The sequence below is a fragment of the Dicentrarchus labrax genome, unplaced genomic scaffold, assembly GCF_905237075.1.
Source record: "Dicentrarchus labrax unplaced genomic scaffold, dlabrax2021, whole genome shotgun sequence".
Classification (NCBI taxonomy): Eukaryota; Metazoa; Chordata; class Actinopteri; family Moronidae; genus Dicentrarchus; species Dicentrarchus labrax.
The window spans coordinates 7,988,542-8,130,221 of NW_026136709.1; the positions used below are offsets into that span (position 1 = coordinate 7,988,542).

General features: G+C 40.3%; 10 protein-coding genes across 15 annotated transcripts; 5 read left to right on the forward strand and 5 right to left on the reverse strand.

Moving 5' to 3' along the window:
* Positions 1-705: 705 nt before the first annotated feature.
* Positions 706-7,562, forward strand: LOC127369616 (crystallin J1A-like). The gene is made up of 10 exons (XM_051411160.1): positions 706-839; positions 1,280-1,346; positions 2,095-2,274; positions 3,081-3,179; positions 3,774-3,866; positions 4,061-4,217; positions 4,314-4,429; positions 5,700-5,777; positions 6,164-6,303; positions 7,142-7,562. Exons 2-10 carry the CDS (start codon positions 1,280-1,282, stop codon positions 7,244-7,246), a joined length of 1,035 nt encoding a protein of 344 aa, XP_051267120.1. The 5' UTR covers positions 706-839; the 3' UTR covers positions 7,247-7,562.
* A 1,963-nt stretch (positions 7,563-9,525) lies between these two features.
* On the forward strand, positions 9,526-19,704 carry sh3glb1a (SH3-domain GRB2-like endophilin B1a). Its single transcript, XM_051411158.1, has 9 exons — positions 9,526-9,743; positions 10,193-10,334; positions 11,206-11,334; positions 12,611-12,744; positions 13,617-13,709; positions 16,502-16,591; positions 16,973-17,073; positions 17,427-17,661; positions 18,357-19,704. The coding sequence occupies exons 1-9, from the start codon at positions 9,681-9,683 to the stop codon at positions 18,462-18,464; spliced, it is 1,095 nt and encodes a 364-aa protein (XP_051267118.1). The 5' UTR covers positions 9,526-9,680; the 3' UTR covers positions 18,465-19,704.
* A 4,014-nt stretch (positions 19,705-23,718) lies between these two features.
* Positions 23,719-29,357, reverse strand: nrros (negative regulator of reactive oxygen species). Its single transcript, XM_051411140.1, has 3 exons — positions 29,083-29,357; positions 27,174-27,288; positions 23,719-25,774 (listed from the first exon to the last, which is right to left on the reverse strand). Exons 2-3 carry the CDS (start codon positions 27,273-27,275, stop codon positions 23,819-23,821), a joined length of 2,058 nt encoding a protein of 685 aa, XP_051267100.1. The 5' UTR covers positions 27,276-27,288; positions 29,083-29,357; the 3' UTR covers positions 23,719-23,818.
* Positions 29,358-35,072: 5,715 nt separating this feature from the next.
* fbxo45 (F-box protein 45) lies at positions 35,073-38,092 on the reverse strand. The gene is made up of 3 exons (XM_051411162.1): positions 37,588-38,092; positions 36,229-36,585; positions 35,073-36,102 (listed from the first exon to the last, which is right to left on the reverse strand). Exons 1-3 carry the CDS (start codon positions 37,912-37,914, stop codon positions 35,917-35,919), a joined length of 870 nt encoding a protein of 289 aa, XP_051267122.1. The 5' UTR covers positions 37,915-38,092; the 3' UTR covers positions 35,073-35,916.
* A 547-nt stretch (positions 38,093-38,639) lies between these two features.
* fam168b (family with sequence similarity 168 member B) lies at positions 38,640-43,878 on the forward strand. The gene is made up of 7 exons (XM_051411163.1): positions 38,640-38,793; positions 40,567-40,658; positions 40,776-40,859; positions 41,261-41,403; positions 41,682-41,880; positions 42,088-42,212; positions 42,341-43,878. Exons 2-6 carry the CDS (start codon positions 40,589-40,591, stop codon positions 42,198-42,200), a joined length of 609 nt encoding a protein of 202 aa, XP_051267123.1. The 5' UTR covers positions 38,640-38,793; positions 40,567-40,588; the 3' UTR covers positions 42,201-42,212; positions 42,341-43,878.
* A 414-nt stretch (positions 43,879-44,292) lies between these two features.
* Positions 44,293-51,123, forward strand: rbbp8 (retinoblastoma binding protein 8). 5 transcript variants are annotated; one of them, XM_051411144.1, is made up of 19 exons: positions 44,293-44,341; positions 44,965-45,107; positions 45,203-45,245; positions 45,335-45,430; positions 45,510-45,601; positions 46,059-46,131; positions 46,448-46,629; positions 46,717-46,812; positions 47,430-47,503; positions 47,707-47,780; positions 48,425-48,704; positions 48,895-49,066; positions 49,195-49,301; positions 49,605-49,722; positions 49,858-50,013; positions 50,118-50,163; positions 50,280-50,367; positions 50,440-50,581; positions 50,769-51,123. In XM_051411144.1, exons 2-19 carry the CDS (start codon positions 45,008-45,010, stop codon positions 50,864-50,866), a joined length of 2,037 nt encoding a protein of 678 aa, XP_051267104.1. In that variant the 5' UTR covers positions 44,293-44,341; positions 44,965-45,007; the 3' UTR covers positions 50,867-51,123. The 5 variants fall into 5 exon arrangements, with proteins under 5 accessions (XP_051267104.1, XP_051267102.1, XP_051267101.1 ...); XM_051411142.1 differs by having other exon boundaries at positions 44,298-44,409; positions 44,955-45,107; XM_051411141.1 differs by having other exon boundaries at positions 44,298-44,409.
* A 93-nt stretch (positions 51,124-51,216) lies between these two features.
* Positions 51,217-56,229, reverse strand: LOC127369617 (transmembrane protein 241). The gene is made up of 15 exons (XM_051411161.1): positions 55,818-56,229; positions 55,189-55,235; positions 54,854-54,931; positions 54,665-54,746; positions 54,441-54,518; positions 54,175-54,200; positions 53,865-53,916; positions 53,681-53,729; positions 53,348-53,393; positions 53,121-53,156; positions 52,429-52,463; positions 52,244-52,313; positions 51,738-51,831; positions 51,565-51,629; positions 51,217-51,420 (listed from the first exon to the last, which is right to left on the reverse strand). Exons 1-15 carry the CDS (start codon positions 55,887-55,889, stop codon positions 51,357-51,359), a joined length of 894 nt encoding a protein of 297 aa, XP_051267121.1. The 5' UTR covers positions 55,890-56,229; the 3' UTR covers positions 51,217-51,356.
* A 714-nt stretch (positions 56,230-56,943) lies between these two features.
* nsmaf (neutral sphingomyelinase (N-SMase) activation associated factor) lies at positions 56,944-72,069 on the forward strand. The gene is made up of 31 exons (XM_051411132.1): positions 56,944-57,085; positions 59,395-59,481; positions 60,309-60,387; positions 60,602-60,663; positions 61,008-61,044; positions 61,238-61,288; positions 61,677-61,748; positions 61,965-62,012; positions 62,196-62,248; positions 62,347-62,476; positions 62,575-62,646; positions 62,786-62,894; positions 63,394-63,570; positions 63,721-63,800; positions 63,981-64,071; positions 64,898-64,961; positions 65,597-65,648; positions 65,933-66,053; positions 66,251-66,382; positions 66,463-66,505; positions 66,589-66,755; positions 67,111-67,222; positions 67,668-67,726; positions 68,318-68,385; positions 68,474-68,541; positions 68,629-68,752; positions 68,902-68,985; positions 69,610-69,760; positions 70,796-70,898; positions 71,235-71,344; positions 71,536-72,069. Exons 1-31 carry the CDS (start codon positions 57,048-57,050, stop codon positions 71,628-71,630), a joined length of 2,739 nt encoding a protein of 912 aa, XP_051267092.1. The 5' UTR covers positions 56,944-57,047; the 3' UTR covers positions 71,631-72,069.
* Positions 72,070-72,924: 855 nt separating this feature from the next.
* Positions 72,925-81,548, reverse strand: cngb3.1 (cyclic nucleotide gated channel subunit beta 3, tandem duplicate 1). Its single transcript, XM_051411139.1, has 18 exons — positions 81,364-81,548; positions 80,637-80,799; positions 79,992-80,106; positions 78,553-78,704; positions 78,165-78,461; positions 77,869-78,077; positions 77,707-77,757; positions 76,670-76,756; positions 76,465-76,529; positions 75,937-76,059; positions 75,172-75,313; positions 74,924-75,083; positions 74,572-74,669; positions 74,363-74,446; positions 74,124-74,242; positions 73,588-73,740; positions 73,259-73,391; positions 72,925-73,015 (listed from the first exon to the last, which is right to left on the reverse strand). The coding sequence occupies exons 1-18, from the start codon at positions 81,454-81,456 to the stop codon at positions 72,995-72,997; spliced, it is 2,265 nt and encodes a 754-aa protein (XP_051267099.1). The 5' UTR covers positions 81,457-81,548; the 3' UTR covers positions 72,925-72,994.
* A 624-nt stretch (positions 81,549-82,172) lies between these two features.
* Positions 82,173-93,867, reverse strand: LOC127369608 (cyclic nucleotide-gated cation channel beta-3-like). 2 transcript variants are annotated; one of them, XM_051411137.1, is made up of 17 exons: positions 93,611-93,866; positions 92,968-93,022; positions 91,867-92,047; positions 89,772-89,926; positions 87,735-88,258; positions 87,597-87,647; positions 87,072-87,158; positions 86,919-86,983; positions 86,427-86,549; positions 85,125-85,266; positions 84,627-84,786; positions 84,376-84,473; positions 84,167-84,250; positions 83,928-84,046; positions 83,609-83,761; positions 82,859-83,005; positions 82,173-82,759 (listed from the first exon to the last, which is right to left on the reverse strand). In XM_051411137.1, exons 1-16 carry the CDS (start codon positions 93,755-93,757, stop codon positions 82,861-82,863), a joined length of 2,289 nt encoding a protein of 762 aa, XP_051267097.1. In that variant the 5' UTR covers positions 93,758-93,866; the 3' UTR covers positions 82,173-82,759; positions 82,859-82,860. The 2 variants fall into 2 exon arrangements, with proteins under 2 accessions (XP_051267097.1, XP_051267098.1); XM_051411138.1 differs by having other exon boundaries at positions 82,173-83,005; positions 93,611-93,867.
* Between the last annotated feature and the right edge of the window lie 47,813 nt (positions 93,868-141,680).

A 141,680-nucleotide genomic window follows, 5' to 3' on the forward strand; every position in this document is an offset into this window, starting at 1 on the left:
TTTTGCTACAAGTGTAAACATAAAGTAGTATGAATACCTTCAGTTTTGTTCCAGAATGACATCCACAGCCATAACATAGAGGTAACACTAAGGGCAACCATAGCAGCTTATTCATTGTTTTCTAACTGCTATTGATTATCTTTGCGCTCTATTTTGCTGGTTTAGGAGGCCAGAAGAGAAATCAATGGTCTGGGATACCCATGAGAGGCCGGGGATAAGTGGAGCCTGGCCAGGCCTTGCAGGGTTTCATCAGAGTTGGAATAGTGGAGGGGATCAGCTGGGGAACGGTCAGGATGGAGGCAATGGAGTGGAAGATACACACAGAGAGAGCGTGATGAATTAAAATGACAAAGAGAGTCTTTAAAAGCTATTTCAACATCTAGTAATTTTCCCCTCTGGCGTTGCAGTAGAGTGTAAATTAACTTACAAATGAAGTGTTTAACCTTGGAAGAATTTAAAGTAAACGTTAATGGTTGTCTTGAGTTTAGACACAGGGGGTCAGACACATAAACAGTCCATAAGGCTGGAGAGCCAAGCTCAGTGGGTGAGGGGGGTGACCCCCAGGGTTATGTCTGAGGGCATCAAACAACCAGCAAAGCAGAACTTTCAGCATCTCCAAAAGCATTTTTAATGTACAGTCAGTAGAATAGCAAGTTGAGTTAGACCAATAGACGTTCTTGGCCTCCCTCCAGTACAATACATAACTGTAACTTGGGTCACCATTGGTGTATGCTTATCACTGGGCTGATGGTACCCTCCCCTTGTCAGAAAACTGACACTGAGACAGCGTTTTATAACACTTCAAGTGGTATGCTGAAAAGTGAAGACAAGGCTTTAAGGTAAGGACAGACCCGTCTGTATGTGTCATCAAATAGAATTTAGCACTTCATTATGATGCACCATATTGTTTCTTGTTTTATGAGGACTTCTAGGGTATTAAATAAAAAGATAAACACATAATTCTCAGCACATTATTAAAAATTACTGAGCAGTGAAGTGTGTTCTCTCTAAGGTTATAAAGTCTTTAATGCATAATAATCATTTTGAATGTTGCATACATCACTTATAACACTGAATTATAACTCCATGTGTAAAATGAGTTGCTTGCTACATTAGACCATTTCCAACAACAATAGCGAGAGGTATTTTAATTCCAGTAAGTAAAATTGCAAGCATTCGTTTCAGACAACAGTCCTTTTCAAGGTTGTGTTTTCAATATACAATGAAACCCTCACATTATTTCCTGTTTATACTGTACTTGTGTCTGAAACTCGAACAGATGGCCCTGACTTTGGCAGATAGAGCCATTGGGGCCATAATTGGGGCAGCGGTGGCAGATGCAGCAGGTAAGATAAACTGTGTGATACTGATGCTGGGAGTTAATTACAGGAAAAGGGCTTTCCATATTACACCAAATCTGATTCCTTCTCTTCCCATATCACAACAATTCATAGGCCTACAGCATGTTTGGATGCTTTCATAGAGCTTCTACTGTTTCATGTCATACTGCATGTGATACATGCAATTTTTTTGTGATCGAGGTCATAGGAAGTTCCACTATTTCCCCACTATCTGAGATTGAATATCGTTAAAAGCTTACTAGCGCTTGTTACACAATATGAAGTTTCAGACTGTGTTTCAATGTTGTCTTAAGTGTTGCACAGAAGCATTATCAGTAGCATTATCCATAAGCAACATCTGTACATGCTGATAAAGTACAAGGGCGGTTCCTTCACTTTTGTAAGTCATGTTGACTTGACACATAATGTTCTGAAAGTTTCTGCAACAGCCCCACTGACAAAACTAAACCATCCAAAGTTATCATTTATTTTCACTACCATGTGTCATTCTTTGATGAGATATAATTATGACGTATAATGATGCATAATAGTGTTATTTACTGTTTGGTGTCTGCTTAACATGTAATTATTCTTATATTCATGATCATTTTGCTCCAATATAACACACATCTATTTCCTTTTCCATGCTATCTATTTATGACAGACTGTATACACAGTCAAGCACAAAAACAAAATTATTGAAGTTTCCATTATTTTTCTCCCTCCTGTGTGTGCCTGTGTGTTCCCCACACAGCCCAGCCCATGCACTGGATCTACAGTCCAGAGAGGCTCAAAGAAATTCTCTCTGATCTGGAGCCTTCTCCTGAGTTTCGGCCTCAGTCAGCGAATCCTTTCTACCGCAGGACAACTGGCGAGCAGACTTGCTATGGAGACCAGGCGTACGTCCTCCTGGAGTCGCTCAGCCAGTGCGGAGGTACTGAAATTCACCCAAACAGGCAGCAACTATGTGTGTCATATGTTAACATTGCATTCTCTGTGCCTGCCGACGTGTTCCAGGAGCATTGTTTGATTGCCAGTATATCATTATAAATGTTACTGTGTTACTGTTTGTAAAATTAAGACTACATTTCCCATAAATCCTGTCGTTTCCTATGTTGCAAGGAGGATGATTCCTCAAAAGATTCTTGTCTTTACTGACACAAAGAAACATTTTGGGAGACTGTACAGTGTCTGTATGTTAAATATGAAGTCAGAGCCAGGAGATAATTCGCTTAGTTTAGCTTAAAAAATGGAAGCAGGGGGGAAAGGGCTAACCAAACCAAAGTGAAATATGTGGTTTTACACTTGGTTATGTACCAGACTATTTCTCTCCATGTTGATACACTGAAGTTTCTGTATAGATTAAACATACAAGTGTTAATTAGTAATCTTTACAGGTCCTGGTAGACAGATATTGTTACTTTTCAATAGAGCCAGGTCAGCTGTTTACTCTGTTTCCAGTTTTATGCTAAGCTAAGCAAAGCGTCCCCTGGCTGTAGCTTCTCATCTAACTATGGAAAAGAAAGTAAAAAAGCTCTTTATGTGGTATTGATCTTCTCATGTAACTTTTGAAAATAATGTCAGTAACTGTATTTTCCAAAATGTTTTTTAAGAGATCGTTTGATTTTTTTACTATGTACTGTACATTGTGTTTAATAGTAAATAAACAGTAAAACACCTCTTGCCTAGCTCTTCAAATCGTCGAGGTAACTGTTTTTATGGTATGTCATGTGTTGGCAGATGTTAACGTGGAAGACTTGACCAAACGCATCTACCAGTTCTTTGGCCCAGGAACAGTGTACGACCTGCCCCTCAATGATCCCTACAGGAAGAAAGGAGGTACTGTACCTGTTCAGCTTTTATGTAACTGTCCATTTCACCAAACAACATGTCATTTCTGTGGTCCATATGTATTAATCATCAACTTAACAGTCCTAAAAGGATGTAAGAGTCTCTGTTACTGTCTGATAACACTGTACATAATATTTTTCCTCCCTGCTGATGGGGAATTCCCTCTCTGTGAAAATATTCCACACAGTCAGACTTCCCTATTCGTGAGCTTTGGATATTTGCTGCTTTTTTTTTTACAGTCAGGATATCATATGAATGCAGTGCTGCTGTAAATCACCCTAACAGCACAGGGCACCGTTGGGTACAGTAAACTGCCGGCGGTTGTATGTCTTAGAAAAAAACAAGAAGAGCTGTGTCATCATCGGCAATAGCCATCATGACTGAACAGACAAAGAAAATAGCTCCACCTACAGAAACTTAAACTGCATTAACAGAAAGTTCAAGGAAATGTCTCTTCTCCTCTCTCTTACTTCTCAGATTCTATCTTCCCTAAAGGGAGTCTATATATTAATGAGGATGAAGCTGTCAAATAAAAGGCTATTCATTCTCCTATATAACATAGCTTTTTGTGTCATTTGTTAGGTCCCAAAGCCATCCTTCCTATCGATGGCCCATGGAGAAACGGGAGCCTGAAAGCTTTCTTCAGAAATGTGGATGCTGGCAAAGAAGAAACTGGTAAAGACCACAGATCATACATGAATGAAAAGATGCCCAGGTTTCTTTTTCAGTTGTTGTAGTCTGTGTGTGTGTGTGTGTGTGTGTGTGTGTGTGTGTGTGTGTGTGTGTGTGTGTGTGTGTGTGTGTGTGTGTGTGTGTGTGTGTGTGTGTGTGTGTGTGTGTGTGTGTGTGTGTGTGTGTGTGTGTTTCAGGCTGTGATGTGGACTGTCAGATGGACGGTGTCACTAAGCTGGCCCCGGTGGTGGCCATGTATGCTGGCCGACCTGAGATGCTGGAGAAAGTAGAGAAAGCCATACGGGTGACCCAAAACAATGACATGTGTGTGGCTGTGACACTGGCTGCAGCAAGGTAAGCAGAGGTTCTGTAGAAGATGGTCAAGCACAGCAGCCATGCAGTTATTTAGAACTAAGTATTAACCCTTTTTTTTCTGTTCAACTTTGTAAGGTTTCTGGAGCATTTCATTCTGAATGGTCCCGATCCCAAAGCTCTGGATGCAGTTCTGGCTCAGCTGAATGACCCGCAGAGACAGAACCCGCAGGAGCTAGACCGGGCTGTCATTGGTAATGCTACATGTCTGTTTACTTTGAGATCCAAAGGAATAATTTACGGTGGCCGACAAGGGCAAATGCGCCGCAAACGGCAAATGCGCCGCAAACACAGGAATGATGTAAAACCAAAAACACACAAACAAATGCAACAGAAAAACGCAGCAACAGAAAAATGCTACAATCACAGAAACGAAGCAGAAGCAAAAACTTACAAACCCACAAAACAAATGCCAAAGAAAAATGCTGCAAATACCAAAAACACACAAAACCCAAAAACAACTGAGAGAAATGCTGCAAATACATCCACAAAACGGAAGTGCACCAGGCTACTAGGGGGACCCGACCTGAGGGATGGACCAGTCCTGTGGGACAGACCCGAAAGAAGAAGTTATAGTTGAGGAGCTAATGTTAGCGTGCTCGAAACTTTTTATTTTATATTTATAAGAGCTTGTGTTTATGTAAGGGATAATGCCCGGCCAGGTGTCCATTATCTCTAATTAACTAATGTTAGACGATAGAGGAGGAGTGCGGTGGAGAGAGGTTCAAATGAGACCAGAACACAGAAAACACAAATCAAACACCCATATAATTTACTGAAAGTGGAATATTAAAAAAGGTCTTTTTATTTCATTTCATTTCAATGTTCAGGAAAATAAAATATCCACTCTCTCTGACGTAACCTCGCCGATTTAATAATCTCTTTCCGCTCACAGGGAGTGGAATGAATTTGCAACGTTTCTCTCTTGGAGTTGTTTTTGGGTTTTGTGTGTTTTTGGTTTTGCATCATTCCTGTGTTTGCAGCGTTTTGCCGTTTGCGGGCGCATTTGCCCTTGTCGGCCACCGTAATAATTTGATATTATTGCATTATATATACAAAGCTATAGCCAAGAGTGGGTTAGCATAAAGACTGGAAGCAGGGTGAAACAGTTAGTCTGGCTAATCCAAAACTTCAAAATATGTAATAACACCATGTCCTTTGTTATTATTTATAATATTTTTCATGTGGAAAACCAATGTTGTTGTTAGCATAGTGGTTCTAACCACCTGATGCTTTGGGTTGAATCATTCAGATGCTGTTGGGTAAGAAACACAAAATGCTACATGCTGCATGATTGTCTTAAAATACACTATGACATTTGTCTTTCAAAATCCAAACATACAATAAAGGTGTACAATGTACATTATGTGTGGTATGACAGTAGACAGCCATAGCCAAAAACAGGCTCCAGTGTTTAAACACGAAACAATGCATTTTATCTCTCTTCCTCTATCTGTGTTGAAGCGCAAATCCACCAGGTGAAGGACAACCTAACCAAGACATCCCAACAGCTCATACCTGCTGTGTTCACAAACACATGAGGTAAGTTAGTCAGCAGCAGCAGGATCAAGATCTGTTGACTTGGCATGGCTTGCGTACCCTCCCTGTCAGTATATCCGTTAGTTGGTCCTCCAGCCTTTGATCTCCTGACTCATGGTCTCCCTCCTCCTTCCTTTTCATTTCCCCCCTTCCCGCTGAGTTGGGTGTCTCGGGTTTTACAGGGCTAAAAGGTTGAGATGCTTAATTTATATGTGAACAGCTCTGTTCGCCAGGTCTGTTCAACGGCCTACTTTAATTGCAAAATGAATGATAAACTGTAGTCTTTTTCAAGGCACAGTGCATAATGTATATGTAATGCATAAAGTTGAACAATAAAGTATAAGTTTGCTGATCTCTTACATTTACCATGACTAAATCTGTGCCCATAGCTTTGCCTGGTGCGTTCCAAGGAGCGCTTCATGGAGTCCTGAAGCTGAACCAGCTGGATGAAGCAGTCAGGGACACCATGCGCTGCGGGGGATGCACTGCCAGTCGAGCCTCCTTCATTGGAGCCTGTTTTGGGGCACAGGTACTGTAGGAATGTGTCCCTCGGGCAAATAAACTAGTCCGTACTCACTGATACTGTAAAAACATAATTTTGTAGAAATAAAAAAATGCAATCAGAAAGGTGGTTTTAAAGAACATTATTCAGTTAAAAAGTTTTTCTTTTTCACGCTATAGTTTCTAATCCTTAGCACTAAATTGAGGAAAAGGCTAAGAAATAAGAGGTAAACAATTCTAGTGATTAAAAAAATACATAGTGTAATTTATCCCTGAGTAATAATTACAGGGTATAATAGTAATATTACTGGGTAACGAGGCAGGAACAATGGAGTAACTGTCTTAATATTGAACTGAAACGATTAACACTAGTTTATTTTAAACATGAAAATTGGGTATTTTTAGAAATATAGTTTTGAAATATAGTTTGATGTTATATCATTATTATTATTATTTTACATCATTGATTTTCCCAACAGAAAAAAGTTAAAGCAGCTAAAGAGCAAGATATTAAGATAAGATATTTTTCTCAAGATTTAGTGGAAACAAAACCAGGGCCAAAAGGAGATTTGGATATTGGACTTAAAATTGCCAAGAGTAATGAATGGCAGACTAATGGAGTGATTGGCTAGGAAAATGATTTGGTATGTAACTGAGTAAAGGTCCAAGTAATGCTAAGTAATTTTAAAGCCAGAAATTCAATTTAGCAACAGCCTTTCAGCAGTCAGCATTATTTTTGTTTGTCATATTGTCGCTGTCTGTAATTGTCTGTAACACTTTTGATGGTGTTTAACGGTGAGCTCAGATATTCTGAAAGCTTCGTGCTTCCTGAGATACTTTAACCTGTCATCTTGATGTGTTTTCAGACTGGTCTCCAGGAAATCCCGGAGTCTTGGAAGAAGAGGACATTCAGATATCCTCTGCTGTTGGAGCTAGCTGAAAATGTGGTCCAAAAAAGTCAGCAATTGTAGTTCAGCTTTGAGTTTGCCATAAATACAATTGTTTTATTACCTATCAAGTATTTATGGAGCGTGGATAATTGCCTTTCAGAGCTATTTTGAAAGACTTTCTAAAGTTGCAGATGTACTTTGACACGACAATCCATGACAGTTGCTTTCTAAAGTCTTGTGCTGAATGAAACTCGATCCCATTTGCCCTGTCAAAGCTGCATCATGTAAGAAAGTGAAAGTCTGTGTTAAGTATTTCTGTTGTGTTGAGGACATAAAATGTACCCTCAGCAGCTGTACTGCAAGCAACAGTCTCTCAAATAAATAACTTTTTATCTCACCAACATGTCTGTGTTGTTTCATTTTCTTTTTTTTTGGACAGTTGGGATTTCCTAATCTCAGGAAACATGCTTTGGCTTGATGAGAAAGTACTTTTGCAGTTTGTCTTACCCATGAGTGCTTTCTGTTATTGTGAAGAGAAAGAGCAGATAGACACAGATTTACAACTGGAACAACCTGAGACTGCAACCTATTCCTCCCTCAAAGGAGCTGTTCTGCCTTCCTAAAAAGTGCTGACTTCCATATTCACGTATGTTTAAAGCACCCGCCCCAACAACTCTGAAAGTCAGCCAAGCATGAAGCAAAGCCAAAGCCTTAATATCTTTGACATAGTGTGGTTATTAAGAAAAATGCAGTGTGTAGGCTACTGTTGCAGTCCATTCACTGTTTTATAGCTTTCCTGTTGAAAAATGATAAATAGTTTGGGCTTGTTCAAATAAAAAAAAAAATCCAGGTTAACAGTGTAAATCAATACTTTTATGTAAAACGGTATTACATGTCATCTTGGCAGTGCAATAAGAAACTACAGTGTGTGTGTGACGGGAACAACCGACAGCATTTTGACTTGTGACTACACACTAACAAATGTGTGGAGGAAGAAGCGTTGGAGCCACTGTTTAGTAAAAAGGTTGTAGCTGACGGTGCTTTGGTAGCCTACAGAGAGGAAGTCATTTGATTTCTCTCTCTTCCTGACTTCCTCCCACACAGCAGGTAGCAGGCTCTGTCTGGCATAATTACATCCAGACCTGAAGAGTGTTTTTGTTTTTCCGAAATCTGCCAAAGTCCGCTTCCTCAAGACATTTTCTATGAAAGAGCAGAGGGTTGCAGAAGATATTATGCTGTAGAAATGTTATCCTCATTGTGTCAGTATTACTCATTAGCAAACATAGCAAGCCAAATAATAGTACAGGTAGAATCTATTGCAGTTTCATGAGGATGAGGTAGAAAGTCATTAGGGAAAAAATGCAAATCTCACACCAGCAGCACCATACTGTTATATGATTTATATGGAGACAAATGACCTGCATGGCCGTAAACAGACAATATTCTGAAGGGGAGGATCTGCACATTCTCTCCCTCTTCCCCATAATGCAAAAAAAAAAAAAAAAGGGGGGGCAGAACATATAGCGACAGATGAGCCTCCTCTCTCCCACTCCTTCTTACCACCCTCCTCAAATATGATGAATTTAAATTTTGTGATGGTGCTGTGATGTAATGGTCAGAAGGAGCAACATCCCAGGTTCATATTCAGGAACAAATATTCCTTCTACTACTGTATCTGAAAGCAGTTTTACATTCAGATCGTGTATGTTACTTGACACACAAAAAATGTTCATGATCAAAATTAGGATAACCTGACAGCTGCCAGTAATACATTAAGATTTGAATGGGTCATTGAGGGAGCGTAAACTCCAAGGTTGAGTATGTAGCTATATGGTATGTATCTATTCTTAGCAAATCCATGACTTTTTCAATATATATATATATATATATATACATATAAAAAGATAGGCCTGCAATAGGGCTGTTTAAATGTCAGCAGAATGTAGAGCACACAGGGACACATGGTGCCTTCACCGTGTCCTTTTGATTTTCACTTAGATGATTTTGGTTGGACTTGATAACTAAAAGTGTCCTTTTATAAATACCACACGTCCCTTAAATAAAATAATAAATAATACATTTGGAATTGATGTGTTTGTTGTTTTACTATCATAATTTGTTAAACGTTTACCACATATCTATTCTTAATATGATCCCAATATTTGTAAGATCAGAGATCCCCCCCCACCAGTATACAACGTCCAGGGTAGTGTTTCTATATGAGGATAAAATAGTAGTTCCAGTGTATTGCTATCCGTTGTTAAAAAGACAAAATATTGTAAACTTTGCCATCCTTTTCGTATGCAGATATGCGCATGCGCGACATTTTCTCACCACCGTCAGAATAGGGTGGAGACGTGAACTATCTTGTGCGTTTACTACCTTTGTCAGGATCAACAGCTGGGTGGAACTCCAACACAAAAAGTTGCCCCAATGACATTTTCTGTAGGGATGGCAGTCTGACTGTGAGACAAGCTAGCTGTTGTATTAAGTGTTTATTTTCCCCCGCTGTGCCATGGATTTTAACGTTAAGCGGTTAGCGGCAGACGCCGGTACTTTCCTGAGCCGCGCGGTGCAAGTAAGTTTGTCCGTCCAGTCCGTGGAAGTTGATGCTAACCAACCTTAGCTGCTAGCTTATAAGTCAGATAGCTTTCGCTCGCTTGCTAAACAGCTAACGCTATTGTGTAGCTAAGTAGCCCGTTATTATCTGAGAGAAATTTCTATATATTACGACACTATATGTTTTTATGTAGTACCCGTGACACAAGAGTCTCTGTTATAGCCAACCTTTTATGGTTGCTCAACATATCTATCAAAGCAGGCCTCAGAAACCATTATAAAGAGCTATCAACGTTAGCTAGGCAGATAACGATATTTTATAGGCTAGTCCGTTCAGTTTGCTGATGTTAGTTGGAGCCTTTAACCGTGCATGGCACTTAAGCCTCGTTATCTTCATGTTGTAACGTAGCTATCACTTTCACGGCTATACATTATGTGCACACTATAACCTGATATTTTCATTTTCAGTTCACAGAAGAGAAATTTGGCCAGGCTGAAAAGACAGAGTTGGATGCCCATTTGGAGAACCTTTTGGTCAGAGCTGAGAACACCAAGCAATGGACAGAGAGGATAATGAAGCAGACAGAAGTCTTACTACAGCCCAACCCAAGTAAGACCACTCTTTTGTCTCTGTAATGAACTCAACTGACAAACTGGCACCCTTTTTCTGGGCAGGTACCCACCCTAGGTTGCCCCCCCCCATGGAGCGAAAGTCAACAAACTCAAAGTAACTTTTTAGATTTTGAAACTAATGATGCATAAACACTCAAATGACCACTTTTTCTGTTAGAATCATGATCAATGTGAAAACTACCCACAGATTTTCCACCTTACAACACAATATTCGGAAATCAACAATTTCTGTAATATTCCAAATCTCCCCTGAAAAATATGTGTTGTTTTTACAAAAAAGTACATGCTGCACCGAAGAGTAGCACAGTGATGGAGAAAACTGAATTTAGGTGATGGACATTTGCCAGTAAGAGGGTGTCACATAAGAAGTGCTAACCATCTCTGAGATGTTGTTTGACATACATCAGTTTGTAGGGTGTCTGTGAAGTCTGTCAGCTCAGCTGTGCATCCTCCTCAGCTCACACCAGGATGCCATATTGCTGTTGCACAACCACGTTATAGGCACAACAAACACAGACAGACCAGCTGCTGGTTACAGTCTTGTGTAACAGTCTTGGTTATGGTAAACTGGATTTGTTCAACTTTTTTATGTTCCCATACAACATACCACAGACACGCTGACTGTGATTGTCAGCGTTGATTCATGTGATGTGATAACATGAAACTAATAAGAGCAGGTTCGAGAGAGTCGTTGGGTTTTCTTGTCATGGTCGTCATAATGAAAGCTTCTATTTTACAAATGTAAGGCATGCTGTTTGGACTCACTGTCCTAAAGGCACCGCCTATGTCTGGCCCGCTCACTGTAGTCTCATGACTTTGTAATTGAGTTTTCTTGCTGCCATTTACAGATGTCCGGCTAGAAGAATTTGTGTATGAGAAACTGGAGAAAAAAGCCCCTACACGAATGAACAACCATGAGCTGCTGGGCCAGTCCATGATCGAATCCGGAAGTGAATTTGGTCCTGGAACTGCCTATGGTGAGTGATACAGTGAGCTGTCTAACTAACATACTGGGATGTAAATGAACATTTAACCCCTTGATGAAGTCTGGTCAGCCTTTGCTGCTCATACCAGTTTTATTTGTGGATATGTTGCTGATTCCTGTAGCTTGAGAAACACAGCCCTCCCCTACATTATTCTTCAATTTATGGGACATATAAAATGGTTGAAAGCTTCTTAGCTACTAATGAATAAGCTGTAGTTGTTGGGAAAGCTTGCATTAAATGGTTTAGTATGCCCGTATTCTGTCTTGTGTGGACTTGTAAAATTGAGTAAAGGCTTTTTGACAGTTTATAGAGAACATTTGAGCACCACTCTTCTTTTATGGTTATCAGTATCATCCCCTGCCACAGTCTTGGTCAATATATTGGCCTCAGCTTCCTCCTACCTTTGAACAACAACACTTTGTATTAGGGACACACTGATAGAGAAATTCCGGGCTGATATTGATGTTTAAAATATCAATTTGACTGGTGCCTATACCGAAACTAAGGATGAACATCTCTGTCTTGTTGCAGCTCAGTCTGTTAGAGGGGGTGATCATTTCTCCCATATCCAAGTTAGAAAGCCTCTGGCATTAGGGAACGCCATCTTATTTGCAGATAGGCCGATGTCAGTCAACAAGGCGTAAATCAGCCAATACTGATGTCCATCCCTACTCAGTATGTATCCACAGGCCTCTGCGTCTTCTTGAGACTTTTTCAGAATGACAATCAGAATCGGCATTATTGCAGAGTAGGGTTTAACATACAAGGAATTTTCCTTGGTAAATTGGTGCATTTCAGTAAACACAGAGAATATAAATGAAGATAAAAATATAAATGGATTAAAAAAGACAATATATCTAAATTTAAAAAGAGATACAATATGTACAATATAATCATTATTTAAATAAATAAAGAGCTGTACAGTATATTGTTCAGGGGATGTGCATTTTAGCAGTGTATACACAGTGACATACTGTATAATGATATTGCAGTGTGCAGGATAAAAACCAAGGGAAGTGAATTAATGTAACGCATATAATCAGGGTGGGTGCTGGGTTTGTGGCGGGAGGTTGTGGTCCTGATGGACCGCAGCCTCCTCAGCCAAAATCTTACCTGCACGCCCCAGGGTCCTGGAGGGATGGCAGATTGCAGCCGATGACTTTCTCAGAGGAGCGGATTTAGGCCTTAGTTAACTGTAGGGCCACATTGTCCAGTCTCCAGTGTTGTATCCGGACTGAAGTTGTGTTTGTGCTGCTGTCCATTACAGGAAATGCTCTGATAAAATGTGGTGAGACGGAGAAGCAGATTGGTGGGGCGGAGCGGGAGTTAATCCAAAGTGCTGCCATCAACTTCCTGACACCTTTCAGAAACTTTCTAGAGGGTGACTTCAAAACCATCCTGGTGAGTTGAACTTCTGAGTGCAGGTATTGAGTCACTTTCACTTTTCACTGAACTTTGACCTTTTATCTGGAACTAACTCTCAAATGGCTGCAAAGAGTAGAAGACTGCCATTTTGCAACCTTGATAATCAGAAGTCTACTTTACTAGATTCAGATTGTACATATAGAAGCTGGCCTGAACAGTGCTGTGATAGGATTTCTTTCAACAGGTGCTCACAAGGCTTGTACTGCACAGGGCTTGAAAGTAGCCACATAATCTCAGCAATATAAAGCCTACTGTGTGATTGAGGTCATAACCATCATCATCTGTTTGTTTCCTTGGGTCTGGCAGCAAAATCAGTCCCATTTTAAGCTGCAGTTAAGTTTTAGTTAATGCAGACATAATGCTTCCTGTCACTTCTTCAGAATTAAAGCTTTTCTCCGGCTGACCATTGTAAGGCTTTTATAGTAAAGCAGCTACAGCACCCATTATTCAACATGAAGTTAGCAACCGCTAACTCGGTCAGTAAGTGAAAATGGCCGACTTGAAGGTATAGATACTCACTTTTTTTTAAAATTTCCAGATGAGTTTTGAATATTGCAGGGAGGAATGGTAAAAAACAGCTGTTCTTGCTAAGGTTTAATTGACCATCAAACATTGTTGTCATGTGGAACCGCTAGTGATATGCACGCATCACAGACCTTGATCACTGTTCCTCGTGATCTGTTATGGCACAGGTATCCCAACTGAAAACCTCTGATAGTTAGGAGTATCTTGTGTGTTTGACGCTGATGTAACTCATTTATTAAATGTCTCCAAACACCTTGCACAATATACAGTATATGGTGCACAGAATTCTATTTTTAGAGGGTTTTATTGTATTTTGTCCACAGAAAGAACGGAAGCTACTGCAGGTCAAACGTTTGGATCTGGATGCAGCCAAAACAAGGTTAAAGAAAGCCAGGATGGCTGATGCTAGAGCTGCAGTAAGTATACACACACACACACATACATGTACACACATCAGTTGTTTTTTTTTACATCTGGATGTGTTTTGGCTATTTTTATGCTGATTTATGAACAGCGTTCTTAAAGAGGAAGAAAAGCTGTCTGGGCGTGTCCTACTGTCCCTCCTTGTCAAGTCACACAAGTCATGGCTGTCACACCAAATTACACAACATGAAGCTGACCATTTTATCTCTTGTGACTTGCATACAGTCACATGAGCAGCTATGCAAAGTTATACTTCCCTTTTTTCTGGACAGTTGTTTTCTTGCTATGATACTCCCCTTTTCCTTTGACATCTGGAATGATTTTATCTTTTTCTTTCGCACCAAGGCTCCATGCTTACATTAATTTTTTAGGGGCATTAGTGCCCTTTAATGAAGACAAATTAGGGGCACAGATGAAAACTCAAACTCACTTAACCACTAAATTACTAAAGAACTTTGAAACACAAGATGTATTTGGGACCCAACAAAGGACAGGCATGCATTGTGCAGCATACATATGATGAAACATAGCACCAAGTGGGGGTTTGAGCCCTTAAAACATCTTGAATACAGCTGAGGCATTTTATGTATTCACTGAATGAGGTCTTTTGTAGTTTTGGAATATCTTGCTGCACAATCTTGTAGTGAAAAATCAAGTGTGCTGACATACAGTTACCATTTACATGTCTAGTTGCAAAATGAATCCTACATCTCATTCTAACTGTAAAAGTGCAGATATTCTGTCATGACTCTCCCAGGCAAGTTAACAATGTCTGAAGATGATATCTCTAATGACCTCAGTACCGAGCCAAGACTTAGCTGGTCTAGGACAAAATCCTTTCGGAAACACACACACACACACACACACACACACACACACACACACACACACACTGTCTGCATCAAGACAGGAACACAGTGGGTGTGCCAGTAAGAAACTAGATTATACAAGTATTCAACTAAACGGCTGATATTCTCCAACTACTAGAAGCAATATCACTAAACAGTGCAATGTAATGTCAGTCATGGATGGACATTAAAACACTGGGCACTCTCCCAGCAATGCTATTTGGCTGCGGTCTTCAGAGCATATAAAGTAAATGAGTGGCTTTTGAGCACAACTTTCCACAAATGCAGAAAAAAGCAATCTAGTTAAGACCCAGTGAGCTTAATTTCCATCCCTCTTTAAAGAACTGTTATATTATTTCCCTCTACGTACCCAGAGGGAAGTTATCCCTGTGGCTTGTCAACATGCTCATTTTATTTCGCTTTTCCAAATGGCGGGCTTATCTCGTGGTTAACAGTAAAATAGTTTGTTTAATCTATACAAACAAACGTGTGTGTGCTGTCAACAAACGTGTTCACTCATGAAAGAGAAGAGTGTCTCCGAAATACAGGAAGTGTACGTGGTAGTTTAAGCTGGTTAACACTCCTTTCAGTACAAAGACTTGTCATGTGAAAGCTGAGAAATGAGAAATACGTATGCGGTACGTTGTCACAGTCCTGCAACCGTCTATAGAGTGTGGTTTGCATGCTGCCGCCTTGCGGGCTCTCTCTAACACACTGACACACACAAACATACACACACACATTGAGTGTAAGGTTGTGTTGGCTGTGGCCATGCAGCAGCTGTAGCTCTAACTACTTTGTCACTGTTTTCAAAACGCAAAGCAGCAGATGTGAGCAGAGGAAGTGACAGAGGTAAGTGGAATGTTGGAGCCATCTTTGATTTGAACACACACACACACACACACACGACCCTCTGGGAGCAGTGTCAACAGCTGCTGTCTATCCTTTTTGTCAATCTCCATGACACATACTGTGGAACCTCATGAAAAAGTTTGAATCCTTGTAGACGAGTCCTACAAGAACCAAACCTTCCTCTACACCTCTCTCTGTGGCTCGAATGTTAGCTGTAGAGAGTTCATGACAGTAAGGGCTATTGTCCCTGTCAGTCTCAGCTCCAGACCATATGTTTATTGGACTTTTTAGCGAGACTCAACAAGCCATTGTTCCACTGGTCTCATATTGAATCCTTTGGCTCAATATAAGGAAAAGGAAACTCAGGACAGAAAAAAACATCAGATTCAGTTGTTTAGTTGTCCCTTTCCTTGTCTTCCATTGATTTCCCATCCTACAAGTCCTTACAGTTTGTCTTGTTGCATCTTTTCTGTTTGTTTTGCTGCCTCTGACTTCCTTGGTCTTGGCCCACTGGCATCATTTTCTCTTGTGGTTGACTTTTTATCTGTTCATTTTTATTTTTAATGTTTGTTTTTGTTTGGTTTTTGGCCAAACTGGTGAAATATGTTGATACTCAATTTAAATTAATTAGATTATTTTATAAAATTTAATATTTCTAAAGGTCCAGTGTATTCCATTTAGGAGGATCAAATGGCAAAAATGGAATATAATGTGCATTTTTCGTGTGTTTTGCAGCCATTGTAGTTTCTTCCTGTCCTGTGTAAATCCTACACACTGGACTTTTAAAATGTTTCTTCCAGTTGGCTAGAAGCTTTAGAGTATGGTACACAAATCCTTATTCAGATACCGATAATATTGCATATCAGAGGTGGCAACACCTACTGACCTCATTTTCTAATAGGGGATAATATTGTTCGTCTGAGAAATGTTCATTCACTCATATTTTTAAACATTTGCATGTCCTTTGTTTGGTAAAGCACTCTGATCACAGGCAAGTATCAAAAAACCAAATGTATCCAACCGAGACACGTGTGTGTATGATGCTGTAATTTTATAAAAATCCAGTTCTGTTTCTTCATCCTCAGGCAGAGCAGGAGTTGAGGATGACCCAGAGTGAGTTTGACCGGCAGGCAGAGATCACCCGACTGCTGCTAGAAGGCGTCAGCAGCACCCACGTATGTAGCCCAGCTCAGCTTCCCTTACTGCTTCACAAATGGCGTTGAATATCTTCCTCTCTCAAAAGCCAGAGAGAGGAATATATTTAATCATCATTCAATCATGATAAAAAACCCAAACATTAGGGGATATTTGTAGTGGTGCTGGATTTTGGCAGCAAAAAAGTGACCCGCACTCAAATAGCCTTAAAGGACTTCTGAGGGATGCATTTAAAAGAGAATGGTTAATGCAACAGAAGCAGAGATACCCTGACTTTCAGTCCCTAGTATGGTTCAACCTCCCGAAACGTTGGATCCTACACTTCCCATAATGCAGCTCACTAGCATTGCTTAAACTCTCTGCCTGATTTACATGCATTAAATCTATCCTTGTCCATTCAGGCACACCACCTACGCTGCTTGAATGACTTTGTGGAAGCCCAGACTACGTACTACGCACAGTGTTACCAGTACATGGTGGATCTCCAAAAGCAGCTGGGCAGGTGAAATACCACCTTTATGTCACCTTTCACTCCTTCTGTCATATCAAGAACTGGAATGACTTACTCCTCACCAAAGTGTTATTTTTCCTTTGGAAACGGCAAAAAAAAAAAAAGAAAACTTCCACTAGTAGATGTCAATTGTCAACCTTTCATGTGATAAAATCAAAGCAGTGCAAGTTCATGTGGGGTTGACTTGAGTTTTCACCTTTCAGTAGAAAGAGGAAAATGAGTAATGCTGAAGAAACTCGAGAGTGATGAGGTCATGGAGAAGTCCACTTTAGCTGATATTTAGAGCGATAACAAAACCTGCATTGGTAAATGATTGTACTGAAGAGAACTTCCCTCCCCACCAGTTTCCCCTCAACGTTCTCCAACAACAACCAATCGTCGGTGTCAGGTGGGGCCAGCATCTCGGTGCCCACCATCCCCGTGTCTGCCTCCCTGCCCAGTGTGTCTGCGGGCCACGGCAGCTCGACGGCATCGGGCGGTTTCAACGAATTGCGTAGCTCCAACGGCAGCCGCAAAGCCCGAGTGCTTTACGACTACGATGCTGCCAGCAGCAGCGAGCTGTCCCTGCTGGCTGATGAGGTGAGCCTGAACTAATCATCGTCAGATCTTATTACTGTGGAGCAAAATCTACTATCCACAGGGTGAAAACATCATGCAAAAGTTAAGGATGATTTCAGTATTCATTTTATTTTTTACACATTTTGCCATATTGCTCAACAGTAGACTATCTCTATTTGTTGTTTCCATTTTGTTTTCCGTGTCATTTTTTTCCCAGTTAATAAGAAATGACTCTAAACCCAAATTGAAATGTTGTGTTAACCACATCATGGCCTAGTGCTGCAGTGGAGCAGTAGCCTGAGTTCAGTGGAACATAAGCCACTCCCTTTCCTGGAAAAGCACTGAACTGTCCATTACAAGCCTGTGGTTGACTAACAATGAACCCAGAATTACCTCATTCGCTCTAATACTCACATTCAGAAAAAACTTTCCAGTCTACTCATGCATTTGGTGAGCCAACTGTATGACCTGAACTGCCTTTGATAATAACAGGATTTATAACCAAGTATTTCATACATCTGGTGTCTCTGACAGGCGGAAAGCACTGTTTGATGAATGCTACATAATGGACTGACATGTTCATTTTTCCTATGTCAGTAATTTACCTTGGCAGTGAATTTTCTGTTGACATTGATAATGGATGATACAGTGTACCTTTTTAAATAGAAAATGAGAGTTCATCATTTGATACAATAAACGCTGCATCTGTCATCCAGGTGATCACAGTCAGCAGCGTCCCAGGCATGGATTCAGACTGGCTGATGGGCGAGCGAGGCAGCCAGAAGGGCAAAGTGCCAATCACTTACCTGGAGCTGCTCAACTGAGACCCACAGACCCCCAGTCGAGCCCCCTGTAACCAGCTGTGATCTCATATTTATATTGTGTTGCAGGGACGGGCCTCACTTTCTCTTCCATTCAGTCATTTTAGAATGAGTTTTATTTCGATGAAAAGGAGTCTCAGTTTTAGCAGACTCGAGCTGGAATGAATACATTTGAGTGAAGGGGAAGGAAATAGACCTCATTTGCCAAGATGTGTTTGTATGCAACTGCAGTACATTTCTAAAACCTGCTTCCATGCCTTTTTGTGTTTGATGCCATGCAATCTGCAATTTGTGCCAGAACATCTCCCAAACTGTAACTTTTTTTTAAAAAATTGTTTGTTTACAACATATATCTCAGACGGTGACCTAAATGCTTTTGATGCAAGTTTTTTTTTTTTTCCCTCTTCCCTTTTTGCTAATTTCATTTTTTTCAAGTAATGATACAGTAGACACATTTTTAAAAATCTGAAAATACACTTCAGTTTGAAGTGGCGAGTGTTGCTGAGAATTCTTAGAGAAGTCTTATTTTATAATCGATAATCTCATGGTGCAGTAGCTGTTATGGTTACTCTCAGTTTTTTATGAACAGTATCATATGTATTGTGTGTCAGCTTTATTCACATGGACCCCTTACTGGACAGTGAGTTAAACGCACTGCTCCAGTACCGTTGATCAGTCAGCGTGGCCGAATAAGAGAAGTTGTAACCTGCTGATATCCAAGCAGTTATTAAACTCACATGCCAGACTTCATTAAGTGCCTTATACAGTGGCCTTTCTAAAAACATTAGTCTTCTTTTTTGCAGCTACACCAGCAGTATTGAGACCTCAATTCAGTCTCTCCTCTTAGTATTGAACCCTTATATTTTTAATTTATTGGCAATTAAAAAACAGCGTAAGTTTATCAACCAGAAAACTGTTGTCTCTGATTAAATTATTAATCTGTGTATTTATGAATACACAATTTGTGATATGTTTATCGTCTCTGGTGTTGCTTGACTTGGTGTTTACTTTGGAAAAAAAAAAAAAGTAAAAACATTTACCTTTTGTTGACATCACCAACAGGTCTCATCAGTTTCCCCTAAACCTGCATTTCAACTCCACATTGGAAGAAAAGTCTTGTTACGTTCTGGGAGATCAAAGTATATTATTACATGGCTGCTTTTTGTTTTGTGTGTAACTGATAAGATGGCATACAACTGTAAAATAAATATACAATATGATGCATTAAAATAAGAAAATATCACCAGTCTGTTTTTGTTGATTTTATTTATGTCAATGCAGATTTTCAGTAGTAAGTGAGCAAAATGTGGCATTCAGTGTGCTTTGTTGTTGTTTGTTGGAGCCACTAGAGGGCAGAATAGGCAACGTGATTTGTCGGTGTACTGTGAAATGTAACTGCTCACTCTGCGGTACATGAGCAACCAACTGAAGAAATGTTTTGGCCATCTAGTCTCTGTAATTTGGTAGAATCATGTGAGATTGAGACACCGCAGAGCGAGAGGAACTGTCTCCGAATATTTAATAACTACACGTGTTAACATCTGTAACGCATGAACACCTTTGAAAGCTGCCTTGTTAGACCCAGTGGAGCTTTGGTTTTTGTTTTTTGTTGTTTTTAGAGCGAAATGAAAATGTAAAAAATACAATTTAAAAAATAAATAAATAAATAATGAAAAAATACACTGAATAAAAATGGAAAAATAGAAAATAGACATAGGACAAAACACAAATATTTAAATATTTAAAATTAATTCTGTACAAAATAATGCTGTTTTATTTCCACTTTAATATAAAATGTACTACCATAGAAGTGACAAGACTAGGAAGGGCTAAGAAACAAGCACTGTAATCACCCAGCATGCTACAAAGGCTAGTTATTCTAACACCTCTAAATGAAAGCTTATTTTTCAGGGCTGTTTTGGTCAGGTGAAATCTTGTTTACACTGGAATGTGTTCCTTGGCCCTTCGACTGGTCTCCGCTGTTGATTTATCCTGCTTAAGGAAGAATATTTTCCCCCCATTTTCACCTAAAAATAACTTACAACATGTCTTTAATGGCGATACAATCAGAGAGAAGTTTGTGAGTACGGGCAAAGTCACTCCTTCCACCCTGGTGTTATTTTGAGCTCTCTGCTGACCCATGCCCCAGTGGCTTCCAGAACTCCCAGTGCTGCAGTGGTAGCAGCTGTGCTCCAGAAACGAACAAATCCCCAGAAAATAACACTGACCCAGTTTGAAAAAAATGTCTTAAGGGTTTCGGATAGGGGTGGAGCCTAAAGAGTCATTTTGGCCGTACTTGACCTCACTAAAGTGTGTGAGTTCCTCTCTGAGCCTCTAAAACCTACAGTGACATTAATTTAGTTTTTTGCGTTCACATTCTGTCATTACTCAATTTAAGCCACAGGATAAACAACTGAAATGAAGTCCGGTGCAGAGGGCCTGGTCCATGCCTGTCATAAGAACAGGAAGGGTTAAGAGGAAGTGGACTTGTGCAAACTGCCTGTTGACTTCCTAAATGGCTGCCTGTACGTCAGCTTACATGGTACAATATATCTATTTTCCAGCACGCGCCCATCAACGAAACCAACAAGACATTAACTACTAACCTTTGACCTTTTACCAGAAGAGTTTTTCTGAGTGTAATATCAAAATACAAAGCTTAAAAGCCCAATGGAAAAGAGGGGTTTGTGCTGGAGGACAACAAACCACCAACCCAAACTAATGCATTATTACAGAAGTGACCGAAAAAATCTAATATTTGAGGCTAACAATGGTCCTCATAAAACCACAGCTTAGTATAGCTTTTCAGTTGTACAGTAACCTGCGTTCTGAAACCTGACACTTTTTCTTAATCTCACATCATCTTTATCTCTCTAAAAATAACCCCATGTAGATAAAGTAAGCCTTAACCAAGTCACACATCAGATGAGCAATAGCATGGCTGAGAAACAAAACTTCTTCTTCCTCTTTCATCGGGCCTTATTTCTCTCATATGTTGCAGAAAACAGAAAATACTTGATGACATCTGCCATTTCAGACCACCGTAAAGTTCGCTTGATGTACGGGGAATTGCAAAAAAAAAGCTAAATCTCACTTTTTGCGACGTAACCTCGGCTCTCTTGGACGAGGCGTAAGTGTCACTGATACAGAGGATGCTGATAAAAAAAAAAAAAGAATAGATAACACATGGGGCAGTTCCACATTATTTCTGAAAGTAACAAGTCTGTTTAAGGACAAAATTATGCCTGGGAGCAAGAACAAGGTGACAAATTTGGGGTTTTTCAGTTGTCATTAGCAGAGTCAGAGCAGGAAAAAACAGGTTGAAAAAAAGCGAAGTGAGAAGAGAACTTGAAATTAAATACTGCTGCTTATCTGATTATGTTTTCTGAAGAGGCTGCTTCACACTGTTATTAGGTTGCATAGCCACTACATTAACACTGTTTGTCAAAGACATTTTTTCACTACTAAGAATGCTGTGCATTTGTTTTAGCCATGCTAGCAGCTTAGCTTAATAAATGGCAATGATGGTTGGTCTTGGGTCATTTACATTCACAGATATAATACGTGTGATTCTGACCACTTCTGGTATAAGGTATCCAGATATGCTATATCTAGGTTACTGCAGATCTAGCTCATATGTACCACAGTAGACACCTGCTGACGGAATGCAACTCAAATGAATCTCATTTGACCACTTATAGTCAAATTTCACTTCTCTATTCTCATTTGCATTTATCTGTGAGAAACTGTGACCACTACTTGAAAGAAAGAAAAACAAACACTGTTTCACTTAACCATATTGTGGTGTGTATTTGGTAACTCACCTCAAATATGGACCCCATAGCCATAGCTGGGCTGTTTTCTAAACACAAATCAGCTGCATTGATGTGTGCTATACACACAAAAAACCTGACTGGGTAGTCCTATCATTCATATAGTATGTGGTCACTTGTGTCTCTAAAGACAACTGAATGTGGCTTGTGCAGTCCCATCCAGTGCATGTATAGACCATGTTAAGTCAGCTGCAAAGTTATCAGAGTTCGGCTGCCATGTTGTGTGAATGCCCTCTAACCTATTTCATATAGCTGAGTAACCAAATGAAATTCCACTTGGTCAACAATCTGTGACGAGTGGAAAAGTGTGTTCCGCAAATGATTTCTTGGCAACAAGTCTTTCCCAATACTGTCCCAATGTGATTAGACTCTTAAGTCATTTTTGTCAGAACAGCAGTGGCACACCAGGTCTATGTCTAAACTTTTTTCTTAAACCACATGTTGTTTTAGCTTCAAAGTAAATTTACACTCAGTCAGAATTAATCATGTAGTGCAGGAGGATTTCTTGTCCACACTACGTATTAATAACTCAATGGTGGTTTTTGCATTCTTGGAACTAATCCTCCCTACCCTGCAGATGAACAGCAAAAAACTTTGGCCTCCAGCTGACTGACTGAAGACTTTTTGTTGTATAAAATATGTAAAAATGATGGTGTTTATAGGCTTTGACAAGGCATTGCTCTGGTTTCTCTTTTTTGTTCCAACCACCATGACCCTGAGCATCACCACAGCGGTATTTTGGTTACTTTCTGGTTAGGCCTCCGGCACTCTGCACAGCTACACAGATCTACTAGCGTTCCCACTCCTGAGCAACTGTGCACATACACTCAAAGGTACAGAAATATCACTCCCTTCCATCATATACGGTGCAGATGCTGTCCCTTACTTGATAATGTAATGTTTATGATCATATATGACACATTTATTTAAACTCAATGGCGTGCCACTACATTGCTGCCAAGTGCACATTAGAATAGATTATCAAGTATCAATATATGGGTCCAGCTCCCCATGAGTTGTGGCAAACTGGAATTTCATATCAATGTTACATCTGTGTCTCACTGATGGGAAGGAAACCTCAAGCCCCTCCTCTTTGAGATACAGAACTGGGCAGTTGCTGCACATCTTAGCAAAACAGGAAATTTCATGTTTCCTCTGCTGCTTATAGCAACAGCTTGCATCACACAACTTCTGCATATGTTCACACACACACACACACACACACACACACACACACACACACACACACACACACGTACACCGACACCCGCTCATACACACACGCACACACCAAGTCCTGCATCAGGGATTAGGGTCTAAGGTTAGGTCTTAGGTTTTGAACCGCACTTCACTAACACAGTGATGTGAAAAAGTGAATACCTTGTTGTTTAAATACTAAAGAATTCTTCCTTCATTACTGTAGACAGGTTTACAATGAATTGAATTTATTTCCAACATACATTCAGTTACATTTCTCAATAATGTGCTGTACAAAATACAGCTTTGTTTAGGGTTTATAAAGTATCAGTAAGATGTAGGCTTCAAACACTTCTTTTTGATGGATTTTTGTAGCGTTTTGGGCCTGTAGGTGAGGAGAACAATAATCGAAATGCCCACAAAAAAAAGGCAGATGGGTACAAAAAGCAGAATGTACCAGAATATAGATTCCCCACCTTCCTCCATACACACAAATGATCGGAAGTGCTCCACTCTGTGTGTCGTTTGGAAGAGATCCTGACATTCAATGTCTGATTGTCCGACCACATTGATTGTCTTTGTTGTTTCAAATGTCCTGAACCATTCTGTTTGGCAGCAGTTGAACGGATTTCCTGTGAGGAAGACAGTGTGCAGTTTTGAGGCCAATGCGTTTGCCTGACCAGAAGGAATAGTGGACAGTCTGTTGTCCCTCAAGTCGAGCACTTTCAGGTCAAGATTTACAAGTGAAGGGGGAATATGGGCAAGAGAGTTCCTTGAAATGTTTAAGGACTTCAGACTTTGGAAATGGGTGAAGTCGTAGTCTTGTATGTGAGTCTTTCCTAAACCTAGATGTTGCAATGTTCTGCTAAGACTTTGTACTGATTCTTGGAGAATGAGTCCAGGGTTGTCAGACAGTTCCAAGTGTGTTAGAAACAACCCAGCAAACGCCAAAGATGGAATTATTTTAATGTTGCATCCCTTAAGGTGAAGTTGCTTTAGGGATGCAATGTTTTTCCAATCCACACAAGCTGACATAGCATCTGTACCGGTCACAGCCTCCTCAGTAAGGCAAATGTCAATGTTGTTATAACTGAGATCCACTGACCTGAGGCTTGGCAACGAGGGAAATAAACCCGAGGGTAACCTCTTGAAGTCATTCAGGCTCAGGTTAAGGTACGTCAGATTGCTGAGTGCAGTCAGCGTACCTTCATCTGCTACAATCTGGTTCAGCCTGTTGTTGCTAACGTCCAACTCATACAAGCTGCCAGAGAACTGTTCTGACGTCAGATTTAATGTTTCCAGACAGTTTCCGCACATTTGAAGTCTTGACAGGGCGGGCATTTTCTGGATAAATCCTTGAGGGAAATACTCCACTTGGTTTTCTCTTAGATCTAAAATCTCTAGAGAGGAGATGTCACCATGAAGGCCCTCGTCCCACAGCTGAGCCGTCACATTGCTCTTGTAGGTCTTCATATTGTAGAACTCAACAGTTGTTGTTGAGTTTATAAATGTGGCATTGCCTGCTAAATGTTCATAAAAACTCACACTGTTGTGGGATAGATAAAGGTTCCGCAAGTGGCTCTGGTTGGGCAAGAAAGGAAAGAAAAGCAGTTTGTTGTCTGATAAATCAAGTGTCTCCAACTGGAAAGTATCATCAAGGTCTTGTCTGGAGATGAACCACTCAATGAAGTTGTGGCTGGCATTGAGGACCACCAGCTGGGTCATGTGGAAGTCCATCAGGCAAGGCAGGGAGTTGAAGGCTAAATTGAGCCGCTGGAGCTTGGGATTGCTGTCGAAGGCGCCATCTATCTCGAACATGAGGTTTCTCTGCAGGTCGAGTTCTTTGAGTTGGTGAAGATCCCTGAAGGAGGTCTCATCCAGTCTCTGCAAGATGTTTCCAGAAAGATTGAGATACTCCAGGGATGTCAGATTTTGGAGAAGAGTGGCAGCCATTTCATCATCAAGCTTATTCTCAGAGAGATCCAGAGCTCTAAGCCTGGGTAGAGTCTTTAATGCGTGGCTGGTTTCTGAGTAGCCCTTATAAAGATCATTATTTGCTAAATTGAGGCTTTCTAACAATTTTGAGTCTTGAAAAATGTTTGGTTCTAATTTCTCCAAATAATTACAAGCTAAGCTCAGGCTGTTTAATGAGAGGTAACTGAGAGAGTTGTCCTGTAGTGTTTGAATGTTATTGTAGTTGAGCTGAAGCTCCTCAATGTTGTCTGGCAGTCCTGTAGGCACAGAGGTAAGCCTTCCATTGTTGCAGAGAGCCGTTCTTTGTATCTGCAGAGAAAAGGAGAGCACATAAGTTTAAGTTTGTGTGTTGGCATATTGTATGTCCCTTGGTGGGCTTTTTATAAATCCTACAGAAACTGGATTTCTTTCAGGCACAACAATTGCCAGAATTTTCCACCAATTTGAGCCAGAGTGGTATTTCTTAACACTGGTCAATGGGTTGCCACGCAATTTACTACACAGTATCTCCCCTAAAGGGTGATTTCAAATGACTACGGTGATCCCTTTTGGTGATATTGATTATATAATTGTATAGCGTTAACATTAGTCAACTTGCCAAATACTTAGTAAACTTACAGAGCAGTCAGCATGGCTGTAAGTTCTTAGTCTTGCTGCCCTTATGATGATTGACTTTGTATATATTTTCATCACTTACTTGACTTTACAGCTCTTTAATTCACAGGGTCACTTCCACAAAAATGATTCTAAACACATCCTTTAGGCACATTGACACTCACATATTATTACATATTATTATCATTATTACTACAGTCACAGCTTACAATTTAACAAAAAATTTGAATGTCAGTAAACTAGTTGATATATTATTTCAGGTGGCTGCCCTGCAATTGCATTTCCAATCAGAAAAAAAGTAGTAGAAGTAGCTTTTATTGCCTCATTAGTTTTTGACATATTTTATTTCTTTAATCATTTACATCTTAAAATAAAATCAATTATAAACAATCTACAGCAGAGGTGTCTAGCCTTTTTCATAAGTATAACTTTACACGACATAAAGGGTTTCTAAATTGTAGCAACTGTCTTTATTAGTGTTTATTAAATTATAAAACTTTGTTGGTTGTCAGGTTGCAAAAAAATATTTTGTTTTGTCTTTTTAGCTAGCTACATCAGGAAGACTGTTGATTACTTACAACCCATTATTAAGCACTTTTCAATACAGTTTTCACAAATGCAAACTTCATTGTTTTTTTAAGTGAGTAATTCCTCTACAATAACCCACTGTTAAATGAACTTGGTTTGGGATTGGGTCTTCCTGATCAATTAAAGACGTAATTCAAAAGATAAAACCTACAGTATAGTTCTAACAAGTAACACGGTGGATTATGAACTGTGATGGATTACTTAATAAATGAATCATTTCCCGCTTTTCCTCCCTGATATGGCAAAGTAGTAAATTATCGGAGCACACAAAATGTGCCCACAAAATATGTAATTTCCTGCAGGATATTTTTAATATCAGTTACAATCTCAGAACATCTGATACTATATTTATGTGAGTATATTAATGCTACCAGCATTCACACCAAGCATTCATAAAACACACATAAATTATACAGATTCTGCATACGTCCACCTATCTTCCTGAGACCTTACTCGGTTCATTTCAAGACGTGCTTTTATATTTAGTAAAAAAGAGACATCTCACCAGCTGGCATCGGCTATGTTGTGGATGACTTGAGACTGGCGTCAGGATTCTCCACATGGGTAACAAGCAAAGCAGGATGGGAGTGAGACTGTGGACTGGCATTTTAACATCCTTACTGTTGAAAAAGTGATAGAAGGAGAAAGGAAGAATGGTGAATGATCAACACAGGCATGTGCTGACGACAAGATGACAAACTTATTCCCTTGGAGGGCCAAAACTGAAAGTTAACGGTGGGCCACAGGCCAAAAGAAAACAGTTATTGTATTCTATTGTATTTTATTTTATTGACTTCCTGTGCAGTATCACTCTCCCTGCATGTTTAGAGTATGAGAACTTATTAATAATAAGTGATATAAATATTTAAAGAGCAAAGAGTAGTTTTTTAAATAATAATTCTTATTTCTTTTTATGTTTTTTCTGCTAGAAACATTTGGCAGGCCAAATTAAACCTTATGGTGGTCCATCATTGGCCCACAGGCCCCACTTTCATCCACCCTGATCTATGAATCCCTGCATTAGCATTGCTCTTCCATACTTAACAGTAAATAAAACCACAGCTATCAGTATTGCATGTGATGACCAGGCTGTTATCATGGAGTTTTGGCAAATAAGTGCCTTGTTTTAAAAATGTGCAGTGTGCATGAAACAATGGAGAAATCAATTTTTCCATATGGGAGAAATAGAGACAGCTTGATATTAAATTTTTAAAACAGTGTGGAGGTCAGAGAATATGAGAACATTCATACTGCGAGTGAAGATTTGGACTCTTTTCTTTTCACCTTATTGTTCATTATTTTACCCGCTTTAGTTCTAAATACGACTTGACAAACATGAGAATGTGTCCAGTTCATATGTGTTTCATGACGGAGAAGTGTAATCCTCACATTATTCATGTGCACCGTCAACGGATGTGTATCCGCTGACCCTACACATTAAAGATGTTACAGTTGCTGGAGATAAATAATATGATAAATGTTTTATATTTTGGCTCCTGTCTGACGTCAAAGAGTAACTGTCATCTCTATTATATTATACTTTATTCTGAGAACATTTTGGTGATATTTCCCTAATTATAATGCAAACCTTTGCGTGACACATACTGAATCTGAAACTTATTTGTTATCACATATTTTTAATCTTTGTATTTTAGTTGCCTTGGGAAACATGTTGTTTTGGGGGTGTTATTAATACCCCAAACAGTTTTTTAACTACATTGTAATATAATAAATTATATTATGTGTTATGATCCAGAGAGGTCTAGGTGGCTAACGGCAAAGGCCGTAACATAATGTGTTGTGGGAAAGAGTTGGCCTCAGAAGAAAAGACACTTTACAGAATGCTACATTCTCTTTTCTGAGCGTTATTGGACATGATATAGTGTTTGAGAAAATAACCCAGTGTACATATAATAATAAGATAATATAAAGCACACTTTGCATAAGAATTGCTCAATTGTACAGCATGTGGGTCCACTCGTCAGAAGAATGATGAAATATATGATGTTTATTTAACATTGAGAAATATAAACGTGAGCATTATTGAAATGACATTGTATGTGGTCATCCGTAATTCAAGGGTTCATTATTCAAATGCAATTCCAAGCACTTTGGTAACAGTAGTCATTTGTTTCAATAGTCTGTAATGCTGATTCAAGATTATCTAAATGTACATACAAGACAATGCTGTGCAAAATCTAACTGCTATAAACATATTCTGGTGACTGTTTGATGCTGACATTTGTTTAAACAAGAATCTTTATGACATCCTGTCCAGCACTGTGATCAATAAGATATCTTAAGTCTAAATTCAACATTCTTATTTTAGACAAAGCATGCAGTTTGCTTCTTTTAGCAGTCAGAGTTTTAGTGCATACTGCAGTACTAGATTAGTGCACAGTGCATTTACTTACACTGGTGGTTAGGTGTGGATTTCCCAAGCCACTGACGGTTGATCCCCTGACCATATCGCTGCTTGACTCGCTGTTGCAGAGAGTGTGTTCTCGTGTGTTAGGCTGCCTTCCTCTGCTCTGACTGAAACACTGATGCCTCTTCTTACGATTCACGGAAGCAGGCAGGCAACGGAAGCCAAGTCACATGGACAAGCTGCAATCAGAAAGAAGTTCTCAAGCCCGGGCCACAGGAAGGCGAGTGCAAGCTCAACAGCAAGTCAACCAGCAGAGCAAAAGTGTTTTTTCTCCCTCCCCCCCAACACCATCACAGCACTGTTGTTATACAGTAACTAAGCTTGGTAGCACAACTGATACCACAAAAACCCAATGAGAGAACACACCCTTCACACTCTAGGTTCGTTCTGATCAGTCAACCTTCAAGAGAGGAAACCGCTCAACACACACGCCCTTCCTGCCTGTCACTGCCCTGTCACTTCAACAGCCATTACAACACACACATACAGAGATCAAGTCTGTGAATATAAAGGGTCACAATGTTTCTGGGCCAGATACCTTGTAACATAACTCAAGGAGTCAAGAAGGTGATTGATGGATAGCACATAAACCATAACACTGTAACATACTCAAAGTGAGTAATGGAGGAGTCCTTTAAAGTTTTATTTTTAGTACTAATACATTTACAGCATGGCTACTTTAAGTAACCAAGTACCTCCCATAAACACTGCATGTGTTTCGTTCTCTCTTTCTTTATGTGTGGCCAGTTACAGGTCTCTTTTGTCTTTTGTTAGCAACTCCAGTTGTTAACTTGTTTCTTGTTAGTAGTCACCCATGGGTACAAGAATAAGGAATTAGGAAACAGGAAGTAATGGTGCTGTCCTTTAAGAGTTGATTTGTTAGTGATTCCTTCCTGTTTTCACACGGGACATCTCTAGCTCTCACTTCTGATTCTGTTGTAAGTTTGGGTGGCAACAAGACACTCTTAACAAGATAAAAGTAAAACACACTAATAATCAACTTGACCTGTTTCACCAATACACCAAAATTTTAGTCAGAGTGCAAACATAAGGTTTACTGTGGGTCCTCTGGAAAATCTGCATACTTACATTAAGTTTTATATGACATACACTCCAGCACCCCTTGCAGTTTTTCTACTGAGTGGCAGCACCACTGCAGAATAGTGGCGACTTTAAAAAAGTGCACTCGGAGAGTACAGACCTCCGCCAAGGCTACTTGTCCAGTCTTCATGCAAATCTACTACTTACTTACTTTCATTACAAAGGGTTTGCATGTTTGCAATGAATTCATTCAAAAGTGAAAGTCAAAAGTCTAGTAGCCACCCAATGATTCGGGAGCTGCTCTAATATTGAATGGGTTTTTCCTTGGCCCACGCTAAACCTTTCCACCAAGTTTTAATGAAAATTGGGCCATCGTTTTTTTTTTTGTAATCCTGACAGACAAACCAACAAAAAGCACCAAAAACATTAGCGGGGAATGTTTGAGGCACCCTGTTGGCCTAGGGTTTAATGTGCCAGACACCGCAATGTCGGTGGTTTGCGTCCAGGCAGGAACCTTTGTTGCATGTCCTTCCCCATCTCTCTCTCCTCTTATTTAATTCTGTCTGTCACTATCAAATAAAACCAAAAATTCTCCCCAAAAACAAGAATTTTTTTAAATGTTCCCTGTGGATTTTGTGATCACCAGTAGTGCTATAAGGCATTGCTTTTATGGGTGGGCCTCCATTTTGTTTGGTCTTTTGCACATGCAGAAGGATGTGCAATGTGAGAGAACATTTCTGATACTTTTTTTTACAACTTCTGTGACACATTGGTCTTATCTTCACCCTGTCACTACAACATCCTCCCTGCTCTCAGCAGAGGCGGCAGAGACACAGACCCTCGTGTTCAGGTCTCCGAGACCTTGTCTTAATAAACCTCGTCCTTTGATGAGTGAACAAAGGTTAATCCATCCAAAGGGTGAATGCCAGAATTAGCCCTTGCTAAAGAAGTCAAGGAAGTCAAAAAGGGTTTCACTGAGCATCTGTGTCAATAGACATGGTGTTGTTGTCTGACTAAACCCAGTATAATTCCAGAGTAATTCCACTAGTATATGTGGACTTTAAATAGGGTTCCAACAGTAATTATCTGGATGTATCAATCAGTCAGTTCTCTCGAGGTCTGCTCATTTCAAACTGAGGTTACTGTTATAAAACTGTTGAAGTTTTATTTTATTTTTTTATTTCTTCTTGTTCCTGCAGTTGGATGTTTGAGCTTCACTGTGCAGAATGATGTATGTGCAGAGTTTGACACTAGATTGTTTCTCTGTCCTCATTAAATATCAATTCTTTTAGTTTGGAAGTCCATCCTGGTCCAGTATGCAACTTATACAATTGTGATGTAGAAACTTGAAGCTGCTAGTGCACGTACCCTGAGAATGGACTTTACAGTGAATCAGGAGACATCTTGTGTCCAGCAGTAGTTGCATTGTAAAAGAAAGGATATTTTAATGTTGCACTATTAATAATGTTTTCAGCACACATGCACATCAGGTGACGTAATGGTTTCACACTGTTCCACTGTTTGACAGGTGGTGGTAACATGCCAACATGGGCACCTTTAATTCTCACCCACGCTGCATAAATGATGCAGTTTGAATTTATTTAGCAGTGGAATTATTGTTAATCCCCCACTTCCACTCCTCTGGTTGGTTTCTGACTTGTTAATAACAAAAATACCTTCACAGTGGAGATGTAATGCTTTATATTTCAGCCGAATGAGTGACCCTTTCTCCAGTGTCATCCCAGCGAGGTCAGCTTTATTGGTAGCTATATAAATCAGCATGTTCCCATCCAGCTGTAGCTCAGCATGCAGTGTTGGACAGCTGTTCTTGTATTCTGAGCAGATTTATGGAGAGCAGCTCTTACACTCGACTGTTGTGGTGTGAACGTGTGAAGCACAAGTGTGAATTCTGGGCACTATTTTTTGTTTCATGATGGTAGGGCAAATTAAGACATGGTACAGTATGATATTTGGCATTCTATTTTTAAATGGTGAGGGGGTGGTGTGGCAGTTGAGGTGTATTTTAAGTAATGGGGATGTGGGCAGAAGTATAAAACCACCACAGAAATGAGGACATAAAACTCAAACATAAAGATATATAGTGGTTTTCTTCTTCACCTGTTTTCTCAATTCACTTCACCCCTGGAGGTTCATGAAAACAGATACAATGTCTCATAAAAAGTAAGGTGGAGAACCTCTATCCTTTGAGATTTCATCTGCACATGATGAGGACTTTCTGTTGTGTAGGGGTAACATCCACAAGAGGGTTACTGCCCTCTTGTGAAAAGAAGTTCTATTGCATGTTTGTAGGAGATGAATCTCGAGCTGCTGGAGTCAGGAATCAATCCAGTGCTTCAGGTTCTGAGAGGAAATTTCTGAGGGATGTTCTGAGTTCCTTGGAGATCTGGAGGTTACAATGGTCAGTGCCCTGTTGTTTAAGTGTTCAGATATACACTATCTAAAACAATAGCACACAGCTGTTATTCATCATGGCAGAAATTGGGAGAAACATGGATGCATTGTGTGCATGTTGATCATCTTCAGTCTGATCTTGTACATTTGAAATAGTAATTTAGGAAAAAGGACTAACCCTGATAACGTCTGATTTAACTTGAAAAAAACAAACAGCACGGTAAAGTGAAGATCAGTTCTGTTTGTGTGAAAGTTTGCATGGGGGTGTTGTTACATAACTCATTTGAGTATGATGCATTCAAGTGTTTTAACCCCAGGACATAATGAGAGTAGGACTGCTGTTCTAGCCAATGGGATCATAGTTATTTCAGGGGATAGCATTCTTGTTACATAAAGTTATAGATGAAAATATACAACAACCACTAGTGAACTATTATCGAGAGCTGCTGCAATTTTTTTTAACTTTGTCCATTTAAAAGAATTTGGGTAATAATAATTTTGGATGTCTGTAATTAGCTGGTGTGCTAACCTCCACATTGACGTGATACACAAATGAGCAACAATCATAACTAACATCCATCTGTAAAGCAGTGTCACATGATACACAAGGCATTTAAAAAGCAGTATTGGAATCCAGGTTTTCTTTAGGAAATTTTTTGATGAACTGGACACATTCTCACATTTGTCAAGTCGTATTTAGAACTAAAGCGGGTACAATAATGAACAATTTATTTCATTAATGTGATACTTATAATTACTATAAATTCAGCCGGTCTTGCAGGTTTGATGCTACTCTAAATGGTAGGCAGACAGACAGATACTGCAGTTGGGGTGACTGACTGACTTACTGACTGACTGGCAGTTAAAACAATCAAGGATGGAGAGACTGACATTGATAGACAGACGAACAGACAGTCAGGGTCACAACAGGACAGAATGGCAGGAAACTGTACTGCTCTGTATTAAGACTCAAAGAGAAAGTAGACAGGGAAGCTCTTAGCACTGGCAGCACATATTTCATTAATCTTTTATTGTGGTGGTAATCCTCCCACACTGCTGAGATGACACCGCAGCAGAACAGTGTGTCCAGTACTGCGATGTCTTTTCCTTTTATTTCTCGTTCCTTCAGGTTGAGCTTCTGTAGGTGGTTTGTTTATGTCTGTTTATCCACCTTTATGAGTCATGAGTCTGATTTTGTATATTTCAAAACAAACTGCTGTTGCTGTGGCCTGAAATGTAAAATGCCCTTCCTTTGCACTGGAACAGAATGGAGTTAATGTGTTCAGAATTAAAAAAAAAAAAAAACATTTATCTGTAATCGAGTCACTGGCACTGCCTTTATAAATCACTGATAGAGCACAACAGATATTTATTCATACAAACATATTGTAAATTAGTGCTTTAATGTTTAGTTTAAAACCGTTGCTGCTATGTGAGATAGCAAGCTAAAATTATGACCTGATAATGGTGCTATAGGCACGTGAATATCTGTAAATGTGAAATCTGTCAGCTGTCAGAATGCACTGAAAACTAATAATGTCAAAGTCAGGGAAACACCAAGGTTATGAGGATTATTTGGGAATTGTCAATGTCTGTAAAAATGTCCATGGCAAAGCCTGTATCTTCCGATGTAAATAAACACGCCTTAGAATATGCTCACACTATCTGGTATGAATGGAGCCCAAAATGGAACCTAAAAGATTCAAACACTTACTATAAAGTGGTAGGTCTTGATTAATATGTAACCAACTTCCTGCTCTCTAAAATAGCAAAGCCATCTGCCTACAATGGCTTTATTGAGTCCCCCTTCAAGCCATGACTAAAATATATTGACATTTCTATCTCCTATTGATTCTGGCAAAAGATGACTGCTGAGCACAAATTCTTTTTCACTTCAGCGCTGATCCACACGAATTGCAGTTTAACGCTTTAGAGCTGAAGAAAAACCCTTTTTCTGATATGCTTGTCATACATAGTCAGTCTAGGTGGTGTATACTAACTGCTGATGTTATTGTGCAATTCATTCTTACCCCATTATCAATAACAGTCTGCATAAGGCATGTTTAATCTTGTATATTGGGTAATACGGCTGCGTTCTCATACACAGACCGATAATCTTCAATAGTTACCGTAGTTATACAGTAAGTGCGTATTATATCGCTGTCCTGTGAAAACCCTGTACTGTATCTGTAAAGCTAAGAAAAATCCTGCTATTTTCAGCTTCAGGAACAGTTAATGCTTCAGTTAATGTGATAAATTAAAAAAACACACATTTTGGAGATTCCACTGGACACCAGCAATATGCAGCATCTTGACTTGGTTTCAATCTATCTGATCCAGAGCTTTATTTAGACGTACAAGTAATGCTGCAGCCTCGTGTTCATATCCTCAAAACATGTGGCTGGTTCGTGTAACACGGGCTGGAAACATGTAGTGTAATTGGACAGCTGTTCATGAGCAGACAGCCTCTGTAAAAGCCATCTATACAAGCTGTGAACACATAAACGCAAGCATGAAACCATCTTAATTCTAAGAGTGGCACCATGTAGACTTTATTTTCAGGCCTTATAACCATACAGTATCTATAGTACCATAGATAAAAACCAAGAAATAAATAGTGTGTAATACTACGGTAGCACATTAAAAAGGACACACATTAACATGATACAAGTATATTTTCCACCATTACTGGATAGGTATTTTTAAATGGCAGATGTTATAGTCCATACGCCAGTATCCATGCACGTGCATGACAGCTGGTCCGCATGTCCTCTGTTTGCCTATAGCAAAATATAACATCAGGTCACATTGATTTGGCATATAACCATTGTAATCCAGTCATTGTTAATAGTTAAACTGTGTTAATCCACAATGAGCCGTTTCCATTAATTCATACAACAGATAGCTATTGAGGACTACTGTTTATCACATGTTAAAATGATGTCTTAAAGTATTTGCCACCGTTTAGAATAGTTTTGGCCTCATTCAAACACGCATAAAACCTCAAGTAAATATTCAGCATTGTTAGCCTGAATTGCATGGAATTAAATAATGTTCCCCTATCCTGTAAATAAAACAGTCCAGCAGCTAAACTGTAAAAGTGGACACTTCCACGTTGATACAGAAATGTGTTTATGACAGTTCCCACACACTCCTTTTCCCTGTAGTTCGTCTGACTCCTCATGTCGAGCTGGGAGAGAAATGCCAACAGTTCTCTTTGTGTATGTGAACAGAGTCATTTTGCTTGGGAGAAAACACTTGGCCTCCAAAACCTTTGGAAACGGTGCAACAAACAGGGTCGTCTGTCGTCTGTTGACAGAAAACGTCCAGCAGTGGCCTGTGAGTTCTAATAGTGGTTACTCTGCTTCTAGCCGTCCAGAGGTTTCCCCAGGTACACCATGGTGACTTCAGTGTTGCCGTATACTGCAGAGACAGCAGGGAACAGGCAGGTTTTGGGCAGTCCACGAAACGCTACCCCAAGAAACTCAAAACCCCTCTCGAAGGATAACGTCTTATCATCCATGTCTAGAATCACTCGTATTCTCTCCCCGATCTGTGGACAAACACAATCACACCTTGCTGCATTACAGTGGTATCAAATAATAAATACGTTTATAGAATATTTCTGGAGATTTCTAATCAGATGTGGGTACAGCTAACATAGAGATCTGGCTCCTACCTGATATTTTGGCGCATTGTTACATTGTGGGAAATTTCCATTGACCTCCCCATTATGAAGCAGGTTGTTGTCGACCAGGTTCCAGCCCCAGCTCTGGTCATCACTGCCCAGCAGGGCCACATAGCCTTGGCACTGCATGGACGCCCGCTTCGTGGCGATGCCTATCACTGCCACTGTGCCGAGAGGGCCTTCCCACCAGATCTCCCAGGCGTGCCTCCCTTCCAAAAAGCCAATCTTGCCACGTGCACCATCGGTGCTCTGGGCGATAGGGTTGCGGTGGAGGGTGAAGCCATTCTTTTTCACGTAAACATTGCGGGAGCAGTCGTGGGAGCTCAGACCATGTTGAAAGGCCATGAGCTGTGGAGGACAATAGGACAGGGACAACACATTTGTAATCAGACTTCATAACCTTTAGTGATCTCCCCAAAACTCTTCAAATAATGGGGTATGAATATCAAAATAGCCTATTTTATAACAGCCTGTTATAAGTGTTGGGTGCTGCAGTTAAAAGGAACACTCTTTTATGTATAGATGCTTACATAAACAAGGTGAGACATGGTCTTGGACTTTGGCTTTTCCACCATGCAGGACAAGAATGTGTTGCACCAATAAAGGCTTTGGAGCTCAAAGAAAACTTCAGTGGGGTCTTTCACAATTAGTTTGTTAAATCAATGATTATGGCTGCTATATAATTTGAGATAAATGAATCAATATCGTCCAATATTTCATATTTTCAAGTTAAATTTGGATTTTGGATTTTCAAGCTCTTAAAATGAGGCCTGTGGAGCTCCTAGATTCCTTGAGGAAGTTCCATATTCTCCCATGGAAAGTTCATAACATGAATGTTTCTGCAGACAGTCCCATTCAGAAGCTACTCTAAACAGAAGTTTCACTTTCGTTGTACCTATTATTTCCTTGCACATGGTGCACAATTGTGCAATAACAGCAACCTCACTGTTGGGCCCTGTAAGAAAACGGGTGTCAGTGGTCTATTGTGGGCCAATGACAACAAAACAACAGCTAGTGTGTCAAATGGTATCCCAAGCCCTTTCCTGACTCAAAACAACCTTACACCAAACCCCATTCAAGAATCTGCCAATTTAAGTCGGGTTTTCAGCATTTATTTTGTACAATAGTTTGTATTTGTTTATCAAAGACTGGGGATGAATCACTAGGGTCTTCTGGCATACAGCAATGTAGCTTATAGATTCATCCTATAGACAGTGTGCGCTTTACCACATAAGCAGTCACCTTCCGTGATGGTGTTTGCAGAGCAACAGTGGCACTAAGACAGGCAGATTGTTGAATGGAGTCTGTTACTCCCAACCAGATATAACTGCGGTGGGTTGGTAAACCTACTTTCCCCTTGTAGGTGGGCAGGTTGCACAGGATGTCAGACCGCAGAGCTTCGTCGCTCAGAGTCCGGCTGCAGAGGCTGCGCCACACCTCGCTGTTTTCATCCGCCAGAATATTGTTCCAGTGCCAGCAGACCAACGCACAACACATCAAGTCGGAGAGCTCCAGATAGGAGAAAATATGCTCCAAAACCCGAGCTGGCAACCTCCCGGCCACCCCTGCACCTCCTCCGGCTGCAGGAGCGTAGGGAGAGCCGGCGGAGCTGCAACTGGCTGCCGCTGCTGCGCCCAGACAGGAGGATCCTCCTCCTCCACCGGCCGCTCCAGACATTGTACTCCTGCTCTTTACCGACGACACCAGCCGACCGAAGAGTTTCACCTTACACCGTAGAATGATTCCTAATATAAGATAAATATCAACATTTTACCTATAAAATCACATATAGCACGCACTAAAATCACAACAGTATGTACCCTACTCTTCCCAGTTCAATGGCTGAATGGAAGCGATGCGTCAAGGTCCTTAAAGAGCAAATCCATTTTAATGTATATTGTCAAAGAAACATGAAAAATAACATATAGACGTGTTGGTTACATTGTGGTTTAAGCAAAATGGTCTAAATCCTGTGTTGCTACGTTGTCAGACAAAGGGAAGCACTTCAAATAAATCAAATATATTTTATTTCCTGCCAGGACCCTAGAGCACAGATAATAACGAGCTCAGAGAGGATTGCTACAATGTTGCAGTGATGGGATACCGGACGTTATAGTGTTGCGATGTCAAAATGTAACAACTGTATAGGAACAAAATAAAAAATAAAATAAACAGTATGGAGAACTATACTAAATAAGAGCGCCATTTTTTACTAATATATATATATATTTTTTTTATTTAAAAAAATCTTACCCGTCACGTCCTTTTAGTGTGATTCGTAATCGTTTTAGAAGGTGTGCTTGTATTGAGAAATATACAAATAAAATACATTTGACCTAATAAGACAAAAGAAAAACATAACAAGAAGAAATTCGGTTACCTCATAAAGTGTCAAATTATATATTTGCAGACCACATGACGCTGCACGGAAGTGACGCAGAGTGCTCAAAAGAGTTCAGCAAAGCATCTAGGAACAAAACACCAGCTAGCTTAAAAATCAGTTTCCACCAGAAGACCAACGGAGGGGGACTAAACCGACGGTCAGCACCGTTAACAGTAAGTTTGTGTCGGTCATTGTCTCGATAAGACGGTGTGTGTGTTGTGTGGTGAGAGTGAGTGTGTGTTGGGACAGGCGTCACTGCAGAGCACAGCTGTCTGGCTGCCTGCCTCCTGAGCTATGCGGCCTGTTGACAAGCTGTCCCCATCTGGCTGCTGTCCGGGGACAGTCCAGTGGTTTTTTTTTCCCGCGGTCAGACAGGTGATTAGGAGGTCAGTCTGTACATCGCAACCAGCCTACAATGACAGACAACGCTTAGCAGGTTGTGTAGCTACTGAGCCGTGTGAGCTAAGCTAGCTGACGATAACAAAGCCCCGCTGCGTTCACGTTCACCTTTCAACAAATTCTTCCACTTAAAAGGTTGCCATCTTTATTTTTTTTGCAGGCAGCATATAACGTCACCTTAAAGAAATTGCGCGAACACCTCGTAACTGTCAGTACCTACCGGACACAAGCGTACAAGCAAACCACCAAGCAGCACTTTGTTATAATGGTTTTATTTTATTTTTTTTAAATCTAGCCTACTTATTGTCGTCCACTGTGGGTTGATAGGAAAAGAGAATGAGAAGCATCAGTATTAACATCTTTTAATATCCCTGACTTATTTATTGCTTCTCTCTGTTTAATGTAATTAAAGTATTACACTGAGATGTTAAAGATGTAAGGTTATATCCCGTCCAGTGGTTTTATAACATTTTATAAAACAGGTTTGGGTTTGTAATTCTCTCTCTGTGATAATATTCTACTCTCTAGAAAAACATGAAAACAGGTTTCATTGCTTTATAAATATATAAATATAAAAGGAAATAATTGCGTTTCATTCTCTGTTTAAATTTCCCTTGAATAAGCAGACTTGTAAAGTGATGTAATGTTGTTTGTGCCGCCGCTAGAGGGCAGCACAGAGACATACCTATACTCCAATGTTTCATCCACCAATGAGCATTATTTTGGGCCAGAGGTCGAGGCTTCCTCTGCTAATAGAATTTATATAATGCAAATCTGAAATCTGAATGAATGAATGTATGTGATTGTGTTGTATGAAATGTTTCCAAATGCATGTGTGTTTATAAGGGGCAGATTGAAGCATTTCTAGGCCACATTAAACAGTACAGAATTATATTTATATTCTAGTGAAAGTTAAGTTGAGGAGCACAAAAACGACATGTTTATGGGATGGCAGTGCTCATACTTAGTTTAGATTCGGAAGAGAGAAAGTCCACAGTGATACTAACAGTACTGCACCATGTTAAATTATGCATATTTTGTAATACATGAGATCAGCTCCCACAAAATGTATGAATTCCAGTTTTGAGTAATTGAGTACGGCACTTGGAAGCTAAAGAAACAAAAGTGAATATCCGTTGTGACTATGACCTAGCAAGGTCATCTCATATCCTCTCTGTTGTCCACTAGATAATTATATCATGTTCCCAATAATTGTTTTTGCCTTTAACCATTCTAATTTGAAACATCAAGACTTGTATGTAAGTGCTGCCATGGTACATTATTTGCTCCCTACTGCTATCGGCTGGGTTTTGGCGATAAATGATGTAATACATACTGGTCCACTAGAGAGAGCTACTTTAATGAATGAGGGCTTACGTGTGTGGAAAAAGGCACACAAATCAAATTAAACTGTTAAGTTTTAAAGATATTAGGGAATCTTTTTTTCTATAAAGCCTTACATGGACCAGTCATGAAGCACCAGATGACCTTTGCATTCATTTCAAAATTCTCTGAAATTCACACTGTCTGTGCTTCTTTCACTGCAGCATCTGTGAGTAGACGACGATAATGAATCCAGTGTACAGCCCTGGGTCAACAGGGGTCCCCTTTACCAACACTAAGGGTATAGGATACCCAGGTAAGTTTGTTTGGTGATGTGTAATGGTTTTAAGCAAATCTCTTAATTACAAGACATAATCCTGAAATCAAGAAAAATAAGATGTTTTTTTTTTTGTTCTCGTTCTGGTCATGGTAGCTGGATTTCCTGTCGGCTATGCAACAGCTGCTCCAGCATATACTCCCAATGTCTACGCAGGAGGAAACCCAGCCTTCCCCAGTGGTAAGAATGAAGTCCTGCTGAACACTTTTAAGACCCCTCTGTAGTCAGAGGTTATCAGAAAGATATTTACAACAATGGATTTATATTAAGATTCATATATCACAGTTGCTATTATATGTGCGACCATTTGTGCTGGAAAATGTGGCGAGCAAATAGAAAAGTAGCTCAAAACAGCATGTAAGTAAAAATCACTACTTGTGAGGTGCCTGAAAAGAATATTTTATTATACTATATAACTTATGTAGATTTTACAAGTCAGTGCTGTAGCAGCAGGATTTGAACATCTCTGTATCAATCAGTATGTGATACTTTGCATTTTTCTTCGTCCACGCCCACTGGCTGAAAGTGACGGTACATTTAATAATCCACAGCACTAACTTACAGTGTCTTCCTCCCACCAGGCTATGCTCCAGGCACTCCTTTCAAAATGTCCTGCTCTCCCAACACGGGAAATGTCTCACCGTACTCCTCCTCACCCAACCCCTACCCTGCTGCCGTTTACCCGGTCAGGAGCACCTACCCTCAACAGAACCCCTACGCACAGGTCAGCACATTTGTGTTGTTGAAGGAGGACAGGCTTTGGTTCTTGGTTCTGGTATTAAATTGTTATCCAGACTGGTCTGAGGATGGCGCTATAAACCACATTCTTAAATTTGATGCCGTAATGTTTTTTTTTATTGATATAGCTGTTTTTTTTTTCCCTTGTCTTTATCCTGTCACTGCAGCAGTGATCCAGCATCCACAAGCACACCTATGTAGCTTCATTTTAATCTTTACTTTCATATTTTCAACTGTAACAAGTTTTGTTCTTCTGTGATCCAGGCATTAATACCCTCACAACAACAAGGCACGTATTACACACAGCCTCTGTATGCTGCTCCGCCTCATGTTATCCATCACACAACAGTGGTCCAGCCAAATGGGATGCCTGCAGCCATGTATGCCCCGCCCATGCATCCTCCTCGCCACAATGGTGTCACCATGGGGATGGTAGCTGGCACCACCATGGCCATGTCAGCTGGTGAGCATTGGTGTCTACTTTATTATTAAAGTCATACCTCCTGTGTGTTGTGCTCTCTGAGGGATTACAGCTCATTATGCAAGAAATGCCCAGTTTTCTGCCACAATGCAGTCACAGTAAATCTGGGCCCCTTCTATGTTGTCAAAGTGTATATTATATAACACATTGTATCATACTTGTGCACTTGGTGTTCACTTTACTTCTCAGGAACTTTGTTGACAACTCCGTCACCAGCGCCTGTTGCCCCCCACCAAGTCACAATGCCCACATATCGGCCTCCTACCACGCCCAGCTACAGCTATGTGCCCTCACAGTGGTGAACAGAGGGAAGTGTGAGTATGATGTTGTTCTGTTTGCAGGCTGTATGTCAGCCTTACCTTACTCCCACTTTATATTCTCCCCTCACTTAACACACACTCAGATTTAAAGTGTCTATTTCTACATGTTGTTCTCTCTGCAGGTCAGAAGATGGTAGATATGCATTCACACTCTACTCCAGTGTTTTTTGCTATTGGTGAAGACCTGTGCTGCCAGTGTCTGCAACCAGTTACTCTTCTTCCAGCATAATGTGAATCTAAAACCCAGCTACATAGAAAGAGGCCCACTTGGATAGGAAGGGGTAAAGAATAGGCCCATCCCCATGACCCCTCTCAATGGAATAAGGCTGCATTCCATGTCACACCCCAGCGCCAGCACCTCTACAACCTGCTGCATATCTCATGCAAACTTTTTTGTGGACTGTCATGCGGGTTTTTATAGCTTAAACTCTAAAGTGGTGAAAAGGGAGTTTGGAATTCTTATTTTATTTTTATTTTTAATTTGGGGGATACATATGATGTTGAATGCATGTGTGTGTGTGTGTGTGTATATGTATGTATATGTATATGTATATGTTATATATATATATATATATATATATATATATATATATACATACATACATAGATATATATAGATATATGAAGTAATGCTAGCTCAATCTACCTGCTGTGACAGATGCAAAATCAACAAATGGCACACATCCAAAGGAACTAAAAAAATAAAAAATAAAAAAAAAGTAATAATCTGCAATGCTGAATCACCTGTCTTACATGAGAAAGAAGAAAAGACAACAAACGTTTGTTCATGCAAAAACATACCTGCACAAACAAGTGCAGAACAAACTGTACTATTTTCACTGCTTTGTGTTTTGGTAAGTGATGCTAGGTTTTTATTCTTTCTCTCAGTGATGCAGTGTATGCATTTTGTCTTACCATTTTTGTATTTTAGGAAAAAGATGGGACTTTGAGTTTCTGCCTCTGACTGACGGCCATTCCGACACATGTTTTATTTCTCCTGCCCCGTCAAACTTTTTAGGAAATGTTTCCAAAGGTGTGGAGCAGCTATTGTTTCCAGCTTGCAAACATTTTTTGGTATTAAAACTATTCACTTCTTTTAGCCGGAAGTATTCTTGGTGGGGAACAAGTAGACAAAGTTCTTGGAAATCATTTACACCCATTTAAGAGTTAAGAGAATGTGTGAGTAGAAACAGTGTTATGTATGTATATGTGTGTGTGCGTGTGTGTATTGAAGAGGATTAAAATAGAAACTATTAGAAATGGTGCCATATAGTGCGACATGCCTAGAATATTCAACCTATATTTCACAATAATCAAATTGTTCTTAGGTAGGTCTGAAGCACTACACCATTAGATCACTGCTAACTGTGGACATGTTAGAAAACATGATATTGTTAAACTCCATTTGTGAATTATAGCACTACTGAAGCAAAGCACTAATTCAAAACCGTTTGTAAAGATAAATGACCTTTTTCATTGCTGGCTGTTTTACCTCAAGGTTCCAGGCTAACACACCAATATCACTGTTTCAGACATGCTTTTATATGTTGCCTCAGTCACCTCAGTTAAATAATCTGTTTTGTAAATGTTATTTTTGTGATTTTGGTTCTTGTTTTGTATTCTTAAGAAAGACCAAAAATAAAAACAAATATAAGAATAATCTAATCTGTTTCTCCCTCATTGTGTCATTTTGTACTTCTTGGCCCCGAACAGCACCTCGCTGATTCATTCATCTTTACAGTTAATTCATCTTTACACAACCTCACTGTCCAAGAGTATGTAATCAACTTATGAGTAGATATCTGTAGAGTGACAGCTAATACAGTGTTGACTGACAACCAGGGCGGCCAATTAAAATGTGAGAGCTTTCTATTAATAATATTAATAATAATGATGATAATTATAGTTATTATTATTAGTTTAGTAGTAGTAGTAGTAGTAGTAGTAGTAGTAGTAGTAGTTGGACGTTTGACGATAAGAAGAAGACTGTGAAACTGTTACAATCCAGTAGGTGGCGGTAATGCGACCCTTATGGATGCCAACCGCCATAAAACTCCACAGAAGAAGAATTCCCAGCATGCAGCTCGTCGCGGGAATTTGGATTGTGTTGTGGAGTTATCAAAGTGAGAGTAATGTTACATTAATGCGTTTGTCTAACAGCTGAATCGCTCATAAGCCTCTTCGTGTGGTTGTAAGTGTTGCTCATTATAAAAGGCTGCAGCCGTTACTTGTAGTGTAACGTTAATGTAACAGAGTAACGTTAGTGTTAGTTTGTTTACAGCCAGGCAAAGCTGTTAAATGTGCATAACGTTAAAAAAAAAAAACTTTGAATGTTGACTTTGAAAGCAGATAAATACAAATAATTCAGTGTTTTGTGTTGTGTAGTATGTGTAATGTTAGCATGAACGTGGTGACTGTCACATGTAACGTTACGTTAATCTGTAGAGAGTCTTCCACTGGTTGCCTAATGTACTCTAACTCCTCTAGCTTGTTTGTTAGCTGGGAGTTTTATTAACGTTAATAAACAAACCGTTCACAGCCAAGCAAATATAAACCAGATAACATAAGAGGGAAAAAGGGACACGGATGATAATGCACAACATATTGTTAATGTTCATTAGAAACACTTTTATTTGAATTGAGACAATGCTGAGCTTGCAGTATAATGCAGTCAGTTGTTGGCTCTGTACACTGAGAGACCAACATGTGTGTGTATGTAATGATGAACTATTGGAGGTGTTGGCAGGCAGTGGGAGGAGGGCTGGCTGTGTTTGAGCAGTGGATGGAGGATGAGCAGCCCTGGCCTCAGCAGCGGGACCCCCAAAGCAGCTGACCTCTTTGAGGGTCTGTGGAGGCAGCTTGGAGAGTGCCACCAGAATGCCCTGCGAGGTAAATGACCCAGGATGTACTCTCAGTCTAGTTTGGATGGTTTTGCATTGTGTTTCTGTTTAACTCTCCAACATTGCATTTGTTACTGTTGTTAGAACTGGAGGCAAAAGTGGGCAAGTTGAAAAAGGAGCGCTGTCTGTGAGTATACTGTGTTGCTGCGTTTTAAGTATAGTAATGATGATAATAACGTGTCTCCATTAAATTGCCATTGCATTTGTTTTCTACAGAGATGCTCAGAGCCTTGAGGTGTTTCATAATCGCAACCAGCAGCTGAAGGAGCAGAATAAAACTCTGCAGCATGCCCTCAGTCTCCTGGAGGAAAGGTAACTTCCCTCACAACAGGTTAACTTTGCTAAACAACAATATGTCACAAAGACCACCGACTACGTTCACTGTTTCCAGGCTCCGTGGAGGAGAATGTGATCGATGTGCCGTCTTAGAGGAGAACCTGAAAAATAACCAGGATCAGAGTTTGCGCCTCATCGCCAAACTGAGTGAGTTTACGTTTGTTCTTATTCCACTGTCAGATCGAGACAGATGACAGACTACAGCTCAACACCCTCCCTGTTGTAACAAAGAAAGAACAGATTTATGTTCTGCTTATACACTTAGTCCACATCCTTGAACCACCTATGAAAGGAGAAGTCAACAAGATTATGCTTCCGCAGTAACATTAATGTTTCAAAACTGTAGTTTGAAGTTTAATATGATGATTATTTTTTTAGCTCATAGCACAGCTGTGCCTATATACAGCCTCACAGAGCCACTAGCATGGCTGTAAACGCAAAGTCTTGTTTAAATATAGACATGGCCGTTTTCATGAGAACCCATGACATCTATTACTGTATATTATGGGTTTATATTGACTAAACAAGTTTACCACTAGATATGACTCCTGGCATGTCAAGGATTGTGTGTGTAAAGCACTGTTGTGTGTCATTCATTCCACAGAGAATGAAAGAAACAGTCTTGAGGATGAAAACATAAAACTACATGCTGAACTGCAAAAATTAAAGATGTCTCGGTAAGTCCGTTAGTGTGTTACAGTCATCTTCTCTTTGACATTTGGAAAATGAAATGGATGGAATTTTTCTGTAAAAGCTACCTAAGACCACTACAAATACTTGGGTCTTGCAACCAAAACATACATCATAGTGGTTTCACTTCTGCTTTGATTGCAGTTCAGGTTTCAAATTTCCTCTATACATTTCTATGGGAGGACAAGTTTAAGGCTCCATGTTTAGTGAGTTTTGAAGCTGTGGTGTTTTTCTCTGGAACAAGCATATACAGTAAAGTTTCAGTTCCCATTTAAGTATTGCAGGTGTTCTTTTTTTTATCAGCTCAGAGCTCCAGCAGCCTTCATCCCCGGAGCAAGAAGAAGGCTTCATCCCAGACTCACCAATCCTGCCAAGCTCGCTGCCCGTGGTGAACAAACTGAAGAAGCGTAGAAATATTGACAAAATAAAGCGTGTTCGCTATGCAGAGATAGCTCTACCACAGTCTAACAACTCACTCTTCAGCGGTCAGTCTGCTTTAAAGAAACTTTCAGACTTTTTAATGCCCATCTGTTATCTGAATCACCTCTAAAATGTGTTGGTCTTTTTTAAAGAACTGAATAAGGAGCCTGTTGGTGCTACGAAGAATCCTGGAAGAGCAGAAGTTCTTGTACCCAACACATGTGAATTGGACGCATTTCAAATCTCAAGTATGACTTCCTTCACTGTACTCCTATTATCTCATCATTATTTTAGAATGGACAAATGTAAAAACAGTAAGACTAATTCAAAAGAACTGAGAAACTGGTGTTGGCCACGTCCCTAGCCAGAGGACTGATGAACCAGTTGACCATTCCTTAGTCCCGCCCCTTGTTGTTCGCTCTCTGTTGAAAAGATGACACATTTTGCAGATGGTTAAACATATGTAGTCACATCTTAAGTTGGCTAGGTAATGTAAGCAAAACACTTTCTAACTAGCTAGCTATTCTACATCAGTCAATAGCTACCGGTGACACCTGAAAGCTAATGTTGATAAATTGCTAGCGAACTAGCTAGCTAATTTACACACTCTTAAGCTAGCTCACGACTTGCTAACATTAGCTAACTTAAGATGTGACTATATATGTTGCTTTTAATCTTCTTACGGTCTTAAAAATGTAGTAGCCTAGCACACATCATATCTAAGTACAGGAAAGGAGAAGGTTGACCGAGGTTCTGCCTGCTACCAAGCTTGCTCAGATATTATTGGAGCACAGAGGGAAAATGGGCGGGACTTGCTGCTTATGATTGTGAGATGTGTTGTTGTGACTGTTGGGTCTCGTTTCAGATGATGCAAATCAAAATCTGGAAGAAGAGGTAGCAGAAACCTGCGGCCTTGAACTTCTTGAAAAGCCTCACATGGTAGGAAGGCTTCAGACGGGGCTAAAGTCATCAGAGATGCATTCAATATTTGTTCAATTTCTAGGCTTTTTCAAGAGATCCTGTCTAAAAAGCAGGTGCCTTAAATTAGTTAACAGTAATTAATAATGACATCTTAGCTCAGGCATTCGAACTCCTTTAGCGTGAAAAGTCGATTGTTGCATGTTCCATGTCATCTTTCTCAGAAAACGGAGACGTCCAGAAGTACAGGCCAGCAAAGCCGCTCTAAATCTCCCTGGAAAAATGACGTTCATTTAAAGTAAGGATCATCTGTTGGAACATATTCATCTGCTGACTACTGTGACAGTATCATGAGTGTAAATGTACAAATTCGCTACATAGTAGATGACATATTATTGGAGAATTTAAAGCCATTTTGTGTCTAAAAAGACACTGGCAGCCTTCAACCCTTCTCCAACATGACTTGCCTTAAAGCTACGCTTGGACTGCACCAGTCCTTCTGCTAACTATAGTACAATACCAACATGTTTTTAAGAATCTCATTTAGCATTTTATCTATTTTAATTTAAAGATCCAGTGTGTAACATTTAGGAGGATCTTTTGGCAGAATCTGAATATAATATTCATCAGTATGTTTTCATAAGTTTATAATCACCTAAAAATATGTTTTCGTTACCTTAGAAATAAGCCGTTTTTGTATACAGAGGAAGGGGGTCCTCTTTAACAAAGTTGGCCATGTTGAACCGGCATGTTTCTACAGTAGCCCAGAATGGACAAACCAAACACTGGTTAGAGGTTCTGAGACAGGAAGGAAAAATCTGCAACCTCTACTAAATCCTACACACTGGTCCATTTTAAGTTTGTTCTTTATTTATGAATTCAAGCAAAAAAAAAAAAAAAGCATTCCAATAACAAAAGCTTATTTGTTTCCCTTCCTTTAAGGCCTTACTGCTCCTCCCTTTCATCCACACTGATCCACAGTCCAGACTCAACCACAGAAAGATCCCCATCACTTCTCCCACGTGTCAAACGTTTTTCAGAGGAGAGCTCCTTTAATAAAGCAAAGCGGAAGAAGGAGGAAAGTGAGGAGGAGGACAAACAAGGAAACCAGGAAGGGGTGGACAAAGAGACGGAAGGCAAACACATACAACCTGAACTGATCAAACGAACCTCCACACCTTTAAACAATCAAAGCTTCAAGAAGGAGCCATTGCACATTAAGGTTAGACACATGTCCAACAGGCTTGTATGAATTTGTGTGTTGGGGAAAGCAGCACCATACTTTGATCCATTAACTTGGTTCCCAAGGCACTTCTTATATCTAGAAAAGTGACATTTCAGCTGTTAACAAAAGAAAAGAAAAAATACATAAAAGTCAGAGCGATTCCTAATTCTTCCATGTGGTTTAACAGGTTCAGTCAGCACAAAATGACACTGCCAACCAAAGACCAAATGTTTCCTGTATAAGTCCTGCTTTCAAGAAGCCAAATGTTAGAAGAGAAGCAAACAAGGGTGGTGTTGGGAAGAGAGGAAACCCCCTGCAGGATCTGAGTGCCTCACATGATCAACATGAAGGAGAAGATGGTGAGTTTTCTGTCCTGTTCTTGGTAGTTTGATGTGTCCGATGGCTTTTTCAGTGCACATCATGTGAAGGACAACATTCCTGACTGTAGGCCGAATGCTGTGCAATTTGTTGTCTCCATAATTATCAGACCATGCTGCTCACCCAGCTCAAAGGAAGCCCAGAGTGGAGCCCATGTGGAGCATTGACCCTGCGCTCGCACTGTCCATGTATGACAGTGAGTGGAGAGGAGACGAGGTACAGTCACACGACCTGATACACAGCAGCACTCACTGGGTTCCTGAGCCTTGTTCTAGCAGTCGAGCTGTATCATCATGATTTTAGAAAACCCCTGTATTGTTGTTAATTAATTGGTATCTGGCACTTTTTTTTTTACTTGTAGTAGAAATATGTTAGAATATGATTGTGAATGTACATGAAAAGATAGGAAACCAGAAATATATGTTGTGGATAAATGCTATTTTGTAGCTGATGTGTATTTGGATATATTGGGTAGATGGAGTCTCTTATACCAGACTGTTTCTGTATTTTATCTTTTAGCAAAACGAAGACCAGCAGTGTCATGGAGAACTGGTAGATACCGACTGCACCTGGGTCAGTCACAGCTTACTCCAGTCTCGGGCAGAAAACGCCCCAGACAGAAGAGACAGTGTATCTGGTGAATATGAATCACAACTTTTAGGATCATTGCTCCCCGACAGGTTTTGATTGACACAGAGTTTATTAACACAAGATAGTCAAATGTGCTGTGATTCAAAAACTGAAGAATGATTTTGTCTGTCTGCTTTCCAAGGACTGGGCGGGAAGGCAAATGACAGTTTGGATATGATGTTTGACACAACAGCTTACGGGGAGTACAAGTCTTGCAATGGTTCACACTTAGGCCACAGCCAGCCCTGTGATGATGAAGATGATGACGAGGAAGAAGAGGAGGAGGAAGAGGGCAATGGTAGGCTTTTAGATTTAGAGAAACTGTTTGGCCAGTATTACTGTGTTTCACATTGGCTGTCAATTATATTTAACTCGTGTTAATGTTTTAATGTCACAAATTAGAGCCTCATGAAAACACTATGAGCCAAAGTAGAGGGCACAAGGCACGGTAAGAAACACTCCACCGTATAATTGGTTTTTCCTCATCAATTATAACATTAATAGATTTCAGTTTCACAGACACTGAATTTCCCACAACCTGTCTTTTTCTCTTTTTTGGATTAGACGCCCAACATTTGCACATGTGGCTGTGATTCGCAATAAGGAGGAGAGAAGGAAACTACAGGGCACTACCTGCAAGGAATGTGAAATTGTAAGTATGTGGTCATGAAGCGGAGTTACAGACATATTTCGATCCTATTTTAAGGCTGTTTATTTCCAACAGTATTACGCCCATCTCCCAGAGGAAGAAAGACAGAAAAAGTTGTCTTCGTGCTCCAGGCACCGATTTCTCTACATTCCTCCTTCTACTCCAGAAAACTTCTGGGAAGTTGGATTCCCATCAACTCAGACGTGCATTGAAAGAGGTTATTCAACGATTATTACTTTTTAGTTAAACATTGTTAGGAAAGCATTAGCAGAACATTTTATCCAATTTCATTCTTACAGTGTCTTCGGTGTTACAGCATCCCATAATAACACATAACAACACAAACATATGGAAGTCATTTATCATGAAATACATACACTGAAATATAATCATTTCCCTTCTAGGTTATATCAAGGAAGAGAAGAATCCACAAGCACGTTCTCGGAGAAGACAGCCATTCAATGCTTTGTTCTCCCCGAATAAAAAACAGCAGGAGGACTAAAAAAGTCTGTTTGTTTCTATAGAAGAAGTGTTGGAATTGGCCCATTTATGGACAAATGACAGTATGTGAAGAACGGGCTTGTCAGTGTCTAAAAATTACACTGGGTGCACAGTGAAGCTCTGTGTTATACAGTGACCTTATTTAGAATGTTGACCCCTTCACCTGTTTTTGTTTTTGTTAAAGAAGTCTATAATTGCTGTGTGTGCATATACCGTCTGTCTGTGTTTAGTTTGGATTAATAATAAATATAAATTACATCTTTGTCTAAGTTAATGTCTAATGATACAGTGTGATTTAACAGGATCACAAATGTCACTGTGGTATTGCTAAATTACTAAGAGCACAATATGTACACAAAGATTATTTTATTTGGTCAGCAGATTATCAATGCACGGATGTGAAATTACAAAATATATGTGAAAAAATAAAATAGTTATTTTTTTCTAGAAAAGAAATCTCTTTAGGCAGTGCAAGTTGCAGGTTAATCTCATCACAATTGAGATTCTCTCTCCGAATACACCAGCAGGGCCTCTCCAACATGACTGAGCACCACGCTGTGACCGAACAAAAGAAAAGAAAATCATGACTCACCTAGTTCCAGTGGAAAATAAAGGGGACAAACTCAGAACATGAGAGTTCACATGAAAAACATTTAGTCTGTATTTTTAGTTCCTAAAATTGGCAGGTGAGGGACTTACCAAACAAGAGCTGGAACATTAATGTCCATGTAGAAAATGAATGGGGAGAGGGACATGGCTGTTACCTGGAAGGAATGTGTTACTTTTTGTTAAGCAGTAGGTCAAACCAGTGATAACGAGAATAAAGACTAATTTGACAAATTTAAATATTATTAAAAAATTACAAAAATTACCTTAGACAAAAAAATCCAGACCCCAAAGTGCTCGACGGAAAATCCACTTTTCAGTTTGACTGTGGCCAACAGCAACAAAAATCCCAGCAATGCGCTGTGAAATGAAACACAATGAAGTATGAGGTGCAGCTGAAAACACAAAATGAAAGATCTGAAAGGACAATAACTGACAGAAGTACTATGTCAACTTGGTCGATTCTCACTTCACTTTGTAACAGATCTACTTACAATAACAAAGATAACACTATCTGAGGGCCTCCACATGTTACACATAGTTAACTGTTTACGCTGTGCGCTCTGATATCAAGGTTACATTAACAGTCTGTTCACTCTCCATCAGACGACAACTGGCTCCTAAAGCATGTTCTATTTTGATACTGTGGAATGTATTCTATGCTAGCGCAGCTTCTCTGGATTACTGGCTGAAAAACTATGTAGGCTGCTCTATTTGACATACAGTGGCTACAGAAAGAAACTACAAGTGCCAATGGACTGAAAGCTTTCACCTGGCACAGCAGCCACAGTGAAATGTGTGGGACTGAAGGGAGGGAAACTCCAAGGCACCCATGAGGTCACCTGTAAGGGGGGACAGAGACACAACTCAGCAGTGACAAAAAGGGAGACAATTCTAGATTATCTTAGCATTAACCCATGTAGGAAATGTGCAACATCTGCACAGTGTCACTCTTACCTGTTGGGTGAGCTGCAATGGCCAGCAGCAGCACACTGTTGTGTAAAGGCAGGAGAAGCTGAGATTAGCCACTGATGATACCTAAAGCTGCTGTATGTTAGATCTTAATGTAAAAAGATTGGATCATTACAGCCACTCTTAATGCTCAGGCAAATTCCTTCATTAAAAGATGGTACATGTATTCAAGTTTACTCCGAATATTGTCAGCAAGTAAGCTACTGTTTATATGTAGTTCCGGATTTCTGCACATTAACTTGTACAGGCCTTTTACCTCCACTCCTAACTTGGATAAAGTGTTCTTCCTCCAGCTGTTCTGTTGCTATATTAGGATTTAGATGCGTATGACTTAATAAAAAAGGGATCTGAATTTTTTTGCTATCTTTGACTCATCCTGGAGCTCCAGGGAAAGCAATAAACATAGAGGGACCATCTGCATGTTGCATCACGTTGTTTTGAGATTACATTTTTGTAAACCTATCTAAAAAGGCAGTTAATCTATCAAATTAAAGAAATAAACAAATTAATATAGCTGTGCACGTACTGCAAGGACTAGTTGTGTTCAAAAATGAGTTAATTTAAGACTTTCTCAGGATGTGTAAACAAACACACACACACTGAGTTTAATCCTTAAATTAAAGTGACTTGTGCTTATTATGTATAAGATCCAGTTGTTTAAAATGATTTATTCTTACCTGAACAAGTAGTTAATACATTGTTGTTCAAGGTCGCTGAAATGAGAACATCATAAAGAGTACCTTTAGTGAACTGTCCAAGTTACTTATGCACAGTGTGTGAAAATGCACAGAAAAAATACACAATTTCTTCTTTTGGTTCCATCATTAGAGTGGTTTAACAATCTTTAAACAAAGTGTTTACATGTTTTCTACTATTCTCAACAGTGCTTTGTGTTTAGGCTTACCTTAAATTACTGGGTTTGTAGTGAACTTGAAACACCCTGTATGCACCTGAAAAATGCAATGGTATTTTCCATCAGAACATCTTCTAGTAAATGTGTTGTTTTCAGGTTGGAAACTGATTCTGTTGACTCCTGATTATTGCATATTCTGATGGTGATCATCTTAAGCACACCATTAATCCTTCTCATCTGGACTGCACTGCACTGTATGTTTCCTTCAATTATCTGTGGCATCCCTCAAGGCTCAAACCTCAGCCCGCTGTTCTTCTCTGTATGTAACTTTTATGTAGCTATTACAGTTAACAGTGTAGCATAGCTGTATATTCTTAGACTTACCAACACAGAACAGATGACCGACAGCCCACAGGTAACCACTGTAGTCAAACTGTAAAAGTGACACACATGTAAACAGTGTGTTTGTTGTGGCACATCACCCACAACACCTGGAATCTTCCTCCCAAGTATAGTGACAGAAATTATAACATTGTAAGAAAAACACCATTTGATTTGAATGAATTACCTGAGGATCATAGAAGGGGAGATTGATAGCTGAGAGCAACATGAAGCATATGCTACAAGAAGAAGCACATTTAATTAAATCTCAATTCTTGGTATTTTTTAATATGTTTAACATCATCACTAATATTATTATTATTATTATTAACAACAACAACAATATTAATAATAATAATCATGCTCCTTTCATAGAATAACTGAAATGTATTTCCTTTATATTATCACATCTCCATATGAAAAGTTGGCAAAAGTCTTTACAGGGATCCACAATGCAACACACTGTACTGCTCAGGTGAAGGAAAAGGGTAACAAACCTGATCAATTTCAGCCATTGCACCTTCTGTTGATGGAAGATTAGAGAAGATTTTACAGAGTAAGAAATATCACAGTGGTGGTTAAAGATTGTACAAGATAGAGTATGTGGCTGTAAGTCTGTTCAAGTTCTACAGCAGCGGTGCCTCCTTTGCACTTAATGTTCCTCCATTTGCTTCCAGTAAATACGATGAGGGAGCACAAAGGGAGGGAGTGCACTGCACATAATTGTAGATATTCACCTAAAGCACGCAGTGCAGGCTCTTACCTCTCTATGGACGACCTTCAGGATTATGTAACTAACAACATGAGAGGAATTCTGAAGAGTGAAGAAAAAAGGAATGTCCTGGACAGAGAAAAAGAAAACAATATTTCAACCATTATAAAATAAGCACCTGTATAAACTGAGCAATGCGTCAAACTACTCAATTACTCAGATTACAGTTAGTATGACTGAAAAGCCATCTTGAGGCGGTGGGTTATACGACGTACTATGCGTGACAAGGCCCTGGAACCAGCATATATGTTTCCAACAAACAGGAGAGAGCCTGGAAGCCAAGAGAGAGCTGCTGATCTGCAACACAACATTAAAACATATCAAAGCTCTTAACAGTACATCCGCTTACACAGGCAGCCAGTGAAGACAGTCTAGTATGACTCCTACAGTAGTGTAACCGGTACCTGGTGATGCGGCTCATTTCCACCCATCCCAGCTTCCCAGAGAGCAGAAGCAGGACAGCCCCGATAAATGTCTGCCATCTGGAAATATGCATTTTTGTCACAAACACATACAGCAGGTTTTCTGAAGTTTGCATTTCCTCACTTAGAGGTCATTCGTGACATTAATCAAGATGCTGTTTTTTTAACAGATGCATAAACAGTCCATGTATTTCTGTCGAGAGCAACATTTAACCTTTAAGACCATTCCAAATATTGAATTTCCATTATTTGTTTGGCCTTTCCTTGATGGACATATGAGGAGGCTCCACATGTAGTATTTACCCCCAGCTACTCACCCTTGAAATAAGGTTGGATAGGTGAATTTTAATACTGACAGGACAAACTGAAAAACAGAAAGAAAACATATAATTCAGGTCATGGGTTTATCAAAAGTAAACTTCTAACTTATCAGGCTGACTCCAGGAGAGGCTCCACCACTGGCACCCTGCCAACCCCCATTCAAAAATCTGCCCACTATCAGCAGAGCAGCTCTCTGGTATAACACAGCTCTGAATATATCAGTATAGGTGTGGTTTTTTTTTTACAACTTTCGTTTTTATTTTGCTGCAACTGCTTCCTACCAAAACAGAGAGGTTGAGGTTTTGTTGACAGTGGTGCGTTTCTGGGTGTTGTTCATGCCTGATTACAGCGATTCGAAAAGGGTCTTTAGGCATGTTCACTGCACGGTTATTATGATGGCGAGGGTTACATTACAATTTTACGCAATTTTCAAAGGAATAAGTCACGAATGGTGCAAAATAAGCACATCTGGTGAACTAAATTAAATCGCTGTATAAAAGTCACACAGTCATTTTTTTTTTTTACAACTCGGCTGTGAAATAATGTGATTCTATCCAGGAGTGAACACCAAAACACCTCGTCTTAAAACTAGTGTTATTCCGGTTTCAATGCCCTCAACACTCACCTTATTGGTGAAATATGATACAACGAAAACGAGGCTAAAAGCGAGGCCAGTGATGTGTCTTCTCCACTGCATGTTGAGCTGCCGACACTCTGCAGCGGGGACATGATTCCGGACAGAAAAACTACACTAAATGTAAATACATGTTGCCTGTTTCAAACTAAACACATTTCAAGATCGGAAACTTCCCTCACTGTCTTCGATGACACGTCAAGACGTTGTGAGTCAAAGATCGTCTATGTTCGGGCAGATCCGTCGCTGACTCGGAAAGTTCACCACGCAGCTTCACGCAGGCGCATTTTCTGCATATTTTGGTATGAAAACAAATATAGCGATATGTATTGTGGTATGTCGGTCATCTGCAATCAGATATATATGAAAGAAAAGCGGCGCAAAGAGCAGAAAATTCAAACACCTTTTAATATATTTTAATACATTTTAAAAGAGGAAGACATTAAAATAATTAACATAAAAAAATTTGAACATTTATATTTACTTTTATATTTATAGTGGCTCCTTTTTATTGTCTGTATTTTTTTATCTTTTAATATTTTATCTTTAATTTATATTTTTCGTGAAAACATACTTGGCAATAAACCTGATTCTGAAAAACAAAAAAGTAAAAATTTAAATTTGCAAAACATGAATGAATAAATAAGTATACATTAAATGGGGAAAGGGGGTGCACTTGGCTTAAAACATGTAGTATGTCCTGTAGCCTAAATTAAAATGTTTCTGGGTTTAAAGTTAGTCATTACACTTACAAACGTGTGTTTGAGCTGTAAACTGATTTATATGACTGTACTACGACGAAACGCATCGATTTTGGTGTTAAAATGTACATTACCTTCCTTTTTTTTTTTTTTTACAAAATCAGCATTTTGTAGGTTAAAAATGCCTCAACACCCCCTCTACTGTATTACATTGCACAACTTTTCAAACCAAAATCCCCAATCATGACTATATTGTGAAGCACAATATAGTCAAAATGAAACCAATAATACCATGGTGCCATATCGGTATCATGGATAAATGAAAGGTACCAACGCCTGAGCTACACTTTATTACGTAGTTGCGGTCTCCCGAAACAGAGTCGGAGTGAAACCTCTCTGCTTTCCTTTGTTGTCGGATCGTTTGTCTGAGGGTCAGTCACGTGGTGCTCAGCAAGTTTCCGTGTTTACAGAGCTGTGGCTGGTCGGAGCTCAGTTTCTCTGAAGAGGATGGTGTGCAGTCATGGCTTTTTTAAAGACGCGAGAACGAAGCAAAGAAAGGTTTGTGCCGCTCCTCTTGTTGTTAACAGCACATTGTTCCCGGCGGAGGGTCACTGCGGGTCCGGGGCGAGCTCCGGGGCTCTCGGCTCTCGGCTCTCGGCTCTCGGCTGTGGGTGAATCCCATTATAACGTCCGTCTGGGCCACTCCGCTAATGAGAGCTTCACTGTCAGCTGCGTGATGCACTCTTGTTATTGACGGCGCAGTGAGTGCAGCAGGGAGGGTTTATAGTCTGCAGTGGGGTATGTGACTGTGTGCCTCTGATAATGCAGTGAAGTATAGTCTATTCATAGTAAACTGTTATGAAACGTCCCAGCATGTCTTCTCTATTTGAAGAACGACACATAATATCTGTTTTATATCCTGCTATGGCTGTCTGTAACCTATAAAACCTCCACTCTGACACTGACATCCATGATATGAGGATCCCCACAGAGCTATACAGTGCTGAGTGGACCGTACAGCCAATGGGAGCAACTGGAAGAAGTAGTAGGCTCTATTGAATAAGTCCTTGGTGAATTCTATATGGTTTAGATTTACCACAAGAGCCCTCTCTCTGAAGCTTTTAAATGATGTTCTGTGTGGCCCTGATGTTAGAGTGGGGCATTGAGTTTCCAGACTACCCAGTGTAGTTTTACACTGAGCCGACTGAGGCCAGAGGAATGGGGGATAAAGTGTTTGAGCATTAGCTGAGCTGTTTGCAGTACAGTGGTTAGTGCAGTGTAAAGGGTTGGCTTTCAGAATAATCCAAATGTATAGATTGATGACATTTTTGCCCCAGTGGTGAACATGGAAATCACTAACCCCCCCACACACACTGTAAAACCTGCTTACTCCACTGTGTGGAACTTATTGGGATCATTTTGATGTAACATAAAGCCAGGGATTGCTGTGGCTCTAAACACTGTAGAAACTGTATTTAAAGGAAAAGTCTCATAATTGTGACATTCTGACTCATGCATGCTTACTTTGCACTCGGCACCCTCGGCGAAGAGATTTGACAAACACAGCTCTGGCAGAACTACATATACCAGCACTAGCAGTGTGTAAAGACCTCCTTCCATTCAGAAATGTGTTTCAGTTTAACTCTTGAAATGAAAAATCTCGGCACCTCTGGATTTTGCAAAGAAGGAGATGTATAATTGTAAGACTTTTCAGGGAAAAGGCAAAAACATGTCCATACCAAGGTGAAGTTAGCCTCCTGAATTAGCCATTGTAGTTGACTTCCTGGGTAACTGGCTAACCAAAACAGCTGCCTCTTCATCTGCACACGCCAGTTAGTTTACACATGAGTAAACACGAGTGTCATCTGTCCCATCTGTACCACGGAGGGGGCGAGAGGGTTGACAAATACTGGAATTTTCTCTTTATTGTGGATCAGTGGTTACATCATGGCCAATACCCAATCAGATAAATAGGACGAGATAAGTGAGAGTAAGAATGGCAGCAATTTGACATTATTTAGATTTATTTCAATGCAGTTATATTAAAACATCAATTTGAAGGGTTTTCTCAATCAATAAAATAATTGTAGTTATCTTCTAAATATGTCGGTATTTTACATATTTAATGTTAAGGACTGACACATTACAATGTGCTTATAATGCCACTGTTAAGAAGGTTGAAGCTACTTGCAGAGGAGTTTGCACTTCTGTAGAGGAAGGAACTGAGGGAATCACACACTTAAAGCCACATTACTATTAAGCAGTAATGTGGTTTTTAAAGCATATATCTGTCTAACCAATCCTGAAAGGCACAGTCCTTTTTTGGGGGGAGCCACATACATAATAATAATAATAATAATAATAATAATACTACAAATAGTAATAATAATGGATTACCTGTATACATTGCTTTATCATTGATTGACTCTTTGATACTGACAGGAAGGGAAACATTGAAACAATAACACTGGGGGATGATTAGATGGTCAGATGGAGGGAGCCAGGTTGGGTAACCCCCTTACCCTCTGTTATAAGTGTCATAGACTCTTTAATGTTGCAGTGTATGACATTTAGGAGGATCTATTGGCAGAAATGGAATATATTATTCATAGGTATGTTTTAATTAGTGTACACTCACCTGAAAATAAGAATCCTTGTGTTTTTGTTATCTCAGAATGAGCTGTTTTTATCTGCAGACGGGGCAGGTAAGCTGTCAGTCAATATAGGAGTGACAGCATGTTATTTTAGTGGTGGGTTGACCCTGCTGTTCGACAGCGTTCAGCACACTGCAGCCATGAGTTTGCAGTTCTTTCATGTCATCTCACACTCGTTGTTGTTGTTGTTGTTGTTGTTGTTTTTATCCTCAGATTTTCTCTCCTGTTGCTGGATTTGGAGGAATATTATTTTGAGCAGCACACTGCGTACCACGTGGCAACCAGTTCAAAAAAGGAGAGGTAATGTAGATAGTTCACCTACACCTAGTGACATCAATCACTAACACCAGAGACTGCTTTCACATTGTGGATGTAGTTTCTTTTTTATTTCAACCTTCATTCAACTTAATATGCAATAATCCTGATCACCATGTTGTGACCTCAACCAAAGCCCAGCGGAGTGTAAGAAAACCTAAATGATAAGTAAACTAAAAAGATATGCTCGCAGCACTTTATTGTCAGGTGTACCTGATATTTGGTCAAAAGCTTAGAAGCGTGTGTTCTCACCTGTAAGAAGCAGCTGTTCAAACATCATCTTATCCTGTTGATGAGGCGTAGAGCAAGCGGAAAAAAGTCACAAGCCTCTGAGAAGATTATTCAGACGATTTAGTTTTATCTTCATACGAAAGAGGAGGAACATGCATCCAGTAAGGGGAAGGGAAATATTTATGCTAACTAGTTTGAGTTGTGTTTCAGACTAACGTGTGAAATGAACTTTACAGTTACGATCAGTTTGCCTCTTCAGCTTGTTTCATTAGTCTAATCCTGCCAGTTTGTTCCAGTCAGCACACTGTATGTTAGTGTTTGCTACAATGTCAGATTAGTTTAGAAATGTGTAGGATGGCTTTACAGCACAAAACAATAAATTCTTACACATTTATTGGTAAATTCTGGTACCATAAACTGTTGGATTTCATTCTGACTTATAGAAAGAAAGACAAGAGAGAAGAAAAGTGTTTTTTTTTTTTTATGACAGTCTCAGTATCAGTGTGGTTACATTGAATTAAAGGGTCTCGTTATTGTGGTTGACAGTGCTAACAAGCTAACGTCAGCTGTTTTCCTTCCAGAAAAGTCAGAGGCTCGTTCAAGGTCTGTTCCAGATCTGTCATATTTGATCCAGATGATCTCACAGAGCCAATTATAAAGGTTTGTTTGAATAACATTTTTGTGTATTTTAATTTTGCTTTCAGATTTTTTTTTCTTTTTTTTAACCAAACAGGAAATGAGGTATAAACATAAATGACGTTGGCGGACATTGGAAATGTTGGTGTGAAAACCATGGATGTTGTATTAAACGTTGTTTGTCTGTTTTACACTGGATCTTTGTTAATCACATCATCATGTGTTGCTGTTCCTGCAGATTCCTCTTCGAGACTGTAAGAAGATTGAGTTTGTGGAAAAAGAGAACAACCCTTTCAATGAGTGAGCATGGCTTCATCCCTAGCATTGCATCTTCAGTTCGCACGCTCATGTCCAATTAGGCTGTCGAACTGGTTCGACGACTTCAGAGTGACATACAAATGTTGACTACGCTCGGAAAGCAACATCCACAGATTATTGAGTGTATCTGAGCCGATCTTTACATTTTTAAAACAAACTCTGGTACTGACTTTTGGATGATATAACCAGGTGGTTTTTCCATTGTCTGTCCATTCCAGTGTTTTATTTTGGGTTTAGTTTTGGTTGGAAATGTCCCTTTAAATCTCAGTAAGTAATGGACTACACTGATATAGTTAACATTTAACATTTTTGTGTTTCTTTCATAGTCCTCGGCCATCTGCCATCTCTATCTCATGTGTACAGGTGAGCGATCATTAAAATGTAGATATCATTTCTGTATCAGTGTCACACTGTAAGGAATGGTAATGGTTTGTTGTTTGATATTTGTCTTTGATTGTCTACATTTATGATCTTTAATTGTTCCAGCAGTGTTTTATTTAACATGAGAGGTTTAAAAGATACTAATACACAGATTTCATTTTCATTTTGATTTCAGGTTATTTACATCAAAGAAAGCAATGTCATAGCACCTTACAGAAATGAAAGGGTGAGTCAACTGAACCTGATGTTTCTATGCTTGGAGCTGTTTGGTCTTTGTCTGTTTGTTTGTACTATAAGAAGAGCAAGTCTGAGCATTTATCATATTATATGATTAAATATGGACTTGTGTCAAATACAATCCCAAATACAATGAGTTAACACAGCCTCAAATGAAATGTGGATATGAGCCTTTGGGGACTTTGCTGCAGTGTTTTTGAGGCATTTTTTGATCATTCATCTGTGCTTAAGTCTTGTTGTCATAATCTCAGCTGTTATGTAATTATGTCAACATTAGCATCTGTCATGGTTTGGTTGAATGAGTGCAGCAGAGGCTGTGCAGTGAACTCAGATTGTATTTAAATGAAACACTTAAACTTGTCCCATCACTTTGGCAGGGGCCACAGAAAATGACTTTTCAGCTGGATATTTGGAGTAAAACAGAAGATGTCGTTCAAACATTACTTCAGGTACGTAGCTTCTCCGAAACAATAGTGGCTCCAGGATAGGGAGGAAGATTTACATCCTCTACTACTGCGAGTTGCAGGAAATGGGCAGTGTGTGTTTGTTTTATTAAACTAAGCTGTTAGATACATTTCTTGACTCTGGAATTGATGCATTTGTTAAACTGCTTTAGTATGTGTTCGTGTTGTTCTGCTCATTTTGCCTGTGAATTAACTTTGCAGCTACACAGGGCGTCCTGTCTGGAAAAGCTTGGAGATCAGACTGCAATGGTGAGTCGATCAGTACTTATAGTTGACACACACAGTGGGCCTTTAAAGTCTGAGAGATGATGAAATGGTCCATTCTGCTTCCTGTACTTTAATCCATGTAATCTGGCTTCCTTCAATGATTTTTATTTTAATAGTTGAGAATCATCCATGATCAAACATACATTTCTTCTTGTGTATTTTTAGATTGCAGCCAATTTACAGTCACGACTGGCGAGGTCATCTTTTGATAAAAACTGGTGCGTTTATCTGACACCACATTTGAATGAAATATTATGTTGTAGTTTTATGTCTGTTGGAATATTGGATGAGACAATGTTGGCAATCTGCTGTAAAGCTTTCAGAGTGTTGCTGAGAAGCCTCACATGGAGTGTGCGGTGGAGATGGTCCTGCCTCTGGTGTCCAATCCGGGCCACGTCTGCATAACAGACGAAAGCCTCTACTTCCAGCCCCTCAATGGATATCCGGTGAGCTGCCTAATCTGAGCGGACACACAGAGCCCCCTCACTCAGAGCGCTTCTGTTATTGACCTGAGGCTATCATTTTATATGACTTGTCATTTCAGGAACAGGTGATTCAAATCAAACTCCACAGAGTCAGGAGAATCTACAAAAGGCGGCATGGACTCAGACCACTGGTGAGTACAACCAGTCACTGAATAATAATGTGACTTTCCGCATGTATGGCCATTAGCTTTACACACATTAGCTACCACTGCAGTTTACTATACAAGTAAGGTAATACATGTGTTTGCGTGCACGTCTCTCCTCACCCAGGGCCTTGAGGTGTTCTGCACTGAGAATGATTTCTGCTCCGACATCTACCTGAAGTTTTACAACACAGCTGACAGAGATGAGGTGTACTACTACATCGCCACATTCTTGGGTGAGAAAATGAAAATGAAAGACTTGATATAGACTAAAGGAATGAACAAACCCAGGCTTTTTCTCTTGTGGTTTTTGTTACTCCCACCTCCACCCCAATGGCAAGCCAGGCTGTTCTTACTTGTTTGTGCAAAGCAATACGGTTACACAAACTATATTATTACTATGCAAAACACATCATTACAGTAGCTTTTGCCTGTTCCCAATTTTAATATAAAATTGTGAACATTTCAATATAAAAAGTTCTCTGTTCAGAATTTCAAAACAAGGTCAATTCTGTTCTGTTCTGCTTTTCCTACTTCACTAAAAACTCCAATGTGATGGAAATATAAGAAAAGATAAAAGGTGTTCTTGGCTTAATAGCAGTAACATTTGAAAACATGACAGGACAACGCAAATAAACTGTCAGCATTGATCCAGTATTGGCATTTGCCTGTTTAAACCAATATTGGTGAAACCCTGTAACACACGACTGACCTAACCTTTTGCTCCTTTTTCAGAGAACCATATGACGGAGCACACAGCGGAGAGCTACATGCTGCAGTGGCAGCGCGGCCATCTGAGCAACTATCAGTATCTCCTCCACCTCAACAACCTGGCTGACCGCAGCTGCAACGACCTCTCCCAGTATCCCGTCTTCCCCTGGGTCCTCGAAGACTACAGCAGCGCACAGTTGGGTGTGTCCACAGCAAAGAACTGCACACAAATTAATACATACAGCAACACGCTCCTGCAGAGGCCTAAAATGATCAGGATCAGCTGCTGTGATGTAATCACTGTACGCACCATCCAGTTGTTCTCATGACTGATGTTGTGTGTTTTCCCAGATATGACAAACGCTGCCACATTCAGAGACCTGAGCAAACCTGTGGGAGCGCTCAACAAAGAGCGACTGGAGAGACTGCTGGTGAGACCCTGCTGCATCTGTTACACTGAAATGAAAACAGACAGTACTGCTCAAGTTCAGTTTTTAGACATAATCCATTGGCTACATCTAAATCGAACCTTAACTTGGGCAAAAATACTGTTTCTATAGTGTGAGTGTCTCCAATCAGGTCCTCAGTAACCAGGTTTTTCCTGTTCACAGGCTCGCTACAGAGGCATGCCTGAACCTGCCTTCATGTACGGCAGTCACTACTCCTCTCCAGGCTACGTCCTTTTTTACCTGGTCAGAGTCGGTATGTCACACACTTCCGCATTAAAGCTACAGCATGTGTGGAACCACAGTGAACACAGGCTGCATTCAGGGTGTTTTATGCACAGTCAACCACTGCTCAACCGAACAGTTGGTGTTTGTCCGCATGCCTGTCTGCGCTGTAAAAATACTGTCACGGTTTGCTGGAAACTGAATTAGAGGTAAATGATACTTGTTCAAGTCAAAGAGGAAACGTTTCCTCAAAAACAAAGCCAATAAATCAAGATTTTGACAGAAATCATTTTCCATGATTTCCAAATACTTGTCTTTAAAAACATAACATGCTTTAGATTTAATACTACAGGTTATTGATATTAAGAGGCCAAACATTCATCTTGCAGCTCCATTGTCAACGTCAGTATATCTGACATAGTTCCAGCCTGTAGACAAACTAACAGAGATAAATAAAAGTAATAAATCAAATAGCCTGTTTTTTTAGGGTTTTTTTTGGCCTTTTCATGCCTTTATTGGATAGAGACAACTGAAGATCGACAGGAAAGGGGGGTAGAAAGAGAGGTTAGATTCGAACCGGGCCGCTGCAGCAACTCCGTATATGGGTCGCCAGCTCTACCGACTGAGCTAACCGGACGCCCAAGTGTACTTTATAATTTCTGCATCAGGTTCTTTCACACTACAATCTACAGCAATTTAGAAACTAATTACACAAACAGCAAGTTCGGTCATTTCTATTTCAGTTGTATTCTGGGCCTCAGGGTCTGTTGATATGTAACTGCCATCATTGCTTCTATTGAAAACTGAAGCTGAATGTTTTGATGTTTTGTTGATGCTTACTGTGTTCTCCTCTGTAGCTCCAGAGCACATGCTGTGTCTCCAGAATGGCCGCTATGACCATGCAGATCGCATGTTTAATAAGTACGTTATAAGCATACATTGCAGGATATCATCAATGACAAATCAGTGATGCAACACTTACTTCTCATCTATTGGTGTTTAAAGGTCCAGTGTATAACATTTAGGATCTATTGGCAGAAATAGAACATAATAAACACCGGTATGTTGAGCTTCTTTCATCTACAGGGGGACAGGGTCCTCTTGTACAGAGGCCGCCATGCTGAACCGCCTGCCCAGGCAAACTAAACACTGGATTTAGATATGGCCTTTGCATTTTTTGTAAGTTTTGTGGCCACCCTTACCATAGTGTCTCACGGGAGGGTGAGGTGAGGGCGTTGTAATCTTCAACTGCACCACTAGATGCCACTAGATCCTCCACACTGGACCTTTTAAATAGTGACTGACAATTTGAAAAAAATAAACACTGACTAGTATAATAAATAAATCAAATATTTCTTGATTCTGTACAATAAATGTTTTGTGACAGTTTAAGAAAAGTCGGAAAAAACACACAACATGCCGTGAATTATAGCAAATATAACTTTATAGCATAAATTACATGATAAAATGTAGAATTAAATGTTGTATTTTCAGCTTTAAAATATTGAAAGTATGATTTTCGTTGGCATTTACTGACCTTCACTGATTTCTTACAGCATAGGTGAAACATGGAAAAACTGCTTAGAGGGGGCAACTGACTTCAAAGAGGTAAGATATTAATCCGTTGTATATTGTGTGAGTTAGACACTAAGGGCAATATTTGCCATGTATTTTCCTAGAGGTTAGGAGTTTGCACCATCAATGGTAATAGGTATAAAATACCCCACACTGCTGATCTCCTCATGGTTCCTTATTTTTCCTTGCTTAATAATCCTTGCACATGCACTGTTTCAGCCTGGCAAAGCAGTGTTTTGAGTGTATTCATATGATTTCTGTAAAACTGTGTGTTTCATGACATATCGCCTGCCGTGTATGTGCTTCCTACGATGCAGCTGATTCCAGACTTTTACGGGGACGACCCCAGCTTCCTGGAAAACAAACTGAATCTTGATTTGGGCAGAAAGCAGAATGGAAGCTTAGTTGGTGATGTCGTTCTCCCACCGTGGGCCTCAGGTAACTTCAGATTGACCGTCTGATCTTATTATACATGTAAACTCCCAGGTATCATTTCCTTCTTCTCTTTATGGGCTGAACCTCCCCACACCAGCATCTTGTCATACTCTTGTCCCTGTGCTATTTAATAATATTACTAAGTACTTTCAGTGTGTGTGCTGCTTTCACACTTCCTCTGTCCTCTGCCATGACTCCAGATGCCAGTGATTTTCTGCAAAAGCACAAGACAGCGCTGGAGAGTCAGTATGTGTCGGAGCACCTTCATGAGTGGATTGACCTGGTGTTTGGCTTTAAACAGAGAGGCAGTGAAGCTATCGCAGCCCATAATGGTAAAACTACCAGCAGCTGTTTTCAACATCAAACCCACCAAAACTGGACAAAAACTAATATTTGTCTCACTGTCTTTCAGTGTTTCACCCACTGACCTATGAAGGTGGCATTGATTGCGACAGGTATCAAAGAAAATCCCTCACAGATGATTATTAAAGATATTTAACACTATGTTGCGTAATTAACGTTCCGTTTCTCTGGGAAGCATCGAGGACCCTGACCAGAGAATCGCCATGCTGACACAGATCCTGGAGTTTGGCCAGACGCCCAAACAGCTGTTCACCACCCCGCACCCTCAGCGGATCACGCCGAGGTTTCACAACATGACCCGAAGCTCCAGCGTCAACTCCCCACTCAGTGAACTGTCTTCAGGTAGAAACGCACTCATAGTTAAAAGCAGTTTTGCGTGTTGGCACCTCACCTTATTGGTAGCGAAAGAGGATGCTCATTCTGTTATAATAATAGCCAGCTGGTTCACAGTCATGTCACTGATAGTGCCGATGATGATTCACACCTCTAAGGGGAGAAGACAAATGGTGTGAGTTGTCTGTGACGGCAGTTTTGGAGCCAAAAAAGTAATAGTCAGAAATAATTTAATAATCTGCCCCAAACATTGATTTATTTTATTTCTAGTGATTAATTGCATAATGGTTCATTGACAGCATCTAACACATCCGGGTGTCTCTTTAATTTTCCCTGCAGCAGTTATCTCTTTGTTGTTTTGCAGCCTCTCAGAGCGAGGACTCGTCCTTTGAGGACCTGACTGAGGAGAGCAGGAAGTTAGCCTGGGCACACATGGGGAATCTGAAACTCTTCTCCAGCCACAAGATCCATAAAGAGTAAGTCGGGAGGCATCCAGCTGGCTACAGTAATGACAAAGTACAAATATAATTGCATTGCGAGTCCATAAGCTGAAATGAAAGCTCTGGTTAAGATATGAGGAAGTGCATGCAAAGCTAGAAGGTGGCAGGCAGCTGAGTTGTGAAAATAGTAACTTACTATTAAAATGAATTGGTGGGGCTTTTCAGCTGAGGGCAGGTGGCTGCTGTACAAATACTTTCTCCAGTTTCCAAATATAAAAATGTGTTTTGCCACTTTTCTAAACTGCAATTATCAAGCATTTTAAAGTCCTCTTACAACTGGATTCCTGTCTCAGTTTTGTAATATTTAATAATAATTGAAATAGCACCACTGCTACATTAATTAGAGTCCTCCCTTCACATTTATGTTCCAGATATGTATGCATGTGTTGTGTTTTGGAGTAACCGAGTCTTTCTGTTGCAGGGCTGTGACTGGCATTGCTGTGACACGAGATGGAGCAGCTATTTTCTCCACCTCCCAAGGTCTGGAAAATATCTTTATATGTCTAATCCGAGACAAATATCGATTATTGTAGAGATCAAAAGACAGGCACTGATTCTGTGAAGGAATTTTGTGCAATAAAATGTATGTAAAATATAATTGAAGCCCCAGTTGATTTCAGAACTGCTGTACACTGTTACCTAAGTTATCATCAAGCAGCAAAATTTATCACAGAGCAGTGAGCCTCTTTATAGTCAGGCCTCTCTCATAATGCATTATTTGTAATGCCATTGTGTGATGTGATTTTGTGTGTGCCAGAGAGTGTGAAACAGCATGGTCACTTCTGCCTCTAGTGGCCCTCTGGGGTTCTTCTATTACCATAATGGTGCAAAGTGATGTCACCACAGTAAGAATCTCGCACAGGAATGAACCACTAAAGCAAGAAGTGCTCACACACAGCACAGCACTAGAAGTTACAATCAGTTTTGCCTTCAGAAGCTGTGAGATGTACAGTTTGTTCAAGTACAGAAGGAGAACAAGTTGTAAATCAATTTAAGCTGAAGGGACCACGGTTCCTTCACTATGGTGTTGTTGTATTCTGTATTACTCAACTTTATGGCTCTTTATTCCAGACTCAACCCTTAAAATGTATTCCAAAGAGTTGAAGGACTTCCAGAGAAGCATGTCCTTCTCTAACATGGTATGCAGCTGCATGTCACCTTCTCTGTCGTCTTCCTCATGTCTTACTGTCTCTGAACAATCAACTCTGACTTTTTTTTTTCTTTCAGGCACTATCATCATGTTTGATGCTGGCAGACGGTAAAACTGTGGTGTGTTCTTCATGGGACAACAATGTGTATGTATAGTTCTGTATATGTAGACGTTTGGTTTACAGGCAGATTTTCATGACTCCACGCTGACCTATGTGTTTCTCTTCCCTCAGTTATTTCTACTCCATCCCATATGGCCGGCGGCAGGACACACTGATGGGTCATGATGATGCCGTCAGTGAAATGTGTTGGTTTGATGACCAGCTGTACACGGCATCCTGGGATTCCACCGTCAAGGTAAAAGCACTTTAATGAGGCGACGCTATACTATGATGCCTAAGTTGAGGGTCGTACAGACAGATGTGGTGCATGTATTTGTTTTTACGGGGTATGTCGTTGTCTGATTGAGAGGGGAGAGTTGCAGATGATTATTGTTTATTCCACAGGTCTGGCAGTGCGCCTCCGATGGCTCATCCAGTCACAAGAGATCCCAGTTTCAGTTACTGGCTGAGTTGGAACATGATGCTGGGGTGAGTGAGGAGGCTGACTGTATGTTACATGAGTGGGCTGCTTTTAAGGTTGCATCTAGAGCTGCAATGATTAGTCGACCGGAAAATAACCGCCAAGGCATTTTGCATGCAAAAATAGAGAAAAGTATGTTTTCAGCCAAATATGGAGATATCAGGATGAATATTTATTTATATAGACATTTAAAGACACCACCTCTGACTTTGAGAAACGGGGATGGACATTTTTCACTATTTTCTGAAACTTTATTGCCCATACAATAAATTGATTAATCTAGAAAATAATCATTAGTTGAGCCCTAGTTGCCATTGTCAATTTATGAAATATGTGTATTTAAAGCATGTACAAACATGTGTTTATATTTCATTGGTTTAATTCATACAGAGGAAATGGGACCTCTAAATTGTCACAAATAAATCTAAATCTTTATTATCAGAGTGGAAAAAGTTTATTTTCTCAGTATGGAATAATCATAATGCTGTGCATGTTTTTTAACAAATATACTTAAAGGTTAAAACCCTCTTCAAAACCCTGAAAGATAAACATGTTTGTCAAACACTGAAAAGGAGTGGCATCTCCAACTTGTTTTCTTTCTGTAATATTACCTCTCTGACCCCTGCATACAGGTGAACACCATTGGTCTGAATCCAGCGGGGACTCTGCTGGTGTCCGGCTGTAAAGATGGGGCCATCACCATCTGGGACACCAGCAGCTACACAATACTGCAGCAAATCCACTGCCACACTGGGACCATCCACCACATGGCCTTTAGTCCTGGTACGTGTCAAACCAGGCAGTATGGCAGTTTGAGTGTAAAGCTCTGACTTACATACACTGCAGAGAATCCAGCATTCTGTGAAAGTGCTTATATGTGTAATCTATGGTCCACCATCTAAAGTACAATGCAAAGTATTATACAAACTTCCCTTCTTGACATTCCTCTTGGTTTACTCTGAAAGGTTACCAGTCTTATAAAGGGGCTTCTTGAATGGTTTATCTGCCTTTCACTCAGCAAGGGCGGCTGTGGCTCAGGGGAAGAGCGGGTTGTCCCGATGTTCGATCCCCGGCTCCTCCTGCCACGTGTCGAAGTATCCTTGAGCAAGATACTGAATCCCAAATTGCTCCGTACTGTGAATGTGTTTCTATTTGATGGACTTTGCCATCGCTGTGTGAATGTGTGTGAAAGGGTGAATGTGACACATAGTGTAAAAGCGCTTTGAGTGGTCAGAAGACTAGAAAGGCGCTATACAAGTACAGGTCCATTTACCATTTACCACAATAGACATGTTGCCTTCAGGGGGCAGTACAGCACAGTAATTGGTTCTGCCTTTCTTTTTAAGAACCTTTTATAGTTTTGCACCTGCAAACCACTTTTACACACTGCACTGAAGTGGCAGCTGTTTGATTTGTTTTGCTGTGTACTGTACTGCAGAAGAGAGAGCAACTTGGTTATGAAACACCACAGAAGTAAATGTAGGCATATACTGGCAACGCTGTTTACTCCATTATACCTCATAGACTTTATTGTCCTGGCACCTGGCTGTACTGTATAACTTTATGTCTGTTAGCCTTATAAAAAGCTGGTATAGTACTGTATACTAGTTGGCCATTTAGTAGTTTTCAAAGCTGAATTTGAGAAACGACATCCGTGGCTCTGAATGTGAATTGGGAAGCTCTAAATAAACTAACAAATTGTTCCTGTGGTGGAGGAGCAAATATTGACGGATGCATGTTAAATCAAACCAACCACTGTAACATATAAACTCCTGACAGACTATTTTAAAGCAGTCACTCTGGTTTCTGCATCCTCAGACAGCCGACACGTTCTCAGTGTTGGTGCCGACTGCTGTATGAAGGTTACTGACGTCCAGACGGGAATGGTGATCTCATCAGTGAAAGCCGAGGAGGAGCAGAGGTGAGATACACACAGAACAAAAGGGGCAGATTACTGTTTTAAGTCATAAATCGTTTTAAAATAATTTTCAAAACTAGTTTCTTTGCCCTATAGTGTACATGGACTGGATTAGTGCTGTACAATTCTGTGCATTGATAAATTGATCATTTTGTTTTCTATATGCTGTGTGTTGAATTGGCTTTCTGCTGAGCACTTGGTAGACTTTTTATTCCTAGCAAGCCCAGAAGCTTTAATTTGGCTCTTAACAACTCTCGGCCACTGAGCAGAAAGGTTTATTGGCAGTCTCCCTGCTGACTGATACTGTAAGTCAAAAGGATTGTGTCTGTGTGGGTCCAGGTGTTTCTGCTGGGACGGGAACTCGGTACTGTGTGGGGGACAGTCTGGTGACCTCCTGCTGTGGGACCTGCTCAGCAACACGGTCACCAAGAGGATCCCTGCACACTCAGGTACAGCTCACCCCCCCACATTCAACAGCTCACCTTGTTAAAACTGTTGGGATTGTGTCTTCTATTGAGTAACAGCAGTATCACAAAAAAGCATTTTAATTTACCTTTAAATAAAGATACTTGCAAGAATATATAATTAATAGATTATTATTATGCGTAATGTGCTCATTGTGAAAATGGTCTTTGTTCAGGGGCTGTCACAGCCATGTGGATGAGTGCGCTGTGCAGCACAGTGATCACAGGTGGAGAGGACAGACAGACCATCTACTGGAAGCTCCAGAGTTAAACGGCTCTCTCTGCACAGCCATCTGCCGACGGAGATAAAGACTCCCAGTGCAATATATTGGACAATACTGGCCAAGTAACCTGCACACTATATGACCCAGCTATCAGACTCATTACATGCACAGTATCACAGAGCAGTTGCAGGGGGATGACGACTTAAATCTCTCCCAACTGTTCTGAATCCAAACAAAAGGTCATATTAGTTCGTATTTATCTGCATATTGAGAGAAAACGTCCAATTGCAGTTTTGTGCATGAGAGCAGGAAACTAAAACAGTGTTCACGCCTTATTTTTTTCAGCTTGTTCTACATTTGTGTGTTTTTTTTTCTGCCCCATGTTATGTATCATGTTACACTTTTTAAAACTAGCGATCATGTTTCTATAGCTTTATGTGCATTTTATTCTGTGAAGTGGACTTAAAATGTTTGTCAAAAGCTTCAGGCTGCTCAGGTGTTATCATTACCAAATACCATTGATCTTTCCACCGTCTCTTCTTTGTTACCGTTTCCTAGGCCTCAGAGTTCTACAAACTGTTCAGATTTCAACAAAGTATGTCATGCTGTGGTTGAGATAAACAGGAGATATAAATTCATCATTTTCATCATACAGACCGATATTTGGATCTCTGAAACCACAGAACACTCAGCTATCTACTTTACCTTGTGAATAATTATAATGGCACAGCATTCATCAAACAAACAAGACTGTAATAAGTGTTTAAAAAATCTATATAAAAACAAGAAAGTCATCAGGAAGAGAACACATTTAAATGTAGTCTTGAGATTTTAAAGTGTGACTGCAACAGAAATCTTTAAATGTGAAACACTTACTTCCCTAAGATAGACAGTTTGTAATTTGCTTCTTCGTGGAGAGCAGAGACTGAACAACTTGGTTTTCACAGTGGGAAAAAAAACTACTGTGTTAAAACAAAAACCTAAAACCATAAACCTTTTCACAGGCTCAACATATTTCACACACTCTGAATTCTGCCATAAAATGGTTAGTGGTTCTGTGAAGAGTGAGCTTCTCACTGTCAGCTGAACAGTGTGAGCCAGGACCGTTTCATTTTCTTTTGATAAAGTTTAAATTCTCATGTCAAACAGTAGGGGGCACTGTGCTAACTAAAAAGCTCATCCTTTAGTAATAAAACAGAGGACATGTCTTGTGTCTTAATGTTGTTTAATAAGAAATATATTTACATTATACAAACAAAATTTCTTCTAAACATTTCTGTCTCTATTAAGGAATCTATCAAAGTTAACTCAGTGAATATTAGATAATAATTTTAGAGACGCCTCCATTCTGATTCTGCAATGTTTTACAACCTCTCACACTTCAGTGAAGCGGTTCAGTAGCATCCCACTCTCAGTTCTGTCCTTCTATTTTCTGTGGACAGAAGACAAAAAAAGACGTTACACTCACGCCACTGCCACGATGTGCTCAGACGAGGGAACCCAAAGTCATCCACAGTGTGTCTGCGACCAGTTCTCCCATCACAAATAGTTATCAATGCTCATGAAAATGGATCCGGTGCTTAAGTTTTGGCAACTGTAGTGCAAGGCTTATCTGTCAACAACTCATAATAATGATAATAAATATATCTGAATGAAGAAGGTCATTGTACTTTACCTTGGCTTTGCGTAAATTGGCAAACGCTTTGAGTAACTTGGGTGTTGGTGGTTTTGGTCCAAACAGCGTCATACCTTTCGGCTTCTCTTCCTGGGTTTTAGCACCTGGAGGGCCTTTGGCTTTGGTCAGTTTCCTTAACAATCACACACACACACACATACACACACAATTCTCAATGGGCGCCATTGTAACATGTAATTTGCAGTTGCACATTTGCATTTTTATGTAGTATCACAGGGTTTGACTGGAGGCTTTTGGAGGTTTGGTCTTGGTGTAAAACAGCCACAGTCACAATAAAGCTGCTGCTCGAGTACTTGTAAATGGCTCACCTTCCCTTCCTGGCCAGAACTTTCTGAGACTCTGGGTAGTGTACTAGGATATCAAACAAGTCCTTCTTCTCCAGGACAAAAAGATTAGCGAAGCCGTGCGCTTTCACGTTAGCAGTGCGCCTGTTTCCTCCATCTTTGGCAGACTGTAGTAAGCTGTGATGGGGACAGAGGAAAAAATACCATGAGTCCATTTAAAATAACATTGGTCTCTTGATGGGAGTGTTTGAGTTATATCTGGAAAATGCATGCGATATGTGAAGACGACACTGAAAAAAATATTTTGTAGGATGTAGATTGTCGAGGATCTTTAGCATACCTAATATGCCAGTATTGTAACAAAGGGGTAGCACTTAAGCTTGCAATTCCATTATTATATTATTAATTTTAGATTTTTTATGTAAAATTAGGTGTTGAAATTAGGTTTAATTAAGCTTTAATGAAGATTTAACAACATTTAACGAAATGAAGGATAAATATGTGACATGTTATTTTATATTCTAGTTATCATAGATCACAACATGCTCCTGCACACAAACCTGATTTCTCCAAACACACAGCCAGCCTTCAGTGTGACAAACACAATGCTGTTGTCAGGTCCTCCCACCACCTGCACCGCTCCACCTTTGATGATGTACATCTCCTTACCAATGTCGCCCTGCAGGGAGCGCAGCATCACACTCAAATAATGGAACCCTTTGATACATTATTGGTTATTTGCTTCATGATGGTCACCGAAGTTTATCCTTTACGCACACACGCACAAACATCTACTCACTTTCTTGACGACAAAGTCTCCAGGTAGATAGATGATGGACTTGAGCCTCAGTAACATGTCCACCAACATCTGCTGGTCACAGCCCTGGAAGAGATAATATCAAGTTAGTTTTCACTGCTGTATTCAGAACTCTATCACATTTTCCAAAACTGGAACTGGGTTGTTAAAGATCCATTTAGTTTTAATGCGAGCACAAAACACTGAATCACCTGAAACAGTGCGATCTTCTGAAAGGTGGCCATGTTGATGTCCACAGCGATGGCAGTTCTCATCACCAGAGGCATCTTATCCAGCAGCTCGGACTCATCTGGAGGACACATGGACACGTAAATCTCAACTTAAGCTGTTGAAAGCAAAGCAAAGCTCGATCTGTCAAGATTATAAAATTGTGATGATGCTGAGAAAAACCTACGCACATTCTCCATTTTTCTGTAGTAATGTTGTGACCTATGAACCTGCTAATCCTAACAGAGTTTTATCAGAGTCAGAGTTTTAGCGTCTCATCAGGTATTTTCATTCTCACAAGGAAACATTTCTGACTTAAAGGTTTCTGAGACTCACCCAGCATGCCCTGAGCGGCCCAGGTGTAGTTGTACCAGGTCCGCACTCTGTTTTGGACCAACTTGGGGATCGAATTGGTATTCATGTAGTCAACACAGCCATCCATTGATGCCCGAAAATATGTCTCACCTGCCGTTGCTGCTCCTATGACATCTCTCATCTGAAAGAAATTAGATAAAGAATACATAAAACTTTGAATTAAAATGACTGAATGAATCTACTGGTCTAGGACCCTGTCCTCCACCTACCTGTCCAATCAAACTGGAGAAAACAAATACGCCAATGAAAAAGTTTAACATCTGAAAGGTAATCTCAAAGGTGGTTACAGGCTCTGGAAGACCCCCGATGTTGATCAGACTGCGGACTGCATAGTAGTAACAACGCAGGTATCTGTGGAAGAAAAATGACATCCTTTAACACTTTAACTGCGTTCACTGAGCAGTTTTGGGATAGACTGGCTACATTCTACATGTGTCTCCTTATTAAAAAAATTGGATCACATTAGGGTGTTGGTAGGGTGTTGCTAGACTAGGGGATTATTTCAGGGATCTTGGGGTGTTGCTGTATACTTTCTGTGTATAGGGTGGTTTCTAGGTAGTTGCTATTGTGTCCTGGGAGTTTGGCAGGGGGTGGCTAGATGGTTGCTTGCTCAGCATGGCTGTCAGGGCGTTTCCAGGTGGTTGCTAGGTGGATGAGAGAGATTTTCTGCATTCACTACTCCCTACACTAGTTTACTACATGGTGAGCAGAAAATTGAGATTTGAGATGGCTCACTGACAGGTAAAGTGTTGTTTATTTGAAATGAAGTGAACATGCCATGGAAACTATTTTCACAGTGCATTATATAGTAAATAGGAAGAGATTTACTATGGGGAAACTATATATGACATTTTCAGCACCATGGACAAAAACACAAAGAGGGACTGGCTGTGAGTGTTTCAGCACACACGGGGAGCATTGACAACAACGGCAACATCTAATTATTATAAAAGTCGCAAACAACAAGTACATACGTTGAGCCCTTTCCGTCATACACCCATGTAGTTGTTGCAAGACCCTGGTATTCTGAGGCAACAAAATATGCACAGGCATTGAGATGGAGCATGAAGAGCAGGTAACCCGTGGTGCGAGCCACTCTGCATTAGAAAAAGAGCAACATAAAAAAAAAAAAAAAAAGAAGGATTAGATGAAAGTGAACTTATCTGTTTGTGAAATAATGTGCATTTTAGTTGCAGAGGACGCATGATAGAAGAATTAAATGATGATGAATATGAAATACTGAAATATGTATACACATACTTTACATAATAGGATGGATCTGTTTTCTTTTTCAGATAAAAAGTCTAGTTAATGTATATTGTAAATGACAAGCAATGAAAAAGTAAATGGTTCAGAAACTCTGAAACTGTCAACAGGCATATTTTCTGTTTACAGAAAGTTTTTCCAAAGACCAACAAACAGTACAGAACATCTAAAGACATACGTTTAGACACAATGTACTGGATAAAAAAACAGTACCAGTCTGTTCCAGGAGCATTTACCTCCAGATGTAGGCTTTGGACATGACGTTCTCGAGGCGATCGCTGAACTCAAAGAAGGATTCAATCTAAAGCACACAAAGAAACAAGTGTGTTCAAAATACAAAAATATATTTATTCTCATATGTATATTATATATCTGATATATTTCTCTGGTCTTTCACATTTACATCATGAGTTAAAATGACCAGCCAGCTCATCTGCCTACCCTGAAAAAGCGGTTGAGTCTGTAGATGGTGGAGAATTCAAAGTGCAGGCAGAGAAGGTCAAAGGGAAGGATGCTGATTATGTCAGTCTAAAAAAAAGCAATCAAATAAATAAATAAAATAAAAGTTACACATCTGTACTTTGGAGGTTACAGCAGATTTTTGTTAAATCCAGCAATTTGATCACCCACAACTCAAAAGATTCACTTTGCTGGGACAAACACAGCGGCGGAAGAAGTATTAAGATCATTTACTTAAGCAAAAGTATACAACAATCTGAAAATATTCCATTACAAGTAAACACCACAGTAAAAGTAAATAAGTATTATCAGCAACATGAATTACTTGCCAGCTTGATGAGATTGTTAATACTGATGCGTAAGTAGTGTTTTCCTGTTTTAGCTGGTTGAAGTGGAGATTATCATGTTATTTACAGTTGGCTAGTTTGGTCTGGTGGTTCTTAACCCAGAGGAAGGGCCAAAGGGTCACAGGATAAATCTGACGGGTCGTGAGATGATTAATGGGGTAAGACAATGTGACTTCTTTTGAACAATTATTTAAATAAAACCATCTGAGAAGTTTAGAGCTGAAATCACTCTTTGGTGGAACTGCTAACAACTTATAGACCTCTAAAATGTGACGGGGCCCCAAACAAACACTGAGTCACAAGCCAAAAAAGGCCAACTGCCTGTTGTATTTGTATCATATGTTTACTTATATTTAAAAGCTGTTAAATAAATGTAGTAGAGCATTAGTATGTGAAGGGATTCAATGGAAATACTTTAGTAAAGCACAAGTTGCTCAAAACTGTATTTAAAGTCCCCTCCACTCAAAAATTTGTTCCTAGTGTGATGTGTGAATGATGTATGTGCAGGGTTTGACAATGGAAGCGTGTTTTCACATTCATCTGCGGAACATTTCTCTGTTACAAGAAACACTTTGATATTTGCATATTTATAGATTCTTCGATTTTAAATAAGGTATATACTATACCTATACTTAGTTAATTTCCACCACTGGAAATATAATTAAATCTCACCTTAAATCGTGCTGATTTCCGATAATGTACCTTAGTGAGAGCTCTTTCTTTCTGCAGGGGACAGATGGTTTTTGTGAATTACACACAGTATTACAATTTAGGTGGGTTTAAGAACACTTAAAAGTCATTAATAGAGATTCTTCATAATGCTTTGTGACTTACAATAATGTCTCCGCCTTTGACAAACTGCAGCCGGGGCTGCCAGACTATGATGTCAATAACGTTCACTATGTCACTAAGAATGTCACAAGCTGCCCAGTAGGGGTTGACAGCTGCATTATGGTAAGGGAAGGCCATCCGGGCAGTGCAAAACCAAGCGTTGTAGTTGAATCCCAACGATACCAGAGACAACCAGGCTATATACCGATAATCTGGAGAGAGAAAGACATACAGACGTTATGTTTTCCAAGTATTTTTGTCTGTTCATTGCATCCCAGCTGTCACAGTGTGCACCTCACCTAAAGGATCTAGCGTGTTTTCCAGGACGTTGTCCATCATGCTCTCAACTGGACGCAGGAGCACGTCGATGAAGGCGAAGCTGATCTCCGGGAGAATCTTTGCTTTCTTCCTGGCCTCCTCTGCCAGCCTCTCCTCCTCCGCCTTCTTTTCGGCCTCCAGCCTTTTCTCCTCATCCTTTTTCTTCTTCTCCTCTGCCTTTTTGGCCGCCTCTTCTGCCTTCTTCTTATCCGCCTCTTCTTTTGCAATTCGCTCCTCTTCCTTCTTCCTGATGTAGTCCTCCTTCCTCAGGATAGGTGCTGAACAGGCAGAGAGAGAGACAGTGAGCCCGACATCCCTTTGGCCATGTTAGTGTTTGTTTTCTGTCTGTGTGTCGGTGTCCATACTTACTGACAGGTGGTGTGATTTCTGGTGACGTGGCGTACGGGTCAATGGCTTTCTCTCTGAGCTCCTCCGTCCGCTCTTTTAACCTCCTGGAGAACTTTCTGAGTGTGTCATCTGTGTAACGGAAGTAGACAACAGGAGGAGGTGGGGCTTCTTCACTGAAAAGCAAAAAAGGAAGGTGAATAAAGGAATACCACAGAAGAGTTGACAGTACATCAGAGAGGACGGAGGTGAGAGGGCATCACTGGAGAATAATATTACGTGGTGAGCAGTGAGAGAGGAAGATTTTCAATAAATGGGACAGGTGGGGCAGTGTAGTTGAGATAGAAGAAGCAGCAGATACACAACTCCAAATTAGCTCTTTAGGAGACCACATAGGTTGGAGAGAATAAGATTTTGTCATTTTCATCCATCAACCATCAAATCCATGCTTTTGTCTCTCAAATTAAGATACTGTACATGTGCATAATCTAATAAAAGAATAAATGAAATAAAAAATCACGTGTTCTCAGTCACAAATACCACTAAGCTCCTAATCTTCTCTCCTACTTTAGGAGTCCCACGTTGCGAGACACAGTGTGGCCATGGCTGCTGTTACTGGAACTAACACACAGTACGTATGTCCACTCACTGTACGTATTATAAGGAAAGATAAAACAAATGGAGGGTAAATATGAGTTTACTTTTAGAGTTAGATAGCAACAGCGAAGTCAAATAAACCCCATTAAACCGTGATAGCTGTTATTGTTTAACTGTGCTGGCCTATACCAGATACCTGGAGACTAAAGGCATGAGCAGTTCCTGTAATGGACAGAGTTCAAGCTCCAGGGTCAAGGTATTCTGAGTCAAGTCAAGTTTATTTGAATAGGTATCGATCACTGTTAGAGTCTCAACTAGCCATGCATCATTACTATGATGAACAGACCATAAACAATAAAATGTCAACGCTTAAAAGATATTCAAACGAAAAAAATCCTCCTCTCGCCACGAACAGAGTGTGAATTTAGACTTGAAAGATCATCTGACAGTGTTTTATTTGCCATAGTAGGTATCACAACTTAGCAAGTAAAACCTGCCCTGAAATGTCTGCAGATAAAAATGTTTCGTTCACCACAAGGATTGTTCTCACTTTTGTTTCAGCCTTCATCACATGTACTCCTGTATTTGATGTAGTATATGTAACTGCAGTGTCCAATCAGGATTCATGTGTTTTTCACTCTCTCGTCCTCCATTATTTTAACAGTTGACCATCTGCCATCTTATCTCAACAACGGTAAATACCAAGGCCCCTTAATAGAGGTCCCTTCTAAAGATATAAAATGATCGCATCTCAGAGAGAAAAACAAAAACAAACATTTGAGTTAAAGTCCTATATGTAAAACCTAAAGTAACTTTTGAAAGCTGGGTGAAATGTGAGGTACACACAGTATATGATGCATTCTTACCCATCAGCACCCTCTGGATTTTCAGGAGCAGCAGGAGCAGGAGCAGCAGCAGGAGCAGCAGCAGGAGCTGGAGCTGGGGCAGGAGCTGGGGCAGGAGCTGGAGCTGGGGCAGGAGCTGGAAGAATAATCAAGCAGCACTCAGTTTCTAACAACTGAACACAAACACTAAACGTGCCACGCCATGTTTCTACAGCAGACCAGAAGAGACAAACCAAACACTGGCTATAGATAGCTCCTTTTGCATTTGTTGTGAGTTCCACTGTAGTTTACACACTTCAGGTTCCCATTCCCAAGTTGTCAAATACAGACGGGAGCAGTGTTCAGTTAGTTACAATTTGCAACTTCACCACTAGATGCCACTAAATCCTACACACTGGTCCTTTAACGTCTTCATTGCCCTCTGCCAGATAACATAATTTGCCAAGTGATCTGCTTGAAGCCATATAAGCTCAAAACAGACAGACAAAACTGTCAGACAAAAGGAGAAAGAGTATGTAACAGTATGAAACTACACTGCACAGGTGCGTGGAAGAAAGTACATGTCAGTCAAGGTGCAAGGCTTTTGATTTCTGAAAATGTCACATCACTAATAGGCATGCTGACGTGCATCCGAATAATAATCCAGATCAAATAAATACTTCTCACCTGGCTCTTCCTTCTTGGGCTCTTCTTCTTTCTTCACTTCTTCTTTCTTTTCCTCTTTTTTGTCCTCCTCTTTCTTTTCATCATCTTTCTTTTCCTCTTCTTCCTTTTCACCCTCTTTTTTTGGCTGCTCTTTTTCATCCTTCTTTTCAGGGGGCTTCTCTTCCTGTAAATACACAATACTGCTAACAGTGTGCAGACAACGACCTCTTGAGACAAACAGGACACCGTCCACCCAACCATCAGTTCTAAGACTTAACTACTGTGTTGTGTATCTGGCTGAACGCGATACTAAATGCTCAGGCTTCAGTTTTGATACTTGCTATTGATTCAAGTGTGTACCCAACTACCCTTTCAGTCCATGCTCAGCAGTTTCCCCTTCCTCAGTTTTAGCAAAAATATTGCAGGCCCAGCAACACTAATCCCTCCCTCCCTGTTCAGTGACAGTTTTTTATCAGTGCCATGCTGCTGCAGAGGCTTTCACTGATCACCTGAGTCACCTGCCATGGTTTACCTCATAACAACTTGTATGTACTCAGTGTGACAAGGACAAGGACAGAAGCTTTTATTATTAATAAATTATTTGTTTTTGGTTGGTTTGATATAAAAACTGCTGTTTTGAGAGCATTTCATGATGAATAAGTATAATGTGCTAAAAGAAATGTTTTCAAAATACCTTCCAAGTCTAGGTCTTTTAGATTTTAGATAATCTAAAGAGGGCAGGCCTTACCTTAGCGGGTGGAGCTGGGGTAGAAGGTGGGGTAGCGGCTTGAGCAGGGGGAGGCTTGGGAGCCCCCATCAACTGCTTAAACCTGCTGAACATGGCGGGGCTTGGTGTGGTGTCTCCTCCTGAAGACCCTCTCCTATGTGAATCTCAGATCCTTAAAAGAATCCTCTGCAGTCCTCGTCGCACATCCAAACAACAGGCAATTTAATTTCCTAGAGCTGTTAATTCCCTGTGGGCACTCCCCTTTCTACTGGTGCCAACACCAGATCAACTGTCACTGCCACTCGCAGTGTTGACTCCAGTGGAGAACAATAATTTATTGGCAAATAAGCTGCCATAATAATTAATGAAAGGGTGTCATATTAATAATCATCTGTCAGATGAAAAGACAAATTACTTCCAGTCACAGCAGGCTGGAGGACGGGATGTGTTTTCATTATTACAAACAGGTTACTGAGTTTATTGAAAACTACTCTCAGTTTTGCGTCTACATTTCACTCAGAACTGAGTGCATTTTTCTTTATATTAAATCATGGGATAACAAATTAATTACATGGAAGTAACTCGTGTCTGTACGGGCTGAAAGTAGCTGCTGTAAAATTAGACTGACGGGGTTATTTCAGTCCCTTCTGGCTCCAGAGTTCACAAACACACAGTCCACTTTAGATTAACCCTCACAAAGTCCCAGTCTGGCTAAAGGGATTAGTTAGCGCCTGTTTCCCTGTAGCCCCTGCTGCACAAAGACAAAGCTGACAGACGGACACACTACTAGCAAACAAACAGGACAGGATGCAACGAGACGTAAACTGTAATTCAATCATTCAATTATTTATTCAAGCAGATACTGACACAGATCAAGTCAATCAAATATTATATTGTGAGAATTACTGTTACCAATTGTTACGACAGATAATCTCTGTTAGGCTTTTACAACTACTGGAAAATACAGCCAATATAAGCAGACAAAACAAAAAAAACGGCAGTGAGTGATACAGTACAACAAGCAGTATCCACAAGTAACTGACATTTATAGACAGATTCAACACATCTCAATAATATCTGTGTTTAAATGTGCTTGTTGTCCAAAGTCAGCTAGCGTCTGCCATATAAGACAATGTAAATGGTGTTATAAATTCACTTTAATGTGTTTTCACGTGGTTACATCTAATTTGCTGGGATGTCTTAACAAAGACAACCCCAGCTTGTCTAGTGCCCCGAGCATCTCAAACCAAATGGTATTAACAGAAACATCCTTTTAAACATGTTCAAATGAACATGGGAATACACACTCAGTACAAAAGAGAAGTAAGAGGTTGAAAATAAAACTGTACATTCACTCCCAAAAAGGAGTTATAAAAAGAAAAGCTCACTACGATCCTCACTGGCCTCCAGTAGCAGTCTGGGAGAAAGAAATACAAAATATGGAATGTTTCGCAGTCAGCTTAACAGCAATGGCTTTTATATGACCCCATATAGACGGAAGTGTACGTGCTGTTACCTTCATTTTGACAATAATTTGTTAAAGTTTCCACCTATGGCACGCAGCAGTTTGGGTGTGGGCGGTTTGGGGCCAAACAGTGTGAGTCCTTTCTTCTTCTCCTCGTCTACTTTAGCTGCTGCTGGACCCTTCGCCTTCATTAGTTTCCTATACACACAAAAACAGAGAGGCCGCTGAGACATCAGAAGAAATGACACTATTTGCAACCTGCTCAGCAGAGGAAATATATTGAGCCTTAGAGTGGAGAAATGGCTGTGTGTAAGTAAATATTAGTAACAACTGTCAATAATGGCTGTGCATATTACGTAGTTAATTAGTTGATTACCAAAGTACCAGAAAAATGTATTTTATAGTTTTAGTTATCAATTAAAAATAATAAATGCTATTCATCAGTTGTATATAATCTTAACTCAAAGACCTTGAGAAGTTATTGTGAAGGTGAGTCATTAAATTATAACTATAAATTATTTCACTCACAGACAATCACTACTTGCAGCCGTGAGTTCTTTAGCATTACCTCCAACCCACAGAAAGAGAAAAGTGTGCATATGTTTTTCATTTCATTCATACGATTTCTTGCACCACCACCTTCCTGACTTCAGTCAGGGATGGGAATCGAGAACCAAATTGCCCAACCAAGAGATTATCCATCTCCAGACGAATCAGCACTAAAGTCAACCTGTGAGACACCACTGTGACAGCCGAATGATAGGAACAATTCAGCTGTCTGTCTTTAGGCGTCTAACTCACTTGCCCTTCCTGGCCAAGACTTTCTGAGACTCTGGGTAGTGGACCAGGATGTCAAACAGGTCTTTCTTCTCCAGGACAAAGAGGTTAGCAAAGCCGTAGGCTTTGACATTAGCCGTCCGCCTGTTCCCTCCATCTTTGGATGACTGCAACAGACTGTGGGAAAAAAAAAAATTCCTTGAAAGTGTTCTTTGTTTGTGGATGTGAACAGATCTGCTGATGTTTATCACAGTGTGATAACTGGAGTTTACAATGCTCTATGATTTTTTTCTTCACACTGCGTATTTGGGCGAACAAAAGGAAAGTGTGAACTTAATCCTACCTGATTTCTCCAAACACACAGCCAGCCTTCAGTGTGACAAACACAATGCTGTTGTCAGGTCCTCCCACCACCTGCACCGCTCCACCTTTGATGATGTACATCTCCTTACCAATGTCGCCCTGCAGGGAGCGCAGCATCACACTCAAATAATGGAACCCTTTGATACATTATTGGTTATTTGCTTCATGATGGTCACCAAAGTTTATCCTTTACGCACACACGCATAAACATATACTCACTTTCTTGACGACAAAGTCTCCAGGTAGATAGATGATGGACTTGAGCCTCAGTAACATGTCCACCAACATCTGCTGGTCACAGCCCTGGAAGAGATAATATCAAGTTAGTTTTCACTGCTGTATTCAGAACTCTATCACATTTTCCAAAACTGGAACTGGGTTGTTAAAGATCCATTTAGTTTTAATGCGAGCACAAAACACTGAATCACCTGAAACAGTGCGATCTTCTGAAAGGTGGCCAGGTTGATGTCCACAGCGATGGCGGTTCTCATCACCAGAGGCATCTTATCCAGCAGCTCTGACTCGTCTGAAAGCATCAGGATAAAATACAAAAACTGGTACAATGTTTAAAAAAAAATGCAGTATCTACAGTATATGTGAACTACGTGGTTTCTTACATTTCAAGGCTTTCTAACATTGTGTAAAAACTGAACTGAGCACTCTGTCCAGTCTTACTTACCCAGCATGCCCTGAGCGTCCCAGGTGTAGGTGTACCAGGTACGGACTCGGTTCTGCACCGCAGGGGGGATACAGTTGGTCACCATGTATTCCACGGTGCTGTCCATGGAGGAACGAAAGTAGGTCTTACCTGCTGTGGCTGCGCCGATGACATCCCTCATCTGAGGCAAGATGAAGATGAGAATAAATACACAAACTAAGGAAAACTTTGGGAAACTAACTGCTCCCAGAGTAGATTTAAAGACTGTTGGTTGTTAAAATGCTACATTTAACACATTTGAGAAACTTTTGACAGTCAAGACTCCACAGGAAACCAGTGAGAGACAACATCGGTTGGAGTGATGGATGATGGGGTGTTAGTGAAGCTAGTATGGTTCATTCATCTATCTCTACGTCACAAAATTATTGAGACAAGTGGTGATGACATGCTATTTTAGAGATGCTAATTTCTATCAGTTTTTCAGACGATGCTACGGGGCACAATCAGTCTCTGTGTTACCTGTCCAATCAAACTGGAGAACACAAAGACGCCCATGAAAAAGTTAGTCATCTGAAAGGTAATCTCAAAGACGGTATGGGGTTCGGGAAGACCCCCGATGTTGATCAGACTGCGGACAGCATAGTAGTAACAACGCAGGTACCTGTGGAGAGGGTGGGGGCATTAGAGGGGCCGTCACAAACTACACTACGAGTCATTGGCTTGGTTTTTGGAAAGACAGAATAAGTATGTGTGCAAGTGTGTTTAGGGTTAGGGAGTGTGGCTGTCATTTAATTGTTGCTATTTCCGTTCCGTTTGATTCCCTTGATGTCTTGCTGCAAAATTAAACTTAAGAGACAAGGTGATTTGCAAACTGAAAGACAGAAAAAAAAGTATGCCATCCAAAGACAGGCTGACCAAATCACCATTAAACATGAAAAAAAAAAAGAAAAAAAAATATTTAACAAATATGCCAAATAAACTACCTGGCCAAGAATGATGGACATAAAGAAAGCCCCAAAAAGGTAGTTTGTCATCTGAAAGATCTGTCCGAACATGGTGTCTGGAAACGGCAATTCAGCGATCATCAGCAGGGACTTCTCCGCATAGAAGAAACAGCTGAGGTAACTGCGGCAGCAGTGGCAAAGATGGAACATACAAAAGATTTTCAATTTGGGATTGTCTTTGGATTTCTCAGGCATCGAAAAAAACTGGAACTCTGTGTTATGTTTGATATTCAGGTTGTCACTTCTTGCCATGTATGGTCAACACAGCCCTATTAACAGCCAAAAGAGCAGTTCTTTTTTAAACTTGAACACATGGAGCTTTTTTCAATAAGTGGGTGAAAATCATTCATTAAATGACAATGTAGTCGATAGTAATAAATGCTGATAGCGGTCGACGATGGTGAGTTTTTCTTGCTGAACCGTGACTCAGTGTCTTTCACACTGATGATTCATTACATTAATTACATTTTCTCTTTGTGATTTTACACTGGATTGTTGACAAAGTCTCCTCTGCTTGAAGTGCAAATATTTATTACATTTTCATTTTCATTAACATCTGCTAAAATTCAGCAACATTAGTATGATAATCAGGGATCACTTGAGGTAGTACCATTACTAAAGTCTTCACAGCTGAGCAGTCTGCTAAAATGAGACAGCAGTATCAGATTTCATTTTGACTTGACTTTAACCTAATGATCTAATAATTACTGATTACTGAGATCAACTTCATGTTTTAGAAGTGTGTAATATGGAGACAAACCAGAATGCCATACAGTACACTCAAACCCAAGCAGCATTATAAAGGTTCTGTACTTACGGGCTGCCAATACCAGAGTACACCCATTTAGTTCCCCCGATGCCTTGGTAGGCTGAAGCCACGTAGTAGAAGCACGCGTTGAGGTGGAGCATGAATAGAAGATAGCCGATGGTCCGAATCACTCTAACAGAAAAGTAAAGATGTGAGTTACATCTCTGCCTACACGTCTCTCTCTCTGTCTGTCCCCAGAGGTTACATTAAAGGGATACCAATGAGATACACAACAAAACAAACACACCATGAACTCTACAGTGTCATTATTAATAATGTTGCATTGCTACGCCTACATGTTAAACTTGCTCTTTTTGCCATTTTAAGAGCAAACTGTTGGGAAGATTTGGGATATAAACTAAAAAAAACTTTCCTCATTATTTTTCATGCATGGTTATATATCTTAATGTATTAAAATCTGAGCTCCTGTCTTTTCCTTGACCTGATAATAAGTCAAACACACAACAAAAATGGCGCCATCATTAATTTCATGTGACTTACCTCCAGATGTAAGCCTTGGCCATGAGGCTCTCTAGACGATCGCTGAACTCAAAAAATGTGTCTGCCTTGAGAGTAAGCATGAGAAAGTGTCACTCTGGTAAACTAACTCTAACATGTCCTGAACATCAATTGGCAACATATGATTAAATTCACCTTAAGCAGACGATTGGCTCTGAAAATAGATTTGAATCCAAACTGGAAGTACAGCAAGTCGAATGGCAGGAGGGACAAAATGTCCAACTGATGAGGAGAGACAGATGTGTGATAAGGGTGTAAGAAAATATTGATACACTTGAGTTATCTTTTGTTATACTTTATCAATTGTCAAAAACACTGTATCAGTTCTTAATGAATAGTTTGCAGCTGAAGATCTTCAGCCATGGACTCTTCTACTCTGACACTCAGATTACACAGAAAGTAGTGCTGATATTGGTTTGATGTTACAGGGACTTTGATAATTACAAATGCAGATCCCACTGTTCCAACTGCATAAAAAAATATGTTCCTTTTTCCTAAGATTTGATAAAAAAAATTGTTTTTTAAAAAAGCCTTGCTTAAAGTATTGCAATATATTTAATCATAACACCTGTATCGTGATACTTATCGTATCACCAGATTCTGGCCAATACACAGCCCTAGTGTGTGAGGTTGCTGGGATGAGAATTCAAGTTCCAATACCGTGAATCTCTCTGAGTTTCTGTAGTTCTTCTTTGTCATCTCTCTGTCTTTCTGAAAGGAAGAAAGTCATTGTGTTACATCTTAATCCAGGTCAGTCTCAGTAACAGGCACAGTTGGCCAGGATGATCTAAGACTCACTATGATGTCTCCTCCTTTGACAAACTGCTTGCGGGGCTGGAAGAGGATGGAGTCTGTGAGGTAGATGAGGTCGGCCAGCATGTCCATGGCGAACCAGTAAGGGATGGCGCTCTCGGTGTGGTACGGGAAACACAGGCGGGCCGTGATGAACCAGGTGTTGTAGTTGAAGGCCAGAGTCACCATGCTCAGCCAGGCGATGTAGCGACGGTCTGTAAAAGGGTCGATGGTCTTCCCCAGCACGCCGTCCATCAGGTCCTCAATTGGCTTCAGCACAACATCCACCGCATACCAGGCGGCTTCTTTCAGCCTGGTCTCCATGCTCTTCTCCTCCTTTTTCTCATCTTTAGCCTCTGCTTTCTTTTTCTCCTCCTCCTCTTTCTTCTTCTGCTCAGCCTCCTTTTTCTTCTGCTCCTGCTCCTCTTTCTTCTTCTTATCAGCCTCCTCTTTCTTTATCCGGTCCTCTTCAGCCTGCCTTTTCCTGTCCTCTATGACTTTTGTGTACACATCTTTGCCCAGCAGAGGTGCTGAAAGGACAATATAATTTCTCAATCAAGCAGCAATGATAACTATAAACATAAGAATATTAAACTTTGGTGCTTCCTAACACCGCTGAAGTGAAGCTCTAAATTACTAACATGTCTTAAGGACATAAAATCCTGGATGAGCTGCAATTTTCTGATGTTAAACTCAGAAAAAAACGAAATTCTTGTTCTTGGCCCCAAAAACCTTAGAGACTCACAGTCTAAAGATATAGTTACTCTAGATAGCATTACCTTGGCCTCTAGCACCACTGAATCTGGGAGTTATCTTTGATCAGGATTTGTCATTTAACTCCCACATAAAGCAGACCTCTAGGACTGCCTTCTTTCATTTACGTAATATTACAAAAATTAGACACATCCTATCACAGACTGATGCAGAAAAACTAATCCATGCATTTGTTACTTCTAGGCTGGATTACTGCAACTCTTTATTATCAGGTTGCCCCAATAAGTCCATTAAAACGCTCCAATTAATTCAGAACGCTGCAGCACGAGTACTGACAGGAACTAGAAAAAGAGATCACATCTCTCCTGCACTAGCTTCTCTGCACTGGCTCCCTGTAAAATGTAGAATAGAATTTAAAATCCTCCTCCTCACCTATAAAGCTCTTCGTGGTCAGGCCCCTTCATATCTTAAAGAGCTCATAGTACCCTATTACCCCTCTAGAACACTACGTTCTCTGCTCTGAATGCTGGGCTACTTGTGGTTCCTATAGTCTCTAAAAGTAGAACAGGAGCCAGAGCCTTCAGTTACCAAGCTCCTCTCCTGTGGAATCAGCTTCCAGTTGTGGTTCGGGAGGCAGACACCCTCACCACATTCAAGAGTAGGCTTAAGACATTCCTCTTTGATAAAGCTTATAGTTAGGGCTGGATCAGGTGAGTCCTGAACCATCCCTTAGTTATGCTGCTATAGGCCTAGACTATCGGGGGATTTCCCATGGTGCACTGAGCTCCTCTCTTCCTCTCTCTTTCTGCACTCATTCATGTCCCATTAATGCATGTTACTAACTTCACTTCTTCCCCGGAGTTCTTGTGCTTTCTCGTCTCGCAGGTTCTCATGGATCCTGGTGGAGCCTCCTGCCATGGTCCTGCTTGACTGCCATTGCCAATACTGTTGCTGTGCACCTGTCTGTCTGTCTCTCTGTCTGTCTCTCTCTCTCTCTCTCTCTCTCTCTCTCTCTCTCTCTCTCTCTCTCTCTCTCTCTCACCCCAACTGGTCGAGACAGACGACCACCCACCTAGAGCTGAAGGATCTGTCCTAGGTTTCTGCCTTTTAACAGGCAGTTTTTCCTTGCCCTTGTCGCCAAGTGCTTGCTCATGGTGGTACTGTTGGGTCTCTGTAAATAATGCTATAAGGAGTTCGGTCTAGACCTGCTCTATTTGAAAAGTGTCCTGAGATAACTTCTGTTATGAATTGGCGCTAAACAAATAAAACTGAATTGAAATTGAATTAACTTGTGTGCATACAGATGAATAATTCTGCGTTTGTACTCACTGACAGGAGGGCTGATCTCCGGGGATGAAGCATACTGATCAGCAACTTTCTCCTTGTAGTGCTGCAGTCTGTCTCTCATCCGTTTGATGATCGATCTGAGCTGCTCATCTGAATACTTGTTGATGACGATGGGTGGAGGAGGGGCCTCCTCTTGTCTGAAGATGGAAAATACCATGAGAGAAATTAGCCACACAACATCTGACAGTTTACCATAACCGATACTCTAAGTGTTTTTAATTTTTTACTTATTTAATAGCAGTGGAAGAGTAGGGTAAATTGGCCAGTTTCAGATGTAATGAAGATGGACATTATAACACACATATACAACATTAGTATCAAGACAAGTCTGAAGTGATGGGAATTATTACAGATTATATGAGCTTTAGCCACGTTCAGCTTATTGTTATGGTTTTCTGGACCACAACAGCAAAGTTACCTGTCTCATAGAGTCTTTGGCCAGATCAGGCAGCTGATCCAGAAAAAATATAGTTGTACACTAACTGCCTAGCACCAAACTGCAGAGACAACTGACTTTAGCTGGGGAACATGGTGGAGGATTTAGCAGCTAAAGAGCCACATATTTGTGGTGAAAGAAAAGTCAGGTATTAAAGGTTTGAAATAAAATGTAAGTACTTGAAAACCTACGATTATAAATACAAAGCTAAAATAGCAAGATTTCTGAATCTGTTTATTCCAACCAACCAACCAGACTGCTGGTTGTTTAAATTGAAGATCACTTTAAACAAAACACTTAATTCATAAATCTACAGTCAACAGGAACTGCTTTCCATACATGATTTAGCATACTAATTGTGATTTGTAATGTCAAATAAAGACATTTATACTGTGAAATGACATTTTAAGTGGAAAGGCTCAGCTGACAAAGACAGTCTCAGCAGTACAGACACAGGAAGGGGGCATCTGTGTTCATATGTCGCCTCCTAGTGGACAAAGTCCAGCAAGACAACTGGAAGGACTCTGAGTCAAAACAATCTCTGTATAATCCAATACAAAAAGGGTAGAGTCTATCCTGCCCTGGGGTGAACAACCAGTGTCACAACATCTATAAACAAATGACAAACTATGGATGCACCGCAGGTAATTGTTTGCTTTTAGTGTTGTTGGGCCAGAGTGCTGCTTGTAACAGTGTATAGTATGTTATGACATCTTAATTAAGATGTTATACTGTTTAATAATCAGCCATTTAGTTGGGTAACATCTCCAGTGCCAGGTTCACTGTAGGATAGTTTGTTTGCGAATATGCACTACTAAAGCAAAACATCGACCGACTGCTCTATTACTTTTATTTTAATATCAATATCAATTAAAATTAAAATGATATGTCTATATAATCAAACATTACATTCATCTAAGGTGATCTCCTTTTATAACATGCCAGTGATCAGCCCATACCGGTCTAGCCCTGCTGTGGAGCATGTTTGCGTCACCTTTGAGCTCTTGACACCCACTGGCTCTTAATGCCACAAGTCATTCAAGGTAATGGCTTACACCTCTAACTGTGCTCCAGATACAGCCCCTGGCTGTAGCTTCTACCACCACTCTTTACGATCACCTGATGAAACGCTGGCAACTTGTGTTGTGTGGATCAGCAGCAGTCTGGTTGGTTTCACGGTTTTTATTGCTGGGCCAAAAGCAGCCCTGGTGAGCTTCTTAAAACTAAAAAGCTGGAAAGCTTTTAATCCACTTTCAGGTCGTCCCCCTCTTAATATGCATGTTGCACCTAGGGATAAGATCTCACATGCTGTGTTTATCTGTGAGGGCTTTATCTGTCCCTCTCTGCCATGTTGCCAGGGAATCTGATTAATTAGTGTTCACTGGGTGATTACTTTGATACTGGTTTGTGGTGTAAGTGTCTTGGCAGGCGTGTGTTTTGGTTAACTAAAGTAGAGTTTGGAGATATATACTATAGGGATAAATACTCTTTATCTACTCTCTTTAACTGCCTGTGCTTACATCATGCTTTCAATGCATCTCCCCGCAATTAAATGTCTGAGAACATATCAGGTAGAAAAAACATTTGGTGATGATGAGGGTGTGTTGATGTCATTGGAGTTACAAAGGGTGCAGGTCTTACCCATCAGGTCCAACTTGATCAGGGTTGGCTGGAGCTAGAGCTGGAGCTGGAGCTGGTGCAGGGACTGGAGCTGCTGCTGCTGCTGCTGGTGCTGGAGCTGGTGCTGGTGCTGGAGCTGGAGCTGGTGCTGGGGCTGGACCTGGAGCTGGAGCTGGAGCTGGTGCAGGGGCTGGAGTTGCTTCTGAGAAAGGGGAACAATGCTAATTACATTTATGTCCTCCAGACTTGATTTGTGTAATGGATTTTATTCTGGTCTCAGCAGGCGAAACATCCAAAGACAACATACACAAAATGCTGCTGCTGGGATTTAAACATGTTCTAAGAGAGTGACTATATCACACCAATACTTGCTTTTCTTCTCTGGTCAGTTTAACAACACATTTTAAAGGACCATTGTTTAAGGTTTACTTGCATCTAGCAGTGTATCTGCAGATTGCAACACCCTGGCCTCACTCTACTGAAAAACCAAACACTTGCTCTACATTTTCGCAGCAACTGTTTCTCCTACATGCTTGGAAGGCGAGCAGTATTCTTGTTTACGAGTTAAGTTGCATCTCTCTGGTTTTCAGAGAGTATAATCAGCTGCATTGACAGGACCTAGATGAAAGACTCAACCATTGTGCTTGACCCCAAAATTGCAGCAGGACAGGTGTCTAAACTGAGAGCAACACAATCAACAAGCTGCTGAAATTCCATTGATCTTAGAGACCTCAGAAAGCAGGGACAATGATGTTTGGATAGATAATCGAGCTGAAGACAAGTTGACCAGAGCTGAACTTTTCATATTGATAATTTGTGTCATTTGTGTTGTTGTCTTATTGATAAGATTTTCTTCCTGATCAATATCTCTCCTTGCAGATCTGATTACAGCTATTTGTAACTCCAACAGAAAGTTACAACATATCCCTGAACCACCTTGTAAGACCCAGTCTTCCCAGTATCTGCCTGGGATACAGTTTTAAGCACAGGCTTTGGTGCGAGAGAGGTAAAGGACAGTCATCATGAAGAAAGCCTATCTGACACAAACAAAACAAAAAGCGACAGCCAGTAATTTCCTATCTAAATGTGCCATTTCAGCCTCTCAAATGAATGATAACTTACCCTGCGGTTTGTCCGCTGTCTTGGCCTCATTCTCCTTATCGGCTGGCTTCTCCTCCTACACCACAAATCAACATTTACCACAAAGTCAGATGTTTGGCTTCATTAGTCAACCCACGGTCATTAGAGAGATATTTTAATTTAGACACAACATTTTTAAAGAATAGTGAATTTAACATTTGACAAATGACTCCTTTGCCTGACAGGCTCTTTAAACAAGCTGTGTTTGCGATGAATAGAATTCAAAAGTGCCTGTCGGGTAATGAGCGATTTCAATGATGTCCGTGTAATGGAACAATTTCATTTGATTCTTTGTTGGCAAGAGTACTGAGCAAACTGAATGGATGGAGGAGCAGATAAGAAGCCACTGCTGTGATCTTAAGAGAAACAAATGTAATCAAACTTGCTGTATCACAGTCTGGATGCAATATTTAATTTTGTTTGTGGTCATGCTTGATTTTAGTCTTGGCTGCTACTGCTGTTACTGGCACACATGCAATATGAAATAATATGAAAGCTACTGAAAGCTTGTAAGAGCCTCACAGAAGAATCCAATATCCATTAAGACACTGGATAAGAATAACAATATCTTACAGTTTTCATTTACTCACTGAATATACAGCACACTGTTTTCTACATGTCTTACCTTGGCTGGAGCTGGAGCTGGAGCTGGAGCTGGAGCTGGAGCTGGGGCTGGGGCTGGAGCTGGAGCTGGTTCAGGGGCCGCTCCGGTGGTCCCCGAAGCTGCTGGCAGCGGTGGGCCACTGAGGAGGGCCTTCAACTTACCAAACATGTCTACAAACCTATAGGTGCATCTGCGTTTCTGTGTGCACTATGTAGAGAATGTACGGACTCCTAAGGAGCTGAAAGATCCCACTGCTGCTACTGCTTTTAGCGTCACTAATACTCTTGCACAGAGAGCAGCCCCCACTACCACCAGTGACATCTAAGCCCATCACCATCTCATTTAAGATCCAAATTGGCTTATAGGTAACCACTAAAGCAGGGCTGAGACACTTGAGGTCTGCCTATACATGTGTATGGAGTACATACATACAGACTGCATTAACCACTGCACTTAGAGTCGACTACACTGCACCACATACTGTTAATGTATCTATACACAAGACACTTTTACAGTATGTTATATGATGCCTGTGGTATACAGAGGAAAAAATAATGATAAGATTAAAGTAAATCCCACAAGTTCAGTTGTAAAGATGGTGGTGTAAGCAGCACTCAGGTCTTTTACTTAAAACACAACAAGGAACTTTAATTTTTTGTTGATTGCTGAAGCCCCTGTGGTTGAAGGCAGTAGTGTTTCTACTGCTTTTTTTCATTGATTTCAAGGGGAAATTTAGAATTAATTAACAAATTAAGAATAACTATATAAAAATAGTCAATCTTCTTGCTGATGGTCTTGTGTGTTAATGTAGATCATTAGATTGAGACTGTTAACACTAGTTAAGAACTTCTTCTAGTGGGTACTACTATTACTTTATAGACGACTATTTTATCTTATAGCATCTACTGGCCATCCGAGGGACTGTATTTTAAGGTGTTTCATCCTTGGATTCAACATCTAGCAGTGGCACATGCTGAATGGTTTAGATCAATAAGCTACTACTGTCAGGGTACAGTAATGTGCTACTGAGAATTATAAGTTAATCATTAGAGAAACAAAAGTATTCAAGATTGAAAATGTGACTTCAAGAGAAATGGCAATGAATGCTGCTCTTCTATTTGAAACTGAATTCAAATAACACTTACTATGAGAAGCTTGTTGTTGATTTTGTCATGAATTTTATACTGTTGCATTCTACATTCGCTAATGAAACATGAAGCGTGGCCAATTACAATAAAATTAAACTCAGCAAAAATAACTTTTCATGTTTTTTTTTTTCATGTCTTATTTTTTTTTCCATTTAAATTTAAGTGAAATTTTGTATTTAATGTTTTCACTAAAATATCTTGTTGTCCCTATTTTATCAATAAAAAAACATGATTTATGAGTTTAAATGTTCCATTGTAACTTTAGCAAGTTGCTTTAACAAAGCCTTCTGAAAAATTATAGCTAGATCCCAGGGCTCCCTGACATATTTTCTACCTGGTAACTAGCAAAGGTAGAATCCTGAACATGTCAGGACACACGCACATTTTATTTTCTGTGCTTGATTTTTTTTTTTTTAACACTGATCACTTGCAGTTGTGTTAGGAGTGTTCAGAAACATTCAGATTTTACGGTAAATGATTCTGAGAATATAAATAAGAGCCTATAGACAGTTTTCACTGTGTGAATCCACCTGGACTGCGCCACCTGGTGCTCATGCACATACATGTCTATCGCTGTGCACATGATAGTTGTAGCACAAGGGTCCCCTCATCAAAATGAGTACATAAACTGTATACAGTGACAGTAGTTTATCAGTAATTGACAGCATGTAGACTCCACATCATGAATACATTAAGCTGACTTCATAATCAGCACGATAAACTATAAGCATGGCTATTTCCACTCATTAATCTCTCTGCATTGTCATTTTCATTTTCTTTGCATATTTTTCTGTTTTCATTTAGCCCTTATCTCAGTGAGACACTCATACGCTCGCTTGTCGTTAAGAATAAAATTACACCACTGTCACCCACCCACTCGGCCCATATTCTGCTATTCCATTCCTCTTGTCACGCTGGGGAACGACCAACCAAATGCCACAGTGACGCAGACGGGGCTTGACTCAGCCGTGGGCTTCGTGTAATGTATCTCAGAACATTCTCAAGGACCATTGACCTGTCTGGGGCAGAAGAGAGGAGAGGATGAGTGGAGGAGGAAGCAGGCGAGTGATGATGCACTTTTTCAAGCCTCTCCATCTTTCCGCTGTCCAGTGATGCAGGGAGAGAGGTCATTAGATCCTCTCCATCTCTTCCATTAATCTAATTAAGCCTTGGGGGTTGGGCCTAGCCCCTGACATTGCTGTGAAAGAGCTCGATACATATTAAAAAGAGCAATGAGTTTGTACATCACCCAGAGATGGTACGTGACTCGTGCAAAATAAAGTGATTAAAAGGAGATGAATGATGGCAATTGCAATATAATTTCAGATTTAACCCTGATCTTTCACCTCCTCACACACATACGTTTTACAACGCTGCCCTGAACCCAGCATTTAGGCAACCTATCAGTTTCACCTGTCAGTCAGCAGCAGACTGACAATAGACCATGACAGTGGAACAGCTAGAGGTAAATTTATAGCACAAAGTGGAGGAGGCTGAATTCTCCCGTGCCCAATGACATATGACTCACCGCTCTAATTGGTGTAATACAGAGCTGCTCTCAACCGGGGGTCTGGAAATTATAAGAAGGCCTAACTGAGGGAGGCCAATTCATAGAGTAATCATAGAGGCAAATGCCACTATGATTACCCCTTTAACAATGCCATAAAAATCAAGCACTGTTCAGTTACTATGTGAGGGGTCTCCCTTCAGTAAAGAGAAGTAGGAGGGATAATGGCAGTGTTCAGTTTGTTCTAAGAAAGAGGCAGTTTGAAAGACTATTTCAGTTTACTGAAAAGGAACATGCTACTGGAAATGAATGGGCCACATGGTCATACAGAGAAAAGGTCCAGACTTTTTAAGGATAGGGAGCTCTGAATTGTAAGCTTGAATGAATATTTATTTTTGAAACTAGCTGACTGAAACATTTAGCTTAGCAGGATTAGGGTTGGGTTGTGACTGAGCAGGTGTGGCCTCACATAACCAGAGAAATTGTTAGTTGGTTTATAGTTTCATTCAAGCCCTTCTCGTCTACTTTCAGCTTCAAGTGTTTTTGAATGAGGGAAACTCAATCAGTCTTACTCTGAATAGGGCTGCACTATTAAGAGCAATATTATCAAAATTGCAATATGGCCAAGTGCAATATACAAATCGCAAGAAGCTGCACTTTTTAAAAATGTGTGACAAAACAGCAATATAATGGATGAGAGTAAAAAAAGTTAAAGTAAAGAAAACCAACAAGAGCTGAATGACACTAAAACGCTGAGGAGAAATGCAGAGTCGGGGGAAATTTCTCTGTGTGTTTGTTTGAGTAACCTCTTTCATATTATACATAGTCACCTGGTCTATAGTTAATATAAAATATGGATTTAAAGTGGTGTAAATAAACAAATAATTAAATCACTCTAGGCCTCAGGGAAAGGAAAAGTGTTGTGAATTAAATATGTATGACACAGTAATAAATCCGTGTGATGACTCCAGTAGAATATACTCTGGCCTTCACCAATGAACAAAAACCCATCACACTGACCCATCCAAGACTCTGAAAGCTAGTTGGACCTGAAATAACCCGGACTGTTCCAGAAAAGACCCATATCAGGCTCACCAACTGTGTGATCCAAGTCCACAGTAAGTTGTGAACCTTCAGGGCTTGTCTGTTTATTAGTTTTACTTTCTGGGTGCTAAAATACAGTTGGAACCAGGATGTAGCTGAGTTGTGAGTTGTTAAACATTATATTCACCTTTTTCACTGGTGCTGGATAAGTATTAAATTGTAAACCTCCAAGCAGGTCCACAAGGATTAAAGTAATAATCCTTGAAATCCCTGCAGGGGGGTTGTTTGGGGAGATGTTTTGGCAATGTTGTTGCTAAGTAATCTGGTATTTTGTGGTATTTTTGCTGTTTTGCTTTTCTGTTGAGAAAGTTTGACATACATAGGTAGAACTGTTAATCTTATCAGCCACGATGGCTCTCACTGCTCATTTTGAATAAACACCTTTTCCCATTACTTTATATATTGCCATCTGTTTAAAATTCATGCTTGTCCACCAAAAGCTTGCAATGTGGTGCTTTAGGCCTTCATATTTGTTAAGGAAGTGCGCATATACTTCTGCATAAATGGCTAAGAGTGAGTCTTTGTGTAATAATGTACTGTAGAGTCAGGCACATGGTTGTTCATTCTACTCTGCTAGTGTGTTTTTTGGAGAAATCCTCCACTGCCTTTACCATATAATCTGCCAATGTGCAAAGTGTTTGATCATAGAAATCTAAATCATGATACATCAGTGTTTAGTGTAGCTTGAGAATAGCATTAAATGTATCTTTAAAGGGAATATACATGGACACTGCATTTCTGTCTGCTACCAAATGGGGGCAGAACACCCTTTCATATCTCCTTCCCTCCTCTTCTCTCCAACACACAATCAAACTACATTCATTAGAATTAGCCAGATGCTGTTGACAATTACCCTGATCTCCAAAAAAGTGAAAAGGCATAGACACCAGTGTGACTTATGAGTATTTTAAAGGCAGCAACATCTGGTGCCACTACAGAACGTGTCCCAAGACAATAAAACGAGCCACTCATTCATCATCACATCTAAGAGATTAAATACTTAACATCTGATTCTGAGGCTTTTTTTGGGGGCAACGACTTTGGCTGTTGATACTCGAGGTGTCAAAAGTTTGGTTTTGAAAATGTATTTTTAAGTGAATGATGATCTATCAAAGTCTGGCTAAACAGAGGAGACATATTTTCACTTTAATGCTTCCTTCACATCTGATCTTTAATCAGATGTAGTTTGTCATTCCTATATAAAAGTGTTCATCCGTGACCACTAATTAGTAAATGCGCTTCTTTGACAGCTTCTACCTCTTTTATTTGCCATAGAAACAAAGCAGATTCACATTGTGTGTTTGGTCTCATGTCAACAAATCATGTAAAATTTCCTGGATAGCTGTATGGAAACCAATAACATTAATCACAAAGGTTTGGTCCTACATCTTGAAGTGCGTAACAGCAGCTAACTAATGGCTGACGGAGGGTGAAATGAGGTCAGACGTGAGGCCATAGTTGTGTTTTTATTGGAGAACTCTACAGTTGAGATTCCCTGACATTCCCATTGTTTCACTCTTTCCATTTCTTCCCAAGGTTGCAGAGTGCTGCTTTATTGGCTTTTCCTTGTGAAGGTGTGTGTGTGTGTGTGTGTTTGTGTTTTGAGTGCATGTGCTCCTTAGTGAGCATGACAAGTCTGAGTGTGGGTTTTCAGTGTGTATTTCTGTGCGGCAGGTACGCAGCAGAGAGCCACAGAGCACTGAGGTGTGTCATTGAGAGGGCCTGTGGGGCTTAATGCCTGGCCGGTTGGTGTGCACATTAATCTGAATGAAGGCACAAAGTGACAGGCCTGTGATTTAGACTGCCCATTAAAGCTTACAGTCACATGTTTCCCACAGTCACAACAGTGGGGCTTCGGGCTGGGAAGGATCGGCCAGCAGCTCAGGTGCTTTGGGGCTGCCTACTGAGCACAGGGGGCTGGATGGACAGGTGGCTGATAAGCAGGGATACGCTAACATTTAGCATTTCAGGCCTCGAGATCTGCTTTGTGATGCTAAACATCTCTTGTGGCTGTAGTTATTCCTATCTACAGTATGTCTGCATGTTTTTTTTCCCACTTTGTCTATTTATATTGCTCGTATGTGAGTGATGGTCTGATCACTGATAAACGTGGACAAAGGCGGAGGACTATGCTTAGATTGATCTTGGATTGGACAGTTTTTATGGTAGAAAAGCCTGAAATACGTTTACATAACATACATACATTTGAACATTTGATGGATGGAAGGAAGGAAGGAAGGAAGGAAGGAAGGAAGGAAGGAAGGAAGGAACGAACAAACAAACGAACAAAAGAAGGAATGAAGAAAGGGGAGGAAAAACTAAGAAAAGAAAAGCGAGGAGGAAAGGAAGGAAGGAAGGAAGGAAGAAAGGAAGGAAGACGGGGAAGGGAAGGCAAAAAAAGAAAAGAAAAGAGAGGAGGAATGAAAGGAAGGAAAATGGAAGGAGCAAGTAATAGAAGGAAAGAAGGAAGTGAGGCAGGGAGTAAGGGAGGAAAGAAGGGAAGGAGAAGGAAAGAAAAATGGAGGGAGCAAGTGAAGGAAGCAAAGAAGGGAAGGAGAAGAAGGAAAGGAAAGAAAGGGATGAAGTAAGTCAAGGAAGGAAGGAAAGAAGGGAGTGGAGGAAGGAAGAGACCAAGGAAAGAAGGAAGGGTTCAAGAGGGTTGTAGTGAAAGAAGGAGAGGAGGAAGAAAGGAAGAGAGTGAAGGAAGGAAAGAAGGAGTAAAAGGGGAAGGAGGGAGGGAGCGAAGGAAGAAAAGAAGGGAAAAAAGCCAGAGCAGGCAGGATAGATCACACATCACAGGGCTGGATAGGAGAAAGATGGCCAGTCAAATAGATCAGCGCTGTCTGAGAGATGACAAGTGGATGTTCTCCTTTTGACATGGTGATCATTTCTCATGAATGTTAACAGCCCAATTTCTTTTTTATCCTCTTTATGTCAGTGTCTGACACACCCCTTGGCACCAATCAAATCTTACATGACAAGGCTGTCAGCTGGCGTTGAGCTACAGGTCTCCTCATCATAACACTTTCAGCCTGACAAAGGTCAACTGTTGCTGAAAAATATTACTCTGGGTCAACTCTTCCTGAATTAGTTACACTGACTGTGACAGATATGATGACATGAAACTTTAATGATCCATGTGGGGAAGTGGACATAGCAGCAGCCGACAGCTGTAGGACAGAGAAAGCAAACAAAAAATACTTACAGTCAGTGTTTGCTTTCTATAATATATGTATTACAAAGGCCTGCACCACTACACCCAATTACAGTATGAGAAGAAGCACTTTTTTTGTTTTAAATCAGTGTTTCTACTGACATAAACTCTTTGTTAAATGTGTGGCCTTGTAATAGAATCATAGATTAATTCAGAAAAAGGTTTAGCAGTAAAGACCTGCTTCGCTTAACTCATCTCTAGAATTTTTTGTTTTGTTTTATCACAGTCACACCAGCATTCATACCCTTAACATTTTGGACCAATCAATTTATTACAGAGGAATTGCTGTGATCAGTGGATTCATCACTCGTTTCATTCATCCTGCCACATTTCTACATTTTTACCACGGACATAACAGAAGAAATAAAAGACGGCATCATAAAACACCATCCACTTTGATGTAATCCTATAACAATTCCCTCTTCATATCCATTTTGTCATCAACAAACACCAGCCACGGCCAGTGGTAGCCAATGCATGCAATAGACCTTTTTCACCACAAACATTTTGGCATGTCATAGCAGGAAAAGCACATTAAAGACAACAGCGTTCAATTCAACTAGCTCCAGCTTCCTGGTATTATGTAAGCAGGGGCGGATATAGAGAGAAATATTCAAAGGATGGCAGGAGACTTTAAGGTGTGGAAGAAATATAAGCTGAATTAATCGCAAACAATTACATATATCAATATTTGCTTGGAAAAGCTCCCAAATGAAGATATTTTAACAACTTACAAAACATTCCATTATTATGGCACACAATTAAAACATTGAACAGAAATACCTAGAAATTATTTAATTGTTTCATTTCCAAATCCTCCATTTTTCAAAATACATATCTTTTTTTATTGAACTTAAACATAAGTCAGTAAAATGTGGCAGCAACAGATAATTTAATTCATTTCCGTTCGCCGTTATTTTAAAATGAATCTAAATTAAAACTGACAGCATTTGACACCAAACTGGGTCCATCTAGATCGGCCACTGTATGCATGCTAATGCTGGTTCACTGTCGTGGCTTATGGCACACTTGATGAACTGAGCCATCGTTAACTCAATTTATTTTACCTGATGTTTTACCTGATCTTTTCCTGCAATGACAAGACAAAATGCTATTGAGCTCTCACAGTGCTGGGGGCTATGCTGGGAGGTTGTAGTGGCCACAGTCACAATGGCAAGTACACCAGCCAAAGAACACTTGTTCACATACACAATCATTAAATGAGAAATGGCCTATGAATCCTTTTTGACATGACTCTTTAACATTTGATCTATAAGTTCCAGTAAAAATCCAGTCAGTGGAAGTCAACTAGCTCAGAAGCGCTGTAATGCACATATGGACAACTGAGGTAACCTGTGAGCAGCTTTCATTGGAATGAATGGATCACCATCTTTGACCCACTTCTCTACTGTACATTCATGGCATGGAATTTCAGTGTGCCTGTTTGTGGGGTGACTGGGCACAGTTGGTCAAAACTGTAAGAAAAAAGCTCTTTTTTAGCTGTATTTGTTTGTTTTGTTTTGTTTTTAGGTGGGATTTAAATCATCTTTTTTTTTAAAAAAAGCATCATATATGAGATAAATCACCAAAGACATAATACATGGAACAACTGGCAAACTCTCTTTATTAGTTGACACCCTTCTCACTCTCAGTAACTTTCCACACGCTGCTCTTCCAGCGTTTTATCTGCCATCCGACCACATAAACACAAACATACACACGCAAGAACAAGAGGAGGAAGGTGAAGGTTAATGAAAAGGTATGTCTCTCATCTTGTCTTGTGCCACCCTCCACAGATGGAGACACTGATAATATCTTCCCTTTTCCTCTCCTCTCCGAGCCCTGGCTGCATTCTGGCCTCCGGCTGCCTCCCCTGTCGAGCTCCACTTCCTCTGGATAAGAGCTGTAGCACCGACTATCTTCATATCTAGGCTACGGGTGCCAACTGCAATCTGTCTGGTCTCTGTGTGTGTGTGTGTGAGGGTTTTATTTGTGAGGAATATAGGACAGCCTTTTATTGGAAGTGTGTGCATGGAGTACAGTAATGAGTAGCCCTGCCTTTTATGTGAAAATGATCTCCTCAAGATAAAGCAGCCATGTAAGAATAACAAAGGGAAGTTGACCTCAGCTCGAGGATACATGTCGTGCTTCCAATTGGTGTTTTCAAAGTGATAAAAAGCTGTTTTTCTTATGATAGTTATGTCACGGTGCAACTTCAGAGGCCTGTGCACAGCAGGTCGATGTGCATTTGAACAAACGCTCCAGTGCCATTATTATTTCCTCTGACTTTTATCAATTATTTTTATACTGAACAGTTAATGTCCTTATGTGAACTATTGCACCAAAAATTAATTGTGATGCTGACATAAAATACCTAACACTAGAGCTATTTGTCTTGTATTTCTTTGTAAAAGAATATTTCACCCAATCAACCTACTGTAATATCATGCAATGGTTTCTCCAACAGACACAAAAACACTGGCATTATCCTTTAAAAGTCCTCGTCTGTGAGTTCCTTTCCTTGTCATATTCATTTGTGGTGATTTATAATGCCCTTCCCAGAGATCACCTCAGTGGAACAATGTAATCAGGTTCCTTAGAAAGATGTAGTTCCCGTTCCTGTAGGTGGTGGTTTATCTTTTGCCTGTTTAGTGTTGGTGACTATAATCTCATGGCAACCACCGGCTGCAGCGTTCTTTTTCTGTTTATTCCAAAACAAACAAGAGACATAAACACATCCCACCCTGTCAATTAAATGCCTTCTTGTCATGCAAGATCAACCAGACATCAAATGGAAAAGGTTTTCATGAGGTCAAATCTCCCTCACTGTGCAATGTAGGGGGGCAGGAGCATTTGTTCATGTAAAATACTGTAAGTAAAACAAGTTAAAGAATGTAACAGTAAGTTAAGGTAATAAATGACAGTTTTGGTGGCAACAGTCCTGACATGTTAGCTGGGAGTTGTAACACAGTACCCGTCATGCATTTTTCATGCATGTTATGATATCATTTCCATATCATGAAATGTTTATGACTGTAAATTTGTGGCATTCTTGAAAAATAAATGCATGCAATTTAGTTTCTTTTGGGAATTATGACAGGCTGTGTTGAAATGGTGTAGCTGGCAAAGCTACAATGAAGCACACAGTGGATAGATTATAAATCCTTTGGGGTAAAGAAAGTGGATCTGTTTTATTGAATCAAGCCCACAACACCTCCAGGAGCCTTAACAGAGCCTCCTCCTGCTCTCACACTCAGCACCGATTACACCTACTTTCACCCACTACTGTACACTTCCTCCACCCTGCACCTACGCTTTAGATTCCACCTAGCCCGCAGCACCGCAGAGGATCATTTCTTACTCCGTCTTGGCTATGTTGCCACTCATTTGTTTAGACTGGGAGTGCAGAGTTGATCTGTGCACCTGCAGCGCTGCAAGGAGCTGTGTATCTTTGAGGAAGACGATGGTGCCTGTCAGCTAAAATTGACAGACTGAACAGGCTTTATGGAACAAAGTATTTAATATCAAATTCAATAGAGATTTTAGAAAGAATTCCATGATGGCATCTCCTTTTCTAGTTTCAGTCAGCATACAGCATGCATACTATACTACACTCATCAATCCATCCATTTTCTACACTCATTTTCTCTCATGCACAGATGTCCTTGGGCTGGTGCCTATCCCAGCACACATCAGGCCAGAGGGAGGGTACAACCTGGACAGGTCTCCAGACTATCAAAGGACTAACACACATGTATAAAAAGACAACCACATTCACACATACACCTACGGCCAAATTACAGTCTCCAATTCACCTAAGCTGCATGTCTTTGTGAGGAGCCCCCAGAGGAAACCCACAGGCATGGGAAAAAAAATGCTAACTCACAGAAACGCCCTTGCCAGCTGGTGGATTTGAACCCAGGATCAGTGCTCACCTCATATAGCACACTGACATAGACAAGTGTATTCTTGGATTTACAATCTTATCCAAGAAATTTTGCAGCTGAAATAAAGCTGAAACACTGGACCCATCACCTGTGTCTTCACTTGACAGTAAAGCATAGAAGACATCCTGTATAATGAAGTCCCATTGGTCTCACTACCACGCGGGGCTGTCAAAGTGTGGAGCTGCCTTTTGCAACTTTAATATGTGATTTAACACGTACAGCAGCAGAGATTTTGTGAACTTCTAAACAGAGAAACCACCAGGTATTCAGCCTGCGCTTATTATGCTCATCATGTGTCTGACTGCTGAACAACATTTTTAATGAATGTTTTGACTCCAAATAAGTGAGTCTGTGGGAGTTTGGGTGACTAATGTAGGCAGAGGTGTTGCTCCGGTATAATGTGACTCAAACGGGTCGCTTGACTTTTACAACGGACCTGCTGAAATGCATTTATGGTGTGTGTGTGTGTGTGTGTGTGTGTGTGTGTGTGTGTGTGTGTGTGTGTGTGTGAGAGAGAGAGAGATATACACTACTGCTGACCTTATATCACTTCCAAGTGCATTACATTTTTTTCCCCCTATGCCTGCTGCCTCACCAGATTTTCACTCTCAGAGAGGCGGGGGGGTCGAGTCCAAATAGTAGCATGTACACACACACTCACGCGCACATTTCCTGTGCCTTGTTCCCGTGAGAGCCTGACTTTGTGCCAGACAGGAATTGCATACATTGTCCCTCCCCCCTCTCCCTCACTCCCTCCCATCATCCTGCTGGGACGCGGCACCTGCCCCCTTCACCCCGACCATGTCAGACGATGAGTCTCTCTGGGACAGGATGGGATGGGTGTCCAGCCCCGGTGCTCATGGGTAAGGTTGGCCAGAGGGACAGGAGCCCTTGATGCGTAAGCTCTGCAGCACTCACAGCTTGTTTTCTGAAGGAAGACAGGACTCCAGCAAAGAACCTGCTTTGTCTGCACTTTCACACTGTTTTTCTTTCTGATTTCGCTTATTTATGTTTCTATCAGCCATCCCTCTCTCCCTCTTAGTCTCCTTTTTCCAGTTCCATTTCCTCTTCGCAAAACCATTCTAGCATTGTTTCAGTGGGTGGATACAGAGAGAAAATGATGTTCCCTTTCCCTTCTTTTCCCACTCGCTAATCGCTGCCTTGTCTATGCTCATTGTTTGTGACGCCTAACAATTTCCACCACAAAAAATAACCAGAATTTATGTCTCCATTCTGCACCCTGTAAGAAGAAGGTATTGCAGCAAGATAAAAGCTCAGAAAATGTGTGACAAAATAATCAAAACTTTCAGCTACCCTAACTAGCTTTTACTGAGCTGTCAACCACATCTCGCCTTCATCAGTGAATGGAGCTGGCCCAGGTGTCATCCTCTGACCTAAGTGAGTCACGATCTACTGTGCCAGCACATTTTGCTTGGCACACTGTGCATGCAAGAGGAAGAAATATCGAAAAATAATGGAACCATGAAATAATCTTGTATTCAAGTACATATAATTGTATAAAACGAAGAGTCTACAGCCACAGTGACAATACTAGGATGCTAATGTTAAAGCCCTATGTAACCTTAAAATAACAGCTTCAAAATCATTCTGATGCTACACTGAGTTTTAATAGGGTTCTTGCACTATGTGACTTTTGGCTTGGATCATATTTTATTGAATGTTTTTCTGTCCCAACTCTCTGTGATTTACAGTTTCCTGAGATGTAGCTGCTGTTTGCTAGTTAACTTAGCCGTACTGCCCTGGATATTATTGGGATAATGTGTTTTTTGCCCAGGGCAGAAAAGTCACGACCCTACTCTGACTCTAACTGACATTCTTACCCTAACCTTAATGCCAGTTAATGCTGATGGATAGCGGTGCTGGCATCGTGCCACAACTGGAGCTGGGGGAGCGGTCATTGTAACAGGGGTGTAACGGCAGCTTCTTTAGACACAGCTAATGGCAGAGGCGAAGAGACTGAAGAGGGTGACGGAGGATGCTAAGAGGAGAAAAGAGGAGAGAAATGTGGGACTGACTTTTAGTCACTTTGAGAGCTTTGTGAAATAAAAGGCTGCAGGACCTTCTTGCTGTTATATTAAGCTGACTTGCTATGTCTTTTGTTTTTGCATTTGCCTGAGGTTTGGCTGTGTTAGCAAGTAGTAATATAATTATAACAAATGCACGTGTACAGCTGTCCATATTTACCACAGTGATATTGCACTGGGGGCGCCAAATAGCAACAAAATTACCAAACCTTACATAATGCGGCTTTAAGTAATATAAATAAAATATAAATAAATAAAATATTATATAATATAAAATTAGCACTAAACACAAAGGCATGTCATTAGTTTTTAGGTATTTGGTCATGAATCAACTGCCTCCAAAAATGACAAATTTGACTTGACAATGGTGCTAGGTGAAGTCAGGGGGTCGCAGTTATTAAAATTAATCCTGGGGGGGGGATAATGTCTGAACCAAATTTCAGAACAATCCATTTAAGACATTTCACTGATAACCACAAATGTCAACCTCATGGTTGCGCTCAAGAAAAGTCAGGGGATCACTAAATTCAGTAAGCTTCATCCTCTGGGAGCCATGAACATGTGTACACAGTTTCAATCCATCAGATTGTTGCGGAGACATTTCAGCTGCTTGCATGGCTAAACAAAAAAATCAAGAGAAAAATTGTCCCTACATGAATTCCAAACCATAGTAAAAATATTATCATTGAATGTCAGCTTGTTTTTGTTTCTCTCTGGTCCAATAAGTGAATAAAATACAGTGATCATTATGACTCAGGTGACCTACAGTAAAGTAGCTAAAGGAGAGGACAGCGAGGTGAGCTGCTCAGTATAATGTCATTCACTGTGCTGTCTGGTTGCTGCTGCTACAAAATGTCACAACACTCTGAATGAAGACCTGTCAGGTGGGTAAAAAAAGAAAAAAATAATTAAACAAATGGAAGCCTGCCAGACAGCCTGCTGTCACTGTGTTGTACACTGAAAATACTGCCTGGCAAGACAAGCATGCTCACACACACACACACACACACACACACACACACACACACACACATTTCCTGATTTTCCCCCTGTCCTAGCCGATGGCTCTGCTCTTCTAAAGGCATCTAATATCATTATCCATCTATTTGCCACGACACCATTATCCAAGATCTTAAATCTTTATATATTATACATTTAATCTTTATCAGAAAGTAATGGCAGGTGGTCCTACTTAGAGCTAATGGGGGATTTACGCAGGTCTGGGGATCCATATTGGACAGATGCAAGCTCAGGGAAAAACTGCAGCAGCTGAAGCAGCAAGGTATTTATTAGCAGCCAGTGGGATGAGCACAATCAATAGGCACCATCATGTTAGAGTGGATATGGAAATGTGATCGCCAGCCTGCTCTGGCTTTCTGTCTGTGTTTGTACACTGAACCAGAAGCTGTGATCAATGAGGCCAGTCCTGAGGCATCAGACATATGACTCACGGTCTAAAAGCTAAGCTCACTGACGTGCCCGCGTAACCTGGTTGCTGCAGCGTAACTGTGCCAAGAGTGAAGAGCTTAGGTCCTCACTCGGGTAATATATTTAAAGAATAATTCTGGTCTAATGCAACTTGGGTCTCACTTCTGTAGCACAACAATGTCAAGTCAGCGGTCAGACAGACAGACAAGCTGCAAACAATCCAACAGTTCAGCCATATTAAACCACTTTATATGAAGATTAAAACCGTAAGTTGGCACGCCCTAACGTTGGCAACGGTCTGTCATTGCACTGGAAAACTGCATGCACGCACAAATACAAGTGGTAGGTCAAAAAAAAAGTCAGCCTATAAACTTTGATAGATGTTTGTAACAGACATTTTGGGTCATAATTGTACCATTCGCCATCCTCTCCTCTTCCAAATTATTTTGGTGAAGCTGGGGGACTGAACCGGCTTGACTGACAGCTTGTGTTTCTTGCCCTGTCTGACTTCCTCTAAGTGAAGTTGCATTCCCAGATCCACGAGGAAGAAGGAGGGGTGGGGAGTCTGAGGTGGCTACAGCTTGCCAAAGCGAAACACAGTGGGGGAAAAAATATCTCAGATAAAAAGTGACTTTAATACTTTAGGAAGTGTTGTATGGTGTATAAGTGCATTATATGGAAAAATGGTCAGTTTGATGACTCAACAAGCGTTCTACCTAAAGCTTTTAATATCATACTTCAGTACTTCTCTATGGCTCCTAGCTTTGTTTGAGCAATGAAACCAGGTCAAAATAAGAAATAGCATGTGCAACTGCTTAACAAGAACGGGACCAAGGATAGGGAATACAGTATAGTACATACAAACAGTACATAAAATAAGCATCCAGGTTGCTTTCTAGCACATATGCCTATCATTTTTTTATAGGTCTGGCCAGATGGGGCCAGTCAGAATCTATCGATTTTCTTTCACTACTCTAAAAAATATACATGATTTAAATAAATAGTACTTATTGTTAAATATCAGATACAAGTATATTATGCATACAGTGCTCATTACTCAAATACATATTATCCCTCGGAGGGGCAATTGTATCAGGGAAACCCCCTATGCATTGGCCATTAGTATCTTGGCATGACTGCATTATTGCAACTTCTTAGCTGAAAGTGTGGGGGAACTGCTCCACAGGAGCAAGCAGAAATTGCCATAATTAGTAAAAAATAATGGCACAGAAAATAATAGCATATTTTATTACTTTAGACAAAAACAACCACAACATCTAAGAAAAAAAGGACAGAGTGTTCAGTAGTGAGAGCGAGGCTGCACAGAACAGAAAGCAGATAAACACAGCAGATAAAGCTGTGATGGGGGATGATTCTGTGGGGCAGATTAAACAGGATGGGAAGCTAATGTTACTTGAAACCTGACACATCAATCAGTCAAAACATGTTGATTCCACAAAGTAAGTAGCCTTGCATCCATTCCTTATTCTATTATTTTATCTGTTGTTGTGGATTCTTACTGTTTTTTCTCTTGTACATAGTGTTTTTATTTATTATTTCCCTACTATTTTTTATACTGTTTTTGTACTATCCACTTTGCTGTTGTAACATTGGAATTTCCCCATTGTGGGACAAAAGAAAGGAATATCTATCTATCTATTTATCTATCTATTCAAAACATCTATATTAGCTTAATTTCTCCAGTCAGCGCGCCTGACCAAGGCCACTGCTCCGAGTAGGCTGGCTGAAATGCAGAGGACAAATTTCACTGTACGTTGTACTTTGTATGGCTGTATTTGTGACAATAAAGTAGATTCTATTCTATTCTTTAATGTGCAGTTTTCTTTTGACAATATCAGCAGCTGAGCCTGTTGCTGGGTTAAATGTCCTTGATCATCTCAGTCATATTGTTTACCTTAAACGGCTGTAATTATCTACACATACGTTTCAGATAAAACTTTAGAAAATGACATTCTTCAGTTGGCGGTGTTTCATTGTTGGGCATGCAGCCCTATTCCTAATGAAAGTATGTTCCTGCACACATACCTAGATCTTAGCAAACAGCTTGGGGAGTACGATGTTGTCATAATGATAGACCCAGGATGATATAAACCGAAATTATCCTTTAACTGAGACACTTACAAAAACCATGCATCTTTCCAGCTTCTATGTTTTGCCTGTAAACTCTGATCCTCCCTGGTTTTTCCCAGAAACCAGAAACCTACAGAGAGCTTTGTTGTATTTTATAGAGCCTGTAAACATCCAAAGAAGTGCTGCCAGAACTCTGAAGGGACTGTCTTGTCTCATGAGCAAATGCTTTAACCATCCCTCTCTCTTCTCAACCTCAGCCCTGTTAATGTGCTAGATGAATCAAAGCAAGGGGCTGAAGCATGTTTTCATAGCGTGATATAGTCCGATAAGTAGATTATGCTTTTGCACACTGTATGGAGCTCAAATCTACAGCTGTCTTTGCTAGGCTTATGTGCAGTAGAAAAATGGTTTTAATGCAGTAGTGTATGCCTGGGAGAAGCTGTGTGACGGTGCAGTGCCAGCCCAGGAGATGGAATAGATAGCTGTAAAGTCTCTGCCAGCACTTTGCCTGCCTCGGGAATGATGGAGTGAACAACACTGAGAGGGAGAGCGTCACTCTCCAATATGAGACAGGTGCATGGAAGCAGCTTTGTAACACACTGGCCCATCCAGCGATAAAACCCTCCTGCAGCCATACAGTACTAGAAATACAATATTCCCCCAGATTACTTTCCCCCCATCATTCTCACCCTTCATTTTACGCCCATCTCTCTATTTTTTTTTTTTTTTATTTAAATGTGCCTGACACTGTGCCGGGAGGAGAAAAAGAAGCAGGACATAAATATCACCCAGGCGCTCATCATGCTGTGGAAACGTCAACACTGAGAAAGGAGTGGAGAGACAGGAGCCGCTGAAGGAGGAAAGAAGGGAAGTTCCCCTCTCATCTGGTTCTGGCAGAGGAGGAGTGAGTCATCCTGTGGAGCGCCACAATGCTAAATGACTTTTCCTTCCCATCCCGCTCCGAGGGTCAACCGAGGTAGAGCGTCTTTCAGGACTAGTCAGGTGCATGGAAATCCTACACGGCTTACTGTCAGGCAAGAAAGACTGTGTTTTATTTGAGTTTTCTAGGCTAGGCTAGTCATTTCAGGACTGAGTAAAAGGCCAAAGGAGGTGGCGGCGTCATTCATCGCGAGTGCATGAACTCCTCACTCTACAATTGCCTATGGAGAGCCTCCAGTCTGGTGGTGAAACATGAGAGAGACAGAGTTGCCTAGGGCACAGAAAATTACAGAGTACAGCTCAGCTTAGTCACCTAACGAAAGAGAGAAATAGGAAGGAATAGAACATTTCAGGACAAGTGACACAAGACCCAACGTTAGTGAACTCTGAATCCAAATGTCACAGTGTGGACACCTGAAGCTACAGCGTGACCTGTGTGTCTCAAAGTTACCTCCTATAATAGCATGCGATGCCTTCTCTGCATTATACAGACATCACGGAGTATCAAGCAAATGTATAATGACTGTGGTTGCTGGAAAGAAAGTCAGGTAATCTCTTAAGAGAGACATCTTTGGCCAATGAGAAACATCATCTGTGAATGCCAGGTTCATCATTCCTGAGCAGAGCTGCTCGACTTTATCAGTACAAAAGACAAAGGAAGACAACTGTTTAACTCAAATACAGACATCCAGACACAAAAGCCAGGAATGGAAATTAACTCTGAGTCACAGACAGATGTTAAGGGTAGAAATGGTCCCCAAGTAAACACATGAAGTCATGTCGTTTGACTACTGGAAAGACACTTGATTTAATAATCGCAGCACACTGTGCCTCAAGAAAATGACTTGGTTAGGATTATAGGGAAAGATCATGGTTTGGGGTAGAACCACTATTTGCTTAAGGTTAGGCAACAACAGTGGTCATGGTTAAAATAAACAACATTGACTGTTGGTAGGAAACAGGAAGCGTAGATCTACAGCTGCCTCTCATTTCAAAATAAACAGCAGCCCCCCCCAGTGTCATTTTAAAACAAACAGCACAGTACACCATAGTATTTTGCTCTGGGCACCCATTTTTCTTTTTCGTGCCTGGAAGATTTTTACCAGATAATTTCCATTATTTAATCCAAATCCACTGCAGAAAAACTCACAACACAAAAGGATTTTGAGATTGATATATCACTCTGTAAGAGTATTCAAGGACTAAGGCAACATCCAACTTTAACAGTCCAAGTTGAACAAAGGCGCCAGACCAATATGTACAGATCTCTCAAAATGAGAAAACTAATACGAGGTTAATGGTAAAAATAATTATCATAGATTATGCCTATTTATAAAAAGTTTTTTTGCTCAGTTCTCAGTAAAAGAACTGATTCTTTGTATTATTTAGATTATTGAAAGTTATCTCTCAAATTTAAAGGACCTGGTGGTTGAACATTTTGGTTTCTTTGCAAACATAAAAGAGAACATCTAGACGCTTTTATTAAAGAGGGCTTGTTTTTTTTTCTTTCATCATACTCTATAGGGCAAATGTTATTGCCAATAATAGCAAAATATACTCTGGCTGTAAGGTAATATAATATACCTGATCTATCTCATATTGGATTCAGAAAAAACTGCTTTTTCCCCTTTCTCACCGATCTCTCACTGGCACTCAGATTGGCCGCTGCAGAGCCTCATTTCAGCTGAAATATTATCACCCTAATCTCTGTGGTGGATTTCTTTTTGTCGAGACTCAATTCTTTCTGGCAGAGGTGGGACATAACATCGCATCCCACTGCCAGGTCTCTCCTCCAGCTTAAAGACAGCTGCTGGTGCTGCTGCTGCCCGGGGAAAACCTCATGAGAAACGAGTTCTTCTAAACACCCATTCTTTGCTCATTTATTTCTTCTTTGTGCGGGTTGTTCTCATCCTCTGGCTCTATATTTCTCTCACTTGTTAACAGTTGGGGGAGTCAGGGCATTAATCAAACCCAGTGTTCCAGTGGCTGGGTGTCGGGATTTGCTCCAGACTGGGTGATGGTGGTGGACATTGAGCCCTCTGGCTCTCAGTGCTCAGACCTTGCTGGTGCTGCTGGCATTTGGCTGAGGCTTCTAGAAAAACATGCTTGTTAGAGTGTGGGAAGGGTTTGAAGTTTCTGGGTAGGATCTGTATTTTTGGTGTTTGTTATGGGCTGTTTTTCACTTTGTCTCTGTGTTGGCAGCACCATACAAGTCACGCCTATAGTAAAAGACTACACCAGTCTGAAATAAGACGGGTCCTTTAAGGACAGTAGAGGACATTCACCATCCTCTTGAGACGTCCCCCCCTTTTTTTCTCTCACAATGCATTATCTAGTGACAGAGGCGTCCCAGGCCCTGCTCTCCTTCCCGTGATGGATGGTCCTCTGCGATCCACAGTGGCCACAGTGATTGGCTAGTGCTGATAAAGCTCTAAATGGCTTTAGAAGAATTCTCATTGCCCCACAATCCCCAAAGACACAGCCAGGCTACAGCTTCCTCTGCAAACCCCTACTGCTGTTGAAACTGAAACTGAACCAGCCTGCCTGTTTCCTAAGCACTGACCTTTGGTCCTTTCGACTTCTCTTGGAAGAAAACTACAGCAAAGGCAAGAAAAAGATGTGAGGAATAAACAAACAGGGCAGTTGAGGCCATCACAGAAGCAGTCTCCAGATCCCACTGATCAGGCCGGCAAAGGCCTCCCCCTCATGGCGGGAAAGTGGCACTTTGACTTAAAATTAAGTTCATCACCTTTCTTTTTTCAACCATCACCCCACTTTACCCAGTGTCTAGTCAGTGGGGCTCTTTGCTCCTTAACTTTCAGCCAGATAGCTCTTATCAATGGTGCCCCATCCCGATGATTTATGTCACTGGCTGACTCTGCTTTAGTGGCAATTTTCTGCTGCGACATCCACTGGAGATAGTGGGAAAAGGAAGGTATTTGGTGGCTGCTAAGATAGTGTCAAATGGGTCGGAGCAAGGCTGCGTGATAACAGCGATTACTGTTATTTGTGAGGCAAAGGCGAGGGGCTTGGTCTCTTGTCGGGTTGCTAACAGCAGGTCTCTTTCTGATACTGAATCCCTAAAAGCTACACAGCGAGGTTTGGACATTGTTGGACCTGAAACTAATCTGATCCAACACCTCGACGTACAGAGTGTTAATCGTGAAAGCCTTTGATGAGATGACCCTGGAGGAGCAGGATGTGTGGAGGTGGAATCAGCATCAGTGTGATTATTAATGATGACAGATTGATGACGGAGGATGGTAATCTTTTCCAACAGGAAAAGGCCACCAACACACAGCTATAACTCCGGAGAGTCAGATTATCTTCAGTTATACAGCAAGCCTCTTTATCCGAGTAGTCTGCTGAGACGGGTTCCAACAGTTCTGATGATTCTCATGAAAGCACATTTAGCTCTGCCAACTTCTATGACAACCAGGCAGATTTTTCCTTGCTTTTGCTTTTATCTTTTATTAGTATGTATCTTATTGGCTTTGAAGAGAATAAGGTTTTAGTTTGTGCATAGAGAGCCGTTTTAAAAAAAGCCACACTGATGTTATTCATTGTAACATGTTATTCATGGTAACAACTGCGCCAACAATTTCTATTACTGTCATTATCATTGTTTTCAGAGGGCACCGTGAACCAAGCACATTGGCCCTGTCTTCAATAGCGGTTTTATTTTGATTAGCTACAAGGCCTCTGCCTTTTTACCGGTGAAACAGAGACAGAGGAGTCACAGCAGGACCAGAGAACCCGGCTCCTTGTCTGTCTTTGACTGCTGTGGTTCTAGCATGCTGTGCTCACATTAGCCAGTCAACCTACTGTAATGAAATGTTATTAGTTTACAGTGCTAACATTGTGTGTGAGAGAGAGCAGGCGTTTTACATGACTGACAATGAGAAATCTAAGATTGTGCAGACTAGGTCCATCCTCATGGGTCAGCTTCTGCTCTACCTGTGGTATTTATTTGTACAGTAAAGTACTACTGCACTGACATACTCCCACCTGCTACCTCAGATCCGCTGACGCCAACCTCCTCACACCTCTCGCCCGGTCCAAGCACCAGCCTGATCTGAAGGGACAGGGCCTTCTCCACTGCTGCCCCCTCTCTCTGTAATTCTCTCCCCAAAACACTTCTTGTTCTCCCTGAATCCTTTTGTTCAAAACCGCACTCAAAATCCATCTTTTTAAATCTGCTTTTGATGTGTGACCTATCACCCCCTCTTTTTTATTGCTCCACCTGTTTTTTTTTATAGTTTTTTCTCCTCGTGTTTGTAGTTGTTATAGCAGTTGTTTTTATACTGATATTGCCTCAGTTATCTTTTTGTTACCATGTTACCTTTTAAAGCACCATATAAAATAAATGTATTACTATTATTATTATTATTATTAGAAGCACAGATAGTGCAGAAGCAGACTCTGGCTTTGATCATAATCAGGGACGGATATGGACAGCTTCTGACTTGCACGCTGACAGCGGATGCACATGCGTTTCTTTTCTAGTGCTTTTTCAGTCTGCACACACAAATTAGGGCTGAACACAGACTCCTCGTGGGCAGATGACAAAATGTATATATTATTATGTGGCTGTGGATGCCCTGAATAAGCTGTAATTCTTCTGCTCCTGCTGATTATGCTTCTTAACAAAACATTAACCCGATATCTGAGGCATCTGGCTGGGTAGCTTTATCAGTTTCAGTCACTTTAACCAGCTATCATCCTCCCTACCTTTTGACTGAAAATATGTTTTGTGTACATAATAATAACCTGATAACAATTACACAAAAACAAACATTGCACAATAAATTCTTTCTGGCGTTGGCTGGACCTCATAGACACAGTGATAGACATCACACACAAAAACTGTACATCCTTTTTGGTGCTGTATCCTGCAGCTGTTGTAGCAATGACTTTCAAAGTCTTTTTTTAACCACATTTTTTTTTAGAAATGATGATTTGGTTAGAAATGTAAATGCAAGACAAAGAGGTGTAAGTGGAAAGAGAAAAGGAAAAATGCTTTTAAGTAGGAACAGCAGAGGATGATTGAAACTGACGCTATCACAAACAGTCAAAGAAAGGGTTTGCAAGATGAAGAGAAATGACAACAAGAAAGTGGATGGATTGTGTCGGCATCTGTTGGTCCCGGAGTTTAGATCATCTCTCTCTCTTACTGAGTCTCTGTCTCTTTACTATGTTTTTCTTGAGTGACAAACTCTCTGGAGTACGCCATCAACAGAAGCTGTACAGCTCTCCACCATACTGTTGCAGCACATAGCTGACCCCCCTCTGGCATAGGACACTGTCAGTCTATCTGGCTCTCTATCTCTCTCTCTCACCCATACACACCGGTCCACACACACACACACACACACACACACACACACACACACACACACACAACACACACACACACACACACACACACACACACACACACACACACACACACACACACAAAACAGACTGCATGCCACAAATTAATCTGCCATCCTTTTTACGCAATTGCCTCTTTACTGACTGCTCAGCTTCTTGCTCTATGTATATATGTGTGTGTGTGTGTGTGTGTGTATGTGTGCATCAAGGAGCTACAAATCCTTGACACTGCAGAAAATGATTTTTTCCCCCCAAGAATAATTCAAGTCATCCCTGTACTCATGATGATAAACTTTTCCACCAGTTAATTACAAATGTATGGAAGGATTAGAAGGGGCAATTATTATTATCACTGGAAAATTTATGATTACTGTCACCCAGTGTTGTATGAAAATAGCGGTTGAAGCCTGAATTAATTAGAGATGTTTGTTCACTGTGAAAGCGGGATGAAGACCAAGCGCTCCTCATGGCCTGACCTTGGGGTTTTGAGAAATGCAGTTTTGCTATTTTAGGGTTTTATTTATCCTCTGAGCTGTGGAGTACTAACAGTGACATTTTTTCAAAAACAAATAGAGGTCTGGAGAAGGTCACTAGCTTTGACTTGCCTTAGAAATCCAAAAATCAAAAGGAATCACAAATAATATGAATCCACCATTGCTTTTGAAGTAGTGAATAAAAAATAGCAAGAATTTAAGGCCCAGTGTGAAACATTTACTTAATCTATTGGCAGAAATGAAATGGAATAAAATATTCATAAGTATGTCTTCATTGGTGTCTAATGACTTGAACGTAGGAATCATTGTGGTCGTCCTCAGTTGTTGTAAATGTTTTGGTTGCCTACAGTATGAGTGAAATATCAGCCACATATAAATAAGTCCCCAGATGATTATAGGGGGTCTTATTGTGCTAATTATCCGGACAGGGATGGTTACAGCATGCTTTGTTTGTGCCTACAGCGACTGCATCACCAAACCAAATCTACGTTCAAAGGCAACAAATCTACGGTATCATGAGGCTTGTGATGCCTGTAATACTCAGAGAGGAAGCACATTTAATTATCTTCAGGTCAGGGGTCAAGACTAAAGATGGCAGCAGCTAAAAGCCCGGAAGGGAACAAGGTCAGCGAATCAAGGTTGGTGGTCGCAGAGATCTAATTAGTGAAGAGTCCTCATATGGTGCAGGGAGCATGGGGGAAAATTCATTTTGTGTAGTTTGATGAGGTTTGTCTGGACATGAAATACTTTTCTATAATTGCGATTTTCCATTGCTTGTACACAGAGAAGGTACTGTCGGCTTCTAGGTGCTCACATTGCCTGTTAAGTCAGAATTCCCAACTGTTCGGACACAGGGAAGAAAATTAAATCCATGGTGCACTTCTCATTTCCATTTTGGTGGTCAGAAAAACACATGTAGTCCCTCTGAGACTTCAGAAGAAAGGGAAAACCCTCCATAGTCCCATGAATATTGTTTAAACAGATTCAAACAGCACAGCTCAGCATAATGCTCCTGACTTTGGCTCCACTATAACTGACAAACGAAGCTCATCCTGTCTCTTATGAGGTGCAATAACCATAAACTAATTATTACGTTATGCTTGCAAACGCGCCATGAGAAGGAAATCAAATGCAGAAACCACAGGCTGCTTATTCCCTGTGGGCCTCAGTGTGACTGGATGTATAAGCATTGATTTAGCATGCAGGCTCTTTGAGCTTGTCTAGCATTGAACCTTTGAAATAAGCTGGGAGCCATGAGGCAGAGCTCAGCAAAAGTCATGCATGGCTAGGTCGGAGAGGACAGAGGTCCTCAGTGTTGGAGGATTCATCATCGATGGGCCATGCTCGGCTTGGCAGGTGGGTAAGCTGCAGGGTGGAAGGAAGAGATCACCATCTGACTTTTAAAATGTTGATGATCAGAAACTGCACAAAGAGAATCCAATATTAGACTTTGATGCTGCAAATGCATAGGAATACTCAAAATACCTTCAGGTTTTCTACCTGTTGGTCAGACAGAAAACACTTGTTGAAGACATTACTTTGGGCTCTGGGAGCTTGTGGGGCATTTTTTTTTTTGTCATTTGGTCAACTTTAGGACTTCTTATAGTAGTATAAATGTGAAAGCAATTCATAGTAAAAAAATACTGAACCACTTGATAAAGGGACACAAAAGCAAGAAGGGATTCATATTTATGTATAGCTCTTTAATCATGATCAAAATTGCGATCAAAAATCCACTAACAAAAACATTGTTATACATACAGTATATTCCATTTCTGCCAGTTGATCCACCTAAAAGTTACACACTGGAACTTAAATGCAGCAGTGTGCCCTTTTTCACCAGTTTCTTGAGTTCCCTGAGCAGACCAACGCTGAGGTCACCTTTTGGTTCAATTGCTTATCCTATTAACAAAGTTTTCCCAGAGTTGCTTGGCTGAAGGTGAGCCCGGAGAACATACAGTAGTGTTTTCAGCCAATTAAAATACCACTTGGATGGAATATAAGCTGCAGCATTAAGGCTGCACTCAAACTGATAACAGGGTTGTGTTAAGAGGCAGCTTCCCCATTCTTTAACCACTGCATTGACACAGAGGGCTGTGTGGAAAAAAAGTTGTTCAACTGTTAGTTGAAATGTGATATCATCCGGCAACACACTGCACTGCCCAGTCATACAGGGTGCACTCCTGTTGGAGGGCTTTGTAATGTGAATAGTGCATTTCTACTGTGTACTCTAAGGCATAATCATTGAAATAGTGCATGTTTGTTTGATTCCCAAAGTTTATTTATGTCTACAGGATTTTCAAAATGGCAAAACTGCAAAAATGATCATGGCTATGACAAATCTAAGGTACACTAATTCCTGTGTTGGCACTGAACATTGGCACTGGAGACAAATTGTGATGTCCAATATGGACCAATTCCATGGCATACTGCAGTGTTTTAACTGTCCTGTGCTGTAAAATCCCATGGTATTGTAAATAAACTTTGTGGTGTGGTGATATCCGCAACACTTTGTCTGATCATTAAAATTGCTTGGTGGATAGATGTGGCGTACATTGCACTATATCCTGTTGGACATGCTTTGCTTGTCCTGTGAAGTTACTGTTTGCAGCTATGCTCTGTTTTTGTCTTTGGTGTGATAAATGTACAAGACTCTGACATCTCCATCTTTAGTGTTGACAGTGTTGACAGCATTGTGACTCTTCATCAGTCCTTTGCTGAACAACATGAGTCATGGAAATGGCTGACTACAGAATGCCATGTCAACACATGAGAGCATCAAATCGTGTACAATAAAAAAAAAAAAAAAAAAAAAAAGCGCCTCGGGAGGCTTAAGTAAAGTGCATTTATTTTGGACATGGATGAATGGATGCATCGTTTTCAAACAGAAAACAGAAAGATTTCTGCCAACATTGGCACAAATGTACTTAAAAGTCTCATAGGCAGAACATGGCGCCAAAAATCTAATCAAATGTGAAAATGAAGCAAAATGATGTACCAACACATACTTTTTTTGTGCAGCAGCTGTTTTTGCCAGGTAGTAAATTAAGATTTGTTTAATGCTGAATGTCCAATTTTAAGGTGGAACTAGAAAGATCTGACATTTTGGTTTGGCCTCCTCCATTCACATTTACAATGAGGTGAGATGAAGCAAATGTAAAGAAAGAGGAAACAAAAGAGATGTTGCTATGAGTGATGCAACTTTTTGTGAAAAACATCTTAAGAGTGGACAAACACAAGTTTCTGTAATCATAGAGTGTGAGCCCAAACCCGTATGAGTAAATGAAAAAGTGCACACAACAACATCTCCCTCTGTCTCTCTCAGACTCGAGCACATAAACACACAGCGTCAACAGTCTCCCAGCAGGCCTGCATTGTGGAGGTTTGTGTGATTGATGTCTCTGACCTATTCCGCGAGCAGGCAGCCACATTGGCAACCTAATTACCCTATCATCATCACTGCTCTATCTGGTGAAGCAAAACACACACACACACACACACACACACACACACACACACACACACACACACACACACACACGCATATATGCACATTCACAAACAGAATCACAGTAACAGCAAGTTCATGGTGACTTTTCTCAGCAAAGTTGAAAGTTTCAGGTTGCAATATGATCACATTTAATTCAGACGTCTGACCTCAGAAAACCTCCCACTGGGAAGAAAGTGTTGTTTAACGGTAATTCCTGAGAGCATTTTATTGTAATGGAGAAAAAGCTGTTTTGTGGTACACTATGGGGTGTGCCATCCATTTCCTGTTTGGATTACTGTACATACCTTCCGTGTTTACACAGTGAAAAGAAACAGTGAACACACCTTTTCTCTTTGTGTCTTTGTGTCTTTCTTTTTACCATCTCAATGTACTTCACAGTTGACTAGTCAAGTGGTTAGGTGGGCTCTGGTTGCATTGGCTGGAGTGTCCTTTAGCAAGACACTTATACCTTGTCTACTGCACAGGCACTATATATTCAGTGTGTCTATGTACCGTACATGCATATAATTACTGTTTCATTACAGAGGCTGCAAAAGTCATGTTGATGCAATGATGCTTCCTCGCTTCAGCTAATTTTTTTAGTCCACTCACTGCACTTGTGGTATTAAGTGCTGTATTTTAATTACCTGTTGATTACATGCTATTGTATTCTGTCTGGAGGTTGCATTACACTTTTGTTTAATCTATTTACGCTCTCAAAATGCTGCTTCACTATGAATTAAAATCACTGGTTCCTAACCCTTACAATAAAGCATTATGTACTTGCTCATCACTGTTATTACCATTCATGAACCAACCAAACGGTTGTTTTATTTCAATAAATTTAGATGTGAAGTGTTTTTCTGCTTTCCTATTCTGTTAATCATCTTGTGTCTTCTTAGATTTGTCTTATGACTCTCTGTTGTGGCCCTGATATCCCAGGTTTAGAACCACTGATTTAAATGCAACACATTTTAAAATGCACAATAGAGTTACTGTGTCTTAATTGTGTTGGAAATACATCCAGTATTTCACACTACAAACGTGACAGAATTGCACAAAGAATAAGTAAGTATGAATACTAAATTTGCTCGATTTGAATTTGCTGTTGATGGACAATAGTGTTCCATAATAAAATCCAAATAGAAATTGGAGGACCTCCTCACAGCTGGGAAAAAAATTAATTGTGGGCAGGGGTGAAACAGCTCCAGGAACAACTTGGAAAACAAAAACATTAAATATTAAATCTTTGGACAAATGTTTTACTTTTCTCTTTTCTAACTTTCCAAATATGAATCCAAAGTTGTCATCTCGTTTCCTGTCAGTACAAAAAGTAAATTTAATTCTTCTGTACCAACTCCCAAAACAGTAAACTAAAAGATTAGTTTATACTTCATCGTTAGTAGGCAAGTAGTATATGGTATGGATCTGGGACACACCTAATATTTATAATATTAATATTTTCCAGAAGATCCACGGATCTGTGTCAATGTTTATTTGAACAAAACATGTGAAATACTATTAGAAAGCTCCTAGCTAAGCTAACAGGTTTACTTACTGACAATTAGCAAACATGATTTTCCCTCTTTAATAACTTTCCATTGGATGAAATGGTGTGTGATGGTGAACAGGGAGAAGTAAACACAACAGAGAGAAAATAAAGAGAAGCAATGGGAGCAGCGCCCTGCAAGCAGTCACTTAGCCACCATACTTCCAGTCCCACCTATTATTGAATGTCACCTTGTGGTGTGACCCCTAATGCTACAGTACACACATGTGTCTGCGTGCCTTTAGCCCTGTTCAAACCTACATACTCCTTCAGAGTTTTATTTTTAGCTTCTTTTTTAGCTGATTTCTAGTCTCATATGTATTAGACGTCACTTCAAAGACCAATGGCCACTATTTAACCAGTTTGTTTACTCAAAATTCCTACAGGAGAAGTGAGAAGACAGTCAGATAGGTGAACAGACAGTTCGACAGCAGGTAAGTTAGTCAGACAGACAGGCGGGAGGGTTGACAGACGGTTACAACTCTTCTGCTGTTTGTTTGCACAACTACTGTGCAGTCAAAGAAAGCTTTGATGTTATTGCTTTAGACAGCCCCATTCCCCGCCACCGCTCTCTATCACACTGAAGACACAAAAAACACATACAATCACCATCTATTATTCATCCTATTCACGAAAGCCATTTGAATACATCAAGCAAGCAGGCGGTTCTGTCTGTGTGTCTATCAGATTTAGCTGTAGGGAGGCAGGAGGCAAAACAAACAGGGAGAGTCTGCCTGCCCGCTCACGCCTGGACAATCATTAGACGTGGATGTTTGAGTGCGAATGCTAATGCATATGTAGGTATATAAACATGAATATCATCATAGCACCCTGAATCCCTGAACCGCATTTTCTATAAGACGAACATAAATATCAGGAGAGCTGTCTGATTGCCCAAAAGCAGTCCCATCTGCCTCTATTTCTTTTAATTATTCAGTCTCTATTCATCCATCTATAATTCACTCTCTCTGCTCCCCCACATCTCTGCTCCTTAGCTGAAGAGCTCCTTCTCCGCGTACAGTCGGCCAAATTGAGCGCATATCTGGAAACCCTGTCCACATGATAAGTGCAGAAAGAAGAGGATGTTTCAAGAAAACAGGAAGAAAATACAGGAGAAAGAAACAAAGTAGACAGGTGGGTCGGTAAGTGGGAGAGGAATGACAGGTGATGAGAGGCACCACAGGGAATTGTACCACTTGGAAAAAAAACTCAGTCAGCCATTTAGCCACTTAGACTTCTCATTCCTGAGGCAGCAACAACCAACAAATAAAGCTCGAAAAGCAATCGTTCCTCTAAATTCAGATTGAATTAGGGCTGGATCAAATTGTTATTTTCATAACTGATTTATCTGTTGATTATTATTTTTGGATTCATCAATTATTCATTTAGCCCACAAAATTTCAGATAACATCAAAAAATGGCCAGTTGATCAAATCCAAGGAGGTGTCTTTAAATTCTTTATTTTGTCCCTCAATCACTCCAAAACCCAAAGATATTCTATTTACAATGGCATAACACAGAGAAAAGCAGAATAATTTAACAGTATATATTTCTGCTGCTATCAAACTGTAATTTGTATATCAGGATCTCGTCGTGAATACTGGAAGAAACGCTGGTTAAGAAATGATACAGCTTACAGTAAACAGGGACTTTGAAAGAGAGCTCACAGTCATTCTCCCATTAAAGATCATCATCTTACGGCAGTTTGAGATGTTTTTGGGTCCCTGTGATCTTGGGAGCGGTGGTATGGTCTCCGAAGGCAAACTGGTCCCGTGGGTGAGGAGCCGGACTCAAAGCAGCGCTGGGAATCTAATTATTTGGGTTGGAGTAACCTCATCAGGACCACGAATACCAAGGCCCCCTCCTGGAGCCAGGCTATATCTATTGATCCCAGGTGAGCTCAGCCTAAACAAGCAACATGGAATTGCCCAAGAATGTGTCCAGGTATGGACTTCCTTGCTAAGTATGCTGACATCGTTACCCAGACCTGGATAAAGTAAAGGAAGGAAAATGTGGCTAATTATTCTCTGCATATTGCACTCTACTTGCAAGATTAAATCCTTGGATCCAAAGGATAAAAACACAAGACAAGTTGGTGGCATGTCCTTGTCCAAACAATAGACGAAATACATGGATTATATGTGTTAAAGAACTTTATAATAAGTAAAAGATGGGAACTGGAGTACTAGACAGGCAGATAAGTTGAAAGTTCAAATCAGATGAGGCATGAGAGAGAGGCAGGGATGTGATTTCGAGGTTATAAGACAGTAATGGGCAGCGGGATGTGAAGCTTTTCTTGAAGAGATGTGTTTTCAGTTCACAGTGGCACAAAGGGACTGGCTGCCTGTGAGGTAATGATTGAGCTGAGAAGGTCATTCCTCCATTGGGGAGTCATTGTTCTATAAGCTATCATTACATTCACTGATTAAATTATGGGCTATGGGTCTTTGGAAACCACTGAGCTAAATCAGCAACACATTTGGTCCATAATTAATGAAAGCCACACGATCCATTGGTCAGATTGAACTGCTCATATAACGGTTTAGCAACCTACCCTAACACCTAGGTCATTGTATCTTATTGCAAAGCTCTGGTGCCGAATAGTCCACAAAATGTGTTTACTGCTCTTATATTCTGTTATCATCTGCCAATATGACATAAGTGTGACCCTTAAAATAGAATTTTTGATGAAACAACATTTTCAGAGCCTCTGAATAAACCATCATGTAAAGTACAAAAGGTCAAACAAGTTTCAATACCACCAAGTGCTAACTACCTGTAATAATGCAACACTGAAACTCGAAAAGCAATTTCGTGCAGCTGGCACTTAAACTAAGTCACACTTTACCATCAAGCACTGCTTCTGGCTGCTTTGTGCGTTTGAACATTTTGTTTTAGTTTTCACAGTATTGAGTATCAAACGCTGTTCTAGTTTGTAGTTAGTCTTTTCTATTTCATTGCACTGGTTTACAACTGCAGTTATGACTGCTGCAATTTTTAGTACCGAGTCAAACGAGAGATGCTTTATGGACACAATACTAAACAGTTTTTCATGTGGTAGAGGAAAGTGTGTGACAGACAAATGGGAGATTTATGTCAGAGAAGGTCTGCCCAGGTTCACATTTTTGTAGAGATTTCATGCCCTAAAATTTATGGTCTATCCAGGAGGAATATAATCATTTACAGTCAGAATTACAATGTCGGCTCACCTGGTAGAGCTGGTGCCCCATGTACCAAGGCTGAATCCTTCCTGCAGCGGCCATGGGTTCAAGTCTGACCTGTGACCCTTTGCTGCGTGTCATCCCCTCTCTCTATCCCCCCATTCCTGTCACTCTTCAGCTGTCTCTCTCCATTAAAGGCAATAAAATACATATGTGTATATATATACATATATATAAAAATTTGAATGTTGGATGTGTCTATGTGAGGACAGTGTACGATTTCAAACTCACTACACGTTTTGACCACCCTTTAAGCTAGGCTCTATGCGTACAATGTATGGTTGATCAATCAGTCACAATGTGGGTGCTCGTGCTGAATGTTACTGAGGTTACTAGGCAGTAAGCTAGTTAGCAAGGCATGTTCGCAGCTTTACAGCACATTGCACATAGAACTGTATACTGGCTCAAAGATGGCACCTATTCCCTCCAGTATGAATTGCTTGCCTGGTGCAAAAACCTCCATGTATTAAAAAATCATAGGGGAATAACTGATCTTGTTTTGTTTGATGCAGTTTGTCCTATCAACGGTTTCACAGACGTCTCTTTTATAGCAGTGGTCTATGGGGAAAATGCATTTTGCTGTGCTTTTGCTTTTTGCTGCAATACAGGGAGTGGCCACTGGGCAAAATTGGAGGCAAGGGTGACTGGCAGTGCCGTAACCATATCTTAATATACATGCATGGCACATAGAGCAGATAAACACACATTATAATCAAATTCTGAAACCAAACTCTTTATGGTCGGGAAATATCAAGCTTGACATAGGTCTGCCGTACCTATTACCGTTGCTAAGTTATTATTGGACAATCGCTGTCTGTCTGTCTGTCTATGTCTAAAAACATTCACATGGCCCACATTATAATACATGACATAATGACTTTTTCCTGGCACAAAAAATCATTATCTTTTTTTCCCTTTCTGATGAATAATATCCACCTGTGGTGAAAATGACACGTCCCGCTGAGACATGCTGAAGCTCTGTTGCAAATGAAAATACTTCTATTAGATTGACCGTTGAAGACATTGTTGAAAACCAGGTTCGATTTATGAATCAATTTGTCATCATCAAAGACTGTCAAAGCAGAGCCGACGACGCTCAGTGGTTTTTCATTTGTCATCTCAGGATTGTCTCTGCTTTGATATGAGCCATTCTCGCTTTCTCACATTCACAAAATTGCTTTCCCTTTGTCAGACCTGATAATCTCTTGTATATTGTAGTCGATTAATGATTGGGAAAGAAGTCTGACACAAGAACCAATCTGACAGGAAAAAAATAGAAGTGCCAACGGTTTGTAGACATAGAATAATGACTGAATATGTCGGGAGTAAATGTTAATACTGGGTATATTATGCAATTTGGACAAGCCAAATGTTTATTTGTGAAATGTATGCTAGTAAAAGTGAAATGTGCAATATCAAGAAATATGTTGGTTTTTTTTGTTAGATATTTTTGCATCTGTGTATTTGTCCTTTGAGACAAAGACTGGGATAATTGTACTTCTCTGAGAGGCAGGCTTCTGCCTCGGTTTGATGTCTGGCTTTTATCTTGGCGAAGGCTGGTTTATTAATTGCCCAGACAAGAATAACAAAAGCTAAACAGGAATATGCTGAAATCAAACTTGAAATGATTGTTTGATGCGTTCGATGATGGTCATAGCATAAAGTCCCTGAGTGCTGACATTCAGCTAGAAAGTGGCAGCATTATGACTCAATCTGCTCGTCTTTCCTCCTCCCTGTTGCTTGACAGTATTGCCAAACTTTCTAAATAGTTAGGTGCGGCCCTACAATCTGGACTCAGCAGAAGACTTGGACCCAAAGGACCCAGTAATGACATAATCAATCGCAAGGGGATATATTAATCATCCATTAAATGATGGATCAATCAAAACATCCTGTGCATGTGATGATGGTTTTTGGAGAGAGAATGACACAAAGTTTAAACAAAATTATCTGTTTACAGAGATAAAACGTGATCACTGGCTCAGCTCAGTGTGGGGTTTTGGCTCTTTAAAGTTGCCTGGTGAAGCCAACATAGCAATCATCCTGTGTGTTGTGACCGCACTTAAAATGTCCCACCCTGGATATATTATATACACTTCTGTAAATCTGTAAGTGGTTCCAACTCCAAACACTTGCGTACTGACGGAGCAAAATCTCTTGCTGGTTCCCAACATCTTAACAGTTGCCTGGCAACTGGTGCTGGCAGTGAAGACTCTGGGAAGTTACTGCTTTTGGCCAAGAAATAGCCCGACACATAACCTCTCGTAAAACTCCATATTATTGTTTTTACACTTCAGTTTTAGTCCAAATTGAACAGTTAAATCAGTGAGCTTTAGAGGTGCTGGTCGGTGGACTTTGTTACCTCTGGCTAACCATCTCCTGGCTTCAGCTACATACTGTATAGACAGATTGGTATCGATATTCTCATCTAAGCAAGAAGGAATAAGCATATTTCCCATTACTTTTTTTGCAGATGCTTTTGTTCAAAGCAACTTACATTGCAGCTGGAAATGTATTTGAGTGCAGCCGGTTGTGAAAAGAGAAACAAAAGCATGTTTTTTAATGCTTCCCACTCCTTAGGGCCACAGCATGACCAAAGCAGTCTTTCTGAAGTAGCTTTAAGCCCTCTTTTTGAACCATGTCTTGGAAGTTCATTTTTGTCACTAAAAGGGAAGAGCATGTTTAACAGGTGCCTCCACAATGAGGAGGCCACTAAATCATTCCCTGCCTTTCTTTCATGAAACAACCAAAAGTAACAATGCTTGTTGACAGATTTCGACAGCATTTCAAAAGCATGTTCAAAAATGGGATAGATTTTTTTTCTCCAAAACTTAAAATAGCATGCACCAACGACATGGACTTTCACCAGACATGTGAGGCAACTCAACACTCAAACATACAGTAAAGTGTCATGGATATTCGGATATTCACACCTGCCGGGTCTCTCCACTGCTTTGTCAAGAAATGATGGGAGTGATGGGAAAAACTAAAGTGTGAGTGTAAAAAAAAAGGGGGAAACAGAGAGAACGGATGAAGTAAAGGAAGGAACAGATAGACGGAGTGGAGAGTAAGATAACAGCTAACCAGGCCAACAGAGGGAAGGTGGATTGATTGTGTCTTATCAGTGCCTACGCCTGACAGGTGACTGACAGCAGGATATGCATGGTTTAAGCCCAGACAAACACACACACACACACACACACACACACACACACACACACACACACACACACTAAATGAAGCCGTCTCCGTCTTAATCATTTTCTCTCATTTGTATGCAACGATCCAGGCTCTTGACTCAGGAAGGAAGAGAAAAAGATGTTTGTATTTTTGTGTAATGGTATGAGTGTGTGTGTGTGTGTGTGTGTGTGTGTGTGTGTGTGTGTGTGTGTGTGTGTGTGTGTGTTATGTCTCACCTCTCAAAGTGCTAGGGTCTCCCTGCAGGCACAAAATAAACCCAGTAGTGTGTTTGTGATTCTGCAAGCAAATCTCTCCCTGTTCTGGATGTTCTTGTATTGTGTGTGTGTGTGTGTGTGTGTGTGTGTGTTTGTGAAAGAGAGGAGAGACAGTGTAAGGACACACATACACTGCACATAAAGAAACTGTAGTCAAAATGGATGCCTGCAGGGTATCATGTGACCAGATACATGTATATAATACAGAAGGTTTCAGTAGACATGTTAATATTTTATATGAAAATGTTGATCCAAAAATGTAAAACTCAATACTTCTCTGTGCTCCATCAATGTGGCAGATCAACCACAGACAAATGACAGGAATGACAACACTTTTTATACACAGCATAATTGTTAGTTATTTATCAAGCAGAAGTCCAGTCACTAGTTCCACTTTTTTCAATAGAAGGATTTTCTGCTTTTCTCTATTTTATATCATTGTAATCTGAATAACTTTGGGTTTTGTATTTTTGTCTTACAAGACATCACCTTGGACTCTTTCAAATCTTTTCTGATATTTTTGTGCAACAAACAACAATACAAACAAACAAAAGGATAATAAAGGATAAATCAATTCAACCCCTACTTAATCAGAATCAGAATTGGCTTTATTGCCAAGTAAGTTCTAACACGTACAAGGAATTTGTCTTGGTGCATAAAAAGAAATACTACTTATGTATGTAATGATGTTCTTCAACTTAAGTCACTGCCCTATTGGTTGTATTGACACAATATAATATCATTTATTGTAGTAATCATTAGTAATTAATTAATTATGATTTAAAATAAAGTGTTTAAGCTTTAGAGGTTCTTGTAGGCAGATTTTGTAATCTTTGTCTCCAGTCCATATCCAGTCTTCATGCTACGCTAAGCTAACCGGCTGCTGGCAGCAGCCATATATTCACTGTACAGACATGACAGTGGTATCAGTATGCTTGCTAATAAATGTTTTTTCACAAAATTTCAAATCCATTTGTTACACTGTATACATTTGAACATAAAAACGGTGAAAACGACATGCACACACACAGCTAGCTATTACAGTAATATTACTAGTTTCCTGCCAATAAACAGCAAACATTAAAAACCAGGTGGAGCTAAGGACCTCCAACATGGTTGCCAGAGGGTTCATTTCCTAAAATCCCATTATGTACTGTGTCACCTCGACATGTCTGTCCACACCTGGCTGACAGCTGCAGCACACCTGAATCAGCTGGGATGCATTCTTTACGCGCCTTTAGTCATCAAGCAGGTGTCATGTTTTTAGCTCTGCAGTACTGATGTTTTATGGGAGGCTGTGCGCAGGAATCAGAACGCTTTCTTTCTGAGAGACTTCAGTCAGTAGGTGCAAAGACTTTAAAAGTCCGTGCTGACAATACAATAATGATCTCATCCGCAGAGCTCTCTATAATGAGCACAAACACACACACACACACACACACACACACACACACACACACACACACACACACACACACAGCTCTTGTGTTTATGACATCAGTGGATATGCTGGACTGACTGCGATGCTGCAGCTGCAACACACACACACACATTTACACACATGCAAACAAACCTCACAGGCCCTTTGGCTGGCCTGGCCTGATTCAGACAGCAGCTTCGCTTTCCCACGCTTCCAAACTGGAGCAGACTGTCCTGGAATAAGATACCGTGGAATATTTTAACACTGGACACACTATCGGAATATTGTGTCTCATGTCCAGACAGTCATGTTAGTCTGCTGGCCTCTTTTTGTTTTATTTTCATCACACACACACACACACCCATACACACACCTAACATGGAGGCCTCACAGATTGTTTTGTTGGATTTCTGCACTTACAACTGAGGATCAAATTTACTGTACATGCAGGCATTTTAATCCACCCAGCCTGATGGATTACATGTAAAACATGGTGATCCATTCATAGTGAAAGACCTGATCGATTTGCCATGCCTCCTGCCTTAATCCTGCAAACACTTGGTCCAGGTTCAATGTGACAATGTCTTTTAATTGAGTGGGACTGCTCAGCGTTATGGCATCACTCTTATGCCTTCAGAGAATGCCATTGGTAAAGCTTACAAGCCGCTACGTATTGTGCGGCTTTGGTAGCGTTGGGTATCGTTCCCACTGAGCTATCAGCGGCCGAGCAGCGGTGTGTGTGTGTGTGTGCACCGATGTTACGTGATACATCCTCGGGGAATAAATTCATTTCCTTCTAAAGCCTGTGCGTTTGTTGACATCTGGCCTCGTCTGAGAATTCTCAGCTGTCTTTTTCGTCTCTTCTCCCTCCATCATTTTCCACTGTTGCTCTATGTGCCAGGACTACACACTACATTATGGACTGATTATAGCTCCACTGGCCTCATTACTGTCAATGAAGGGCTCAAACAGGGTAATAGCTGCCTAATACTGGGATATTAGGGATGATAATTTGTACCTTATTAGCCCTCTCTGCTTGGTAACTAGACAATCAATGAGCTGAGTTACAGTGGGTTTGTTTTTTTGGCAGTGAGATATAAAATATACTCGAATGCACACACCACGCCGACACACAGTGACAGACAGTTTTTTAAACTTATACACATGTTGTACACTCACACAGTAATCGCTTCAGCTGCCTCCAAACCAGTAAAAGCATTGGTGTTAGCTTCACCCCATTAGCCTGGTGTCAATCACAGATGCCAGTTTACAGGTCCAAGAGCATACATCACACTTAAGCCTGCAATTTAAAAGCTGATTAATAAAAACCCCTGCTGGTAGTCCACCACGCTGAGCTGGTGTCAAATAGAAACTGTATGGATAAATCAATCCAGTTAAATAAAGCAAGTGAGTATTAGCTGAGTAACTTTTAGGAGTGTGCATGTTGAAAACTATTCACCGGTGATGGATTATGCCAGATGAATTTTTAACAGTGATTATCTCAACACAGAGCATCACACTCCTCACCTTAACAGTGAGTTTTCTGAAGAGCTCTTCAGCTAACTCTAAATCCAGAATATGGTAAAAATGTCTTATCGTGTAGAAATTTAGTAACACTTATCTAGTTTTGCTTCAGCATGTTGTCCCTAGCTCCATGTTACCTTACATAAAAGTGATTCCAGTAAGTTCCATGCAGTGAGTCACACAGATTTAAAAGGTTTAGAGTGATTACTGAAAGAGCAGCGCAAACATAAGAGAGATGGAAACATGCTATAAAAGCTCTAAAAATCCATATAAAGGTGTGTGAAAGAGGTACATTAAAAGCCTCACTCTCGTATATGTATTCAAACTGGCTCTATCTTGCCTTTAAGTCTAAAGCTTACAGGCATGTTTTGCATTGGGCATGTAATTTCAATATTTATATAAAATATTTTCTCCTTAGAGCAGCGGCCTGGGTTCGATTCCTACCTGCAGCCCTTTGCTGCATGTCGTCCGCCCTTTCTCTCTCCCCCCCTTTCCTGTCTATCTTCACCTGTCCTATCAAATAAAAAGGCATTAAAAATAGAAAACTGGAAACCTGTCGACCATGACAATCACATTTTCCTCCAGTGTGTTTGTTTTGGTTCCTTTTGCTTTGTAAAGTGGAGTAGAAAACAACCCTGTGCGAACTGGCTGTTGCCAGGTTGCTCGTCCTGCACGTGAGAGGACATTTGTGTAACGTTGAACCTTTCTCAACTTCTCCATCTCACTTTGAGTCTCGAGTTGCAGGGTGTTATTTTGAGCGTCAAATCACAATAAATGGCACCCCTGTTGTGTCTCCAGTGTTTGAGTCTGTATGTGTGAATGAAGGGTTGCACATTATAGAACTAAATATAGACTCGACTGCACTGCTGTGGAGGACAGACACTTTGATATTTATTTTTTCCCCCATGAGACATGACGCACATGAATATAAGAGAAGAAAAATAAAAGATTAAAGTTAAGAAATTAAGAAAAAAGGAAGAGTTTCCTGTTTCTGAACTCCCCAGAAGACTTTGCTTTCATCATTCCTTATTAACTCTGAGATGCTTTCAAATGTAAGGAACTTCCTTAATGAAGGACCTTACTCGATTATCCTATCATGGGATGCAAAACGCTGGAGAGACCAAAGGAGGAAGGGTAATTTCTTAAACTCAAAGCAATGCAAAACCAGTGAAAAAAAAGGATTTGGAGGGAGCGATCAAAATTCTCCTGCAAATATTTCAGTTGTCTGACAAAGACATTTGCCACCCCTCACCTGTCCTGCCCCCAACAGACTGACAGTGAAGGGAGACAGGAGCATCCCACTCATTTACATCTGCTTGGCTCTCCCTCACACCTGCTCCCTGTGAAAGTTCCCTCGGTTCATCACACTCCCCAGAGTGTCTACACACACTCCTCACACATGCTCAACCCGCAGGCCAGACTGATACTTCCTGTTTGTAACACCCACGGCCACACAGAGATAAGGTTTTAAAAATCAGCCATCGCTGCTGATACACCGTCTACTCAAAACTTGTCAGGGCTTCACTGTAAATCAATGCAACCTCTCACACACCACTGCTCCCCGGGAGAAATAATCTTTCTTTCTTGACCTCCTTCATTCGTCTTTCTTTTTCTCTACATTTTTTTTTTGATTTTCTGCTGTTATCAGCTGAAAGCCATTTGTCTGTGTTTGCACTGAGATGCTTTTTAGTGGGAGTGCAGTGTCTTGATAGCATTGTGTGGTCAATGGAAACAGATGTATAAACTAATCTAAACTCCTGGCCACTCTTGTTATGTTGCTATCTCTAGAAAGCACACACTTTGACTTAAAAAAGACACAATACACACTGGTACAGAAACAATTTGGGGTCAATTTTGTTTGGTAAAAGGGTGCTTTTGCCCCTAAACGGTTTCTCTGTTCATCTGTCACCGGTCATTTTTTAATAAAGTTTTGCAATGATGCATTACACTACTGCATCCCAGCATTGTCCTCTCTTTGCTCCACACCACTTTGATATTTTGCATAATTCCTGAGAAGTTGTGTTGTTTCTCTTGGGTTTACAGTGGCATAGATTGTTTTTCCCACTCCCTTCTTCTAGTGCACAGCTGAAGCAGATTGGAACAGATGATGGAGTCTGCCTCTCAAGCTCATTAGTTTGTACAGGATGTGGACTGGAAACACAGAACCAGGACAGAGCAGATGGGTGGTAGCGATGGAAAAAGGATTCAACTGAGGAGACACCAGTTCCAAAAGCCATTATAATGACAGGTGCGAAATGTGTGTGAGGTTATGCAAAACCTAAAAAATGTAATTATAACTGCATTTACTTAAATTGTAATAAGAACATACGTAATTCACAAGTAAAAGCTGCAAGAGAGGAATGGGTCCCATCACAAATTACTGTCACATCATAGCTTCACCCTGTTGGCCTCCGAAGTTGAATATGAGCACTGGTGAGAAGTATTTCTCAGTGGACAGGAAGCAGTAAATTGATAATTAAGCTTGAAATACAAACTGCCTGTTAACAGCAGTGAGCGTCCTTTGGCAGTAAAGCACACAGTTTTCCATATGGGCTAGTCTGTGACCACTTAATACCAAAGTTAGCGTTTGATGTCTTACACACATGCTAATAAATGCTGCTCATGGGAATTCCATTATGTGCCTGAAAATTCATGGAGTAACTAATATTAGTATATAACTAAATCAAGTAGTTGCCCCAGCAGACTATCACACAGCTCAGACAGCTTCCTCTATTTCTTACAGAGGTGTTGAGGCATGTCAGAGTAATATATATATATATATATATATATATATATATATAAAGATATTAAAAGTCTGAGTGATTAAAATGGATGCAGATGTAAGAGGAAAAGAACAAACAGAGGATTAAATGGAGCAGGCAGCACTAAATAAGTAGCTGTTTAGCCTGGATTTAAATGTTGACTGTCTGTGTCAGTGATGCTTTGTAGAATTGAGCCGAGCTGCCTGCCGATTTCTTCTATACATTTACATTCTTGCCTGTTAAGCTAATGTTTTTATGCAGAGTGGCTACTGTAATAAACAGTGCATGGGGAAAGAGTCTGGTGACATGAGAGGGTGGTTTAATGCACATATTTTCACCTCAACACTACAGAGGCTGAAAATAGAGCAGAGATGTTTGATGGACAGTAAACTTCCTGTAACCTGAGGTCTTCATTCAGGTATGGGGGTGCAGTGTCCACAGGCATTGGCTGCTGTATTTCACTGTAGATTTACTTTTTATCAACACTTGGTGGAGTGAATTTCAAGAAGCAGCCGGAAATGGGATGTGCATGTCACACTTTTTTGAGTGGCAATGGTAGGGCACAAATGCTCCCGCACAAGTCTTTTAAATATCAAACAAATATTAAGGATTAAAACATAAAGGTATATTTATTGCAATCCAAATTAGGTGCTTGGATAATATTTATTGTGTAATTTTCTCATTTAGTTTAAAAGATTGTTGATTTCCTTTACTTTCTTCATGTCTCAAACATGTTGTCATAAAGGACTATATATACCATGGGCATTAAAAATTCTCGATTCCAATTCGCTTGAAGGTGTGTATTAACTTTTATCAACTGAACAGTATAACAGGACACCTGTGATATATGTGTGATAAGGTAAGGGCAGCAAGAAGCTCCAACATGAAGTTGGGGTTATTTAAACAAAAAAAAAAAAAAAAAAACATTAAAAAATAGCTTCTCAGTGACAGCCATGCAAATAGGGTTGGATACCAAACGCAGGACTTTGATGGCTTGCGACCAAATTACGGCAGTATTACCAATTCATGTTAAATCAATCAGTGCCAAATTTTGGTACCTGAGAGCACATCTGGGCGAGAGAGTAAGACAGAGAGAGCGAGACTAACGCCATGTTGCCCCTGCAGCTTGTTCAAGTCACAGTGAGTCAGGGCACACAAACTTTGAAATGAAGAACGCAACACTAGCCAGGGCAACATCTCTAACCTAAAGAAACATCAAACACAAAATAAATCTAAAACCCGAAGGGTGTAACGTTACTGTGTTTGATTGAGCCTAAAAGTCCCCCGCAGCAGCTGTAGTTAACGTCAGCATGCCTCCATCCAGCGACGAAGGTGAACCCTCCATGTATGGCAAAACTTTGAGTCTGGCATTGATAACTTCACCGACAGACAGTGAGGTCTGCATAATTTACCCACAAAAAAGAACATTTTCAGTTCTGGAGCGAGAGACAAGGGGAAAAAAACAGAAAACAATTCACTTGCTCTGTATGCTGGATCAACAATTCCCACATCACACAGGCAGTTTTTCCTTGCCCTTGTCGCCAAGTGCTTGCTCATGGTGGTACTGTTGGGTCTCTGTAATTACTATTAAAGAGTTCGGTCTAGACCTGCTCTATTTGAAAAGTGTCCTGAGATAACTTCTGTTATGAATTGGCGCTATACAAATAAAATTAAATTGAAAAAAAAAAATCAAAACACAATAAAATAGTAACAGGGGAGATATTATAAGGCTAAATGAATTGTAGTTTTGGAGTCGATAGTAGAATTCTGATCCCAGTGCTGTCCAACATGTCTGTGCAAAGAGTAAATGGACTGTTAATCTTTGTGATTATGTATAAATACTGCAAAGAGAACACTTAGGGAGAAGCATTCTTCATGTGTTTGAGGTGTCCATTTTTTAATTTAATTTCAGCTCTGTCCTGTGTTGCCCCCTCGACTCCCCTGGTGGGAGAGAGAAGGATAATAGCAAAGCTATCATCACTGATGGACAATGTCTCCCACCCCATGCAGGACACCATCACTACACTGAGCAGCCTCCAGACTCCTTCATCCCATATGTGTGAAGGAGAGATATCGTAGGTCCTTCCTTCCTGCTGCTGTCAGACTGTTTAACAACTCAGCACCCCCCCCCCCATCTCAGCATCAATAATAATAATAATGTTGACAATAACAATGTGCAATAATTATTGTGCAATACCATTCCATATTCACTGTGCAATCTATTGCCCATGTGCAACTGCTGCTGCTACTATTTATGTTATCTGTTGTTTGTGGATTCTTACTGTTTTTACTCTTGTACATAGTGTTTTTATTTTATTTATTATTTCCCTACTTTTACGTTTTTTTATACAGTTTTTTCTCTATCCACTTTGCTGCTGCAACATTGGAATTTCCCACTGTGGGAAAAATAAAGGAATATCTTATCTTATCTTATCTTAATGCCATTACTGGCTACTCTATCTTCTGCCATAACATTATAACTTGAGTTCAACTTTAATTTCTTCTTCTTCAGCTTTCAGTGTCAGTCCATGTTGCAGATTACAGGGGTCTGTTGAGTTGTTCAGATCTGAGTCATGAACACCAAACGGCCTCAGCAGCACTTGACAAATCTTGAAATCCAGACCTGATGTTAGTTCTGAAAATTACAGCGTGACCCTGGTGTTTATACTGGATAAAAGCCTTGAGGGATTTTCCCTAAACAGGATAAATGATGTAGAGCCCCCGAAGATTTCCTGTCCTATAAAACCTCCAAAAATACTGGAAATGTTTTTCTAACTGTTGACAAGTGTGGATCCAGAGTGACATGCAGGTGTTTAGCAACATTGTGAAGGACAACACTGCTGACTAGATTAAATGATGTGCCATATGAGACAGTGGGCTCAGTAGGAGCAGGATGTCTGCCTTGACACGGTTTGGTTGGCCCATAGGGGAGCTACAGGCCTTCTACATGACAATGAAGAACAGTGGCATATCTGCAAAAACAGCACATATACTAGTTAGAGAAGCAAAGCTAAAACTCTAGTGGGTGTCATGTTTGATTGTTGGCTGTAGTGGTTGTACAGCTCAACACATACAGTATCTAAAATAATAATAATACATTTGAAATGTTAAATAGGTAACAAGTAATTTATTCCTAATTTTCCACAACATTGCAATGATTACAAAGAACAATAGTAGCATGTGATAAGGCTACTGCCCATATTGTTTTGTCGGAGCTCTATTTTTCTCATAAAAAACACAGAAAAACAACAATTTACTGTATATCACATTGGCTTCTCTCAGGTCACAGAGGATGAATGTACCTCTGCCAACAAATTATATGTGTTGTGAACTAGAATTTCTGCAATTCATTTGTTACCCAGATTAATTAAAGCTGAATATGGCTTTTGTGAACAATTGGTAATCAGCGGATGTCAGTGCCAATTATGCTGAATCGTGCTGAAAATAAATAGCAGTGTTCACTGAAACTGTTTGCGAGAGCTGTCTAAAGCATTGCTTCTGCAGAACCATTGCAGAATTGATTGGAAAAGTTAATGTAGACAACAACTGAATTCCTTATTGGGCATATATCTTTTAGTTATGTAGTGAGTCTACCGTCCAATTTAGAACAAAAACAGAAAGGGCACGGCTCGTGATATTCAAAACTTTTCTTATTATGAACAAATCCCATGCAAACACAACACCAACAGTGAACTGATCCTACAGTATTCTCTGTGTAGCCAAAGCCTGATATACAGTAAAGTACCTTATTCCTCTGTGCCATAGCGCTACAGTGTTTTCCAAAACCTATTAAAAACAATTTTCCTTTATCGTCAATAACATAGACTGTAGTTTATTTTGACATAAACCCTAATTCACAGGCCTTCTCCTAGTATGTGTATTAATCATTGGCTGAAAATAGTCCCCAACAAATACAGCATTCTCAATGGAGCTTAATGAAAAGTATATATTTGTGACTCTTTTTTAAAGATGTCTGTCTCATCCTAAAAACTGACCTTGGAGCTGAGTGCAGACAGAAAGATATGCTAACACATTGTTTGTATGGGGTTTTTATTGGATTTGTGGACCACAAAAAATACAATAACAGCAGTTTTAATCTTTAACAGTTTCAAGTTTTTAAATCTGTAATATTTGCATAGCAATCCTTTCCCTTTCAAGTGAATTTTTAATATTGTACCCCAGTCTTAATTAGATTTTAGCAGGTTTGAGAGCCAAGTATAAGATCTTCTGTTAACTCTTTGTGCATAAGATATTTACAAATTCTGACATGCTAGCAGATCTGTGAAGTTGTACAGCTGAGCTTTCAACTAAATGCCAACATGGGCATGCTAACATTCTCACAAAGGCTGTGCTATCATACTGATGTTTGGCTGGTAATGTTTACCACCATCTTAGTTTAGTGTGTTAGCATGCAACATTTGGTAATTAACACTAAACACAAAGTACAGCTGTGGCTGATTGGAATTTCATATTTCTGCAGGTATTTAGTCAGAAAGTGTTGGACAAATAAAAATTTTAACCTGAGGGTGGTGCTACATGAAAGGTTAAGGGATCGCCAAGGCTATTACTTTTCATTCAGAGAGCAATATAAATGTCTTAACCAAACGTCTGGCCAAAACCAACAATGGGAGTTGAGACATTTCATTAATACCAAGAGATCACCAAAGCCAGTAGAATTCATCCTCTGGGAACTACGAATGTCAGTAAATATTTCATGCAATCGATCCAATAATTGTCGATATTTCAGTCTGGACAAAATGGACTGACATTGCCATCCTTATAGCCATGCCACTTGCTTGGCTAGAAAGAAAAATACATTATACATTAGAAGTCAGGAGAATAAGATCAGGGTAGGAGCCATCTATATGTCTCAATTGTGTTTTCATGACTTGATCTCTTTAAAAGACTTAGAAGGACTACTTGCCTCTGGAGGTACGTATGTTTACAACAAATCCACATTGAACATCAATGGAAAGTTACAGTAATTTATATTAATTTGAGATGTTTGTTTCAGGTTGGCTGATTGTTGAAGGACAGAATAACACAGTTTGTGGTCACTGGGAAGAGCAGAGCCATTAGTTTACTTGGACAGGTCAGTGTCCTTCAACACCAGCCCTCCATCCGTGTCAAATTAGTGAGAGTGGTTTGCAAAGAACTGGGTCAGTTTAAAGAATACAGCTTTTCCCTTTCTTATTCATGCCTGTTGACCTATTTCTGGTGCTGCAGGTCATTTTGCTTATCTCTCTAATAATATGAGTTACGGAAATAGTGTGAAACAAAGCTGTTGAGTCAGTCAGAAAAGAGAAAAAGTAAATGACCAGAGAGTTACACTCAACACAACCTTTAACATCTTTGACTGCACATTTGCAAGATGGTGTTCAAGTGCTCAAGCTCAAGTGGGGTCTACAGGAAGGGTCCACTTGGATTGGCTTCTGTAGAAGTTTGAATGGCCGTTGTAAATAATTACAGAGTCAAAGCCTTCGGAGAGTGATTTCAACAGAAGGTTTAGTGGTATCATGAAGCTGAAAGGCTGTTGAGGGTCAGCGATGAAGGCAGAGAAAGAATGAAGACATTTTTATCCATATGATTGTTCAACTGTTAAATGCAGAAAAAATTTATCAATCACTGACTTCTTCTAATGGACTTTTTGTATGAAGCTTGATCTTGTGTCTATCTTTCATATCAATGTCCCACTACAATATGATCACATATGGTGTGGTAGTAGATCAGTCTGTCTGTCGGCTTGGGAACTGGAGGGTCGCTGGTTTAAGTCCAGCACAGAGAGTGGACTGGTAGCTGGAGAAATTAGGTCCACTCCTGTGCTGAGATGACCTTGAGCAAGGCACCTAACCCCTAACTGCTCATGGAGCGCCGTTATGTGGCAGTCCATCACTCCATCCATCCATCCGTTAACATTGCTGGTGTGTGGCACGTATACTGTTCATCATCTTAGTTTTGCATGTTAGCATGTTCATATTTGCTTATTTGCACTACACAGTAAATGGTGCTGGATTAATTTCAGAAGATCTCCAAATGTATTACAATTCATCCTGAGGGGGACGTGAATTTCACAATCCATCCAATAGTTATCGAGACATATTACTCAAAAGAAAAAATGTCAACGCATCATCATATTCTTGGAACCATAAATATCTGTTCAAATTTTCATGGAAATACATCCCATAGTTTCTGAAATATTCCAGTTTGGACTACATACCGACAGTGAAATCCTACAGTAGAACCACACTGCTAGAATGGCTACTGAAAACATGAGATTTGATATAATCAGTTTTACACTGGCAAACAAAGCAACTATTTTATTGTGAATCACTTCATGATTTACTAAAATCAACAAGCCTAAACAGCACTGTTCTCAAACAACTTCAATAAGGGGCCTACTGGGCCTAAAGTGTGTACAAAGACATACAAGTGTACTCTTGTTTAAAGTCTCATATTGCTTAACTATTTAATGTGTTTAAATGTGAGGTATTTTATTGTCTTGTACCAGGAGAAGATCAACTAGGAGTATTAGAGTCAAGTGGTGGGAATATACCAAGGTACCAAACAAGCTTCCAGCTGTCACAAATGACAAATAACAATGTGATATTATTGGCATTAACTGTCAGGGACTCATTTAGATACACTTTGTCTAACATTACATTTGATCCCAAATGATTTTAGTGTGTTTGAATGATTAATTTGAATGCCCTTGCCTTTGTAGTGCACCTACCAACCTGCTTTGTGAATGTGTTTGAGTGTGTGAGACCTGGATCACAATGCAGACACAAATGCTGAATTGCTTTGATAGTCAGCAGAGCTTACTAATTCCCACCCAGCAGCTCCAGCGGTTTCTCTTTGTTTTCTATCAAACCGCTCTCTCTTTCTCTCTCTCTCTCTCTCTCTCCATGAGTCTCGCCTTCTCACTTCCTGCTCTCTCTCCTCTCTCTGTTTGTGGTTTTGTCATGTAAGACGTGTGTTGGGATTCTGCCAGTTTCCCAAGACGATTACACCAGTGTGCACTGTGCTCCATCATTGCTATGGCTCAAATCCTGACTAAGAGAAGAAAATTCATTATGGATGCTAATCAGTCCAGTGCAATCCCTTTAGAGTCCCACAAACGCACGTCGTCATGCTTGCACAGCTTGTGTGTAATCTTGTCAGGCGGACAGATAGGCAAACAGGTAGGACAGGATGACAGACATGAAGCCCAGACAGAAAATGGGCAGGCAAGCAGAGGTACACAGGTGCAAAAGAGATACAAGGTTTGAACAATGGGCGAGGGCTTTACTCAGCAGAGTCTAAAGCGGTGTCTGTAATAACTTTGTTTCCAGGTCCCAAAATGTAATCAAACAAAGCAGCTGTCCCTCTTTCAGGTCA

Bases quoted from the DNA above. Each gene is read 5' to 3' on its own strand.
- sh3glb1a (XM_051411158.1), top strand. From the start codon at position 9,681: ATGGATTTTAACGTTAAGCGGTTAGCGGCAGACGCCGGTACTTTCCTG. The intron at 13,710-16,501 runs GTAAGTATACAC...CTTCATCCTCAG, and splicing joins TGGCTGATGCTAGAGCTGCA to GCAGAGCAGGAGTTGAGGAT. The intron at 16,592-16,972 runs GTATGTAGCCCA...TTGTCCATTCAG, and splicing joins AAGGCGTCAGCAGCACCCAC to GCACACCACCTACGCTGCTT.
- nrros (XM_051411140.1), bottom strand. From the start codon at position 27,275: ATGCCAGTCCACAGTCTCACTCCCATCCTGCTTTGCTTGTTACCCATG. The intron at 25,775-27,173 runs GTGAGATGTCTC...TTTTCTCTGCAG, and splicing joins AACATAGCCGATGCCAGCTG to ATACAAAGAACGGCTCTCTG.
- fbxo45 (XM_051411162.1), bottom strand. From the start codon at position 37,914: ATGTCTGGAGCGGCCGGTGGAGGAGGAGGATCCTCCTGTCTGGGCGCA. The intron at 36,586-37,587 runs GTAGGTTTACCA...TGTCCTCCACAG, and splicing joins TGCCCACCTACAAGGGGAAA to CTCATGGCCTTTCAACATGG. The intron at 36,103-36,228 runs GTAGGAGCCAGA...GTTTGTCCACAG, and splicing joins ACAATGCGCCAAAATATCAG to ATCGGGGAGAGAATACGAGT.
- fam168b (XM_051411163.1), top strand. From the start codon at position 40,589: ATGAATCCAGTGTACAGCCCTGGGTCAACAGGGGTCCCCTTTACCAAC. The intron at 40,659-40,775 runs GTAAGTTTGTTT...TGGTCATGGTAG, and splicing joins TAAGGGTATAGGATACCCAG to CTGGATTTCCTGTCGGCTAT. The intron at 40,860-41,260 runs GTAAGAATGAAG...TCCTCCCACCAG, and splicing joins AAACCCAGCCTTCCCCAGTG to GCTATGCTCCAGGCACTCCT.
- rbbp8 (XM_051411144.1), top strand. From the start codon at position 45,008: ATGAGCAGCCCTGGCCTCAGCAGCGGGACCCCCAAAGCAGCTGACCTC. The intron at 45,108-45,202 runs GTAAATGACCCA...TACTGTTGTTAG, and splicing joins CCACCAGAATGCCCTGCGAG to AACTGGAGGCAAAAGTGGGC. The intron at 47,781-48,424 runs GTAAGGATCATC...CCTTCCTTTAAG, and splicing joins AAAAATGACGTTCATTTAAA to GCCTTACTGCTCCTCCCTTT.
- LOC127369617 (XM_051411161.1), bottom strand. From the start codon at position 55,889: ATGCAGTGGAGAAGACACATCACTGGCCTCGCTTTTAGCCTCGTTTTC. The intron at 54,747-54,853 runs GTACCGGTTACA...GTTGTGTTGCAG, and splicing joins GAAATGAGCCGCATCACCAG to ATCAGCAGCTCTCTCTTGGC. The intron at 51,832-52,243 runs GTGAAAGCTTTC...TTCATTTCACAG, and splicing joins CACTGTGGCTGCTGTGCCAG to CGCATTGCTGGGATTTTTGT.
- nsmaf (XM_051411132.1), top strand. From the start codon at position 57,048: ATGGCTTTTTTAAAGACGCGAGAACGAAGCAAAGAAAG. The intron at 63,571-63,720 runs GTGTGTCCACAG...GTGTTTTCCCAG, and splicing joins CTACAGCAGCGCACAGTTGG to ATATGACAAACGCTGCCACA. The intron at 66,506-66,588 runs GTATCAAAGAAA...TTCTCTGGGAAG, and splicing joins GGTGGCATTGATTGCGACAG to CATCGAGGACCCTGACCAGA.
- cngb3.1 (XM_051411139.1), bottom strand. From the start codon at position 81,456: ATGTTCAGCAGGTTTAAGCAGTTGATGGGGGCTCCCAAGCCTCCCCCT. The intron at 78,705-79,991 runs GTAAGAATGCAT...TTTGCTTTTCAG, and splicing joins AATCCAGAGGGTGCTGATGG to TGAAGAAGCCCCACCTCCTC. The intron at 73,741-74,123 runs GTTTGTGTGCAG...TCCCCATCACAG, and splicing joins TGTGTGTTTGGAGAAATCAG to CTTACTACAGTCTGCCAAAG.
- LOC127369608 (XM_051411138.1), bottom strand. From the start codon at position 93,757: ATGTTTGGTAAGTTGAAGGCCCTCCTCAGTGGCCCACCGCTGCCAGCA. The intron at 87,159-87,596 runs GTATTGGAACTT...TCTCCTCATCAG, and splicing joins GAAACTCAGAGAGATTCACG to TTGGACATTTTGTCCCTCCT. The intron at 84,251-84,375 runs GTGATTCAGTGT...TATCTCTTCCAG, and splicing joins AGAAGATCGCACTGTTTCAG to GGCTGTGACCAGCAGATGTT.